The sequence below is a fragment of the Schistosoma haematobium genome, chromosome 1 (assembly GCF_000699445.3).
Source record: "Schistosoma haematobium chromosome 1, whole genome shotgun sequence".
NCBI lineage: Eukaryota > Metazoa > Platyhelminthes > Trematoda > Strigeidida > Schistosomatidae > Schistosoma > Schistosoma haematobium.
The window spans coordinates 89081712-89220939 of record NC_067196.1 but is presented as its reverse complement, the minus strand read 5'-3'; the positions used below and the strand labels follow the sequence as shown (position 1 = coordinate 89220939).

Sequence of the window (139228 nt, the reverse complement as noted above, 5' to 3'; positions counted from 1 at the left end):
TGTCAATAATTTTGATTATTTTACTCATTAAAACTTCGATCATCTTAAAGATTTGGAACTCACTGGAATAGCTAAGAATTAGGACTGAAACACTGGAATATATCAAATAAACAGGTTTGGATAGAGTGAGAGAAAACAGTGTCCGTAATTTAAAACCACTCTGCTTGTATTACGAGATAAATGTACAGCTGTGTATGAGACCAAATGTCTGGTGTTTGGTCACCAGTGGACGAGCACTGCAAAGGAGTCACATGTCTGTACGGAACAGATACCGAGTGCTTACTGATTTTCAATAGTTATTTAACTACAATAAATCTGTAATGATGGTCATGAAAAAACCTCTGTTTATGAATCCAAGTGTTGTGTTCCTATTCCTTAGCTTTAGAGAAAAACATGATGAGCGGCGGTAGTATACTGCCATTTGATGCACATTTTGCTAATAGTATTCAACAGTGCAAATCTCAACCATCACGACTCCTAAATCTCCTTTATCCAATTAGTCGTGAGAGTGAGTTCAAATATGAGAGATAGCAAACTATATCCAGCTGGAAATTACCCTGAAAACCGTTGATCGGTAAACAGATGTTGTGTTCTAGTTTGACTTTTCAAGAACATTCACATATTAACTTATCAGGGACACAATTAAATGACATGATGGATGGGTTACTTTTTACACAGTGGTCTCAAGCCATGTCTTTAAATTCCTGTCAACCCGTGATATGATTGATCAATCATTTAAGGTCATAAAAGATTCAATATGGTTGAATTCAATCAGTTGTGTCTACTCAATAGAGTTTCTTGAAAATATCTCGAAGTCAGAGATTATTTTAGTGTTTTTTCAGCTGTGTAAACATTTCTGGTTGTGGTGAAGTGTTTTACAATTGCTCATCTTGTTTTAGCTTCCATATACTACACGGTTTCTTAAAACATTCTTTTGCAAGGATTACAGTGACTTTCTATCCATCCTCACTTCTTGACACAATAGTTTTAGAATTTCCGCTGAATTTCGTGATGGTCATTTTCATGTTTTTGGTGTGGTTTTAAATTAGGCGAAGGGCTGAAAAACGTTGATAAAAAATTCATTCTAAAGTCATTTTGTTTATTTGGATTAGCCAATCTTAGCTCGTAACATTTCGGTATATTTACTCATGTTCAAATACGTCAAAATTAAAGACACCCATGTCCTGCTTTAACTCTAAATCACATTGAAATCTGAACAATGCATTTATCAAATACCATTGAAGCCACATAATAATTCCTCTATCGGCACGCAGTCTAGTCGTAGTCTAATACACATAATCAATTGGTGTTTTAGATAATGAAATTGTCAAGGATAAAGGAGAGTTTCACCAAATGATGTGATTGTAATTACAGTGAATCAGTAGAATAACATTTATGTTTGCCAAATGAATTTGAAAGATTTGAGTTTTGTTCGAGTTAACCGTCATTTATCCTTTTCTCTCTGGGTGTCGGGGTCGTCTTAGAAGATGTACGGTGAAAATGTATAAAACTCCTCCGTAATTCGGTCTAGAACAGCAAAATTGAAGTTTCTCATCAGAGATCAACTTTGTCTATGCAGCCAACAAAAAACCAAAAGATGTGTAATCACAGTGAGATCTTAGTTCAGCAATTCATTAATGGAATATGCATCATTTACTATTCAATTTCCTTTGAAAATAGGAACAGTATGTTTATCTCAATTAGTTGACAATCAAAGTTTAACATGATTACGAAAATGGATTTGGTCTGTGGCACTTCGTTTTAATGAAATTATGTCGGTCTTTTGAAGCGACACAGTAACAGAAATAGTACGTAATGGGTATATTTAACTATATAAGTATACGAATGTTGTCACAGTATGAAATTCTTGCGAATTAGTGCTTAACCGCCTATATTTTTTTAAAATTTGGAATAATGAAACCACTTGTAACAACCTGAATGAAAACGTGAAAAACCGACGACTGATTGAACATTCGTTTTAAGAATAGGCAGTGTATAAGAATCTACTGTTGGTGAAAGCTGTTTACTACGGAACAGAGTATAACATAATATTGGATCACTGAGAGTGGTAGTCACATAGGGCTCGACCATCACTACAAGATTAGAGAAACATGATAGCGGTTACTTAAAATTGATCAATCAATGTTGATATCTTAATCCTATAGGAGAAAACCAGTAGTCCAAATAGCCTCGAAGAAGTCTCTGACTCGGACACTGAATAGAGTAAGTTTGAGTTGAATCAAGTGTAAAGGTTTCGACAACGATTTATAGGGAACCTTGCTGGTTAGTTCAAACTAAATAAAGATATGTAGATTTACAGCTTGTTGCTCAAGTCTTAATCTTAATAACGGGTCATGTAAGAGAGCACTGAAATGCCTAAATATCATATTTTGATCACTTCTCAGTGGTCTTGAGCTCCCTTTGTATGAATGGCTAGCCGATAACTGTTGACAGTCATTCTGTGACTAACAATCTGGAACCTGGAACAAATGCACGTCAGATGCTAGTGTGAGCATGCAGACAGGAAATTACCAAGCTATGTGTGTTAATAGGTTATTGTTTATAAATGTATTCGATTCGGAATAACGGCTTATCCTTATCTAGTAAGTTACTGCATCACTCTTAGTTAGCTTACAGACATAGGCTACAATTCAATTACTTAAACGTTCGCTCAAGCTATTTGTAGGCTAATCACTACTTAAAATATGATGATTATCACTGTAAAGTCAATTTACGCATCTTGCTCTCTTGATAAATTCGAAGAAAACGAGGACAACAAACGATGTTTGGAATCAAATAAACCCGTTTTACAGAGACAATTATCATCAGGCTATTTGGACCAGGTGCTTATACATCGAAAGGACATATGATGTAATGCTTATCGACTTGTATGAAGTAACTCCCCTTTTTTAATCACGTACTGGTGTTTACTCCATAATACTGCTTGATTACATAACCACTTATTTCAAAGCAATGAAACAAGCTCATTGAGTTAATCAATAGAATAAATGCTATTCATAGAAGGAAGTTCAACTTATCGATTAAGTCACTTACTTGACCTATTCAGTCATATTTATGGTCACTTTTAACACATAGTAGTCGATAATGGCAAGAAATCGAGTCCGTTAACAAAGTTATGATAATTATCAGAAGGGGCTCTGTGGAGATTGTAGTAATTTCAGTAGTTAAGATCATGAGTCGGTTGAAGCTAAACCACCATTGAAAACCTGGAAGTACTAGATGGCCGTTTCGTCCTATTGTGGGACTCCTTGGCAGTGGTAATGTATCGAAAAATTTTCACTAGTGAATATAGGTTGCGTAAGAGTCTTCAGCTCAAAGACAATTATTTACTTGGGAAATATGGACAATTTATGAAGAAAAAGTGAATAAGTTGCAAATAGACTTATAAAATAAGTAGGGGCTAATAGGGCCATTGTGAATTAAGATATTGTACATGTCTGTCTTAAGTTAATGAACTGTTATTGGTTCAGCCGTGCAAAAATTTCCTACAGAAACCCCGTTTGACTTAGTTATTTTGAATTAATAGATAATGAAGCAAAACGATGGCATCTTTACAAAGAAATTTTTCCTTACGGCGACGTTGTTCACCACAAAAATCTCTCATTTAGCTAAGATTAGAGTTGTATTTCTCAACAGTTGGTTAATACATGGATGTATACACGATAAAATTTGACTTTGGGCCACCTCAAAGTTTATTCAGCATAGTTATTGAAAAGTGAATGAGACTCAGACAACAGCTCTACTACTGAACAGCTATTATATATACCTCCTTCAGAATACTCATTCGAGACTATTCACAGAGTAAAACACACTGGTTCCAAGAGTAGCTGAATTTGAAACTTATACATAACAAAGCGTTTGGAAATTCATCAATTCAATCCTGATCTTTATCATGTTTTTCAAGCTGTATGTCCAGTTTCTTCGTTAAAACAATGGTTACAACACCCTTTCATATTTTGCTAGTAACTGTTTACCGTTTGTTTGTTTTATTGTCTTTATCTTGCTGTATTCTTCAAGTGGACCGTTATTTTGGGTCTAGTGGTTAAGCGCTCGCGCGCGAGACTGATAGGTCCTGGATCCGAATCACGCGTGGGGGGAGACTCTTGGATGCACGCTACTGAGGAGTTCCATACTAGGACGAAAGAGCTGTCCAGCGCTTCCAGGTTTTCCATGGTGGTCCATCTTCAATTGACTCATGCTTTCAACTATTGAAATTATTTGTTCATATTTTTATCTTCCCCATAATCGTTTAGTGAATAATCTTTCATATCTCGTTTCTACATGTCGTCATTCTTATTAACTTTAAATTACAGTTGGCTTTTAGTACTTCTGTGAATGACGTAATAATTCCTTATTATTATTATTATTATTACTATTATTATTATTATATGTAATGAAAACGACTAAATACGATTGTACAGCTGTGTTAAATGACATCATGGAAAACGTGGAAGCACTGGACAACCGATTCGTCTTGGTTCATTCAATATGTACCCAGATGGCTTAAAAACCAATTGATGTCAAATGATCCGATCAACGTGGGAGGTAGAAAATCATATAATTGAAACGGGGTACAAAATTGACAATAATACAGATTTTAAAACGTATAGAAATTATCAAGGACGAATTCCAAAGTGTATTGAAGCCTTGGCTATTCGGAAATTTACCCCCCCTCTTATGTGTACAAAAACAATTTGTTGTAACCTTGAATTTACCCTGGTAATCCTTAAGTCATTCTATGGCCTAGGATAACGTGACAATTTCTTATTCTTTCTATACGACGTAAAATTGTTTCTCTCCCTTTTGTTACTTTTTTTACTTGAACTCTTATTTAATTGACCTTTATTAATTTTCCTATAAAATGCCCTGACAAGTATATGTGTGTGACCAGATTGTTCGAAATGTATAACGCGAATACATCACATGTTTCAGATCAACTCCATCTTCTCATTGTTCTATCAAAATGAATGACATCAACCCGAAAATTTCCCTCCACTGAAATGTCATAGTTTTAGTGACAATACCATGTATTCACTTTTAATTAGCTATTGATTTTAGTGCTCAGAAATGGAATTGGAAAATGTACGCTTTGTGCGATCAATATACTGTACTTTACAATGGTAACTGAACTGATTTTCATGTATTTAGATGGTTCAATATGTTTCTTTCTTTCAAATGAAGTACCTACTACTGATATACTACTGAATAACAAATATTTTTCATAGAGTTTGACATTCGTTATTTCTGTATTTATGTGATCCTATCCCTATTGAATTCAATGCTCATGAATCAAATCTTCTTCAGTACTGATGGAGTTTATTGACTTGATATGTTGATAATTAATTACTGTCAGTGTAACTTCGAGGAAAATCATTATTACGTAACTTATAATGGACATTTGAAAGAATTTAATACCTTTTATTTTCTAAATAAAAATGACATAACACTTATCTGTCTTATTGCAAAATAATAGTTCACTATGAATATGATTATGCAACTTAAGTTATTGATAGTCGTTCATGTAAACTTTCATTGTTGAATCGTCATCTATATTTCATGAATCATTCATTTGACAGTTTGTACCCATTGTAACATGAAATCAACGCTAGTTTCATTATAAAAAACACCATACTGAATACAATATTACGTATGTTTTACTTTGTTCTTAAGATTTCCTGGTATATACTGAACATCAGTCAAAATTTTCACAACTAAAGTATACAGTCTGATGTTAATCATAATGATTTATATTTGTACCTCTTTAACTGATTAGAAAATGTTGAAGTAGAATAATAAATTCGTACTTTGTTTAAATTGTAATAAATTTTTGATAAAACTTAATAATTAATGTTATGTTTGCATGAGGATCGGCAAAGCAAGAGCAGCATATCTACAAATGAACAACATCTGGAACTGAAAACAACAGTATGTCAACCAACACCGAAGTCACAATTTTCAAGACAAATGTGAAAACAGTTCTACTGTATGAAGCGGAAACCTGGAGAACTACGAAAGCCATCATCCAGAACATACAGGTGTTTATTAACAGTTGTCCATGCAAAACACTTCGGATCCATTGACCAGACACTATTAGCAGCAACCTATTACTATTACTTACTTACTTACTTACACCTGTTACTCTCAATGGAACATAGGCCGCTGACCAGCATTTTCCAACCCACTCTGTCCTAGGCCTTCTTTTCTAGTTCCATCCAATTCTTGTTCATTTTTCTCACGTCTATTTCCATTTTTCGGCGTAATGTGTTCTTTGGTCTTCCTCTTCTCCTTTGGCATTGAGGATTCCATGTGAGGGCTTGTCTTGTGACGCAGTTGGGTGTTTTCCTCAATGTGTGTCCTATCCACTTCCAGCACTTCTTCCTGATTTCTTCCTCCGCTGGGATCTGGAACAACTTACTATATGAAAGAACAAACCAGATCCCAGTGAAGGAAGAAATCACGAAGAATCACTGGAAGTGGATAGGACACTCATTGAGGAAATCACTCAACTGCGTCACAAGGTAAGCCCTCACATGGAATCTTCAAGGCCAGGGAAGGCGAAGGAGGAGTGGGAGGAGAGGAAGACCAAAGAACACGCTACTCCAATAAATGGAGACAGACATGAGAAGAATGAACAATAATTGAATAGAACTAGAAAGGAATGTGCAGGAGAGTATGGGTTGGATAATGCTGGTCGGTGGCCTATCCTCCATTGGGAGTAACAGGCGTAAGCAGTAGTAGTAGTAGTAGTAGTAGTAGTAGTAGTAGTAGTAGTAGTAGTAGTAGTAGTAGTAGTAGTAGTAGTAGTAGTAGTAGTAGTAGTAGTAGTAGTAGTAGTAGTAGTAGTAGTAGTAGTAGTAGTAGTAGTAGTAGTAGTAGTAGTAGTAGTAGTAGTAGTAGTAGTAGTAGTAGTAGTAATAGTAGTACTAGTAAATATGTTCGCGCGCAAAACGGATGGGTTGTGAGTTCAAATCTCAAGGGGTGGGATCGTGGATGCGCACTACTGAGGAGTCCTACTCTAGGATAAATCGGCCTTTCAGTGCTTCCAGGTTTCCCATGTTAATCTACCTTCAAATGACTCATGTATTGAATTATTAAATGCCTATAATCTTCACAAAACCCCCTCTATTATAATAAATATTATCATAAACAGATATTAAATCAAGAACAAAATTGAAACTATATTTAACACGTATTACTTTAAGCTGTACTAAATTATAAGCACTTAGATTAATTTGACAAAAATTAAGATTATTCAGTATTTAATAGAGTAAATTTTATTCTCTTAAATCAATAAAAACACCCATATTGAAATGTGTCTAACTTGAACTCGATATGACCTTATATAATGTATACTGAAGAAAAGTATAGAAAAAATAAAAGTGAACTACTTAATACTTAAATCTGTAAAGATGATTGATATATGGATATAGAGAATAATTGACTAGAAAGTACTCTTTATTACTTATCAACATGTATATGTATTTATTTAAACACATAGACATTGGTACAAGGAGGCACCAAATAGATATGTGACACAAGAACCATTCGGTTTGAGTAAGGGATGGGTTACTGCCCAGGTGTCCAAACCGGAGCAGGTGGTTTACATAGGGGACCACACCTCGAGCCTTTCATCTAAAGGTCCAATCCACAAGGCAGTGGAGCAACGTCAGGAGATGCAGTCCCATGGTAGTCGGTGACCAATAATTGGTTCATATGCCATTTGTTCCCTAAGGATCCTGGAGACTATGTGGAGCATTGGTTTGGAATCAGGGTTTTCAAACTCCCCTAGGTTGATCCTCTGTGCTGGATATTCGCTTTTCGTCCTCTCAATTTCGTAAACACCTCCACCCACTGTGAGAAGGGAGTGAGCAGGACTTTCTTGTCAGTGGTTGTATGTACCTGGCCATTATGAGATCATTTTGAAAGGGAGAGTGGACTCTCCTCACTCTCGGTCGTACCAAGGCATTTAGAGGCATGTGTAAGTTATATTAAGCATGGATTGGTATGTGAATTATAATTAAAGGAACAAATATTGTAAAATAAGAAAATACATTAATTAAATAACTGATTTCTATTATACGCATAATTTTAAGTTTCAGTCTATTCTACATGGAAGTCTGTTTTTTTTTTAAAAAAAAGAGTAAAACTAATAACAAGTAATCAATGTACGTTCTCCTTAGAAATCACTAAGTTGAGAAAACGGATTTATTTAGGTTTCCATCATTGTATGTATATGTTATGAATACTTACTTACTTACGCCTGTTACTCCTTGTGAAGGAGCATAGGCCGCTCACCAGCATTCTCCATCCAACCCCTTTCCAGCTCCTTCCAGTTGTTATTCATCCTTTTCATATCTGATTCTATTTCCCGACGTAATGTGTTCTTCAGTTATCTTCTTTTTCGCTTTCCTTCAGGATTCCAAGTTAGCGCTTGCCTCGTGATGCAGTTTGGTGATTTGCGTAATATATGTCCTATCCACCAACTGCATCGTCTTTTCCTAATTTCTTCTTCAGCCGGAAGCCGGTTTGTTCTCTCCCACAAAGTGCCGTTGTGATGATATCCGGCCAATGGATGTTGAGTATCTTGCGTAGACAACCATTTATAAATACTTGTACCTTCTTGATGATGGTTGTTATAGTTGTCCAAGTTTCAGTTTCTTACAGTACAACCAACTGCCTTGACGTTCGTATTGAAGATTCTCACTTAGATATTGGTTGAAAGTTGTTTTAAGTTGCATATTTTCTTCAATTGTGGGAATGCTGCCCTTGCTTTGCCAAATGTTATGGATAACTTCATGGGAAATGAATTAAGTCATCTATAATCAGTGGTTGGTTAGTTTTCTAAGGGACGGAGTCGTTGACCCCATGTCCAACCCTCCTCTTTTATCCGGTCTTGAAACTGGCAGTAGCCCAAGTAGGGCTCCAGGAGGAGTTATTTGTAATGATATGTACAATATAATGTTGTTTGTTGAATAAAATAGAAAGTTACGGTCTTATGTTGAACAGACATATTTTGTATAACATATGATATTCTTGTATTCAACTGATCTGAACTATACTTACTTTACTTACACCTGTTACTCCCAGTGGAGCATGGGCCGCCGACCAGCATTCTCCAACCCACTCTGTCCTGGGCCTTCTTTTCTAGTTCCATCCAATTCTTGTTCATTTTTTTCATGTCTATTTCCATTTCCCGGCGTAATGTGTTCTTTGGTCTTCCTCTTTTCCTTTGTCCTTGAGGATTCCATGTGAGGGCTTGTCCTGTGACGCAGTTGGATGACTTCCACGATGTGTGTTCTATCCAAAGGACCGAAAGGAAACATTACGTTGCAGAATAGACGAAGATATGAAAAGAATGAATAAAAACTGGAAAGAACTGAAAAGAATTGACCACGACAGTGTTGAATAGAGAGTGCTGGTGGGCGGCCTATGTTCCTCAACGAGGAGTAACAGACGTAAGTAAGTGATTTAATTTATTGATATTACACGTCAACAGTAGCAACCTTAAATGCTTTTAGACTGATATTTACAAGATCTTCTATACTTGTGAATAACTGATGATCACTCCAACGAAAACGTTTAGTCCTTATTCTTTTAAATATCAACATATATATTCTTGTATATACACGTACACAGCCAATATTAGTGATGAAGTGTAATTCAAAATATTTACATGAGTATATATTCTTCGACGTTGTCGACTTACATAAAACGTCTCGTTAGCATATTACATAATAATAAGCTGGGTTCATCAAGCAACATTAGTAATGGTCATTTGAACAAAACAATTACTATAATCTCTCCTATTATAAACGAGTAATAACCAATTAACTAATGAAAGAGATCAGATCCCTCTGTCTCTATAAGAGCACAAATAGTTCATGACTTGAAGACTAAAGTCAAACAAACATTCTTTTTAGTACAAATATTATGAATCATAAAGAAACAAACAAACTGGAAAGGTATCCAAAGTATGTGCAATTCACCGTTTTTTTTTTAAAATGGTTACCTCTTAAAAAGGCGATTCATGTAACTGATTTTCTACTTTGTCAATGAAATATCCAAATATGGATTTAGATCAGTGGGAAATTTATTAAACATTAGTATGATAATCAGCATGAGAATTTGTGGAGATTTTATTAATTTTAATAGTTGAATTTATGAGTTGATCTAAACTAGACCACCACCTTGTACGTGAATCCTGGGTTCCAGTTACACATCTTCCAAATCTTCTCCGTCAATTGTGATTGGATTGGTGCATGCTGTGTTATATCGGAGAATCTTGCTTTTCCCTTTGTGTTTATTGAAACCTACTGCTGCTACTGAGACTGCTGCTACACTGGTCGTCTTCTCCTGCATTTGTTGTTCTGTGTGCGATAGAAGAGCCAGATCATCTGTGAAGTCTAGATCATCCAGCTGCATCTTAGTTGTCCACTGTATTCCATGCTTCCCTTCAGATGTTGACGTCTTCATGATCTAGTTGGTCACCATGAGAAAGAGAAAGAGTGAGAGTAAGCAACCTTCCCTAACACCGGTCTTCAATTCGAACAATTTTGTCAACTGTCCTCCATGCACGATTTCGCAGTGTAATCCATCATATGAATTCTGTATGATATTGACCATCTTCTGAGGTACGCCGTAGTGTCGAAGAAGCTCCCATAGTGTTGTTCTGTCCACGCTGTCAAATGCTTTCTCGTAGTTAATGAGCTTGAAGTATAGTGATAAATTCCATCCAATTAATTGTTCCACAATGATCTGTAATGTTGCGGTTTGGTCTGTACACGATCGATCCTTACGGAATCCTGCCTGTTGCTCTCAAAGTTGGGCGTCTTCGGAGTCCTTCATCCTGTTTAACAATACCCTGTTGAAAACTTTTCCCGGTATTGAGAGAAGAGTGATGCCCCTATAGTTATCACAGTTGCTGAGATCTCCTTTCTTCGGTATTTTGATCAGAAGTCCTTCTTTCCAGTCTGTTAATACTTGTTCCTCATCCCAAATCTTATTGAAGAGAATGTGGAGTATCCTTGCAGTTACTGCTACGCCTGCTTTCAGTGCCTCTGCTGGAATGTTGTCTGGTCCTGCTGCTTTGCCACTCTTGATTTGTCTTATGGCCATGCAGATTTCTTCAATTGTTGGTGGGCCAACATTGATTGGGAGGTCCGTGGGTGCTGCTTCGATGTTGGGTGGGTTCAGTGGAGCTGGTCGATTCAACAGTTCTTTGAAGTGTTCTACCCACCTGTTTCGTTGTTCGTCAATGTTGGTAATCACTTTGCCTTCCTTGCTTCTCACTGGTCGTTCTGGTTTACGGTGATTTCCAGAGAGTTTCTTTGTCGTGTCATACAATTGTCTCATGTTTCCTTCTCTTGTAGCCTTTTCAGCCGTCGTTGCTAAATCTTCCACATATTTACGTTTGTCGGTTCGGATGCTCCTCTTCAATTGTTTGTTTACTTCTGCGTATTCAGCTTGTGCCTTGGCTTTTTCAGCTCTTGTTCGACTGGTATTGATTGCTGCCTTCTTGTTTCTCCTTTCTTGAATCTTATGCAGCGTATCAACAGTGATCCATTCCTTGTGATGGTGCTTCTTGTGGCCCAGAACCTCATGGCATGTTGAAGTGATTGCCTCTTTGATCCCCTTCCAGTTGCTCTCCACAGTAGTTCCTTCTCCATTGAGTAGATCATGAAAGGCCTGGAACTTGTTGCTGAGGACTATCCTGAATTTGTTGAGTTTGTTAGTATCCTGAAGAAAGGCCGTATTGAACTTTTGTGATATTGTCTGCCCCGTTGTCCAGTGCTTCTTGAGTTTCAATTTCATCTTGGCGACCAGTAAGTGATGATCTGATGCTATATCAGCTCCTCTCTTGGTTCTCACGTCCTCTATAGTCCTCCTGAACGTTTTGTTGATGCAAATATGGTCGATTTGGTTTTGTGTATAGTGATCCGGTGAAGTCCATGTGGTTTTGTGTATGCGTTTATGTGGGAATATGCTGCCGCCTATGACCAGCTTATTGAAGGCACATAGATTTGCAAATCTCTCACCATTTTCGTTTCTTTCTCCCAGTCCGTGTCGTCCCATGATGTCTTCATATCCAGTGTTGTCCGTTCCAACCTTGGCGTTGAAATCTCCCATCATAATGGTCAGGTCCTTTGTTGGGCACTTCTCGACTATTGACTGCAGCCTATTGTAGAATTGATCTTTAGCGTCTTCATTGTAGTCGTTGGTAGGCGCACAGCATTGGATGATGTTCATTGAAATGCCCTCTTTCTTTTGAAGGAGGCTTTGATGATCCTTGGTCCATGAGATTCCCATTCTATAAGCGCATTTTGCGCTTGTTTGGACAGCATCAATGCAACTCCTTGTGTATGTGGGGCATTTTCTTCTTCATGACCGGAGTATAACAGAAGCTCTCCTGAAGTTAGTTGTTGTTGTCCAACTTGCGTCCAATGTGTTCCACGGATCCGAAGCACGTCCAGGTTTTATCTCCTCATTTCTGCAGTAATTTGGAAGGCTCTCCCGGTGTCCCACATTGTACGAACATTCCACGTACCTAAATAAATGGTCGCTCTGGTTGTCAGAAGGGGCATCGGCCTCGTGACTTCCGAAGGAACTTGGTCTTCATCATGAGGCTTCATAACTCTTTTAAATGAAAACCTTCTGACTCCCAGAGCAGAGTTTAAAAGGTTCGAGTAATTCTTCTGGTTAGCGTTTTTTTTAGCGAGTTAGTTTTCTACAGGATGGGGTCGCCAACCCCATGCCCAACCCTCCTCTTTTGTCCGGGCTTGGGAACGGCAGAAGCCCTCGGAGAGACTCCAGGCGGAGTTGACCTGAACTATACTCACAGCATATGATTTTTTATAACCCTTAGTATTTTTCATATATGTGCTTTTATTCCAATTATCAATTTTAAAAAAATGGGTGTATAAATCAATATATAAATGAGCATATTTCGGACTAGGGTCGTCGTCGTTGTTATCGTGCTTTGGGGGTTAATAAATCTTCACTTACACCAGTCTTTGTGTTCTTACTTTCGCATTGTGGGATTTGCATAGGTCCCTCGTTTCGAATATAAGTAATAAACGTTTCCGACACAACAATTAGCGACGATCAGATATAACAAGTAGAGTTCAATCGACAAGATATAAGAATGAAAACACTTGTAGAAAACAAGGAATGCATTATTTTATTTTGAGGTTATTCATCAAATGAGAATAGACTATACGCATACAAAGAATAATATGATTTAAAATATAGATTTGAGATAAGTCGGTTAGAGAAATCGAGATGGGTGTTTGAAATCGGACAAAAAACATTGCAATTGGAAGAAAGTACAATATATGACATTTAACACATAACATTAAACATTGTAGTTAACTTTGATACTATTATAACTTGTGGCCTTGTGCCCTCATCAATGTATAACATAATGATATCGCCAATTAGAGAACAGTAATTGAACGACTGAACCAACCACGCGTAAAACCGTACGAATTAGAATAAAACCTACTGGACCTGAATTGGGTATAAAAAATAATTTTAAAAAAGTCTGAAAAGTCTAAATCTCCATTTTTTCAATTGCTCATGACTGTGTACCCATGAGTCTAAAAGGAATCGAATTATGTACATTCAGGTCTTATGGTGATAGCCATCAAACTTGTAGGTGATTAACCTGTAGTCTTTACTCCTGACTTTTTAAAACCAACTTAGTATATAACTACTATGCGTTCAATAGTGACTTGAATATAAAACTAATAGCTGTTTTATGGTGGTCTTCACTTATACAAATATCCTCATTAAAGAACCTTTCTTAAGATTAAAATAAGTTACTCATGGTAGGCATGAAGTTAGATTAAAACAAATACACCTGTCTCAAATAATTGTTTTCTTAATAAAGCCCGATATCTTCAATGTTACGTTTGTTACGACTGGTCGTCAATTATTATGACTGTGTCACCATATGTTATATCTGGCCGTCACTATTTATTATATCAGAATCGCTTATTACTTATACTTGTAAAATAAAAAAACCACCGCAATTCCCACGACGCGAAGTATAAACACCAAGACTTGTATAAATGGAGATTTATTAAACCACAAAACACAATCACAACCTTACTCGAAAATACACTCATTTATACATACCTAACAAACCACATGCCAAATTTAATTTTCAATACAAGTGTCAAGACAGTTCTAGTGTATGGGGCAGAAACTTCGAGAACTACGAAAGCCATTATACACAAGATACAAGTGTTTATTAACAGCTGTCGGATCCGCTGGCCAGACACTATTAGCAACAACCTACTATGGGAGGGAACAAACCAGATGTCAGAGGAGGAAGAAGTGCTGGAAGTGGATAGGACACACATTGAGGAAAGCACCCAACTACGCCAGAAGGCAAGCCCTCACATGGAATCCTCAAGGTCAGAGGAGGCGGAGGAGGAGGAGGAGAGGAAGACCAAAGAACACGCTACTCCAATAAATGGAGACAGACATGAGAAGAATGAACAATAATTGGATCGAAGTAGAAAGAAATGTGCAGGAGAGTATGGGTTGGATAATGCTGGTCGGTGGCCTATCCTCCATTGGAAGTAATAGGCGTAAGTAATTAAATAAGTAAGTAATACCGAATATCGTGCTAAGTCTAGTTCACATTAATAAAACACAAGTATATCCGATCTTAAACAAACATTTCACTTAAATCCATGTTATTACACTAAGTATAATGTGACCCTATAAAATAATACAAATATTACCCTTTTGTAATTAATTACATTAAATGAAAGCGGTATGAATGTCAAATAGAAATTATAATAAATAATAAACATATATTCTTATTATATTATATATTTGATATAAATTCAATAAATATCAAATATTCCGCCTAATAAATATTGAATTCATTAAAACAATTACAAAACGATTTAAAAGAAAAGAAAAGATTTGATTATTGTAAAATAAACATTTTGTTTTGAAGGTATATTATATCTTCATGAATTGTATGAAGATTTCATTGTCTTTCTAGACAAAATCATCATCATGCATTTTAGAAAGAAGTAAGCAATTAAAATGTCTTCATTATGAAATCAATTGAAAAGACTTAAAGATATAGAAATTTAATGATTTAATAGTTTAATTCATGAGTCAATTAAAGGTAGACAGTCATGAAAAACCTAGAAACACTAGACGACTGTCTCATCCTATTGTGGAACTCCTCAGCAGGGCTCATCCACGACCTCGCCTCGTGACATTCGAAGCCAGGTGGATGCATATTATTGGATCCGTAAATATTAACACGTCATAAAAGACGAAAAAATGAAACTACAAAGGATAATCACATCAGAATATTTAGAAATAGTGACAATAGCCATCGAAATATCATAAAAACAACACAGAGGATAAAAAAGAAACACTTCAAAGAAGAAACTAATCAAGAACTCAAAATTATCCATGAAAGAAAACATAAACAACTGAGTGGTCAATCTGTCAAAACAACGAAAAAAATATAAAAAAAGTTTCCCTTAATTTCGTTTACAATATTGTAATCATGTTTTATATTTTCCTTTTTTTAAAGAAAAATTTATTTAAGTTTAGAAGAATATTTGGTCGAAGATTTAATGTGAAGAACATTGAGAATCTAAATAATTAAAACTAAACTACTGAGGAGTCCCACAATAGGACGAAACAACAGTCCAGTGCTTCCAAATTTTCCATGGTGGTCTAGCTTCAATTGACTCATGATCTCAACCATCGAAATCACTATAGTATCCACAAAACCTTTCTGATAACAATCATCATATACTCATTAGTGACTGGCTTCAAGAGGTATTTCCTGGAGTTCTAGTGAGAAACAGTGACCAGTGGAGTTTAACCGGGTCAGCCGTGAGATAATAACTCAGTAAAGACAATCGTGGATTTGTCGCTGAATTTTGTGGATTGGTTGAAGTGAGACATTAACAGTGTTGGATGCCGTCCGGCTCATTGTTCTTGTGATTAAGTGCTCGCGCTCAAGACTGATAGGCCTGGCTTCGAATGTCGCGAGGCGAGGTCGTGGATGCGCCCTGCTGAGGAATTCCACAATAGGATGAGACGGTTGTCTAGTGTTTCTAAGTTTTTCATGACTGTCTACTTTTAATTGACTCATGAATTCAACTATTAAATTGCTATACCCCCTCTCTGATATTATAGTAATTTGTCAACAATAATTCATAAGATTAGTTTACTTAATTAACATTTGTAGAGTAATAATAATAAGTATTCGAATTGAAGTAAATTCACTTCATTTCATACGCTTTGTTGATTCTACATGGTCTACATGGTCGATCTGGTTATTTTTAACTGTTCTTGATTATTTTCATTATTAAATGTTAGTGCATTCTATATGCTTAACGAGTAATCTTCTCACTTTCTCTTTTTGTTCTATACTCTTTCAGGTTCTTCTACATACTGTTTCTCATACTCCTCTCTGAACATTAAGTACCTTCAAGCTCGAAATAAACCGACCGAAGGTTGAGCTCTTAAGACGAACAGAATAAGCAGGAGAGTTAAACAAACATACACAAATGGTCATATTATCGTAAAGAAAATAATAATAGAATTCATAGTAATTATTGTAAACAACAATAATGTAATCATATTAATGATAATAGTTGGAACAGCCTCCAGAATATACATATACTAAGATGGATAAGTGGTTAAACAAGTTATTGCATCATAACTAAAGTAACTCACTGTGTTGTTGCATAAGAGTAATTCAAAGAATGAAATTTTCTTATCACCTTTATACCCTTTTTTGTTTTATCTGCAAATATTTCAAGTAGAGAATTATCTCTCATATTTCTGACCCATAAATTATTTTCATCTTCCCATTCTTCATGAGGCGTGCACTAACTTGGAAGATACACTGCATCGAGAATTGGAAGCGGATATCAAAAAAATGAATAACAACTGAGAACAACCGGAAAGGATTGACCAGGACAGAGTTCAATAGTGACTAGTGGTAGGCGGCCTATGCGTCTCCACTTGGAGTGAGAGGCGTAAGTAAGTATTCTTCATTAACCTGTAGATCATTACTCTACCTTCTTTTGATACTTGGATTATTCAAACACTTGGTTAGATGATCTTTTAAGATTAACTCGTATATTTGTTGCACTACTATAAATACGACTGTACAACTTTGGTAAATAGAATTCTGAGGAGTCCCATAGTAGGACGAAACGGGCGTCCAGTGCTTCCAGGTTTTCAATGGTGATCTCATCAATTCAACAACTAAAATTACTACAATCTCCACAAACCTTCATTCCCATAATAGTATAGTCGTAGACGAAATTTTATTCACTGAGTTATGTTTGTTCTTTATTGCATAACCTTATAGTTATATCAATCATAAATAAGGAATGAAAAGTTGAGTAAAACAGACAATAAAGATGTTATTATGATTAAATGCTAGTTGGTGGCAAAGATGAAGTATGTTTGTCTTCAATTTTCGATCTTCAGTAATAAGGATAGTAGGTATAGATTACACATCAAACAAGAAAATAAATATTTTGTTGAAAAGAAAAATGGAGGGAAGTCACATTAATCAAAGTGATAATAAACACTATGGCAGACTAATCAATCATTTCGCTGTCATTTACGTTACATCCGTAAAGATTCTCACCTTTTTTTTAAATTCCTAGTCGAATACACTGCCATTTAACTAATTAGTTAAACTTCCACAATCCATGGTCCTTTAATAGCCCGTGGACCTGACTCCAAGGAGATTGTATTAATGATGATTGTTATTGAAATATATATATCGCCTATCCTCGTATATAATCATCGACTTAAATCGCGTTAGTCAATAACGGAATTAAATAAGTCGAATAACGAGAATGGAATTGTGAATACATATATTTTGTATATAAAGCGAATGGAATAGAACAAAGCAAAACGACGCACAGTGGATATGGCGGGTAAGCCAACTCCCATTTAAACCAAGCGTTAATCAAATCTTAGTTACACAAAAGTATGTTACAGACATGTGATGAGTAATGGGATAAGAAATGTACACACACCTACGCGCTCATGTAAAATCAGTCAAGATTGGTAAGCGAATAAAAAACAAGGTCAGAATGTGACTCAAGTAGAATGGATAGAACAGTCCCACTGAACCATTTCTCATACGATCTAGTCAGAAAGACTGAAACTAGGATGACCAACACTAATTCGACTTTTTACTAAATTGAGTACGTTTTTTTAATCATTAGTTCAGTCATTTGTCTAGGATAACCCGACCAATAACTTCAAAAGTTTTATTTGTCTATCATACTAAAATCACTCGATCAACACACTTTATAAACTACTTATCAAAATAAAGATATGCTAAGCAGAGGTGGGTAATGGCTAGTAGTAGAATCCAAGATGCTCACTTCGTCCTAGATTCAATTGTAGTGTCGGTTATTATGTTAAGCCCATATACCTTATTCTAGCTTTCGAACAGACCATTTCATTCATTCTACTTGAGTCACATTCTGACCTTGTTTTTTATTCGCTTACCAATTCTTGACTGATTTTACATGAGCGCGTAGGTGTGTGTACATTTCTTATCCCATTACTCATCACACGTCTGTAACATACTTTTGTGTAACTAAGATTTGATTAACGCTTGGTTTAAATGGGAGTTGGCTTACCCGCCATATCCACTGTGCGTCGTTTTGCTTTGTTCTATTCCATTCGCTTTATATACAAAATATATGTATTCACAATTCCATTCTCGTTATTCGACTTATTTAATTCCGTTATTGACTAACGCGATTTAAGTCGATGATTATATACGAGGATAGGCGATATATATATTTCAATAACAATCATCATTAATACAATCACCTTGGAGTCAGATCTCGAGCCACTAAAGTGGAGAGCCCTTTCGACAACATCGTCCGATCTAAATGACGACAAAATAAAGGGCCTCACAAAACAATGCTCATCCCGTAAATTGAACTCATTATCGTTCACTTCAAACTCCATCTTGTTATCTATTTAGCTGCCGAGTCCATATAACTGCTGGATTGTTAAGTGGAGTGAATTTCAATTGATCTGTATTGTTTGTTTAAATGTCATTGACGTTCGGGACTGTAATCAATCAATCTGATCATCCGTGGGAGGATTCAAACAATCAATACATACGAATCAAAGATATTATCTAGGTATTACTAACAAACCATTTATCTGAATAATCGTTAGTTAATCACTTCTATCGTTATATTGGTCGAAGTCCTAGGAGTTTATATTTTCATGCTCACGAACACCTCCCAGCGTGGCTAAGCAAAGGTTTGGTGAAGAAAGTGAACAGCTTGATATTGGTCCATTTAGTGCAAACTGATCATAGTGCTAGTATAAACCAATCCTTTTCAGTTATTTATTGGGTCAGTAATTTTTTGCCAAAGCTGGTCAAACTTAAAGTCATTCAAACGGCTGAAGCAATACGGATGAAGAAACTGGAGATATGAGTACAAAAGAAGTATCTTTAACCACTTCTCCCCCAGCCAATTTCAAGGCCAATTTATCAATAGTAATCTTAGTTACTGAGTGACCTAATTTGACTATTGTGCTTACGACCTTTCGTAGTCAAATGTAATTATCTCTGTTATCTTTGTATTATTATTATTATTATCATTATTATTAATACTGATTAAACATCATTATTAATCTCCCCAATACACAATTCATTTACTTCATATTCATCCCTTCTAATATTCCACTAAACATTTGATCCAACCGTAATTGCACTATTATTTCTCTCACCCTATCTGATCCATATTTATTCTGATCATGGATCATAAAATTTTCACTTAACATACAAGCTGAGTTAAATTAGCATCCCATGTGAGTCATATCAGTAATAACAATGTCATTCTATTTACCTCAGTACAATGGAAGTTGGTCGCGCAATTTCGTGGATTGGTTGATGTTAGAAACTATCACCATTGGGTGCCGGCTCAGTGGTCCAGTTGGTTAAGCGTTCGCGCGCGAGACCGGAGGCCCTGGGTTCGAGTCCCGCTCGCGGCATCGTGGGTGCGCACTGCTGAGGAGTCCCACAATAGAACGAAACGGCCGTCCAGTGCTTCCAGGTTTTCAATTGTGATGGTCTAACATCAATCGGTTCATGATCTCAATCATTCTACTTTGTTTGACAGTCCCAAATTCATATACATTCACTATAAACGATGTACTTGACCTGACCAATTTTCGGATTATTAATTTGGATATATTGAATTGTTGAACCTGTAAAGAATTGATCTTAAAGAATATCCTTTGTTCAATATATTGGTCTTTTAATATGATAGAGATCTTCAAATAATTAAAATAAAACGAATTATCAGTACTGGAATGTTTCCGTTTCCGTTTGGAAAGGACAGTAAGCTTAATGGGTTGTGTTAGTCTTGCCAATGATGATCTCTCAGTTGATCAAGTTTCTTTTTGAAAGAGTCAACGAATGAAGCCTCAACCACGTACTGAGTTAATGAATTCCACTTGTTAATGATTCGATGGAAAGGTCGATGATTAGCTAACAAGTAGAGATTGTAGTATTTTTCACATATGAATTGTCTCATATTAAAACAAAACAGCCATCTAATGCTTAAAGGTTTTCAATGTTAATCTAGTTTAAATCAATTCATAAATTCAAGAATGAAAAAGAAAACAAATAACTGAAATATAAAACATTATATTTCTAAATTCCCTTGGTGTTGTTTTACTTGTACTTTCCTATTGTTATTTAGGACTGCAATTGAACAGTCTCATGTTGGCATGTATACATCCTGTGCGGATGCCTCGTTATAGACTTAAGTCACAAGCTATCTGTAAGCAATGATGGATAATGTCTGGCAGTGGAATCCAGGACGTGCGTTTCGTCCTATTTGGGACTCGTCAGCTGAGTGTACCTGCATCTCAGAGTTCATGTTCACTCTGGGACTCGAACCCAGTACCATTCGCTTCAAACGCCATCGCGTTATCCACTCAACTACTGAGTCCTGATAGCCACGTGTTTGTGCAGTGGGGTGAAGTTTAAATTCATTTTGTATTGTTTTACATGTATCTTCCGATTGTTATTTAGGACTGCAATTGGTCAGTCTATTTCTAATCTAATTTATTCCATTAAGAAGAGAAATGTTTCCCAATTATAAGTTCATTAGTTTTTCACATATATATTGATATAGTTATAGTAATACAATTCTTTGTATATTGAATCAAGTAAAGACAAAAATCAAACTTTGTATTATTCACAAATTTACTTAGTTACTTACTCCTGTTACTCCTAATTGAGCATAGGACACCGACAAACATTATCCAACACACTCTGTCCTGTGCCTACCTTTCTAGTTCGATTCACTACTTGTTCATTCTTCTCATGTCTATCTCCATTCCCCAGCGTAATGTGTTCTTTGGTCTTCCTCTTCTCTTCATTCGGTCTTGAGGTTTACAAGTGAGGAATTGCCTTGTGATGCAGTTGAGTGATTTCCTCAATGTGTGTCCTATACACTTCCAGCGATTCTTCATGATTTCTTCCTCCACTGGAATCTGGTTTGTTCTCTCTCACATAGTAGACTGTTGCTGACAGTCTCTGATCAACGGATCTGAAGTATTTTGCATAGACAATTGTTAATAAACACTTGTATCTTCTAGATGATGGTTTTCGTAGTTCTCCAGGTTTCCGATCCATATAGTAAAACTGTCTTTATATTTGTAATGAAAATTTTGACTTCGGTGTTGTTTGATAGTTGTTTTGATTTCTAGATGTTCTTCATTTCTAGATATGCTTCTCTTGCTTTACCGATCGGCGCCTTCACAACTGCATCAGATCCACCTTATTCGCCAGTGATGCCATTTTAATGGTTTATTTATTTATTTATTTTGAGATTACAAACCGATTAATGTTAGAAAACTATTGCAAAGCTGAAAGTACTAAGTAGACATTTCATCTTGGTATGAAACTCTTCAATAATGTGTAATAACCATTCCGCAACTGGGAATTGAACTCAAGATCTTCTACCATGCTTAACCTAAAGATCACTCAACTGGGATCCAATGGTTCAAGAGTTTAATTTCAGCTAATTCGTTAGTTTGTTTGGATGATGGAGTATTTGTTCTAGTTTTGGAATCATGGACAGTCATTAGTTAAGATGATATAACCACCTACGTTCCTTATTTTTCAGTGTATTTTTATGGTTGATATCAGTCTATGGTATCAAATTTGCTTTCCTTGTATTTTATATAAGGTTTTTTTCGTTTACATTTGTCAGATTATTTCTAAGTTAAATAAAAACAATTTTAGCTTTAATAGTCAATAACAATTGTTTTATTTACTTGATCGTACTGATGATTTCGGTTTTGATGTCGGCTGTGAGAATGCTGTTCACACTGCCAATCCTTGAATTTATATCTACATCAGACCTCTCTTCTTTATTGACGGTGTTGCCCATGTACGTGGAACATTTCATATCTTCCAGAGCTTTTCCACCAATTGCGACTGGGTTGGTGTTCTCCGTGTTGTATTTCAGGATTTCGTTTTATCCCATCTGTATGTTGAGACCTACTGCTTCAAAGGCTTTTGCTATACTAGTTGTCTTCATCTGCATTAGTTGGTGTGTATGGGATAGAAAGGCCAGGTCATCTGCGAAGTCCAAATCGTCTAGTTGCATCCAACCTGTCCATTCTGTTCCGTGCTTCCCCTCCGATGTTGGGGCCTTCACAATCCAGTAAACCACCAGAAGAAACAGAAAGGGGAAAAGTAAGCAGCTTTGTCTGACTTCGGTCCTCACTTGAAATGAGTCTGTCATCCGTCCTCACGACTTTGCAGTGTAGTTCGTCTTATGAATTCCGTATGATATTGACAATTTTTCAGCTACTCACTCCATAGTGTCAAAGGAAGTTCCGAAATGTTTTCCTATCCACACTGTCAAATGATTTCTCATAATCAAAGGAGTTAATGTATAGTGACGAACTCCACTCATTCGACAACTCAGTGGTCAGTCGCATCAGTTTTATCTACTTATAAGAATTGGTCGATCGTCTCTTCATACTTTGCCCCCAAATGCCCTGGTATGACCGAGAGTGGGGAGAGTCCGCTCTCCCTCTCTAAATGCTTTCACATGGACACGCGTATATAGCCCCTGCCAGAGAAGTCCTACTCACTGCCTTCTCGTGGCGGGGGTGTTGTTTACGAAATTGTGAGGACGAAAAGCGAATGTCCGGCGCTTTAACCGGATTCCAAATCAATGGTGCACATGCACTCCAGTATCCTGAGGGAACAAATGGCATATGAACCAATTATTGGTCACCGGATACTATGGGGCTGCATCTCCTTACGATGCTCCACTGCCTTGTGGATCAGACCTTCAGGTCGAAGACTCCGGGTGTGGCCCCTTAAGAAAACCACCTGCCTCGGTTTGGGCACCCAAGCAGTATCACAGCCCTCACAACTATCAAATGAGATTTGTATTGCGCATATGTATTTGGTGCCTTCTGATACCATTATCTATGTGTTAAAATAAAACAATAAAATAACTGTTATTAATTTCTACATAGATTTAGACTATAAGCAGTTGAAGACTTTGGGTAACATTTCTCCGAATAATTTACAATGGTACAGATTCATTCACTCTGTATTTTTCTTTAGATCCTGATTCCTGAGATTTCTTTAGACTGTTTTTTTCTTATTCCAATACTTAATCTTCCTCACTACCGCTGATACTATTGCTACTACTACTAATAGTATGGGATTTGTCTTGATAATTTTATTTCTCTATGCTAACACATTATAGCTGCAAGTAAGAGTTTATGTGACCTCAACATAATCTCCAAATGACCTCTTTCATGTAAGTCATTTAAACCCATTATATAATTATGATTTTAAATATCATATGCTGTAAGCAGCAGATGAGAACCAAACGAAATAATATGAATTCATGCTATTCTGTTAGAATCTTTGTCAGTGTTTTTGGTTTGAAATGAGTCCAAACGATTATTTAAGGATTAAATTCCCAGACTAGATATCTATCAATGAATAGAACTTAATGAAATCGATTCTAAATTTTGTAAATTAATTACCAAATAGAATTCAATGGATAGACAGTTTGTTGTTGGATTTGTGAATTCATACATTTGTATTCTTCTTATTAAGTTGGAAGAAACAAAGAAATCATATACAATCTTGTGAATTATGAATTACTAGACGGCTGTTTCGTCCTTTTGTGTGACTCCTCAGCGGTGAGCATCCACGACCTCGCCTCCTGAGAGACTCGAACCTAGGACCACTGAGCCGGCATCCAACGGTGTTCATTTCTAACTTCAACTAATCCACGAAATTGGGCGACACATCCACTATTGTCTTTACTGAGTTATTATCTCACAACAGACCTGGTTGAACTCCACTGGTCACTGTTTCTCACTAGAACTCCAGGATATATCTCTTGGATGCGCACTGCTGAGGAGTCCCACAATAGGACGAAACGGACATCCAGTGCTTCCAGGTTTTCCATGGTGATCTAGCTTCAACTGACTCATAATCTAAACCATTGAAATTACTATATTATCCACAAAACCCATCTGATATTGATTATGAATTAATTAATTTTAAAACCGTAATAAAACAGCATGAAAATACTCTAAAACACAAATGTTGGAAACTCATAAGTTTAAAGTTTCATGTGAAAGAATATGCCAAAATTACGATGACCTAACATTAATAAATATGAAATATACATTGATAGTATATTATAAAGTGAGCAATCTGTTGGATACTACTAATACCACTCCTACTTCCATTACAACAACAACAACTACTACTGGCAATAGTAGTGTGGTATATGCTACTTATGTTCGAGGATATTAGTAGTTCTTATCTATTTTACTTGAAAACATAAACATTGGCACAAGGGGGCACCAAATAGATATGTGCTACACAATAACAATGAGGTTGTGAGCAGTTATCACTGCTTTTTGTGAGGATTGTAATACTGCCCGAGTGTTCGGACCGAAGCAGGTGGTTTCCATAGGCGGCCACACCTGGAACCTTTCACTTAAAGGTCTAATTCACAAGGCAGTGGAGTAACGTTAGTAGATGCAGTCTCATGGTGGCCAGTGATGAACAAAAGGTACTGGAACCCATGTGCTTCATTGGTTGGGGATCAGGGTTTTCCAACTGCCCTAGGTAGATCCTCCATGTCCACCAACCCGGTTAAAGCGCCGGACATTCGATTTTCGTCCTCTCAGTTTCGTAAACAACACCCGCGCCGCGAGAAGGCAGTGAGTAGGACTTCCTTATGAGTGGCTGGATATGCGTGGCCATGTGAGAGTATTTTGAGAGGGAGAGTTGACTCTCCTCACCCTCAGCTGTACCATGGCGTTTGGAGGCTAAGTACTGACGGGGTCCAACGTTGCTTAGATTCAGTGATTGAACGAGAACCGGTGTTTTCAACGTGGTATGTAACTCCGATCAAAAGTGGAATGCTTGTCAAAATAAGACTGAGAAGATTTAACTGAATAGAACAGAAAGGACTTGGAATAACAACATAAATGGGTTAGTCATGAAGGATGTAAACGACAACTGAAAAAGAAGCTTGTTATGTATTTGATTTTTGATTTTCACATTTTGGTAAAACACTTTGTGATTGTGCATTAAACAGTTGAATTGGTCGTTCCCATCTGAGGTCTCGTTTACTACAATAGTTGTAATAATACTTTTTGATCTTTCGGTGTACTCGATTGGGTGATTTTGCCAGAGTGTATAATGAATAAAGCATCTTATATGAATAAGTGACTTGCAGATCCATGTTTGTTAAAAGACTTAAATAAATTCAATAAGATAAACAAAATGACTTAGAACATCATCCAGAGTATATATTATCTTTATACCGGAAAACATCATCGCCAAAGTGATCGAAATCATTGTATTCTAAAACGATACTTGTTAAAATATTTCAGATATATGTACTTTATAAAGCAGAACTACAGAAAAACTGACGAGTTATGCAATATGTATTATGTCAGTGTAGATTGGAATTCATGTCATATGAACAACGATATCAAATAATCTGGAACTTAGATAACCGAGAACATTCTTAGAATTCTATTGAACGTTTTTTGATCATTCTATCTTATTTTACTTACATAATTGATATGAAACTAAAAACAAATGAAATCATAACTTAAATTCATTCAAACGACTTAAAATTGTATTTAGATTACGTAAATGTCAAGCTGACAATATGTTAAAACATATTTCCATTTGTAAACAATGATCACTCGCGTTTCTCCCTGTTTTGGACTCGTCAGCTAAATGTACCTGTACCCCATGACTCGAACACAATATCTATCACTTTGAACAACATCGTGTTGTCGACTCAGCTACAGAGTCCTGAAAAGAATGTTAATAAAAGTCTCTTAACCTCTTAACACAATTGCATTAGCTATATCCAATTGTTCATTTTTCCAATTTCAATCAATTCAGATTATAGATGAACCACAAAATTCCTTAAACTAAATAATCTTTTCAAATCTCCTAACCGAATATTAATTAATTATTGACTAACAGTAAACTATAAGAACCATTCCGAATTTCTAAATAACTAAATAATGACAGGTTAAATTCAATTATTTTGAGAGAGACAGTCATTACCTAAAGCAATGGACCACAATAAAGACATATATACATATATATTACTTACGCCTGTTACCCCCCGTGAAGAAACATAGGCCACTCACCAGCACTCTCCATTCAACCACGTCCTGAACAATCATTTCCACTTCTCTCTAGTTCCCATTCATCTCTTTCATATCTACTTCCAACTCACAACATAATGTGTTCTTCGATCATACGCTTTTCCGATTCCCTTCAGCATTCCAAGTTACCTCTTGCTTCGTGATGCAGTTTGGTGATCTCCTCAATGGGTGTTCTATCCACTACCATCGTCTTTTCCTGATTCCCCTTTCAGCTGAAAGATCGTTTGTTCTCTCCCATAAAACGCTATTGCTGATGGTATCCAACTAACCGATATTGAGTATTTTACGTAGACAACTATTTATAAATACTTTTACCTTCTTGATGATGGTTGATGTATTTGTCCAAGTTTCAGCTCCGTACATTAGAACCGACGGTGTTGAAGTTCGTATTGAAAATTCTGACTTTGATATTGATTGACAGACAGTTGTTTTGAGTTGCATATGTTGTTCGATTGTAGGAATGTGGCCCTTGCTTTGCCAATCCTCTCCTGTACGTCTTCATCTGATCCTCCTTGCTCATCGATGATGCTTTCCACGTATGTGAAGGATTCTACATCTTCCAGAGTTTCGCCATCAAGTGTTATTGGATTGACGTGTTGTATTTTAGGATATATATACTTAAACATATCTGAAGACAGAATAAATTAAAACGCTTATAAATTGGGCGACCAAAAGTGAAATTATTTCATGGGATTATAGACGTTGTTAAAAATAAAAAAAATAACCATGCATTGACAATAACATCATTCTCTTGAGTCATCTTGATATTAATCTTCAAAATGTAGAAATAAAATTATTCATATTCGGCTTTTCATAACACATTACCTTTAAACAATATGATACTCTTAAAGTAACTCACAGTTTATAGTCATCAGATATTTTTTAATAAACATTCGATTTACAGATAGATAATAAAACAAGCTATTTCACTAGGCCTATCCATTTTACTTAATCTATCTAATATTCTGTAACCTGATTTTTGAGAACTCAGTTAGTCAGCAACAACGAAGAAATTCATATGTACATGCATCATTTCAAGTTGCCATACCACATTACCACACAGAAACAGTTGTCGATTCAAATTCCATAGTGATACGGGTAGTAAAAGTATAAGCAGTAATCGGAAACATTAGGGTTTAAAGATATTGTTCAATGAGTATAATTCAATGAAATAAATTTGAAAAGTGAAGTCATAACAAAGGAAAAATATTAAAGTACACAAAAACAAATGTGATTACCACTCTGGATAGTAAATCAGTACTACCAGGGTAGGTTAAGTGTAAGTACATTTGTTTTTGTGTACTTTAATATTTTTCCTTTGTTATGACTTACCCTTAACCTGTCTAGTTGACCTTTTAATTTTCATATATAAATGTTCTTAACAAGTATATGTATGATCAGATTGTTCGAAATGTATTGCGCAAATATATCACATAATTCTGATAAACTACGTCTTCTCATTGCATTATCGAAAAGTGAAGAACAAAAAAAGGGGGGAGACATAAAGATTTCGATAGGTTAGAACTATATTGTTTACAAGAAGTTTTACTGGAAATATTTAGACAATTATAGGTATAGGTATAGGTATAGGAGTAGGTGCGTTGGATGAAAGGTAGGGGCGGCCAAACCAAAACATGGCACAAATCCATGAAGTCACTGATAAGTGGACTGCGTGAGCCATGTTGGTAGATGTAGACTACCTGGTTAGAATCTGTGAGAAGATAGCAACCGATAGTTCATGACCTTGAATGACATGGCTCAAAATCGTTTGCAATGGCGCAGGTGCATCCACTCTTTGTGTTCTCTCAGATTCTAATCTTCTGAATTCTTCATTTCCCTTTTTGTCCCTTTCCAAATTTATCTCACTGGACTATAATCTTTGAATGACATCTTCAAACACTAATGTTTTTGATTACTGCTCATACTCTTACCACTTCTACCACTATGGGATTTGAATGGACAACTGCATCTTTGTGCTAACGTGGTATGGCAACTCGAAATGATGTACGTACGTACGAAGTTCTACGTTGTTACTGACTGACTGACCGACTAACTGAGAAAATTATGGTTCAATAGTTATTCTAGAACAGTCGTGAATATAAATATTTTAAACTCAATAGGCAGTTGTATTTTGAAAATTTAGAGATTATAGCAGTTTACTAATTCAATATTAATAAACTCGTAAACCACGTGTTTCTTCAAAATTTTACCATGACCTCAACGTTTCCTGTGACCAACTTATGTGATTAACGATTAGAATTATCATGTGCTAGGTAATTTGTTCTCTTTTTTTTTCTTTCTTTCTATCAAACAAGCAATTGTATCTTATGTAATATATAAATACATGAATAAACTCGATCTCAATCTATTCTGTACCTTTCGATAGGCTTTTTATTAGAATTTGAATCAATATGATATAAAAACACATATGATGATGTGTACAGGACAACACTATGGAAACTTCTTCGACACTACGGCGTGCCTCAGAAGATGTTCAATATCATACAGAGTTCATATGATGGATTACACTGCAAAATAGTGCATGGAGGACAGTTGACAAAATCGTTCGAAGTGAAGACCGGTGTTAGGGAAGGTTGCTTACTCTCACTCTTTCTCTTTCTCCTGCTGATCGACTGGATCATGAAGACGTCAACATCTGAAGGGAAGCACGGGATACAATGGACAGCTAGGATGCAGCTGGATGATCTAGACTTCACAAATGATCTGGCTCTTCTATCGCACACGCAACGACAAATGTAGGAGACGACCAGTGTAGCAGCAGTCTCAGTAGCAGCAGTAGGTCTCAATATACACAAAGGGAAAAGCAAAATTCTGAATGTTAACCGTCTTAGTTGATCAACGGAGAAGACTGAATAATAAAAATCTCTATTTTGACACATTTGGTAGATATTAGTCACCATCCTGATGAAAAATTAGCTTTCATATTTATTCATAGAATTGTATTGAACTTACGGAATATGTCCAAATTTCATCTTTTACACACAATAAAAGTCACAATTATACACATCAACAAACCTAATATCTGTGTATAGAAAACATTTACCAAACATCATAATTTACCACCACCACCACCACCATCACTATCTTCACTGTCATGACTACGTTTCTCAACATTTTTCACTTATATTCGATTTCAGTGTAAAACTTCATTTTACGTGTTTTATCTATCTATCAATCTTAACAATCAGATTATTTAACAACTTTATATTACTCATTTTTACTAACAACATCAAACATTTCTTATTCAAATGCTTCATTTCATAATTACTCACTCTTATGTAATTGTTACGTGACGAGTTTATGTAACTACTCGATTACATATACTTGTCTTCAGAACTGTTACATTATTTACATTTACTGAATAGCTAACTGGTTACAGTCACAACTGGTTGATCATTGGCTAATGATCAATGTCATGTGTGTCAAGTCCTTCTTAGTGCAGATCGAATGCAATCGACCGAGTTGCAATGTGACCACTAGTCTAGGTGATTCGACATTGTGTGTACTATGTTGAGATAAGATGGTGGTCGGAGGTAGTCAACAAGAAACTCTGGACACGGATTTCATGCTAGACTAGTTGCCATATTACAACTTGGTCGATAGTATTCGATCTGTATTAATAAGCACTTGACACACATGACATTCATCATTATCCAGTGATCAATCAGTTATGATTACATCTCAGTCCTACAGGAAGTCGGTCGCGGCCCGGATAGCTTAGTAGTGACGTCTCTGACAGTGAAGCTGGGTGACACGGGATCGAATCCGTCAGGGAGCATCAGTTTCCTCAAGATTACACGTAAACTTTGCTAACAAGTGCCATGTAGCACGAAACCCGTGTCCAAGGTTTCCTGTTGACTACCTCCAACCACCATGTTAACTGGTTATTGTTTTAGAGAAAACTGTTGAATTGATTGACTACCATTTAATATAAGATATTGATTTTATTCTTAACTGCAAAATTATTGATAAGTGATGAATCTTGAAATGTGCTACTAAATGAAAAGTAATAGTTCTTTGTCTAATATACATAAATATCCTTGATTAGAAAATATTAGTATCCGTGGTTAAAACCTTTCCCTTCAGCATTTATATGAATGATTTTATGAAATTTTAAGACAATTCTAGACTAATTTTTCATCATAATCGGAACCCTTTAGATGCTAGTCATTCATAAACAAATGTGATTTTCATCAGAACAATTGAACAAATAGGGCATGAGCCATAAGTTTTTCTAAGAAGCACAGCATTATAGCAGCTCACATGTAATTGAGTTTGTTCACATTCAGTTTGGTTAAACCCTTTTGTTAACTTATTTAACGGATAGAGTCATTCATACAATAACAACTTATCTATATTATTGTACCTTTCTTATTGTTGCACTTGTATGAATATAGTATACTTGAGAATTGTTTACTGCCTACGCATATATTCATTCTGCTAACCTTACTATTAGTCGCTTATTTGATTTGATGATTAATGCATTTCACTATGTATATATATGTACATTTTAACCGTGTTCAATCACTTGTTTGCACAGACCAAATTAGGACACTACGGAACATCGTCGAACAATCAGTTGAGTGGAACTCGTCACTATAGGTCAACTTCATTGATTATGAAAAGGCGTTTGATAGTGTAGATAGGAGAACATTATGGAGTTCCTGAGAAGATTTTCAACATTATCCAGAACTCATACGACTGACTACAGTGCAAGGTCGTGCATGGAGGACAGCTGACAGATGCATTCCAAATAAGGACTGGAGTCAGACAAGGCTATCTACTCTCTCCCTTCCTCTTTCTTCTGGTGGTCGACTGGATTATGAAGACCTCGACATCTGAGGGAAAACGCGGAATACAATGGACAGCTCAGAATCAATTAGAAGATTTGGACTTCGTAGATGAACTGGCCCTCCTATCGGATACACATGAACAAATGCAGATAAAGACACCCAGTGTAGCAGCAGTCTCTGCATCAGTAGGTCTCAGCATACACAGGGAGAAAACTAAGGTGTTCAAATACAACACGGAGAACATCAATCCAATAACACTTGATGGCGAAACTCTGGAAGATGTAGAATCCTTCACATACGTGGAAAGCATCATCGATGAGCAAGGAGGATCAGATGAAGACGTACAGGAGAGGATTGGCAAAGCAAGGGCCACATTCCTACAATCGAACAACATATGCAACTCAAAACAACTGTCTGTCAATCAATATCAAAGTCAGAATTTTCAATACGAACTTCAACACCGTCGGTTCTAATGTACGGAGCTGAAACTTGGACAAATACATCAACCATCATCAAGAAGGTAAAAGTATTTATAAATAGTTGTCTACGTAAAATACTCAATATCGGTTAGTTGGATACCATCAGCAATAGCGTTTTATGGGAGAGAACAAACGATCTTTCAGCTGAAAGGGGAATCAGGAAAAGACGATGGTAGTGGATAGAACACCCATTGAGGAGATCACCAAACTGCATCACGAAGCAAGAGGTAACTTGGAATGCTGAAGGGAATCGGAAAAGCGTATGATCGAAGAACACATTATGTTGTGAGTTGGAAGTAGATATGAAAGAGATGAATGGGAACTAGAGAGAAGTGGAAATGATTGTTCAGGACGTGGTTGAATGGAGAGTGCTGGTGAGTAGCCTATGTTCATTCACGAGGAGTAACAGGCGTAAGTATTTAAGTAACAACTCATTTGTTCATTCGACTCTCACACTCACTCGCTTACCCGCTTGCTTTTCGGCATTAATCTTTCATGCTTGCTTAGCGTACCTGTAATTTTGATATACATGTACATTCACCTGAAAAGTCCCAAAAAAATTAGGACAAATTAAGATATCTGGATTTCACTTTTTCAGCGTTACAATAGTTGGTTGATTTGCCAACAAAAATTTACCTAAACAAAAATCTAACTAATCAGACTAAACATTGCAGTTACTCTCTCTCTCTCTCTCTCTCTATATATATATATATATATATATATATATATATATATATATATATATGTCCCGATAAGAATAGAGTGGTAATTTTTGGGATCCATTTGTGGATTAATACTATGCATATTTTTTTATCGTATAATTGATAATTAACTAAACTATTCATATTCATATTCCTCTTATAATAAGCTTTATTTTTACCTACCCACTATTATTATACGATTTTCCATTCTTGAATTATGCCCAGTGTATCAATTTCTATCTCCCACATTCATGGCTACATTTGGCTAAATCTTGTACAAATGTTAATTTCTATTTTATGGTGCGATGCAATCTGTTCGGGTTGTATATAAACCCAGTATATTTGAAATACATGAGTTATATCGCAGAAACTGAGATTGATGTTCTGGACTCAACTGACTGGGCAAGACGGAAAGCAGGACCAATCAGGTCTCTAGACTCCTAATACATGTTTTACGCGTCATTAATCCGATCGATAAGTCATTTCTCCTTAATTGGCCGTATCGTTACGTTATACATTAACAGGGCGCACAGGTCACAAGTTATAACAATATATATAGTTACCACCAAAACTTTTATATTACGAAAGTATTGATATCATTATAAATAATAATCATTTCGCATGATCACAAATGCTTATGCTGTTATTTTAAAGATTTGTTTTTATCATTATTCAACTTTTATTTTGATTGAGATCATGAATCGATCGATGTTAGCCTACCATTGAAAACCTGAGATTACTGAATAACTGTTTCGTCCTAATATGAGACTTCTTAGCAATACGCATCTACCATCGTGCACGCGTAATTCGAGCTCAGGACCTTCGGTTTTGTACGCTAATGCTTAACCACTAGACCATCGAGCCGGAATCGATCAATTTATGATCTTATTTATTTAGTTATTATTTATTTATTTGAGCACATAACTACTGGTACAAAGGGGCACCAGATACATATGTGCCACACAAGTCTCATTTGATAGTTGTGAAGGCTGTGATACTGCCCGGGTGCCCAAACCGAAACAGGTGGTTTCCTTAGGAGGCCATACCCGGAGCCTTCAACCTAAAGGTCTAATCCACAAGGCAGTGGAGCATCGTAAGGAGACGCAGTTCTATGTTAGTCAGTGACCAGCAATAGGTCCATAGGTCATTTGTTTCCTTGAGATCATGGGGCCCATGTACACCATTAGTTTGGAATCAGGGTTTTCCAACTCCCCTAGGTGGACTCTCCGTGTCCACCAACTAGGTTAAAGCTCCAGACATTCGCTTTTCGTCCTCTCAATTTCGTAAACAACACCAACACCACGAGAAGGCATTGAGTAGAACTTCTCTGGCAGTGGCTATATACACGTGGTCATGTGAAAGCATTTGGAGAGGATGAGCGAACTCTCCCCACTCTCGGCCATACCAGTGCATTTGGGGGGCATTCATGATCTTAATCAAAAACTTAACAATCTCTACAATTTCATACTGATAATTCTACTTTTACTCCGATTATCAAATGGAAAATAAGATAACAAATAAGGTTATTATTATTATTATTATTATTATTATTATTATTATTATTGTAATGAAGGGTAGTAATTAATTGAAAACTATTCACTTCCGTTTGAAGTGGTATTTAATCTTAGATTTTTATTGTATTATTCATATATGCACACACACACAAATACAGAGTAAGCAAATATATTAACGAATATATCTTGATGAAGTTTTATTCTCTAGTTCATCAATTAATTAAATTGTTGTGAATAACTGTTCAGTGAATGATTTTCTTGATATTCGTTTAAAAAAAGGAATAAATTATTGATTTCTATTTGTAAGGGAAATGTGGAATTAATCTTTTGAATCTACTTTATTCTTGTAGAGAATTGTTCATGTTTAATGATTTTGATAAAGTTTCATTCTCAGAAGGGGTTTGTGAAGATTTTAGAAATTTCACAGATTGAAATCATGAGTCAATTGAAGCTAGACCACCATGGAATACCTAGAAGCACTGGACGGCCGTTTTGTCCTAGTGTGGGACTCCTCACCAGCGCGCGTCCACGATCCCGCACCCCGCCGAATTCGAACCCATTAGACCACTGAGGTTAAGTGCTCGTGAAAGTTTAATTCTCTAAATTGGATGGTTTAGTCGTGGAGCTTTCACTGATAATTCTATTATCATTAACAAATTGCAAACACGAGAAAATACAACACAATGAACAGTGATACATATTGTATAAAATGCAGTCATACAAAATGTCTTATAAATTAATAATCCCAGTATAAATTTGTGGAAATTATTGAGTTTAGATTGATATTATGAATGGAACAATTTTAAAACACGATTAAAAACCTGGATGCAGTGGACAGACATTGCGTATTAGCATGGGACTCCCCAACAGTGTGCACTCATGATCCCGAATGTGGGACTGTAACCCAGGAACTTCGTTGTCGAACGCTAACACAACCTCAGGACCACTGAGCTGGCATACAACGGGATTAATATCTAACTTCAACCAATACACGATATTGCGTGACTATCCACCACTGTCTTCACAACAAACACGGTTGAACTCCATTGATCACAGCTTCTCATTAGAACTCCAGGAAATACCTTTTGAAGCCAGTCATCAGTTAGCACATGATGATTATTATCAGAAAGGATGTTTTGTGGAGATTGTTGAGTCTTGAGTTCCAGTCCCATGTGTGAGATCGTGAGTGCACACTGTTGAGTAGCCTCATACTAGGATGAAACGGCCATCCAGTGCTTCCAGGTTTTCAATGGTGGTCTAATATTATTCCATTCCTAATATCTATCTAATTAGTTTTCTTTGACTAAAAATATTAGCTTCTCTCAATACAATTGAAATCATGTTATTACTATGACCAATTTTCATTATTGAACAAATCATATAAGTTACGACAGTGTTTCGAGTCACCATGGAAATACTCCCTCCCTTCCCTTATTTATTTGAATAAAAATGCTTTTATTTGAATTGTTGATCAAATTAAGTCAACAATTAGACATACACACACACACACAGAATTACAGTTTAACACCATAAGCATAAATATGAAATAAGGTGACTAGAAAAAAATATTTTCCCCCCCAACAAGATTTTGTTTCCACAAGAATCCAATGAATATTGAATATGAAATAAACAAGTTTTTCATCATTTTTTTCTTCCAAAAATAGAGTTTTTTATTTGATTAACATTTAAGAGAGCTAAGTAAAAATTAATGAATATGAATGTGAATATGTCAGTCAATTTTGTGAATTAGTTGAAGTTAGACATTTGCATCGTTGGATCCCGGCCGACTCAGTGGTCTACTGGTTAATCACTCATGCGTATGAGACTGATACGTCCTGGGTTCGAATCTGGTGGGACGGGATTGTGGATGCGCACTATTGATCAGTCACACAATAAGACGAAATGGCCGTCCACTGTTTCGAGGTGATCTTCCAGTGGTCTAGCTTCAACTGACTCATGATTTCAACTGCTGAAATTACCAGAAGGAGTTTGTGGAAATTTTACAAATTTCAGATTGAAATCATGAGTCATGAGTGATGCGCACTGCTGAGAAGTCCCATACTAGGACGAAACGGCCGTCCAGTGCTTCCAGGTTTTCCATGGTGGTCTAGCTTCAATTGACTCATGATTTCAATCTGTGATATTGAAATTACTATAATATTCACAAAACACCCCTTCTCTCTCATATGAATTGAATATGAAAATATTTATTTATTTATTTTTCATTTTGTTTACACATTTATTGTTTATTCAACTATAAAGGAAATCGAAACAGAGATCACTGTAATCACCAATATAAAAACGCATAACATATTCATATATAAATATACCTACCGATATATGGCTGATATTTATAAATAAACATGCAATTTGTATAAATGAATAATAGAACAAACACATAAGAATGTTGTTTTCAATTAGATCTTTAGGTGAGACGATAATTTATGCATGATGTTTGAGCGATGTTAAAGTGACTTTGAGAGTGTCTACCTATTGACTAGGGGCTAAATGAGGATTATAAAGCAATTTGAAGAATAAGGATTATGATTTATGGTTGATGGGTTACGGTTAAGAATTAGACATCAGCTATAATGCCAGGATTTTTTATTTAGCCAAATGGGTAAATAAATTTCACACCAAAATCTAAAACCTGTTACCGTAAATCTGATTGATTCGTCCGTAAATTATAGTCTCGCCGATCATTATCAGGCTTTATTCTGTTTATCCAAGTTTCATTTGCTTTCTATGGTGAACTACAGATGAGAACTATTTATTATTATTATTATTATTATTATTATCACTATTAATACAGCTGTCTTATTACAACTGATTTGTACCTTTTATCTATTACGTGTAGTTACGTAACACAATTTCAGTGTAATCATGGATACAAATATGACCGTGATTGATTTTAAATAATTTCATATCTCCATGTAACTATACCAGTATATTAGAGTAAAATTATGATAATAATCTAACTTAGAACACTATAGTTCCCTCATATGTGTTATGTTAATCGTTTGATTTACTTAAGCATGTGATATTGAGTGAATTATTTTCACTTGCTTACAATTAAAGTTAAAGGTAGTTATTTATTATTATATGATAAAATCATTATTATTAACTCAATAGTGGAACATACATTTACATTTAATAATCCTTTAAAATAATTCACGAGTAAATATTTTCCAAATTTATCACATTTTATGAAATTTATCTCTATCATGAGACTTAAATAGGAATTATGTAGTTAATAGAATATTATAGATTGATGAACATGATGGATCTGATACAGATGAAAAGGTGCCGATCGGCAAAGCAATAGCGGCATATGTACAAATGAACAATATCTGGAACTCAAAACAAATGTCTGTCAATCAACACCAAAGTCACAATTTTCAATACAAATATCAAAACAGTTCTACTGCATGGGGCAGAAACTTCAAGAACTACGAAAACCATCATACACAAGATACGGGTGTTTATTAACAGTTGTCTATGCAAAATACTTCGGATCCGTTGACCGGACACTATCGGCAACAACCTACTATGGGAGAGAACAAACTAGATGTCAGAGGAGGAAGAAATCAGGAAGAAGTGCTGGAAATATATAGGACACACATTGAGGCAATCACCCAACTGCTTCACAAGACAAGCTTTCACTTAGAATCCTCAAGGCCAAAGGAGGAGGAGGAGAGGAAGATCAAAGAACGCATCACGCCGAAAAATGGAGACAGACGTGAGAAGAATGAACGAAAATTGGATAGAACTCGAAAGGAGGGAAGAGTGGGAAAGATTGGGTTGGAGAATAATAGTCGGTGGATTATGCTCTATTAGGAGTAACAGGCGTAAGTAAGTAAATAAGTAAATAAGTAAGTAAGTAAGTAAGTAATTAACTAAGTAAGTAATTAGAATATTATAGTTATTCAAGGAGTATAATACGGTGAAATAAATTTGGAAAGGGAATAAAAGACAAGGAGGATTCAGAAGATTAGAATTTGCGAGAACACAAAGAGTGGATGCACATGCGCCATTGAAAACGATTTTGAGCCATGTCATTCAGGGTCTCTAACCATCGGTTACCATCATCTCGCGGATCCCAACCAGGTAATCTACACCTACCAACATTACTCAGTCCACTTGTCAGTGTCTTCATGGATTTGTGCCATATTTTGGTCTGGTCGTCTCTAGCTTTTTTTCAACCTACTCATACACTATAAAGCATCGCACTTCGGGGCAGTCTGTGGTTGGGCATACGTAACACGTGTCCCAGCCATCTCAACTGATGAAGTTTTACTACTTTATCAATTGATTTGTCATCTTCATATAATACCCGTCTCCTGTAGACCTTGATCTTAATTGGTTGTCGTTGACCTTTAACCTGTAATTATTAACTTTTTTATTTTGATTGTATCTCTCATTGATTTGATTCTTGGTCCCATATTTATCCATGATTTTTTCTGATTAGTTGATAGATTGGATCAATTTTGCCGATTAACTTTATTGCTAAACTTTTAGAAATCCTTTGGTACTTTAAGTATTTCCCCTATCTAAGATCTTAATATTTTCCCAATCAAATGTATGTCCACAGTTATCCCTATGCATTGATATAAGTAAGGATATATCATGGAGTTTGAAGTTTCTGCTGATAATGTCATTCAGAAGAACAATGAATGTTTCACAACCAAACCAACCAGCTCAGAGAATAAAACTCCGTCTAAATCATTTATCTGAGATGCCATCTCAAATTCATATCATTATTTGATGTGGCTGAAGAGAACTTAAGAAATCGAAACTCATTTATCTATATTTCTCTATCTTTTACTTTATTCAAATAGGGGAAAAATTGTATACAATGTAAATTCCAGTTGAACATATATGAATTGAACTATTCGATTAAATATATTATGATAAAAATTGTTCTCTGATTGTATAAACATCACAACAACAACAACAAATGGTAACCGATTAATCAATAATCAAATGAAATCAATAATTTGTCCATATTTATTATTATTCTAATAAATAATAATAATAATAGCAATCTTGGCGTAAACAATAATGTACATATTGTTTATTATACATAGTGATAGATGTAATCTTAGTAATGAGCATAGTATTAGTATAAACATTCCCATTATATATATATATATATATATATATATAGAGAGAGAGAGAGAGAGGGAGAGAGAGATAAAAAGAGAGAGATAAATATATAGATAGATAGTTATAGATATAATGACCTATGGTGCATCAGTTATTTTCGTTCTTTTTTTTTTCTTTCTGTTCTTCTCATACTTATCATGTTATTTATTCGATAAACAATAAAAATAATCGATCAATATATTGATCATAATCAAAAATGTTTTAATTTCATGTGAAATATTGATAACTCATCATTATGATATTTTACAATACTTCTAGTTAAGTTACTCACTAACTTACGCCTGTTACTCTCAATGGAGCAAAGGCCATCGACAAGCATTCACCAACCCACTCTGTCCTAGGCCTTCTTTTCTAGTTCCATCCAAATCTTGTAAATTCTTCTCATGTCTAGCTCCATTTCCCAGCGCAATGTGTTCTTTGGTCTTCCTCTTCTCTTCATTCGGTTTTGAGCTTTACAAGTGAGGAATTGCCTTGTGATGCAGTTCAGTGATTTCCTCAATGTGTGTCCTATATATTTCCAGCACTTCTTCCTGATTTCTTCCTCCTCTGACATCTAGTTTGTTCTCTCCCATAGTAGGTTGTTGCCGATAGTGTCCGGTCAACGGATCCGAAGTATTTTGCATAGACAACTGTTAATAAACACCCGTATCTTGTGTATGATGGTTTTCGTAGTTCTTGAAGTTTCTGCCCCATGCAGTAGAACTGTTTTGATATTTGTATTGAAAATTGTGACTTTGGTGTTGATTGACAGACATTTGTTTTGAGTTCCAGATATTGTTCATTTGTACATATGCCGCTATTGCTTTGCCGATCGGCGCCTTCTCATCTGTATCAGATCCAACGTGTTCATCAACGATATTGCCAGAATATGTAAAGGTTTTTACATCTTCCAAATCGTTTCCATCAATTTTGATTGGATTGGTGCATGCTGTGTTGTATCGGAGAATCTTGCTTTTCCCTTTGTGTATATTGTGACCTACTGCTGATGAGACTGCTGCTACTCTGGTCGTCTTCTCCTGCATTTGATGTTGCGTGTGAGATAGAAGAGCCAGGACATCTGCGAAGTCTAGATCGTTCAGCTGCATCCCATATGTTCACTGTATTCTGTGCTTCTCTCCAGATGCTGATATCTTCATGATCCGGTCGATCACAGGGAGGAAGAGAAAGGGTGAGAGTAAGCAATTTCGCCTGATTCTGGTTAAGTGAATAATAGTAATTATTATTATGATAAGTGGTTAACACTAAAGTTTATCAGTTAATCAGTCAGCTACAACATAGGATCAGGCACATATATGAAGCGTTCCAAGTTGCCACAAATCATTAGCACAACAAGATGAACACCGAATTCATAGAAGTGGTTAATTCGTATGAAACTGTTCATCAGTGTGCATCCATTATCCCACTGATCTAAATCCATATTTGGATATTTTATTGACAAAGTAGAAAATCAATTACATGAATCGCCTTTTTAAGAGGTAACCATTTTAAAAAAAAAACGGTGAATTGCACATACTTTGGATACCTTTCCAGTTTGTTTGTTTCTTTATGATTCATAATATTTGTACTAAAAAGAATGTTTGTTTGACTTTAGTCTTCAAGTCATGAACTATTTGTGCTCTTATAGAGACAGAGGGATCTGATCTCTTTCATTAGTTAATTGGTTATTACTCGTTTATAATAGGAGAGATTATAGTAATTGTTTTGTTCAAATGACCATTACTAATGTTGCTTGATGAACCCAGCTTATTATTATGTAATATGCTAACGAGACGTTTTATGTAAGTCGACAACGTCGAAGAATATATACTCATGTAAATATTTTGAATTACATTTCATCACTAATATTGGCTGTGTACGTGTATATACAAGAATATATATGTTGATATTTAAAAGAATAAGGACTAAACGTTTTCGTTGGAGTGATCATCAGTTATTCACAAGTATAGAAGATCTTGTAAATATCAGTCTAAAAGCATTTAAGGTTGCTACTGTTGACGTGTAATATCAATAAATTAAATCACTTACTTACGTCTGTTACTCCTCGTTGAGGAACATAGGCCGCCCACCAGCACTCTCTATTCAACACTGTCGTGGTCAATTCTTTTCAGTTCTTTCCAGTTTTTATTCATTCTTTTCATATCTTCTTCTTCTTCTTCGGTCTCCCGCTTTTTCGCTTCTCTTCAGGATTTCAAGTTATGGCTTTCTCGTGATGCAGTTTGGTGATTTGCGTAATGTATATCCTATCGATTTCCATCGCCTTAAGAAAGTTATAAACTATTAGATTCCGACTGTATGACTAATTGGTATTATTCTCGCATTGAGTATTGAGTTTACTAAAGTATGATGTTGTGATTGTATTCTTATTGTCAGTTCTAATCTAATAATATAAACTATTTTACTGCTTTCTGGTGTCAGCCCGGGATGAAATTAATCTTCACACTAGGACGAGTGGAGAAGAAAGTTAAGTGGTTAGAAGCTGTTAGAAGGATATACACGACCTACGTCTCTTGCTATTCAGTACTCTTAAGTAAGATGTACTTGTGCTGTATCCGTAATCCCGGCTAATTCTCACGTGGTTTATTCGACAATGGAAATGCGACTTATACAATCTTAGTACTATGTTAAACGGATGATGTTGACCGGTATGAGCAGCCTAGTGTCCTTATTGATCCTTTGTTCTCCTAGCCCGTCCAGTTGAGTCCAGAACGCCAATTACAGCTTCCACTATGCGAATCATTCATTTCAAACATATTTGCTCTATATACCAGCCAAACAGGCCGCATCACTCCATAAATAGGAAATAACATTTACACAAGATCAAATCAAAAAGTGGCTGTGAACGTGGGAGACGGCAACTAATAAACTGAGTATAATCTAGGAATAGGAAATCGTATCATAATAGTGTATAGGTGAAAATGCAGCTTATAATATGGGGGATATGAATATACATAATCTATACAACAAGTATATAGTAGTAGTAGTAGTTGTTGTTGTTGTCGTTGCTGTTGTTGTAGTGATATTCACGAAATATACATACTATGCATTAAAATGAAAATGAATGATATTCCTTTCATAAGCACACTAACATTATGATTCAAGTCGAAGTTTACTATACAAAATATCACGGAAACAGTAATATTTTATGGAAAATTGTTTTGTTTTTTGTATTTTTTTCATTTTAGAAAACATCTACACAGTGAAACTCATATTGCTGTACTATATTATCTATCATATGATCATATTATGCAATTGTTTTAATCATATCACACTTGAATAATTTAAACGCTACTATCTAATTGATTGTCTCAATTTTTTTATTGAATAATATAATACAATATTGCCTATGGCAAGCTGTTCTCTTTCTTTTTTTATACAATATAAACTCAATTCATTACGGTCATTGTAAAACTTTCATTTGAAATAAAAGAACTGTTTTTTTCGTTACTTGGTGACAGGTATTCTTACCTACTTAATTACTTACTTACTTACTTGCTTACTTACTTACTTACTTACTTACTTACTTACTTACTTACTTACTTACTTACTTACTTACTTACTCCTGTTACTCCCGATGGAGCATAGGACGTCGACCAGGTTTGAATTATTTTTTTTAGGTTAGGGATTTTTTTAGTGAGTTAGTTTTCTACGTGATGGGTTCGCTAACCCATCCTCCTTTATTCGGGCTTGGGATAGGCAGTAGCTGCAGAGCAGCTCCAGGCAGAGTTGGAGACGGATATTCATGATTCATTAATTGGTAGAAAAAAAGACAATCATGTTCTTATATCCAGGACTATAAAAAAGAAAAATCGACATTCCTAGGTTATATAAATATGGTCTCATTTCTTCAATGAAAATGTCTTTAATACTGTTACAGATTATCTTGAGTAAATATAAATTAGCTTCACAGAAAGAAAGTAAAAAAACTGACCACCTCTACTTGAAGTTTGTGCTACTGATGATGTCGTTCAGAAGAAGAAGAACAATAAAAGCTCCACGACCAAACCATCCAGTTCAGAGAATAAAATCCCATGAAAATCAACAAACAAACATTAATCATTGAATCACAGTGTTAAATGAAAACTGCCAAATATGTTTATTGACATTGTCGCTTAATTATTATTAAACCACAAGAGTAAAACTATTTATCCACTAGATTTACTGGCATGTTGCTCATTTACTTATGATTACTTGGATTTAAACTATACACTAAATGTGAGGTAATACGCACAGTTCGCACATATGCCAATAAGAGACTAATCAATTACAGTCTTAAACATCAATGAGAACATTCAAACAAACAATACCAAGTGAGTTTATGTGTACAAGTGTTTAAGAATTGGTAATACTACACTAATATACACAAACTGAGATAGAGTAGAGTTTGAGAGATGATCTTCTATTCTAATCATTAATTTATTCAAATATTATATGATCATACAAGTATTAAAGTGATCTTGTTCAGTTCAGATCAATTTCTTGATTTTATGACAGAATGAATTATACATTTGACTTAAGAATTATGGAGTTTTCATTCTGTTATTTAAACTTATTATGGATAAACATGTTACTAACTGCCCATTTCCAATTAATTATTGAGTTAATATTGTACAGAAATCAGTTAAAATACTGACAATTAACTGACAGGTTTATTTAAATCTATGGATAGAATTGATGAGTTATTGGTTGTCTTACAACTCTGATTTTCATAATTGGTTTTCAATCTTTTTATTGGACAAACGATTGACGAAACATTTTCTGTAAGTATTTGTTGAAATGATACATTTTGATGGAGTATTGTTCTCTGAGCTGGATGGTTTAGTCGTGAAGCTTTAATCGTTCTTCTGAACGACATTATCAGTCGCACAAACTTCAGGTAGAAGTGAAGTGTTCAAATTTCTCCACATGTGGTTCACAGCTTGTCCTGTATACCTTGATGTTGATTGGTTCTTGTTGAAGAAATTCGAACACTTCACTTCTACCTTAAGTTTGTGCTACTGATGATGTCGTTCAGAAGAACTATGAAAGATCTACGACCAAGCCATCCAGTTCAGAGAATAAACCTCCATCAATATCATCCACCAGAGCCACCAATCTTCTCCACCGTCTAAAATTATACCTATTAATTAGAGTTCTGAAAATTAAACTGTTGACCAAAGAAAAAGGTTCGTTGGAATATATTTCTTGTTTGTTTTATTATACATAACCTGATATTAATAACGCTATTAATACTATTATGGTAAAGCTTTATTTCAGAAAGATATTTTGTGGATATTGTAGTAATTTAATAGTTGAATTCATGAGTCAATTTAAGCTAGACCACCATAGAAAACCTGAAAGCACTGGACAACCGTTTCATCCTAGTATAAGACTCCTCAGCAGTGCGCACTCACTATCCTGTATGTAAGACCGGAACGCAGAACCTTCGGTCTTACACGCAAACGCTTAACTTCTAGACCACTGAGCTGGGTCAATGGAGTTCCATATTAAGACAAAACGGCCGTTCAGTTCATTCAGGTTTTCCATGGTGCTTTAGCTCTAGTCGGCTCATGAATTCAACTGTTAAATTACTACATTATCCACAAACCCCTTTTCTGATAATATACACCATATACTCACTAGCGATTGGCTACAAGAAATACTTCTTGTAGTTCTAGTGAGAAGCTGTGATCGGTGGAATTCAATCATGTCTGTTGTGTGACAGTGACTCACTGAAGACAACAGCGGACGGTGGTGAGATATTGTGTATGGGTTGAAGTTAGATATTAACATCGTTTTATGCCGTCTCAGTGGTCTAGAGATTAAACGTTCCCGTTCATTACCGAATTTCCTGGGTTCGAGTCCCACGTGTGGGATCGTGAGTGCATACTCTTGAGAAGTACTATACTAATAAGAAATGTCTGTCCAGTGCTTCCAAGTTTTCAGTGGTGGTTTAGCCTAGGTCAACGCATGAATTCAACAATTAAAACTAACTTGTTGAAATATCTGGAACAGATAGCCCAGATATTTAAACAGGTGACCAATGACCATGACAGATATTGGTTACTTTAATGATTTGTAAAAAAAACCAATCGTGATTAACTAAGCGAATAAAAGATTGTAAAACATTTATCTAACTAGGATATCAATTACTGATAACACTCACATCACTTTTTATGTTTTAGTTTAGTGATATCATGCTTACTGATAAACTTAAAGCTTTAAGACTTGATCTCTTATTTTACAATACATCCATTTATAACATAGTGCAAAACCAAATTGACAAAGAGTCTAATGAATATTATTTTCTGGAATTCTTCAGCTGGTGATAGTTCTTAACAATAAACATTGATTGTAAGTCCAAAGAAATATATCAGGTGATAAAATGAACATGTTGAATGTCAGACTTGTCGTTCAATGTTTACTCATTCAAGCAAAGAATTTTCCTTTATGGAATTGTTTATTTCAATAGTAAATCTTTCTAATTGATATTCATTCTATTTTATTTATTAGTGCACAAACTATGCATATAATATGGTATTTTCTCTCAATTTAAAATACATTTCAAGACTATAGGATATTAAACATTCCCATCAAAGCATTAAAACCACAAATTGAATGAAAAAATATTGCAATGATGAGAAAGATTTATCGCTCAGGCGGTTAATTTTGGTGAAGTTTCGTTTTCTGAGCTGGATGGTTTATTCGTGAAGCTTTCGTTGATCTTCCGAAGAATATAATCAACAAAATATTCAGGTAGAAGTGAAGTATTAGAATTTCCTAATATATGATTAACAGCTTATCTTGTCAACCTTTAAAATTGATTGGTTATTGATGACCTGTAACCTTTCATATCCACCTATTTATCTTGATTCTTACACTTGATTTATTTATTATCTATCCCATTAGGTAGTTGGTCGGTGGTCTGCATCATACACTTGTTGGGAGAATATGCTGACGAAGACATTCTTGAAGAATGTGAAGTTCTTCTCGAGTGGAAGAAATTTTGTTTTTGGCTTAGTACCACATTTCAAGATTCATCACTTATCAATAATTTTGCAGTTAAGAATAAAATCAATATCTTATATTAAATGGTAGTCAATCAATTCAACAGTTTTCTGTAAAACAATAACCAGTTAAGATGGTGGTAGGAGATAGTCAACAGGAAACCTTGGACCCGAGTTTTGCGCTACTTAGCACTCGTCACCAAAGTGTACATGTTATCTTGAGGAAACTGATGCTCCCTGACGGATTCGATCCCGTGTCACCCAGCTTCACTGTCAGAGACGTCACTACTAAGCTATCCGGGCCGCGACCGACTTCCTGTAGGACTGAGATGTAATCATAACTGATTGATCACTGGATAATGATGAATGTCATGTGTGTCAAGTGCTTATTAATACAGATCGAATACTATCGACCAAGTTGTAATATGGCAACTAGTCTAGCATGAAATCCGTGTCCAGGGTTTCTTGTTGACTACCTCCGACCACCATCTTATCTCAACATAGTACACACAATGTCGAATCACCTAGACTAGTGATCACATTGCAACTCGGTCGATTGCATTCGATCTGCACTAAGAAGGACTTGACACACATGACATTGATCATTAGCCAATGATCAACCAGTTGTGACTGTAACCAGTTAGCTATTCAGTAAATGTAAATAATGTAACAGTTCTGAAGACAAGTATATGTAATCGAGTAGTTACATAAACTCGTCACGTAACAATTACATAAGAGTGAGTAATTATGAAATGAAGCATTTGAATAAGAAATGTTTGATGTTGTTAGTAAAAATGAGTAATATAAAGTTGTTAAATAATCTGATTGTTAAGATTGATAGATAGATAAAACACGTAAAATGAAGTTTTACACTGAAATCGAATATAAGTGAAAAATGTTGAGAAACGTAGTCATGACAGTGAAGATAGTGATGGTGGTGGTGGTGGTGGTAAATTATGATGTTTGGTAAATGTTTTCTATACACAGATATTAGGTTTGTTGATGTGTATAATTGTGACTTTTATTGTGTGTAAAAGATGAAATTTGGACATATTCCGTAAGTTCAATACAATTCTATGAATATATATGAAAGCTAATTTTTCATCAGGATGGTGACTAATATCTACCAAATGTGTCAAAATAGAGATTTTTATTATTCAGTCTTCTCCGTTGATCAACTAAGATGGTTAATATTCAGAAATTCAATGGTGTATTTGATCCAATATAACTGGCTCCACAGGATCAGATGAACTAGTAAATACGCATAAAGGCAGTAGAACTAAGCATTTGTCCTTAATTTATGAACTCATTTTTAGCTGGCTGAAGAAAAAAAGACATATTCTAGCTGCATTAGATGTATATTCTAAGGTTTTGTGTATTCGTGACATCGATATCTGGTTGGTTGTAGTACTTTTGAAATAAATCCTTCTTCAGTGTTATAGATGATTTTCTTTTAGGTTCTTTTATGAATATATATTTAGTTAAGAATTTTGATGGGTGTCCATTTTTACTCAATGAATCATAGATAACTTCTAGTTCTAGTCTGCATCTACCAACATGGCTCAGACTAGATGTTAATTATTTCAATGACTGATGTCACGTTTCGGTTTGGCCACCCCTAACGGTAATGATGGTGGTAGTAAATTATGGTGTTTAGTAAATGTTTTCTATACACAAATATTAAGTTTGTTGATGTGTATACCTAAAACTTCTGTAACTCATAGAATGTGATGAGAAAACATTGTTGAACTGATAGATCATCATTTAGTATTTATGATTGATTTTATTCCTAAATATGAACTTATTGAATATTGTAGAACCTTGAAATAAAGGGTTTATTAAAAATTAATATATTTTTTTCGCTCAACTTGTGATTTTAAGATTTAATAAAGTTTTTCTGACGTTTTTTTTTGTATTTTTAATATCGGAACAAGAAAAAATTTACGGTTAACTGTAAGAAGAAAAACAGCTTAGAGCATATGAATATGGTCTATGTATATCACAAGGCAGTAGAGACAACGGGATCATAATCGTTTTCTTTTTCTCGCTCTTGCTCTCTCTCTCTCTCTCTTATCATATTACATTTTAGTGACGATCACATGACCGATGTAAATGAAAGAAGAGATAAATTGTTACCTCTTTTTCTTTCATTTTATCTTCAGCTTATAATTCACTTATTTCTGTATGTGTGTTTAATCTATTGATAGATTTTCGGATAATTCTTGCGGTTTTACAAATCATCGATTACGCAATGGCTTTGAATCTATGAATTCTTAAATTAGAATGACAAATCAATAAAGATCATGGATATGAGATGTAGTTAGCCAAACATGAAGGACAAAATGATACCATAATGAAATTTTAAATACGAATGTAATTGATATTGTCACTTAATGGTACTGTTGAGGTTGTCAAATTTAAGGATTCACATGGTGAATCGAAACTTTACGGATCATTGTGGAACAATCAATTGAATGGAATTCATCACTCTACATCAACTTCATTGACTACGAAAAGGCATTTGATAGCATGGACAGAACAACACAATGTAAGCTTCTTCGACACTACGGCGTACCTCAGAAGATGGTCAATATTATACAGAATTCATATGATGGATTACACTGCAAAATTGTGCATGGAGGACAGTTGACAAAATCGTTCGAGATAAAGACCGGTGTCAGGCAAGGTTGCTTACTCTCACCCTTTCTCTTTCTCCTGGTGATCGACTGGATCATGAAGACGTCAACATCTGAAGGGAAGCACGGGATAGAATGGACATCTAGGACGCAGTTGGACGATTTAGACTTCGCAGATGATCTGGCTCTTCTACCGCACACGCAACAACAAATGTAGGAGAAGACGAACAGTGTGGCAGCAGCCTCAGCAGCAGTAGGTCTCAATATACAGAAAGGGAAAAGCAGGATTTTCCGATACAACACAGCATGCACCAATCCAATCGCAATTGACGGAGAAGATTTGGAAGATGTAAAAGCCTTTACATATTCTGGCAACATCATTGATGAACAGGGTGGATCTGATGCAGATGTGAAGGCGCGGATCGTCAAAGCAAGAGCAGCATATTTACAAATGAACAACATATGGAACTCAAAGCAACTGTCAACCAACACCAAGGTCACAATTTTCAATACAAATGTCAAGACAGTTCTCTTGTATGTGGCGGAAACCTGTGAAACTACGAAAGCCATCATCCAGAAAATATAGATGTTCATTAACAGTTATCTATGCAAAATACTTCGGATCCGTTGACCAGACATTATTAGCAACAAACAATTTTAGGAGAGAACAAATCAGGAAGAACCGCTGGAATTGGATCAGACACACATTGAGGAAAGCACTTGACTGCGTCACAAGACAAGGCCTCACGTGGGATCCTGAAGGCTAAAGGAGGAGAAGAAGACCAAAGAACACATTACGCCGGGAAATGAAAATAGACATGAGAAAAATGAACAAGAATTGGATGGAACTAGAAAAGAAGGCCCAGGACAGAGTGGGTTGAAGAATGCTGGTCGGTGGCCTATGCTCCATTGGGAGTAACAGGTGTAAGTAGTAAAGTAGTAATGGTGAATCGATTATTATTAAACCACCATTGGTTCAAGTACGGGACTTTTGAATAGTATTTATGCATAAACCTACCAACGATCGAACTCAGGTTTCGACGAACAAGTCTTGTACTAAGACGAAACAGCTGTCCAGCTGTGTGATTTTCTATAGTTGAGTAAATAAAGTTAAGTCTCTTATGTAAAAATTACTGCGATTATAAGACTAGGTGAATAGTATCAGTTTAGAAATAGCCCAAATCACTAGGTGGCCTCAGTTAGGTAATGAATTTTTCACATTAATTTATAACTTTATCACAATTTAATGGATAACCACGAAAGTAATTGAACCCAAGATATTTAAGTATCAGAGCAAATACCTTACATTAGTTGTTATCTATTAATTTACATATCTATCTTCAATCAATTCACGGTATTGTGCAATCCCAACATGTTTAAGGTTGTTTATTTTTTGAGTACTGACTAAATTCTATCCGAATAACAGACAAAATATGGTGCTTATAAAAATTATATCAATTTGTAATTGTAATATGATACACTTTAGATTTAATTGATAAATCTTTATGTTAGTTTCATAATTTTGAAAATTCTGAAATTCGATTAAATCGACCTAACATAGTTACTTCATCTTTGTTTGAATAATTATTTTTTCTAGTTAGCGTTTTTTTACCGAGTTACTTTTATACGGGATGGGGTCACTAACCCGATGCCCAACCCTCCTCCTTTATCCGGGCATGAGATTAGCAGTAGCCCCAGAGGGGCTCCAGGCGGAGTTCTTCATCTTACTAACAAAAATCTTGTTTCCTAGACAAACTATGTTACCTTTGAAGATTTGTACTAATTATCAGTAATAATGGTGTGGAGATTGTTCAGTCTTGATTAAGATCATGAATTGATGCATGTTAAACCACCATTGAAAACCTGGAAGCACTGGACGGTCATTTCGTCCTAGTAAGAAACTCCTCAGTAGTACACATTCAAGATCAAATTCAGGACACTTGGTATATATATATATATATATATATATATATATATATATATATATATATATAGATAGATAGATAGATAGATAAATAGATAATCTCGGACGATTTTGGTGGAGTTTTGTTCTCTGAGCTGGATGGTTTGGTCGTGGAGCTTTCATCGTTCTTCTGAACGACATCATCAGCACAGAACGAGCTGTGAAACACATATGGAAAAATTCCAACACCACTTCTATCTGAAGTTTGTGCTGATGATGTTGTTCAGAAGAACGATGAAAGCTCCACGACCAAACTATCCAGCTCAGAGAACAAAACTCCACCAAAATCATCCACCTGAGCTACAAATCTTCTCCACCATCTCATAATCACGGACGTTTTGATTCATCACACAGGTCTCTTTCAAAACATTGAATAAAACTGTTTAGATACTTAGAAAGAATGTCATTCTCCTTTAGATATAGATTCGTTTGTCGATTGTATTATGTTAGTTGACCAGTGTCTTTTCAAGTGTTCACATACTCATTAAAAACCTTGATAATGCAGTGTAATTTTTTATAAAATAAATATTACTGCATTTAATTAAATGAAAATTAGTGTCATATAAATCATGCTTGTTAGTTCAAGATGATAATCACAATTTGTCATTAAGTGAAAATCATTAGGTCACTTGTGAATATCATATTATTGACGTAGTAACAAATCTATAGAAATAGAATCTAGTCAATACTGATAATTGATTGTAATTTGAAAGTAGATTACGATATTATAACTTTAAAGTGTCGTAGTTTGAAATGAAATCAAAAGAGCAAAGTCTTGATTCTATACAGATTATTGGTTACAGATTAATGGAAAGTCTTAAACTGAGAAAAAGCCAATCGTCTTGTATTGTCAATATCGTTATTTTTAAAGCATTAATGCTTATTTAATCATGAGTCAGTTGAAGCTAGACCACCATTGAAAGCCTGGAAGCACTGGACGGCCGTTTCGTCCTAGTATGGGGCCCCCCGGCAGTGCGCGTCCACGAACCCGCCCCCTGCGGGATTCGAACCCAGGACCTACTGGCTTCGCGCACGAGCACTTAACCATTAGACCACTGAGCCGGCATCCAACGGTGTTAATGTCTAACTTCAAACAATCCACGAAGTTGCGCCATCGAACACCAATGTCTTCAGTGAGCTGATATCTCACAAATTTACTAAAATCTCCACAAAACTCATTCTGATAATAATCAACTGCTCACTAGTGACTGACTTCAGGAGAACCTCCTGGAGTTCTAGTGAGAGGCCGTCACCAGTGGAGTTCAACCAGGTCTGTTGTGAGATAGTAACTCACTGAAGACAATGATGTACGGTGGCGCAACTTCGTGGATTGGTTGAAATTAGACATTAACATTGTTGCATGCCAGCTCAGTGGTCTAATGGTTAATTGTTCGCGCGCGAAGCCAGTAGGTCCTGGGTTCGAATCCCGCAGGGGGCGGGTTCGTGGATGTGCACTGCTGAGGAGTCCCATACTAGGACGAAACGGCCGTCCAGTGCTCCCAGGTTTTCAATGTTGGCCTAGCTTCAACTGACTCATGATTTCAACCTGTGAAATTCACTAGAATCTCCACAAAACTCATTCTGCTTATTTAATCGTTTTTTTGGGGGGGGGGTAAATTACATCACCAAGTGTTAGAATGATAATACTACTAAAAAGATGATTTGTTCATGAATATGAACCAGAATATTGATTTTTTTGCTGTTAAAGATTGGGGTTTTTCGTTCACTGACTGAGAACAATATGCTTCCTTGTATATTATAAAGTGATATATAACTGAATCTCTATGTTAAACATTGGTAACAGCATTTTTTTCAAAAAAATAAGCACTCTACGGAATAATCGTAATATGCATTAGGAACACTGACTTTCTGTGCCTACGGAATGAAGATGGCTAACAGATCAATTCAAAAACCAGAAAGCTTTTATAGCACTAATTGTCAATATACACAGTTGATTATGATTAAAGTTCAGTAGATAGTTTTTTAGATGTATAAATTTCCCTATCCACATGTATCTTCTCATTTTAAAGTTCAAGAGTGTCAATAACCATTTCAAAGAAGATAACACTATTCTTCTCATATTTGTTGTCTTTATACTAAATAACCGACAAGAGATGAATTAAGTAACAACTTAAATACCAAAACTCTGATAAGCATCTATACCCGTTAACAATACCAGTCAACCTTCCAGGATTGTTAAGAATATGAAAAAAAGAAGTGATGACTGAAAATTTTATTGGAACACTATCAATGGAAAAACAGTATTCGATTTAAATTTATTGTGAAGTATACTCACACAATTCAGCTTCCATGATAATTGTCTGAGTATCTGGATAGGTGTGGTAGTAATACGTTTTACTGGTAACAGAAATTATCTATACGAGTAAGTGGCTAAATGGCACTGTCACTGGGATAGATTACACGAAAATAGAGGGCTTATCCATCTATTGAGAATTCTTCTTAGATAGAGCTTGACTTTCTGTGTTATCTTGGTTACAATGTTAACCATAAATGTTGACACTTTTCTCACTCCATCCCTTCTGATAGACTACATATTATGCAAAAACTCCTTCGATAGCCTAGGAAACGTAACCTTACTGGTTGTTGGTGGGTACGAAATTGCTTCACACTCACATTGCCTTCAGTAGCTTAAGGAATTAGTCCGTATTAACATAAAACTTTTAATAAACTCAGCACCCACATGTAAAAATATGACGTCTTAGGACAGCAAGGAACACGTGTCGGTATGGGTAGGGGTATGTTCGGAATGTCCCACAAGTACATTCCCAGGAGATTAGGTCAGCTTCATAAATAGATGATCCGTCAGCATTAAATATATAATTACATGTTTTATACTCTACACGCTGGTAATTCTTCTTCAAATGACATAAGATGTTGTTAGCAGCAAACTTTGTCAGATTTCTAAACACCCCACTTAGTCTAGTAGGAAAGTTTACCGGGTAGTTTCTGATGGCTGAAAATAATCCTTTCCTTTATTTCCTTTTAGATATCCAACTATTCCATTAACAAACCTTCATCACTGATATATGTAGTGTGTTACTTTTTAAGGTATCTTTTTAGCCGACAATGTTGAAACTCATCTCTGTTGTTTGTAGAATTGCCAAATGTTAATTCATCTACCTTATATGCATCTGACCATATTTCCTTACGGTCTAACCAGTACTGTCGGACATCTGGTGCTACAGGTGATATAACACGTAAATAGTGGTTAAAGCTGTACAGTTACAATAATTTCTAGTTTAATGCACACCATGTTCAATTTGCACCAATCGACACAAATAAACACTTACCAAGGGGTCTCGTGACTACGTACAACTGTTAGGCAACAGACCAAATTACATTTATCTTTTTACAAAATGCCCGACAAACAAGGATAGAACAGGGCACTATATTGGCTTAAAGAAGAACTTCTAAAACTAGTTAGTCATTTTCTAGGAACGTTGATAGACTTTTAACTAAGACATTTATGGTTCATCATGTGCTTAGGCTTGGAAGAACAATCTATGTGTTCGAAAAGAGAGAATAATAAACCTATTACTACCCTGGTAATCCAACTTTTTTGGTCATTAGTCTTACTTTGTTAATATTTAGTTTGTTTTATATTTCTCTTACGTTACTGAATTCTTAAACCACCCCTTCACTCATACATTTCCACTCACTTGATTCTCTTAAATTATGTGAACTCTTCAAATTCTATTCAATTATTACGTAACCCATCGTATCAGTTTTTAATTCCATGGATCTTATGTAAACCCTTCATTACCTCCAAAATTATCACACAATTTATCTTATCTGTCTCTGAACTCCACTCAACTATTACATCACCCATCCATAATGGTTCCTTGATTCTAACACCATATAATTTGTTACCTGTTCTTGTATATATATAGTTGTTATTGATAACCTTTGTCATTCCAGTTCTTTACATTCAGTTATGTCAGTTGTTCCATACTATTCCTTATCTCAATGTAAAGTTCTAATACATATTTGGTTGTAAGCAGCTGATGAGAAACCACGAAATATAATGAACTCATATTATTCTGCATTAATGTTTGTTCTGGCTTTACTTAAATTCATAAAGGGAACTAATTGCATGAAATAAGAATAAGGATTTTTTGAAAAGGCTTTTGTTGGAACGGCTTCTGAGAACTACGACGGAGCCCCCGGAAGCCCTAGAAGAGCTAAAGAGTTTCATCTAATAAGGACGCAATGGAACTTTCTAGAATATCAGCGTGGCATGCTACTATTGGTCAGTAGCATAACATACCTCTTTGTGAATGGTTGTAGGAGATTTGTAACTCAGGTGGATGATATTGATGAAGTATTGTTCGCTGAGCTGGACGGTTTAGTCGTGGAACTTTCATCGTTCTTCTGGACGACATCATCAGCACAAACTTCAGGTGTTCGAATTTCTCTACATGTGGTTCACGGCTTGTCCTGTACACCTCGATGTTGATTGGTTCTTGTTAACCTTAAACTTGTCATTGTTTATTTGTTTGTTTCGATTATATCTCACATGATTTTCTGTACATTTTGATTCTTGCTCAACAAACACTTTCTCCAGTCTTCTCCTGTCTTCTCATTTGTGATTTGGAGTGTTCATACGCGGTATATTAAGATTCTTAGCATTAGATAGAACAGTTTTAATTAACAATTTATTTTATCTCTTCTTATTGCCCATAAATGCCCTGGCAAGGCCGAGAGTAAGGAGAGTCAGCTCCCTCTCTCCAAATGCTCTCACATGGCCACACATATGCAGCCTCTGCCAGGGAAGTCCTACTCATTGCCTTCTCGTTTTGGTGGTGTTGTTTACGAAATTGAGAGGACGAAAAGTGAATATCTGGAGCTTTACCGGGTTGACGGATATGGAGGATCCACTTAGGGGAGTTGAAAAACCCTGATTCCAAACTAATGATGCACATGGGCTCCAGTATCCTGAGGTCACCGATTACCATGGGACTGCATCTCTTTACAATGCTCCACTGTCTTGCGGATCAGATCTTTAGGTCGAAGGCTCCGGGTATGGCCCTCTAATAAAACCATCTTCTTCGGTTTGGGCACCCAAGCAGTATCACAGCTCTCACACAAATGAAATGAGATTTGTGTGGCGGATATGTATCTAATGCCCCGTTGTACCAGTATTTATGTTCTCAAATGAATAAATAATAAATAATTATCTTTCTGATGTGTTTTGTGGAGTTTATAGTAATTTCAGTGGTTGAGATCATGAGTCAATTGACACTAGACCACCATAGAAAACCTGGAAGCACTGGACGACCGTTTCGTCCTAGTGTGTGACTCCCCAACAGGGCGCATTCACGATACTGCCTCGCGAGATTCAAAACCAGGATCTATCAGCCTCGCGCACGAACGCTTAACCACCAGACCAATGAGCCGGACGGCATCCAACACTGTTAATGTCTAACTACAACTAATCCACGAAATTGAGCGACACATCCACCATTATCTTCAGTGAGTTACCATCTCACAACAGACCTGGTTGAACTCCACTGGTCACTGCTTCTCACTAGAACTTCAGGGTATACCTCGTGAAGCCAGTCACTAATGAGCATATGTTGATTAATATCAGATAGCTTTTGTGGATATTATAGTAATTTCAATGGTTGAGATCATAGAGTCAGTTGATGCACTGCTGAGGAGTTCTACAATAAGACAAAACGGCCGTCCAGTGTTTCCAGGTTTTTCCATGATGGTCTAGTTTCAATTGACTCATGATCTTAACCATTGAAATTCTCTTTCTATTGATTCTATGTTATTCGAAAAGTTTCAAAATTCAATCTAATTTCAATTATTCATTCTATAGAGAGAGAATCAGTATAAGTTTTATTTATGAGATTGAATGAAAAAAAACACTTTATTTTTGTTTATTTATAGAAATGAAAGTTACTTAGTCATTTCTAAAAATAAACAATTTCACATAAATTAAAACTAAACGGGAAATAAACAAAAACAAAGACAAAACTAAAGTTATTTATCACTAACTTGTAAGTAATAAATCAATAAAAGGATTCAAAAGTTTCGAAGATGATCAATCTAACGTTATCGAACATCATGATCCTGACAACCACCATAAATTAAGTAATCACATTAAGAATATTTCCTCTATTCCTCTAATCAAGATACTAATAAAACTCTTAGTTTTATGATAATTGATAAGTCTTGCGGATTTGAACGCTATATTCGTCTCCTAAGCTATTCTGTAACCCCCAAGCTGGAACTATACAACGACCTGAACAACGAGAGAGAAGACTCAAAGTATGCGAGAAGTAGTTTACTCCAAGGTTTATTTTAAGACAGAAAATACAGGGTTTTTATAATATTTTAAATGTCCTTGGGTTGCTCAAAGATTCTGGAATGCTACTAAACATAGTAGCAATATAGCAATCAGTCAATCAGAACCTCTACATGTGACGTTCCACTTCCTTGATATATTTGGCTAAAACTTCAAGTGAACGCTGATTGGATGAAAGGCTTCTTGGTGTTTCCTGATGCTTGCTTGTCTTTTGCAAACAATTTTCTGGATCACCCCAACAATAATCTAACATGTAACTATTAAAAATGTGTATAAATAGATATTAGAACGTGATTAACTACCATTCAAAATCATTTGTAAATAATTACGAAGTGCTAATGTCATTGATATCTCATTTTATCATCAAATACATTTAATATATGAATTCTATAATACTCAGTAGTGCGCATCCACGATCTCGCCCCCTGTGGGATCCGAACCCAGGACCCAATAGTCTCGCGCCAGGCGCTTAACCAACTAGACCACTTAGCCGGCATTCAACGGTGTTAATGTCTAACTTCAACCAGCCGTCCAGTACTTCCAGGTTTTCCACGGTGGTCTAGCTTCAATTGATTCATGATTTCAATCAGCGAAATTTCTAAAATCTCCACAAACCCCTTCTGATAATTCTATAATAATTACCTTTTTGTTTCTTCAAAGAACGGTAAGAGAATTCTCGAGTTGATAATTACGGAGATTCTCAGTGATTAGATCTATAATAGATTACAAAATTTTGGTTAGACTATGAAATTACCTGTAGTTGTCAATACGAGTTACACTTTTATTGTAGATAAATACGATGATATACATTGGAAATCATGAAAATTTGATCTCTGATATTGTCGTTTAAGATTTATGACCATTTTGGTTAGTGTTACTTATACTCATCAGATATTCTGCTGTTATCAACTGATGAGTTGATGAGTGAAGTTTGTTTAAATTTGAAATATTGACCAACTGTAAAGAAGAAGTATTTGTTTAAAATTTTGTTTTTCAAACTCTAAACACTGTATTTATCTAACCGATAATATAATTTGTCTTGGATCATGACGGCCAACTTTACAGGAATGAATAAAAATATGTCTTCAACAGCTTTTGTAAAATCTAAATGGGTCTGAGTCCCGGAGTGAACATCAACTCTGGGATGCAGATACATCCAGCTGACGAGTCTCAAATAGGACGAAACGTGCGTCCTGGATTCCATAGCTAGCCACTATCCATCTTTGATCAAATAAATACTGTAAAAAAAGAACCAAGTTAAATCAAATCTGTATAATGTTATGATGATTTTCATGGTACATCTTGATATAATCAAATTACTCCATTTTGCCGATAGACCATTCATGCTTAACCAATAAGCATTGATAAATAACCATTTATCTTTTTAATTGGACTAAAACTGTTTACGTTTAGTATTCAGAGACTAAATGTTATGTAAGTCTTACTTTTAACACCAACTGCTATAATATATGTGATTCTTATAATGTATCATGTATAGTTTATTATATTTTAGTGAGTATCTTTTATTTGGAACAATCTAGTAAATAATTATAGTCAGTGAGGTGTTTTGTGGATATTATAGCAATTCACTAGTTAAATTCATGAGTCAATAATAGTATTAACACCGTTGGTTGCCGGCTCATTAGTCTAGAGGTTAAGCGTTCGCCCGAGAGACTGATAGCTTCTGGGCTCGAATCTCGTGAGTACGCACTGCTGAGGAGTTCCATAGTAGGACGAAACGGTCGTCCAGTGCTTCCAGGTTTTCCATGATCGTCTAGCTTCAATTGACTCATGAATTCAACTAGTACATAATTATTCATACAAGTATGTTTAATCTGATTAGACAAACACTTGTAACTAAAAACATGAAATTATTCCTTTTATTACGTAGACCTAGAATTCGAATTTTTACGAAGAATTAATGTTTGTTGAACATCAGATGTATCGCATTTTTCGAATTTCATTTTCTAGAAATATATCTACTAACTATTGTATCCGAAGAAGATTAAATTATGGGTAACTTCCAGGAACTATTTATGGACTGTTATATATATAATTATTAAGTAACTAGATTATCTATACTTATATTTCTCTTATTATGAGCTTGCATTTGACCGATTGGTTACTATTATAAGTTTTACTATTCTCATATTATTCACAGTCTATTAGTTATAGTCCCTCGCATTCGCAATCACTTTTGACTTGATCTTGTATAATTATTATTTTCCAGTTTATGGTGTGGTGCGGTTTGGTCTATTTGTATATAAACCAAGTCTGTCTGAAATGGAAACTGATATTTGTGTTCTAGAGTGAATCGGTTTGTGTTAGTCGAGAAGCCACTATACAGTGGACTAATAAAGACCGAGTGAACTCAAGGCTGATTGTGCTGCTTAATGTATCATTGGTTTAGTACAGAGACAAGGTCGTATTAGTCGATGTTCAAATTGGCGATTTTATCACGTGACAGTTAACAGGACATAGGACATAATACCAACATTCGTACTAGCGATACCCAGTAGTTTTGTAAAATAAAGGATCAATATAAGAGGCAAACAGAGAATAGGTGGAATGTGGCTATCATCAGAAAACTAGACGAGAATTTTGTCCTATTTCGGACAATTCCGTTGGACGTAACTGCATCTATGGTCTCACAATCTGACTCCACATGATCGAATTATACTGATGTTAATGAAGTAAATAAGATATATACTCCATTATTAAGTACACACCCTATTTATTCCATATATATTCTGTTGAACTATCCCGTTGATAACAACGTAGATATGAGAAGTGAAATACGTAAGTATTTGAGGAAAGTATATTTCAGAGATTTTATAATGCAGAAGAACAACAAAAGACATAAAGAAATTCAGGTGAACTGGAGGGTTAGAAATAATCAACTACGTGAGTAATAGATGACTCAGTCTTCATAAATATGAAAGAGATACGAGTAAGCATACAGACACATGCGCACATGTATTAGGCGTGATCAATGTTACAAGTGAGCGAATAGCAAGTCCAAACATTTGTATGATAGGGAAAATAGAAACATCAAAATAATTTATCTGTCTAAAAGTTAGAACAGATTAGGTCACTGTGTGATGACCGATTTATACGCTACACATCCCAGCTAAGTGAATAGAGCGACGACGTGTGAAGAGAACGTTGCTAAACACGAGTCTCGGAGTAAAACTCAACTCGCGTCCTGAATCTCATTGCTGGTCACATTTCATCATTTCTATATGAACTTGGATTATAATAGCTATTTCGAGGTAATTCATATAGGATGCATATATATCAAACCCAAACTGATCAGATTCCAGTCAACATATCAATAACAGGATAATCCAAACCATTTCAAATTGAATAAAAAATAAGCAATACATCTGATTGAATATGATTGCTTCATAGTACAACTTCGATAACTGATTATAACATTAACTGACTCAGACACTGATAGTTCTATATTCTATAGGCTATTGAAAATCGAGAGCTGAAAATTCCAGTGTGTATCATAACCTGTATTAATGTTGACTTCCAATTTAGGAGGTAGAAATATGGTAGTGAATAGTCAGTTAACAGACAAACAAATAGATAACTGAGCAATTTCAAAGTTTAATGTTCATTATCTAAATATGAATTAAAAAGAACGAACTTAATAATAGGTTTACTCGATCAATATCACGCACTAACCATTTATCTATTTTTATTTATTTAAGCACATAAACATTGGTACAAGGAGTCACCAAATTGATATGCGCCATATAAATCACTCGATTTGTGTGAGGGATGGATTGCTGCCCGGGTACCCGAACCGAAACAGGTGGTTTACATAGGGGACCACACCTCGAGCCTTTCATCTAAAGGTCCAATCCACAAGGCAGTGGAGCAAAGTCAGGAGATGCAGTCCCATGGTAGTCGGTGACCAATAATTGGTTCATATGTCATTTGTTCCCTAAGGATCCTGGAGACTATGTGGAGCATTGGTTTGGAATCAGGGTTTTCAAACTCCCCTAGGTGGATCCTCTGTGCCCACTACCAATCCGTTTAAAGTGCCGGATATTCGCTCTTTGTCCTCTCAATTTCGAAAACACCTCCCTCCCCACGAGAAGGGAGTGAGTAGGAATTCTCTGGCAGTGGTTGTATGTATGTGGCCATTTGAGAGCATTTCGAGAGAAGGAGCTGACTCTCCCCACTCTCGGCCGTATCAGGGAATTTCGGGACTACTATAATATTCTTCATTTTTTTCAAACAGACTATCTAGATTGATTTCAGAATGTATAAAATCCAAAGTCCAAATACATGATTAAAGAACACTTTGAATAATAAAGAGGCAAACATTATTTCAAACTCACTACAGGAAGAACATTAATTCTTTAAATTATTTTCCTTATAAAAGAACATTTGTTATAATTACAATTGATTCAAAGAATAATTTCTGTATTGAAAACAATTGAGGAACAAAATATTTTACATATAAAACACTGATCATGATAAAGTTACGTTCTCTCATACAGATGGTTCAATCATGAGGTTTTTTCTTCCGTTTTTCTCTATAATATCATCAGCACAAACTTTAGATTCAAATAAGCTATGAGAGATTTATTTATTATTATTTATTTAAACACATAAATATTGGTACAAGAGGACATCAAATATATATGCGCCACACAAAATAACGAGAATTCGAAGAGAAAAAAAGAAGGTTAGGAGCGTAAAAAAGAGAACAATAACGAATAGATTAGTGTAAGGTAGTGTAATAATAATGCTAATAATAATAATGGGGGCAACGGAAAGGTTCAACCAGAAGAAATCTTTCAGTTGAGAAAGATACAACCATTTTCTATGAAGAAATTAAAAGGTTACAGCAGGATCATCACTGGCTTCTGTTCTGAGCCATATCTGATTACGTCTCTAACCACTTTGTTGCACCATCTCTCGAACTCCAGCCAGGGAGTCGTAAAGGACCAACACAAGCCAGCCATTTTCAGCTTTCTTTCATACCACGACACCATTTCATACACTGACCACCTCTCCGCTATTCCCAACCAGTCCCACTGTCGGCGAATAATGCACGACGTGGAATTCTCTGGGACGATATTCGTAGAACATTTCCAAGCCACCGAGGTCGGTGTTTCAAGATGGTGACACCAATTGCATTATCGCCTCTGTGCCCGAACACACGATGCCGAACTTCTGCATTACTAACATGGCGCCAAAGATGACCCAGATCGGCATAAGCCGCTCTGGCTTTCACTATGCATGCATTGATCTTATCACTCATGCCCCCAAGGCAATAGCTTGGACGCAATTGGAAGTAGACTTATCTTCGGATAGTTGTTACAGGAACAACGTGGACCTTTTTTAAAGATAGGGACAACTATCGACTCATTCGCTCACACCAGACTTCTTGCTGACAGTGGCTCGGATGAGTTGGAAGAGCTTCCGGTAGTTACCAGATGCAGCTGCTGCTTCCAGCTCATTAGCACGCTCCGACCACCAGGCTTCTGGGTCCTGACGCAAGCTTTGCCCGATTTCATGACGTAATATCCTTCGTTTGTGGTCAAACTCATGATCACCCGGAGTAGACCGACGGGCTTCGATGAGCTGTAAGGAGCCTGAAGAAACCAACTGCTTATAAGCAGGATGTTTCACGAAGCCGCAAGCGGCTTTACTCGTTTTGATTGTCTTCCCTCTTCACTTTCTTTTTCTATTATTTATCTAATCTATAATGTTAAAGTTTTCAGGACTCATATTATCGGAATATACGTTAATGAATATTATTAATTTTAATAGTTGAGATCATGAGTCAATTGACACTAGACCACCATAGAAAACCTGGAAGCACTGGACGACCGTTTCGTCCTAGTGTGTGACTCCCCAACAGGGCGCATTCACGATACCGCCTCGCGAGATTCAAAACCAGGATCTATCAGCCTCGCGCACGAACGCTTAACCACCAGACCAATGAGCCGGACGGCATCCAACACTGTTAATGTCTAACTACAACTAATCCACGAAATTGAGCGACACATCCACCATTATCTTCAGTGAGTTACCATCTCACAACAGACCTGGTTGAACTCCACTGGTCACTGCTTCTCACTAGAACTTCAGGGTATACCTCGTGAAGCCAGTCACTAATGAGCATATGTTGATTAATATCAGATAGCTTTTGTGGATATTATAGTAATTTTTATAATGGAGATGATGACTCAATTGAAGCTAGACAACCTGGAAGCACAGGACGGCCGTTTCGTTCTATTGTCGAACTCCTTAGTAATGCAATAATCTATCATAATACTGATAGAAATCATATAAAAATACATAACTCAGATTTGAGAAACGTAATGCAAATCAAAGTGAAATGGATTTGAATATTATTAAACGGGAATATTTAACGACTAAACCATTCAGTTAAGAGAGTGAAATTTCACCAAAATCATCCATGTGATCTATAAACCATGCAGCAATTTGATGCAAATAATAAAAATGAAAATTCCGAGTCTTAATTTCATTAATTGGTGAATGAAACTCTAAAATACTTATTATATAACTGCGAAATTCAAAGTGATATATAGCCATGTCCATTTTTTGTGTGTCGCATTTCACATATATACGAGACATGTTATTAAGAAGAAGATATTTTTTGGTTAATTATTTTGAATTTTGATAACTATTCATTTGAGGGCTGCGAGTTATGACAATAATTCCGTATAATAAGCAGTTGCTTACTTACTTACGTCTGTTATTCCCAATGGAGCATAGGCCAACGGCTAGCATTCTCCAACACACTCTGTCATGAGCCTTCCTTTCTAGTTCTACCAAATTCGTGTTCATTATTACCATGCCTGTCTCCATTTCTCGCCGTGATGCGTTCTTTCGTCTTCCTATTCTCTTCATTCGGTTTTGAGGTTTACAAGTGAGAAATTGCCTTGTGATGCAGTTCAGTGATTTCCTCAATGTGTGTCCTATACACTTCCATCACTTCTTCCTGAGTTCTCCCTCCACTGGAATCTGATTTGTTCTCTCACATAGTAGACTGTTGCTGACAGTGTCTGGTCAACGGATCCGAAGTATTTTGCATAGACAACTGTTAATAAACACTTATACCTTCTGGATGATGGTATTCGTAGTTCTTTAGGTTTCTGTCCCATACATTAGAACTGTCTTGTTATTTGTATTGAAAATCGTGACTTCGGTGTTGGCTTACAAGCAGTTGTTTTGAGTTGCAGATGTTGTTCATTTGTAAATATGCTTCTCTTACTTTACCGATCGGCGCCTTCACATCTGCATCAGATTCTTGCTTAATTACTTACGCCTGTTACTCCTCGTAAAGGAGCATAGGCCGCTCACCAGCATTCTCCATCCAACCCTATCCTGGGCAATCCTTTCCAGCTCCTTCCAGTTGTTATTCATCGCTTTCATATCTGCTTCTATTATCCGACGCAATGTGTTCTTTGGCCTTCCTCTTTTTCGCTTCCCTTCAGGATTCCAAGTTAGGGCTTGCCTCGTGATGCAGTTTGACGATTTGCGTAATGTATGTCCTATCCATTTCCATCGTCTTTTCCTAATTTCTTCTTCAGCTGGAAGCTGGTTTGTTCTCTCCCACAGAAGGCTATTGCTGATGGTATCCGGCCAATGGATGTTGAGTATCTTGCGTAGACAGCTATTTATAAATACTTTTACTTTCTTGATTGTGGTTGTTGTAGTTCTCCAAGTTTCAGCTCCATACAGTAGAATTGCCTTGACGTTCGTATTGAAGATTCTCACTTTGATATTGGTTGAAAGTTGTTTTGAGTTCCATATGTTCTTCAATTGTAGGAATGCGACCATTGCTTTGCCAATCCTTGACTTTACGTCTGCATCTGAGCCTCCTTGTTCGTCGATGATGCTTCCCAGGTATGTGAAGGACTCTACATCTTCCAGAGTTTCGCCATCAAGTGTGATTGGATTGCTGTTCTCCGCTTTGAATTTGAGGACCTTAGGTTTCCCTTTGTGTATGCTGAGGCCTACTGATGCAGAGACTGCTGCCACATTGGCTGTCTTCATCTGCATCTGTTCGTGTGTATGCGATAGGAGGGCTAGGTCATCTGCGAGGTCCAAATCGTCTAATTGATTTTGAGCCGTCCATTGTATTCCGTGTTTTCCTTCAGATGTCGAGGTCCTCATAATCCAGTTGACCACCAGAAGAAAGAGGAAGGGAGAGAGTAAACAGCCTTGTCTGACTCCGGTCCTTACTTGGAATGCATCTGTCAGCTGTCCTCCATGCACGACCTTGCACTGTAGTCCGTCGTATGAGTTCCGGATAATATTGACAATCCTCTCAGGAACTCCGTAGTGTCGAAGAAGTTTCGATAACGACCTCCTATCCACACTGTCGAATGCCTTTTCATAATCAATGAAGTTGATGTATAGTGTTGAGTTCCACTCAACTGATTGTTCGCCGATGATCCGTAGTGTCGCAATTTGGTCTGTGCACGACCGATCCTTACGGAATCCAGCTTGTTGATCTCGAAGTTGAGCGTCTACTGCATCCTTCATCCGGTTCAGCAACAATCTGTTGAAGACTTTCCCTGGTATTGACAGTAGTGTAATGCCTCTGTAGTTCTCACATTTGCTCAGATCTCCTTTCTTTGGAATCTTGACGAGGTGTTCTTCTTTCCAGTTCATCGGCACTTGTTCCTCCTCCCAAATCTTTTTGAATAGACGGTAAAGCATGCTTGTGGTTGCTTCAATGTCTGACTTCAGTGCTTCAGCTGGTATGTTGTCGGGTCCCGCTGCTTTCCCGTTCTTGACTTGTCTGACGGCCATTCTGATTTCTTCTTTCGTCGGTGGGTTGACGTCTATGGGAAGATCTGTGTGTGCTGCTTCGATGTCCGGTGGATTCACATCTTCCATTGTCCTTCGAAACTTTTTGTTGATGCAAATATGATCTATCTGGTTCTTTGTAGTGTGGTCCGGTGAGATCCATGTAGCCTTGTTTATACGTTTGTGTGGAAATATTGTGCCCCATATGACCAATTTGTTGAATGCACACAAATTTGCAAATCTTTCCTCATTTTCGTTTCTTTCTCCCAGTCCATGTCGTCCCATAATATCTTCATATCCAGTGTTGTCTATTCCGACTTTGGCATTTAGATCTCCTATCAGAATAGTTAGGTCCTTTCTTGGGCATTTCTCTATGATTGACTGCAGCCGCTCGTAGAATTGATCTTTAATATCGTCGTTGCTATCATTGGTGGGTGCATAACATTGGATAATATTCATTAAGATCCCCTCCTTCTTTGTTTTGAATGATGCTTTGATGATTCTGGATCCGTGAGATTCCCATCCTACAAGTGCATTTCGTGCTACTTTGGACAGCATAAGAGCGACTCCTTGAGTGTATGGAGCATTGTCCTCTTCGTGACCGGAGTATAGCAGCATCTCTCCCGTAGCTAGCCTTTTCTGTCCAGCTTGGGTCCAGTGGGTTTCGCTGATTCCCAGTACTGCTAAGTTGTATCTCCTCATTTCCATTGATATTTGACTGGTCTTCCCGGTTTCCCACATTGTTCGAACGTTCCATGTACGTACAAAAATTTTTGTTGTGGTTGTTAGAAGGGGCATCGGCCTCGTGGCTTCCGAAGGAACTCGGCTTTCACCATGAAGCGTCATAAGTCTTCCATGCCCAACCCTCCTCCTTTACCCGGGCTTGGGACTGGCAGTAACTCTAGAAGAGCTACAGGCGGAGTTCTGCATCAGATTCACCGTTCATCATTGTTATCTCTGTTTGTTGTGACTCATTGACAAGTAATCTATACATCATTTCAATCATATCAAAGCTCTCTCCCGTCTCATCATTATCGAAACATAAGACTAACCATACACTACACAACCAATACTCGAACTCTTAATCCTTACCTATGGTATTACCATTCAATCAAAAAGGAAATATTTACATCATACAAATATATTATTTATCCACACTACTTATAAGTAACATTTATACCATAAGAGAAAATAATTAGAAATCTTTTATACGTTGATCTTATTTATTTAATTGATTTTCCAGAATTGAATTTCATATTCTAAACGTTTCATTAATTTATTTAGCATATATGAGATTTCTCAAAGGTCTCAGAGATTACAGGCTTAACATAATCTATTATTAGGACAGATTAACTCGTATTATAAGTTATGATTTAATAGGAACAAATCATTTATCGACTATCGCACGTAAAATTCATCATCAAAGAAGGATTCATCGATCAGTCGTCTCACATGATTGTATAAAAGTATAAAGGAATATATAGTTTACAAAAATGATCAATTTTTCTTTATTTCTTTCTTAGAATCACTAATTTCTAGGACACGTAATAACTCAAAGGTGTAATAATCCATCATTATATTGAAAGGAATCATAATGAAAAAAACATATATAAATGAGATTTGAGAAATGTAATGCAAATCAAAGTGAAATGGATTTGAAACTTAAAAGTTTAAGAGAAAATGGTGCGAAGTTGATCTAAATCTAAAAAAGTAAAACAGTATCATAAGATGGTTAGCAGTAAAATCCAGAACACGCGTTTCGTCCTATTTGGGACTCATCAGCTGGATGTATCTGCATCTCAGAGTTGATGTTCACTCCGTGACTCGAACCCAGTACCATGAGTCCTAGATTCCACTGCTGGCCAATAAGAAATCGCAATTACTCTGTGCATAGGAACCAGAGTAAACTGATCTCTCATGTTTGCAAACAACAAAATGATGAACAGATTTCATGTCTAACGATTGCCGTATTTAGTCACTTTTTGACTATAAACGATGGTAACTAGGTATGTGTAACATGTCATTCTATTATCTCACTTGATGAATTCATAGAGATGCTACGATGAATCACACGATATTTAATCTTCTTGAGAGAATTAAGATGTATTCAAGATACTTTACATTACGGATTGAAATCATCTAGCGATCCATTAGAAATTATTGGAGCACAGGTAAGCTATTTTGTCTTGGTTCTCAGTAGTACGTATGTACAATCTTACAAGAGATTACAACTATAAACTGAAGCTTTCGCACAAAAGTATATTAGAAAGAGGTCAGATTTTCAACTTTGGTAAGTTGACAACATAATATAATGCACATTCAAGTTACCTGTGATTCTTGTCCCACTTCCAACAACATCAATCAGGACATCTCACGAAAAATTTAAATATCTTTAAAAACAACAAGATATATGACAAACTTCAAACTAAAACAATATCTAATAGAGAAAGCCTAAACAGATCACATACTGTCTCAAGACTATATGATAGATGAGGTGGGAAAATGTGGTAGATTTTTATCAATAAATAAATTACTTATCAACTCAAGGTCATTAACACGAACCCAAAATATCCACTTTTCATTTAATTATAAAATTTACTCATCGTGAATATACCGGACAGAAAACTTCAAGTCATACATCAATCATGTTTCCAGTTATCTAACACTCATATTAACTACTCAAATAAATATTTCATAATACCTTATTTCTATTCAAAATTTCATGGATATCTATTATTCACTGACCAGATAAATTTTTGACGAGACTATAATTTATGGACGAAACAGTCACATATAAGATAACACGTCTCGGATTTTGACACGATATTCACCCATCCATTCGGTTAAATAAAGTTTTGGCATTATAACTGATATCAGTCAGTCAGTCAGCTACAACGTAGGACCAGGCACATATATGCATCGGTCCAAGTTGCCATACCTCATTAGCACAACAAGATGAAGACCGGATTCATAAAAGTAGTTAATTCAGAGGTGGTGATATATAAAAGAAAGATTGCAATAAGGATATAGTACAGGAAGAAAGAATTAGTTCGTAGAAAGAAAAGTATGAAGCAATTTTAATCTCATAGTTTAAGGGAAGACATAGAGTTTACACACCGACGCCATTGTGATCGATTCTGAGCCATGTCACCTACAGTCTCCAACCATTGGTTACGATAATCACTCGGACCCCAACCAAGTAGTCTGCATCTACCAACATAGATCAGACTAGAAGTTAGTGACTTCGAGTACTGATGCCACGTTTTGGTTTGGCCGCCCTTAACTTTCTTCCAACCATCCCCAACACCGGTTAGCATTGAACGTCGTGGTAATCGGTGTTCGGGCATACGTAACACGTGGCCCAACCATCTCAGTCGATGAAGATTCATAACCTCATCAACTGATTTACCATCATTTCCTAATACCCTGCGTCTAACCTCACTATTACTTACCCGGTGATCCCAGCAGACGCCAGCAATATTTCTAAGGCATTTGTGGTCAAATACTAGTAGCTTACGAGTGTCTTCTACTCTTAATGGCCATGTTTCGCTGCCGTAAATTAAAACCGAACGGACTGCCGCGCAGTATACTCGTCCTTTTATTGATAGACGGATATCTCGCCTTCGCCAAAGTTGACGTAAGTTGGCAAAAGCCAAGCGAGCTTTTGGAATCCGTGTTGAGATTTCGTCAGACACCAACCCATTGAGGCTGATTAGACTTCCAAGATAAGTGAAGTTGTCAACGCGTTCGACCACTTCATTCCCTATCCTTAGTTCAGGTGTTGACGCAGATCAGTCCTGAAGCAACAACTTGTATTTAGAGAGGGAGAAACGCATCCCAAACATTCTGGTATTATTGCTTGGTGCTACCAAAAGACTCTACATTTTATCAGCGTCTTCACCAAACACGACTATATCATCTGCTTATTCTAAGTCGATAAGTGGACCTCGTGGAAGGAAATCAATGCCCGAGAATTCAATCGACGAGAATGTTATTTCCATCAGTAGATCTATAATGAAGTTAAACAAAAATGGAGAAAGTCGATAACCTGTAAATCATAATTCTTATTTCTCACACAAATTTATAACCCTCATTTGGTCTTAGTTATTAGGTGGGTAATCTCCAAGTCAGTTTATAGCGTCGTTCATAAATTGTAGTCTTACCAAATTTTTTTTTATTATAATGTAATCATATAATCTAAATATACTATATGGGAATATCAGTTTTTGTTCATTTATTTTCCTTGTATATATATTTCCTATAGAATTTTATTTTTAATATTACCATATTATACTACTGTTATACATTTCAATATTCGTGTCATATGATTAAACTAATCAGTTCATAATAATATTGTATACAATTCAATAAACAATGCCACTCAAACAAAATACATATGTATATCTCTTTATTAGAGCATAGTCGTAGTAGTCATAGTAGTAGTAGTAGTAGTATACTCTGTCAATTAAACAATAAATTATGTATAGAAATAGGCATTTTGTTTTATGAATCGACATACATAACTATGCTTCTATTCTAGTTTGTGTAATTAACATGTTTCTGTAAAAAAAAAATAAAAGAAGAAGAAATCCTATATTCAAATGAATAAAGAAGAATGTACAATACTAGATAAAAAAGAATAATACATTTTGCTTTAGATATTTTATGATTGTTGGAAATGTATTGGCATTTCGTAACCGTTAAATAGCCATGAGACTGATACTCTTTCGGACAACTACAACAACCATAAGTTTAGATATATGGGATTGTCGTACAATGTGGGAGACATCGGGGATGTCATCCAAATTGTTGCAGAAATGAAGAGATAAAATTTGGAAGTGTTTAAATAGTATACAGAAGAAAAAAACTACAAAATATTGTACTTTGGACACTCATAGCTTGAATAGAGTATGGTACAATTCATTAAAAAAGAGATCTTAGTAAGTGTGAAAACTAGGGAGGAATCCGCTTTACTATTAGTACCAGGGAACAATTTTAACAGAAAATGTACTAATACCAAAGTTCAACATGATAGTTTCAAATAAACAAAGTTATTACTTTCACTATTATTTTCTTGATTATTATTTTCAACAATGTTATTGAACTGAATAAGAGATTTAGTAGACGACTAAATTCGAGAACAACAAGCAAAGCTAGGTAAAAATCGACCATGTACTGATCAAGTTGCAACACTACAAATCATTGTTAAACAATCAATTCAGTGGAACACATCACTATGAGAAAAAAATTCACTTAGTGATATAAAGACTTCACGTAACCTTCATCGACACTACGGTACACCTGACAAGATTGTCAACATCATACAGAATTCATACGATGGGTTACACTACGAAATCGTGTATGGATGACAGCTGACATATTCATTCCAAGTGAAGAGCGGTGTCAGAAAAGGCTGATTACTTTCGCCTCTTCTCTATCTCCTGGTGATCGGCTGGATAATAAAGGCCTCAACATCTCTGAGGAAGCCTGGATGACATAGGACAACTTGGATGAAGCCAGATTATCTGGGCTTCGCAGATAACCTAGCTATTCTATCCCATAATTAGCAATAAATGCAGGGGAAGACAGTCAGTATAGTAGCAATGCACCCCAATACATACACGGGGAAAAGAAATATTCTGAAATATAACAATTTCTGAAGAAGTTCTGGAAGAGGTGGAACAGAATCACTGACAAGCAAGGACGATCTGATGTAGATGCAAAGACACAAATTAGCAAAACACAGGCGATATCTCTGAAGTCGAAGAATATCTGGAACTCAAAAGAACTGCCATCAACGTTATAGTGAGGAATTTCAATACGAACGTCAAGACGATTCTGTTGTACGGAATTGAGACTTAGAGAACGACTACAACCACCACCAGATATGTAAAGATATTCATAAACAGCTGTCTATACAAAATACTCTAGATCCGTTGATCGGACATTATCAGCAACAAACGTCTGTAGCAGGGGAAAAATCAGATTCCAGCTGAAGAGGAAACTAGGATAACATGTTTGACATCGACAGGATACGCGAAAAAAGCTCTAACTTGGAATCCTTAAGATTGAAATGAAAAGAGGAGTATCAAAGAACATATTGTGACAGGAATTGGAGGTGGTTGACTAGAAAATGAATATTACTTGGCATGTACCGAAAGGAGAGCCCGGAACAAAGTAGGTTAGAGATTCCTGGTCGGCGGTATGTGTTGCACGAGGAGTAACAGGCGCAAGTATGGTAATATTCGGTCTGAACATCAGATTATAATGACTGACACTTCCTAATATCAGTCATTTTATTATGCAATTTGATTCATATATAATGAACTCTTCGATCTGAGTTGGACTACGGAAAAAAGTTATCTTCAATTTACATAGTCCGATATATAGTAAATCAGCAAATTTATTAACAATTCATTCCTTAATAGGCTAAAAATCGATGTTTGAAATCTTTGGCTGCGAAATCCGACCTACTAAGGCAATCAATAATGGATTTATTAACACATAAATTTAGATAATGATTGTGGTATATCGAAATGACTAAAGAAGTAATCTAACTCGCTTAAAATCTATAGATCTGGGTACCTTGTCCAAACAGCTTGCATACAGGGGACCAGCAACACTAACAAAGTAAGAAAATAAATATTTCAGATCTACAGCCTAACATTCAAATGATTGCTTTAACTACTGACGTTCAAAACCTGGTGGTTCAGCGTTTAAATGTTCTAGTTTAAGATAAATCATTTACCCTCTTCTCATTGAACTTCAGCACAATCAATCTCGACAGTTAGACTAAGATGTAAGGAATGTGGTAAGATAAACTCCGTAAAACGTCATTATTTTCATAACTTTTTCGGAACATATCCTCAGAATGAAAATGGAGTTATAAAAATGACTTCCAGCCAAATATTTTAACCTACATATATAAACTACTCATTGCGGTGTAAGTAGACAATATTTTTAGAAAACACGTGCTTTTTATCAAACCTATTTTAACATCTGCTAAGGAAAACCGAAAACCTCCATATCCCATTGTGAGCACAATACTATTTAGCAGTGATCTAAATCACTCAACTCCAGTCAGTTTGTTGTGTAACCTATCATCATCATCATCATCCAAACTCATAATTAGACATCCACTTGTTTGGTTCTATAAAAGAACAGTTTCTTGTTTGAAATCCAGAATACCGCTCTTAAGTAATTCATTAATAGATATAACCATTATTCAACAGCGTATTTGTAGAGATTTCTATAATATGAAGACGAAGTTCATATCTAAGAAACTCATTTTTTGGGTAGTGGAAATAAGATGTTGGGATATTCAGAAAAATATCCCAAAAATTATTCTGTTAAGTCTAACGCTATCCTTGGACTTGAGATGGTATCATTTTCTTATTGGTCAATATTTATTTCACGTGTCGTCTTCCTACTGATCAATATTGTACAATGTTATTTTCTATTTTATGGTACGATGTGGTCTGTTTGGTTGGTATATAAACAGAATATGTTTGAAATACAATGATTCATATCTCCGAGGCTGTGACTTGCGTTCTGGACTCAACTGGCTGGGCTAGACAGGGAAGCAGGGCCAATCAGGACTCTAGGTCATTCTTACGTGTTTTACGCGTCTCTGCTTCGATCGATAATTTGCTGCGCTCTAATCTGCTGCACATAGTTACAACATAAGACTTGATGTAAGATATGTTACACCTTTTTACTGTTTGCAGAAGTTAAACATCTCATGACACAACCCACCCTCATAATTCAGAAGAGTAGATGACAAGAAAAAAACAGTTTACGATCACTTATCGTTTTATTTCACAAGTAAAAGACATGATCAAAACCTACCATATTTACTAAATCTTGATAACACTATAACTATAATATATTCGCTTCAAAAATGTATGATACAAGTCAAGTTATCATGTACGGGGTTTCCGGAGATTGCTAAGCCTCATATTTTATATCAGAAAATGAATATTTAGAATCGTTCTGTCATAATGAGGGACTGCTCACCAGAGCCCATCGATGACCCACCTAGGGATAGAACTCAGGACCTTTAGGTTTGACGGAGAGCGCTTAATATCTTGATTACTGAGTTCAGATCCAATGGTTTACACACTATAAATTTCATAACAAATGAATAAATGCCCCCAACGGTCTCAAAGTAATTCAGATAACAATTATTTGACACAATATCATTAAAGACGAATTTATTCCAACCATATAATCCAACTCTGAAACCAAGTGGATTTATCCGACTTAGTTTTGTTACTTATAAGTAACTAAGATCTTATCACGAGATTTTTTCACTTGCAATTTATTGGCTAATCAGAACCGGTTACTGGTTTTTGAAATAACTAATTTACCATACTAATCTGAATGATTTTCACTTTATCATTCATCAACGTTTACTGAAGAATGTAAACTTGTAAAATCACACATACATCCATAATTATCGATCACCAGCAACTAAAGGAAAACAAATTAATTTATCTTTTTAAAATTATCATAAGTAATCATTAACATAAAATGTTTTCTGGTTAGCCTCTCTTTAGCAAGGTTCTTTTCTATAGGAAGGGATTGCTAACCCCATAACCAACCCTTCCCCTTTATCCAAACTTCAGACTAGCAGTAACTCTAGGAGAGCTGTAAGCGGAATAAGAGGATTCTAGTCGGCGTCCTAAGCATCATGAAAGGTAACAGAAGAGTAATATAAAATCTATTGTACACAAATATTTAATTTTTTCAAATGTTACATCAGATTAACACTTGGATATGATGGAGAATATCTGCAATTTAGGACGCTTATATTGAAGGCATTGTGTTCTCTGAGTTGTATGGTTTAGTTGTGAAGCTTTCATTATCTTTCTAGTCAACATCGTCAGCATGTACTTCAATGAAAAGTAGCATTTCACTATAAGGAGTTATTCCATTTACTTTCTAACTTGTCTTCAAGGTGTAATGGGCAAAACCCAATCAAGTAGTCTGTATCTAACAAAATGGCTTTGACTAACAGTGAGTGAATGTATGGACTGATTTTACGTTTTGATTTTGGTTATCTTTCACTTTCATTGAACCTACTGCTATCCCAATCAACATCATGTATCCAAGTAGACAGTAGCGATAGTAAACGATAGTAATTTTCACATCGACATAGTAAAGATAAAATTGACACAATTGCATAGATTTTTATCGGAGACTCCTACTCAAATATAAAAAGAACTACGCCTAAATTACACAACTTTTATAAATGATACAACCACACACACAAACAAATACTACTGTCGTTACTTTATTATCATAAAAGAGGCGAAAATTAAATGATATTTAAAACACAAAATATCCTATTAAAACAATGACAATTTTGGGATATTACAATAGAATTATCCCAATAATTGTGCATATATTAAGAAACCAACGGTGTATTAATCACAGAATTATTATTGAAATTAATAGATGTTATACCTACATGGGTATATGTGTATTCAAAACAAAGAAAGATACTGTCACCAACGAAATGTACACTGAATTAACCAATCAAACACATTGTAGACGAAACAAGAAAACTCACATAATTGAATCAATTATTATTGTTGTATAGTTCTGTTTTTAATCCATAATAAATCATAATTTACAAGATGGCACACATACACACACAGAAAGAGAGTTTACTTTAGTTTATTTTTTACTTTTTCTGGTTAGATTTCTTATGTATTTTGTTCGCTGCTTCCAATGGTAATGTTGATGCCGACGATAACATCTGCTAATGTTGTAATGAGAGTGTGTGTGTATATGTGTTTATTTAGGTGATTAATCATTATGAGAGGGTGAGCTAGTTCTGAAAGGCGGGGTACAGAGGCGAAATAAACACATGAAATGCTTTACAATAAAAATGGTACCGTAATAATAATTATTACTATAAATCATAATTTACATAACAAGAGAATTTTGCACTGAAGGAATAGTAGAATGGGAAGATACGGATATGAAGGCACTCGATGCTTTTATGATGAAGTGGATGACGACGACGAAGGTGATGACGAAGAATCTGAGGAAGACGGGGATGACGATGATGAAGAAGAAGAGCAAGAAGTAGTTTCTGAGTCTGAAGAGGTATCATGAGGATAACGGAGTTCTTTTGCTAAAAAACTAGATATTCTTGATGAAATACCACATTCATCCGAACTATGTTCATTTGAACCTTCTTCACGATCTCTTGAGGCTAAAGTCTCTTCACTTCGTTTAGCACCACTACCACTTCCACATCGTCCAAGCGCAAGAACAGATCGAACAATATCAATACCACCACGTGAATGATTTGACTGACTGGAACTACTACTACTACTACTGCTATTTGATTCCAAATCGTCATTATCATCAACTATGTCATCATGATCATCGTCATCATCATTACTATTACTGTTGGATCCACGTCTTCTACGAGTACGTATTTGAGTGACAGATTCGATAGCAGATAGAATCTATAATGTATTTACGACATAAAAAAATCATTTATGAATACGTATATCGTTAGCAAATAGAATACTTGATGAAAGTTTAAATGAACTCTCATATATTCTCTTTAATTTCCTGGTACATCATCATCATCATAACAGTGAGATGAAAGAAATAACATTGAACTTTAGACTCTTAATGCAACTGTATTAGATGTAAAGGAAAATACAAAAGAGATGCATTAATTCGAAATTAATTACCAATGATGATTAAACTATGGTGTTAGTTAAAACGGGGGAAATTCCAACTAGACAACTTGCGTAGCAACAATATAAAATTCAGTTCAACAAGCAGAATTTACAAAATCAACCGATGCCCTGAGAGAAATGTGAGGAAACCCGACACATTTCATCATGAACTAAAGCTATAGAGACTGGATCTTTATCTCTAAAGCATACAGTAATATAAACATACTTGACGCGACCCTAAACTTGTCACATTCTTTGACCTTAAGGTGACAGGTAAGTCCTAACCACGGTTGCTACATTAATGTAATGGTAGGAATCCTCTATCTCCACGACACAATTGAGTGACATTGGTGAGATTTTATCATAGAGATTTAGTATTCTATACACCCCAGCGAGATAATTTCTGTCGAGTTTCTACAACTGCTACCTAAAGACAATACACGCTCAAGACATTACTTTATACGAATATAGGTTTATGGTTAGATGATTAACATATTTAGTGATAATTATGCTTAAAAAGTTACTTACTCGAAAATTTGCTTCATCCAAACCATCTATCTGGCTACTTTCACAAGCTCGATTCACCCAATTTTGAGCAACTCGCTAAGAGGGAAACAATTAACAAGAAATAACCGGAAAACTAGTACATGGTAAGTGTAACTGAAAAAAGTACTTTATCACACGAATATATCTGTAGTTAAATTTAATCAAATAAAGTGATCGAACAGTTTATAAGAACTTTGGTTCAATTACCAAATAAGGAAATTTTCGGTTGAATTCTCTTAAAGAATTGGTCACATTTAATGCAACTATGAAGAACGAAAATAACACTAGTGTTGAGCAAAAGTTTATAGGCAAAGAAAAACAAGTCATTCACGTAGTTCCCTTTATTATTTTAGTGATACGCAAAATCGTGAAGCGTTCCATATTTTTCTGCACCAATCTCTGTTCTTGCTCTCTTTAAAAAAACAAGTCAGTTGATAAAATTATTACCCTACAACAACCGAGGTGATTGGAACTTATTTCACAGGCAAAAGTGATATCTGCTCCATTTGAGGTGTTGGCTGTTTGTATACAAGAGCAGTTCGGGAAACAATCTAAAAGTCAGTAGATTAATACAAACTGATTGATGAAGTCAATATAGTTTTTTATGAACCGTATACAAAACCTGGTTAGTGTGAATTAACTATCTGGAATTAATCGTTAGAAATCTTAAGTAACATCAATCAAAGTTTAGCATATAACTGCAGAGGCACTTACCTTTTTAAACATCTATTAATCATTAGATCTCCGGAATATTGGTTCGAGCATATGGCTTTTCACCAACAGGTCGCATGTTTAAATCCCAAACTACCTACTTCAGTTTGATCAACTAGACGATATTCATTAGCACTCATAATCACAAACAACCACTTGGTATAATTGCGCAAATTTGATTGTTGTTCTGGACAACAATACCTGATAACGTGTTCAACTCAAAGAACACAAGATGATCAGAAAATTTTCAAGCTGAGATACAAATCTCTATCAGTTACTCTGTTATTATCTAGTGTTTATCTTATATAATCGGTCAATTCTTCACTAATTTAAGAAGAATAGGCCTATTGTCTTATCGTAACTAAGGGTGACATTGGCTCAGAATGGTTCGCACTGGAGCAGTTTCATTCACTCCTTGTCTTCCTTTTAAACCAGAGCCCCGAAATCTTCATGTAACTTTCTTTTTATACGTAATCTTTACTATTACAACTGACACTGTTACTACACCTACTACTTTTGGATTTATCTTGAAATAATTCTCTTTTGATTTGCTAATGCGGTATGACAAATTGAAGCGAGGCATATGTATCAAGTTCTACGTTGAGTATGACTGACAACTGATTGATTAAATTAATACCATTTATTTTTATTTAGCGAAATGTAGCAAACAAAACCTGACATAGCAATCTAGACATTGATTCGATTTATTTATCAACCATTTGAAGCATTTCTATTTCGAAATTTTTGGAGAAACATTTATATTTTCATACAGTTTGGATATGAGACATCGGACATGCAAATAAAAAAACGATCCAGGGTCCCAATCGAAATCATTACCCATACGACGCTACTCACAAAGTGGCCAATCGCATTTGAGATTGAATTACGAATTAGTCATCCGATGACATCGTATATAGGCTTAAAGTAACTATTAATAAGCTATCTACGAACGACACTAGTAGCTTTCCTTAGATGTTACTTCTGTATGACAAAGGGTGAATTTGTAAATCCGACATTTTACATGAGCTAAGACGTTCACACTATACTACTAGCTGGTGAACAAATAATGACTACATCAATTCGTTTAATTGATGATTATATCACTAAGCGTTTCTCAGCTATCTAGCTCTTAACTGGTTGGAGTAGGAAAATTTAATACAACTATAAAACGAGAGTACTAGAAGAATAATCTCCCATAAATACATCTGAGGGTTATTTGCTGCCATGGTACTAAGACAGTTGTATTGTTTAATTAAAGAAACTGTAATCTTCATCTTTACATAATGAATGTTCCATACATTAACGAAAGGGTTGTAGTGTCGGTTGCTATGTCAAGACTACATAGCTTAGTCTAGCTTCCGAACAAGCCAGTTTATTCATTCTTCTTGATTCACATTTTGACCTTGTCAATTATTCGCTTATCAACCTTGACTGTTTTTATATGAGCGTATATGTGTGTATTACCTATCTTACCACATGTCTGTAACTTATTTTTATCTGACTATAAATATCGATTGACGCCTAGTTAAATCGATTTGGCTCACTCGCCTCCTTCATTGCGCGTCATTTCGTTTTGCTTCGCTTTCCGATCAACGATCGTATGAAATACACGTATTCAAAATTCATTATCGCATATAACTTATTTAATTCCGTTATACACTAACGCGAGTTAAGTCGATAATTATATAAGAGGATTGGCGATGCCTATTTTGATAACAATCATACATACGATCGACCTGAATTCATATACAGAGTCACTAAAAGGTAAAATCAGATGACAGAGTTTGTAAAAGGATGTTTGGACACGAAGAGTCTATTTAGATTAAATTAAACATTGTAAAATCAAAAACATGGTTCATATAAGTCACCGGAGTGCAGAAAATGAAAAATGAACCTTCTATAGTCAACAAACATTATTAATCATAGAGGGATTTTGTGGATATTATAGTAATTTAATGGTTGAATTTATGGGTCAATTGAAGCTAGACCACCATAGAAAACCCGGAAGCACTGGACAGCCGTTTCGTCCTATCGTGGGACTCCTCAGCAGTGGGTCAGTGGTCTAGTGGTTAAGCGCTCGCGCGCGAAACTGATAGATCCTGGGTTCGAATCTCGCGAGGTGGGATCGTGGATGTGCACTGCCGAGTAATCTCATACGAGGGCGAAACGGCCGTCTAGTGCCTCCAGGTTTCCCATAGTGGTTTAGCTTCAAATGATCTCAACCATTAAATCATTATTAATTTATAATCCCCGAAATTGTTACATTATTGATTAGGACCATAAAACGATTGCCTACATTTTGGTTCAGAAACTCAGTTTCTAACACAACCTCCAGATAAATTAAGGTTTATCTCCCGTAGTTTACGTTATATACCAAGATTTTATTTACGAAACTTCAACACAGTTTGTCGTAGATTTGAACCAAAATTGATTCGTATATAATGGTGAATCGGAAAATTAATAATGATTAAGTTGTAAATTTCATAGTTTACACCATGGACCGACCTTAGTTAGACAACCATTGAAAATCAAAAAGTGTTGGACAGCTACTTTGTCCAAATATGTGACTTATCAGCAATGTGTATCTACAGTGTCACCACGTATCGAACGCAGGACCCTCAAGCTTCACGGCGAGTGCTTAACCTTTACACCACTGAACCAACATCTGATGGTTCACATGTCTAGCTTCAATCAATAAGCGGCAACGCATAACTACTTTCCAGTAAAACTGGTGAGTAACTGACTCACACCCGACATATCTGGACTCCATCGGTCACTGTTCCTTGCCGTAAATTTCATGAGCTTAGTTCCTTTTATTATCTTGAAGATAGCAGAACAAGGAATTCATTCGATTTCGTAAGGTTCGCATCAGCTGTCTACAACCCATGACATTAAAAAAAATCAAAATTATTATGAAACTTTAAATACTTATAGAAGCAAAAATGAAAATGTATCATCGTGGAGGGTTAATGATATTGAAGACATATAAAGAGAGTTATAAATAAATACAATATGTAAAAGATTCTGGATCCAGAAAGAAACAGTCGTAAATCTTTTCTTAACATGGTGAGGTCAGTTTATTGCATTATTCCTACAATTTCCTCTCTCTCTCTCTCTCTCACTCACTCTTATCTTAATTGCATCACTTCTTCCAAATTCATAACCTTCTTTTTTTACTGACTAATCTCAAGCTATTTTTAATTGATATTAATTTAAGTTCAGTTAGTTTATTATATTATTATTTATTTAAACACATGGATATTGGTACAAGGGGGCACCAGATACATATTCGTCACACAAATCTCATTTGATTTGTGTGAGGGCTGTGACACTGCTCGGGTGCCCAAACCGAAACAGGTGATCTTCTTAGGGGGCCACACACCATGAGCCTTCGACCTAAAGATCTGACCCACAAGGCAGTGGAGCATCGTGAGGAGATGCAGTCCCATGGTAGCCGGTGACCAACAATAAGTTCATAAGCCATTTGTTCATTCAGGATACTGGGGCTCATGTGCACCAATGGTTTGGAATCAAGTTTTTCCAACTCCACTAGGTGAACTCTCTGTGTACACCAACCCGGTTAAAGCGCCTGACATTCGCTTTTCATCCTCTCAATTTCGTAAACAACACCCTAGCCACGAGAAGGTAGTGAGTAGGACTTCTCTAGCAGAGGCTGTATATGCACGGCCATGTGAGAGCACTTGGAGAGAGAGAGCTGACTCTCCCCACTCTCAGGTGTACCAGGGCATTTGTTACCATGTCCGATGATCCAGAATTTCTAACATGTTACATTCATTTATAACACTTTTTATATGTCTTTAATTTTATTGCCTCTCCATGATAATACATATTCATTTTCACTGTTATAAGTATGTAAACCTTCATGATAATTTTAAATTCTTTAAGAACACTCTTGATACTGACGTTTTAGACCGCTCAGCCACTCCGGGCGGCCCCTGAATGCCCTGGTATGAGGCTCAGAGAGTGAGGTGGGCCCACCCTCCCTCTCCAAATGCTCTCACACAGCCACGCGTACGAAGCTTCTGTCAAGGAAGTCCTACTCACTGTCTTCTCGTGGCACTACTATTGTTCAAGAAATTGAGAGGACGAAAAGCGAATGTCCGGTGCTTTAACCGGATCCCAAACCAATGGTGCACATAGGCTCCAATATCCTGAATGAACAAATGGCGTATGAACCAATCTTGGTCACCGGCTACCATCGGACTGCATCTCCTCACGATGCTCCACTACCTTGTGGGTTAGACCTTTAGGTCGAAGGTTCAGGGTGTGGCCCACCAACAAAACCACCTGCTTCGGTCTGGGCACCCGAGCAGTATCCCAACCCACACACAAGTATGATGAAATGTCGATATTTATGGGAAATACTTATCTTGCGTCGATCAACAATCAAACGATTCACATTATTAATTTTTATTATTATTATTATTATTATTATTATTATTATTATTATTATTATTATAATTTACTACATCATTCATTCACTCTCTTTTATTCCCACTCTGTCTATCCTTATTTTTCCACTTATACAGCAGCTCGCCTATAGTGGAAACTCGGTTCTATCTAAACGTTCTCGAGTCACTGACTGGTTGAAAATTGTATGCAACCACCAAATACGAATACTGAAACAGTTTTTCTGAAACCACATGCACCATTCAAACTGCCTGCCTTCAACGCTCGCACACTTATGCAGGTCGGACAACAGATAGGGCTGCCTTTGTCTTTGGAAAGTCCTAATATCGACATTTGTTGTCAATCCGAGACCTGATGACTTACTTACTTACGCCTGTTACTCCTCGTGAAGGAGCATAGGCCGCTCACCAGCATTCGCCATCCAACCCTGTCCCAACCAATCCTTTCCAGCTCATTTCAGTTCTTATTCATCCTTTTCATATCTGCTTCTATTTCCCGACGTAATATGTTCACTAGCCTTCCTCTTTTCCTCTTTCCTTCAGGATTCCAAGTTAGAGCTTGCCTCGTGATGCAGTTTGACGATTCGCTTAATGTATGTCCTATCCATTTCCATCGTCTTTTCCTAATTTCTTCTTCAGCTGGAAGCTGCTTTGTTCTCTGCTACAAAAGGCTGTTGCTGATGGTATCCGGCCAATGGATGTTGAGTATCTTGCGTAGACAGTTATTTACAAATACTTGTACCTTTTTGATGGTGAAGTACTGGTGAAGTAGTACAAATTCGCTCTCCGTCTGTCGCTTCAAAAAGCTTGTTTTATGTGCGCTTATCCAGGGACCCTGTGGCATCTTCGTCTGGTCTGCTAGCGTTGGTGTCACACTAAGTGCTAGAGCTGAGGCAGCACTAATCAATTGGATCCCCATTAACAGTCGGTTATGTGCTGATAGATTAGAAAGTTTCATCAAAGTGACAAGAAATCGGTGTGAGAAACGATATCTTTTCGTGATCTCCGCCTACGCCCTGACAGACTGCAGCCCGGATGCACTCAATGATGAATTCTACCACCAGTTAACTGTTCTCCAGAAAGTGCGTTCAACAGATATTGTAGTACCAGTCGGTGACTTGAATGCTCAGTGCTCTGATGGATGTAAGTAATGACGCTGTGGATCTGTTGCCTGGCGAAAGACTTCTTGACCTTGAGTATGCGGATGATATTGTCTTACTGTGCGATAATGTCCAAGCCATGCAATACATCTCCCCCATTATTACTATTATTATTACACTACCTTACACTAATCTGTTCGTTACTGTTCTTATTTTTCTCTTCGAATTCTCATTGTTTTGTGTACTTACTTACTTACTTACTTACTTACTTACGCCTGTTACTCCTCGTGAAGGAGCATAGGCCGCTCACCAGCATTCTCCATCCAACCCTATCCTGGGAAATCCTTTCTAGCTCCGTCCAGTTGTAATTCATCGCTTTCATATCTGCTTCTATTATCCGACGCAATGTGTTCTTTGACCTTCCTCTTTTTCGCTTCCCTTCAGGATTCCAAGTTAGGGCTTGCCTCGTGATGCAGTTTGACGATTTGCGTAATGTATGTCCTATCCATTTCCATCGTCTTTTCCTAATTTCTTCTTCAGCTGGAAGTTGGTTTGTTCTCTCCCACAGAAGGCTATTGCTGATGGTATCCGGCCAATGGATGTTGAGTATCTTGCGTAGACAGCTATTTATAAATACTTTTACTTTCTTGATTGTGGTTGTTGTAGTTCTCCAAGTTTCAGCTCCATACAGTAGAACTGTCTTGACGTTCGTATTGAAGATTCTCACTTTGATATTGGTTGAAAGTTGTTTTGAGTCCCATATGTTCTTCAATTGTAGGAATGCGACCATTGCTTTGCCGATCCTCGCCTTTACGTCTGCATCTGAGCCTCCTTGTTCATCGATGATGCTTCCCAGGTATGTGAAGGACTCTACATCTTCCAGAGTTTCGCCATCAAGTGTGATTGGATCGCTGTTCTCCGCTTTGAATTTGAGGACCTTAGGTTTCCCTTTGTGTATGCTGAGGCCTACTGATGCAGAGACTGCTGCCACATTGGCTGTCTTCATCTGCATCTGTTCGTGTGTACGTGATAGGAGAGCTAGGTCATCTGCGAGGTCCAAATCGTCTAATTGATTCTGAGCTGTCCATCGTATTCCGTGTTTTCCTTCAAATGTTGAGGTCTTCATAATCCAGTCGACCACCAGAAGAAAGAGGAAGGGAGAGAGTAAACAGCCTTGTCTGACTCCGGTCCTTACTTGGAATGCATCTGTCAGCTGTCCTCCATGCACGACCTTGCACTGTAGTCCGTCGTATGAGTTCCGGATAATATTGACAATCTTCTCAGGAACTCCGTAGTGTCGAAGAAGTTTCCATAATGTCCTGCTATCTACACTGTCGAATGCCTTTTCATAATCAATGAAGTTGATGTATAGTGATGAGTTCCACTCAACTGATTGTTCGCCGATGATCCGTAGTGTCGCAATTTGGTCTGTGCACGACCGATCCTTACGGAATCCAGCTTGTTGATCTCGAAGTTGAGCGTCTACTGCATCCTTCATCCGGTTCAGCAACAATCTGTTGAAGACTTTCCCTGGTATTGACAGTAGTGTAATGCCTCTGTAGTTTTCACATTTGCTCAGATCTCCTTTCTTTGGAATCTTGACGAGGTGTCCTTCTTTCCAGTCCATTAGCACTTGTTCCTCCTCCCAAATCTTTTTGAGTAGAAGATAAAGCATGCTTGTGGTTGCTTCAATGTCTGATTTCAGTGCTTCAGCTGGTATGTTGTCGGGTCCCGCTGCTTTCCAGTTCTTGGTTTGTCTGACGGCCATTCTAATTTCTTCCGTAGTTGGTGGGTTGACATCTATAGGAAGATCTATGTGTCCTGCTTCGATGTCCGGTGGATTCATTGGAGCCGGTCTATTCAGGAGTTCCTCGAAGTATTCTACCCATCTGTTCCACTGTTGTTGAATTTCAGGGATTGGCTTGCCTTCTTTGTCTTTGACCGGCCTCTCTGGTTTACTGTATTTCCCTGATAGTTTTTTCGTTGTATCGTAAAGCTGTTTCATATTTCCTTCTCTAGCAGCTTTTTCTGCCGTCGTTGCTAGTTCTTCCACATATTTCTTCTTGTCGGCTCTGATGCTCCTCTTCACTTGTTTGTCTGCTTCTATGTATTCAGCTTGTGCTTGGACTTTCTCTGCTCGTGTTCGGCTGTTGTTTATTGCTGCCTTCTTGTTCTTCCTTTCTTTGATCTTGTCCACTGTTTCTGTAGAGATCCATTCCTTATGATGGTATTTCTTTAGACCGAGAACCTCTTGACACGTTGAAGTCAATGCTTCTTTGATACCTTTCCAGTTGTCCTCCATAGTAGTTTCTTCTTCTTTCAGTAGATCTTGTAGGGCTTGGAACCTGTTGTTGAGAGCTATCTTGAATTCATTGAGTTTGACAGTATCTCGAAGGAAGGCTGTATTGAACCTTTGTATTGCTGTTTGTCCACCTGTCCAGTTCTTTTTTAGCTTCAGGTTCAAATTGGCTACAACCAGGTGGTGATCTAAAGCTATGTCAGCACCTCTCCTGGTTCTCACATCTTCCATTGTCCTTCGGAATGTTTTGTTGATGCAAATATGATCTATCTGGTAATCTGTAGTGTGGTCCGGTGAGATCCAGGTAGCTTTGTGTATACGCCTGTGTGGAAATATTGTGCCCCATATGACCAATTTGTTGAATGCACACAAATTTGCAAATCTTTCCTCATTTTCGTTTCTTTCTCCCAGTCCATGTCGTCCCATAATATCTTCATATCCAGTGTTGTCTATTCCGACTTTGGCATTTAGATCTCCTATCAGAATAGTTAGGTCCTTTCTTGGGCATTTCTCTATGATTGACTGCAGCCGCTCGTAGAATTGATCTTTAATATCGTCGTTGCTATCATTGGTGGGTGCATAACATTGGATAATATTCATTAAGATCCCCTCCTTCTTTGTTTTGAATGATGCTTTGATGATTCTGGATCCGTGAGATTCCCATCCTACAAGTGCATTTCGTGCTACTTTGGACAGCATAAGAGCGACTCCCTGAGTGTATGGAGCATTGTCCTCTTCGTGACCGGAGTATAGCAGCATCTCTCCCGTAGCTAGCCTTTTCTGTCCAGCTTGGGTCCAGTGGGTTTCGCTGATTCCCAGTACTGCTAAGTTGTATCTCCTCATTTCCATTGATATTTGATTGGTCTTCCCGGTTTCCCACATTGTTCGAACGTTCCATGTACCTATAAAAATTTTTTGTTGTGGTTGTTAGAAGGGGCATCGGCCTCGTGGCTTCCGAAGGAACTCGGCTTTCACCATGAAGCGTCATAATTCTTCTAAATGAAGGCCTTCTAACTCCCAGGGCAGAGTTAAAATGGTTTGAATAATTTTTTCTGGTAAGCGTTTTTTTAGCGAGTTAGTTTTCTACGGGATGGGGACGCTAACCCCATGCCCAACCCTCCTCCTTTACCCGGGCTTGGGACCGGCGGCAACCCTATAAGAGCTACAGGCGGAGTTCATTGTTTTGTGTGGCGCATATATATTTGTTGCCCTCTTGTACCAATATTTATGTGTTCAAATAAATAAATAAATTTTTTAATGTTATGCATTGTAAGCAGCTGATGAGAATCTTATAAAATCAAATGAATTCATGTTATTCTGTTAAAAAATTTTTTTTTGGTTTTTGCTCATTTTTTTTCACTAGAACTCATAAAAATTAATCACCCATCGAAACTAGTCATTAGTGAGTATATGATTATTTTCATTATAGGAGATGTGTTAAGATTAATCAAGGGTCGCATTCCTACAATTAAAGAACATATGGGACTCAAAACAACTTTCAACCAATATCAAAGTCAGAATCTTCAATACGAACGTCAAGACAGTTCTACTGTATGGAGCTGAAACTTGGAGAACTACAACAACCACAATCAAGAAAGTAAAAGTATTTATAAATAGCTGTCTACGCAAGATACTCAACATCCATTGGCCGGATACCATCAGCAATAGCCTTCTGTGGGAGAGAACAAACCAACTTCCAGCTGAAGAAGAAATTAGGAAAAGACGATGGAAATGGATAGGACATACATTACGCAAATCGTCAAACTGCATCACGAGGCAAGCCCTAACTTGGAATCCTGAAGGGAAGCGAAAAAGAGGAAGGTCAAAGAACACATTGCGTCGGATAATAGAAGCAGATATGAAAGCGATGAATTACAACTGGACGGAGCTAGAAAGGATTTCCCAGGATAGGGTTGGATGGAGAATGCTGGTGAGCGGCCTATGCTCCTTCACGAGGAGTAACAGGCGTAAGTAAGTAAGTAAGTAAGTAAGTAAGTAAGTAAGTAAGTAAGTAAGTAAGTAAGTAAGTAAGTAAGTAAGTAAGTAAGTAAGTAAGTAAGTAAGTAAGTAAGTAAGTAAGTGAGTAAGTGAGTAAGTAAGTGGTGAGTGAGTGAGTGAGTGAGTGAGTGAGTGAGTGAGTAGTGAGTGAGTGTAGTAGTGAGTGAGTGAGTGAGTGAGTGAGTGAGTGAGTGAGTGAGTGAGTGAGTAGGTGAGTGAGTGAGTGAAGTGAGTGTGAGTGAGTGAGTGAGTGAGTGAGTGAGTGTAGTGAGTGAGTGTAAGTGAGTGAGTGAGTGAGTGAGTGAGTGAGTGTGAGTGAGTGAGTGAGTGGGTGAGTGAGTGAGTGAGTGAGTGAGTGAGTGAGTAGGTGAGTGAGTGAGTAAGTGAGTGAGTGAGTGAAGTGAGTGAGTGAGTGAGTGAGTGAGTGAAGTGAAGTGAGTGAGTGAGTGGTGAGTGAGTGAGTGGTGAGTGAGTGAGTGAGTGAGTGAGTGAGTGAGTGGTGAGTGGTAGTGAGTGAGTGAGTAGTGAGTGAGTGAGTGAGTGAGTGAGTGAGTGAGTGAGTGAGTGAGTGAGTGAGTGAGTGAGTGAGTGAGTGAGTGGTGAGTGAGTGAGTGAGTGAGTGAGTGAGTGAGTGAGTGAGTGAGTGAGTGAGTGAGTGAGTGAGTGAGTGAGTGAGTGAGTGAGTGAGTGAGTGAGTGAGTGAGGTGAGTGAGTAGGTGAGTGAGTGAGTGAGTGAGTGAGTGAGTGGTGAGTGAGTAGTAAGTGAGTGAGTGAGTGAAGTGAGTGAGTGAGTGTAAGTGAGTGAGTGTGAGTGAGTAAGTGAGTGAGTGAGTGAAGTGAGTAGGTAGTAGGTGAGTGAGTAAGTGAGTGAGTGAGTGAGTGAGTGGAGTGAGTGAGTGGTGAGTGAGTGAGTGAGTGAGTGAGTGAGTGAGTGAGTGAGTGAGTGAGTGAGTGAGTGAGTGAGTGGGTAGTGAGTGAGTAAGTGAGTGAGTAAGTAAGTGAGTAAGTGAGTAAGTAAGTAAGTAAGTAAGTAAGTAAGTAAGTAAGTAAGTAAGTAAGTAAGTAAGTAAGTAAAGTAAGTAAGTTAAGATTAATCAACTGTAGTGACATACAAAATTACAACAAACAAATAAATATATAAAATACAACTATTAATTAATTTTCTTACCAATTGTAAATCAATTTGATTGAATGGTAAAAATTGTTGAGGTAAACGTGGTTGAATTTTATCATTATTTAATATTGTAGAATTTATTTTGGTATTTTGATAATCTTTAATAATTTTATTCGATATAGAAGAACATTCGATAATGTCGGAGGAATTTTGTTTCATAGTTGACGATGGTGTAGGTTGTTCATTATTTGGAATTATTTTAACATCACATTCAGATATAGCAGCAGTAGTAGTAGTATTAGAAGAAGAAGAAATAGTAAATGAATTTGAACAAAATGATGACCGTTTTGGTTGTTTACTTGGATGACAATCAAATGAATTCATGATGCTGGTTGTATTATTTTCTTGTTGAGTTATATCATTCATGTTATTAAAACTATGATGTAAATATTCATTGTTTTTTTGCACATGAACTTCATTTGATGATGATCCGTTGAAGGTATTCGGATGACGTCTTTTCCTTGATAAGCCAATTACAAGTGATGAATTTACATCAGTTATTGAATAATTGTCAGCTTTTGTTTCAATTGTTAACGACTGATGAATATCATCTGATGTTGTGATATGATTATTAGTAGAAGAAATGTACATGCTGTCATTTAATATTGATGATGATGATGATGACGAAGAGGAATCTGATGAATCCAAAGAGATTAAGTCTACACCTGATTTTTTTGGTAAAGATTGATGAGATTCCATTTCAGTATTATTATTATTATTATTATTATTATTATTATTATTATTATTATCATTGATAGCAGTAGTATCTGGGAAAAATGCTTTCGCTAAACGAGAATGTCTAAGTCGAAGAACGTCTGAATGAACTTTTGTTGATGCATACTTTAAATGATTAATTGTTTCATCTTGTTCAGCAAAAAGTGGACACAATGGTGTCCAAATCTACAAAAAAATTGTAATTAAAAAGGAGAGAAAACAATAATAAAGCAAATAATGCAACAGAAAAAGAGAGGGCAGTGTGATGACGATAATAATAATAATAATTACATTGAAAAAAATATACCAGATAACACTAAACAACCTGATTGTGTTATAGAAAATTCTTAGTTGGATTGTTTTTGCTCATTAAGCTAAATTAATTAAATGTTTATTCAAATTATAGTGAAAATTAAAGTTAAAATTTGACAAATCTTCTCTCTTACAAAGGAACGAGAATAGGAGATTGTCACAAATCACCTAACTCTAAGTGAAGTTAATAAGGCTATAATAAATTTGAAGCGTGGGAAAGTGGCAGAACTTGATAGACTAACTCTAGAAGTATTATGAATAGTGATTCAGTTTTAGCATTTGACTGAGAGACTACCTGAAGGCTGAGAACTGGACGTAATTCAGTCTAACTGGTATCAATCACTAAAGGTTCCAGTCTGTAAGAAAAAAAAATAGAAATTTAGGATTTCGAGAATGAATAAAATTATAAACTATTCAGTCTGATCAATATGAACGGTGATCAAGTGTGATGATCGAATGGCTTTCACCACCCCATCCCAAAACTGAAGTCTTTTGTAACCAATGTTTGCGTGTTTACTAGAAGGACTAGGAACATATATGATCGATTGGTCACTGATTAAATAGGATAGACGTTCAAGAACAATGCGACTGACTGGTAGCTTATTTAGTTATGTACATAACTAACAACCGAAGTAGAATAGCTCGCTTATTTTTATTGAACGAACCATGTAAATCTCGTTGTTAGTGTTCACGTTCCTTTTGTTCATCCATTCATCTTTGTTAGATCATTCAAATTAATACCTGATTACTGATTGTCTATTTAAAAAAAGACTTGGTCAGAGTAACTTATCAAAAGAATGATTTCTTGGATTATTAAACAATCAAGTGATATTTATTAGACTGAAATTTTAATCAGCTCAGTTTAGAAGCAAAATAATCTAAAAACTGTAAACTAACTAATCAAGAACTTATCATAAAATTCATAATGAATAAAACACTAAGAGAATTGCGGCATAATTCATTCAGTGATAGTTATAATGAACAAATTGTTACAGTTTATGAAAGCTAGAAACTATCGTTCAATCATCAACAACCGATGTTAAACATTTTTTGTTCAACTCTGTAAACAATATTTCCGTGCAAATGAATGATCTGTAAATGTGTTTAGCGTCATAAATGAAATCAGTGTAAAGAAATGAAAAGCTGGAGGAGATTTGTAGCTCAAGAGGACGATTTTGGTGTTGTGTTTTTAGAAGTAGGTGGTTCAGTTAGTTTGAAAATAGTTAATTAGTATCATGAACCGATTTAAGTTAGACCAACATTTGAAATCTGGAAGTACTGAACAACTAGATAGGGAAATAATATTTTTATTTTGTCGGTTAACTGAATGTGATTGCAATGACCTACAAAAGGTTATTAATTGAGAACAGATATGTATGTACAGAAAAGTACATAAAACCATCAATTTCTTACACTATAACACCAAAATTCTAACGTGTGCTGGTATGAAATAAAATCTGGGTCGTTCTTGATTATACAGTGAGCAGTGATCACGTGACCGTATCAAGGTTATAAAAATGAACTGGATCTAACTTGTGTATTGCTATATAACTCGCTTTACATCTTTCTATTTGTAAATATAAAAATAAAATAACACTAACCTAAGGATAAAGATTAAGGGACTGATTTAGAACCAATATCATCCAACATTCTATTTTCCTAACTAAAGATGACTATCGCTATTCAGACTACAACCTGGAGGTCTGCACCTATCAATATGGTTCAGATAAATAGTCGGTGACTTAAGAAACTAATGACCATTTTCAAACAAATGGGTGAAACAGGACTTAAACTTATAAACAAATGTTTGAAATTCTGGTGCGGTGACCATTAAAACACCGATCCATAAATTCTGGCCTTGTCTACACTTCTGACACTTTATTTTCGTATTATTTCAACAATTTCTATTTCAAATAAATCCTTGTAATGTAGAGAATAATAATGATAATTTGACATTGGTATATTGATGTCTACGACACAAAGCTGTTCTAAACTAGTAAGTAGTTTTATTTTATATTATTTAAACAAATAAACATTGGTACAAGTGGACAGTAAAATACATATGTGTCACACAATAACAATGAGGTTCTGAAAAGATAGAGAATGGAGGATGAGTACGATGAAAGAAGAGAAACAAGGAATAGAAATTAGTGTGAAAGTGAGATAACAATAATGGGAGAAACAGTTCAGTTAGTAAAAATACAACCAGAAAGAATTCTTTCAGTTAAGGTAGTTACGTTTACGTTTATGAAGAATGTAAAAGAAAGTTACAGCAGGATCGCCACTGGCTTCTATTCTGAGCCATGTCTGACTACGTCTCAAGCCACTGTGTTGCATCGTCTCTAGGACCTCAACCACGGAGTCGTAAAAGGCCAACAGAAGCCAAACCTAGACAGATTTCGTTCATACCACGACATCATGTCACACACTGACTGTTATACACAGACTTGTCGAACACTTCTAAATGGATCAGTCTTCATCGGCCGTGCAGGATGGGACAATCTGATCGGTGTCAACGAAGCAACAGATCATCTGAACTCTGCCCATCATCCAAGACGTCACTAGATGTTATTGATTGGCATCCCGTCATCTTCACAGATTGTTTCACTCACGCTAGACTTCTTGCTGTGAGTGACTCGGATAAGTTGAAAGAGATCCTGGCAGTTACCAGATACAGCTGCCGATTACAACTCGTTGGCACGCTCCAACCACCAGGCTTCCCAGTTCTTACACGAAATTTGCACAATTTCACTACACAGCAATCTCCAATTATGGTCAAGCTCGCGGGTGGTGGGATCCAACCGACGTGCCTCAACGAGTTGTAAGAAGTCTGTGTTTGTAAGCGGGATGTTTCACGAAGCTGCAAGCGACTTGACTCTCAATTTTCATGGCGTCATGCAACTGCAACCAATGCTCATCTTTCTTTTTCGATGGGCTGATAATTAACTTTGAACCTAGCTCGGTTCGATATTTAGTCGCGACAGAAGCTGCAACCAGTTTTCTGACATTGATCCGTTTAGGACGATGAATTTGTTGGTCACTGAAACATAAGGTAAGAGTAGAGCAAACAAGGACATGATCAGAGTCCAGATAAGTGCTCCAAAAGGAGCGGCAGTCTTGTGCACAACCACTTAGCTACTGACATGTGCAATGAGGGGATTTTAATTCACATATATTGAGTATTTGTATCTTTCCGTTGATGTTATGGACTCTGCTAAAAACTTCGATAATGACTCCCCTAATAACTCGTATCCACAATTTACTGAAGGAACAAGATAATATGAATATAAATAATTATGTACATAATTATCACCGTATAAAATTCTATGAAATTACAAAAATATAAAATTATTAAAACCCAACCTTAAAATCATAATCTAGACCAGCTGAAGCTAGAACCGGTAAGGTAGGATGAGATTCGATTACATTCACTGCCCCATCAATATCTGCATGAAGCCATTGAATAATTCCTTCTGATTCACGATCCCATAAATAAAAGTAGCCATCATCGCTGCCACTGACAACATATTCACTATTTGGTCCAAAAAATGTAGCACCAACAACTGGAATGTAATTTTTAATAAAGAGGATATAGGAGAAAAAAAAGAAAAGAACAATTAGTGAATAACATTACTTACTTACTTAACAAGGTGATCACTAAACTGCTTCACTCAACATTGGTATTGCATTCTCTGTTTTGATGATAGACAAGTAAAAAGCCTATGTTCGTGAAATTAATTCAATGAGGATCTAGCTAACCACGTCTTATATGACAGACTAATGAGTTCGGTTAAAGACTTTTAACGTATTACATCTTAATTGTTTATTTTCTAACCGACAAGTAGTGTGTTTACTCAACAAAAAAAAACGATATGTCACTTGATTTTTCTACTTCGATGTGCATTTACTAATTCTGCTTCTAAGGAGACATCAAATGCATGAATAGCAACTGGAATCAAGTGGAAAGGATTGGCCAGAACAAATTTTGATGAAGAATCCTAATGGGCAACCTATGCTCTTCCATGACGGGTAACAGGCGTAAGTACAAAGCAGGCAATATGAGCGCATGTTAGATGGAAATTTAAATCACTTTTCATTGTTAATGGGAATTTTTCAATTAATTTAATAATAGTCATTTCGATATTGAGATGAATTTTCTCGTCCTAAGTTCATCTTACTCATAGCATTGTATTGATTATACAAAGTGACAAAATTTCGAAAATTTTCAACTATTTTTTCTTCTTGCCATTATAAACTAAATAGATCAAGTCGAATTATACCTGAAAGATTAAGTTCAAGGTAAGGAAAATATAAATCTGATGCTTATGTATAAGACAATGACCTCACTGATACTACTGGTATCCAAACTAATGAGATCTAAAACTTATAATTACAAATAAATGAATAGAAGTAAAAATTATTACCCTAACACATTTTAATGAACCTACCCAGAACTCAAATACATAGACTGTAAGCTTGAAATACGTATGTCTAGTGAAATGAAGAGAGGAGGATTAAAAGTCCATAACTTATTGAAGATTTCTAGGCAGATTGATTATAAACAAGATGATCTCTAGAGTTGTACGAATGTGGTTGTTACTTCCCGCCTGTGAATACCATGAAAAGATACTTCTTTTTGAGATAACCAAAATAAAACTGGGTTAGCAGTCCAATTGACGCTGCTTGAGGTCGATCACACAACCCCATTTTGTGAATGCTTTTTGATGTGTTAGCTCTGCACTTTTCATGTCTTAACTTCAGCGACGGAATTACGTGGGTAAGATGAGGTATGAGTGATAAGTGTGATTGATAAACGAACCTACAAATGATATTGTTGAATCCCCACCACTTTGATATGATTCGACCTTAGAGTGAATATGCTTTGTTCATTTGGCAATCATAAACTTATACATCTTTTGTAAACAATACTAAGCTCTGTTGATGTATTTTTTGTGTCCGCTAGCTACTGTTCAGTATGTGTCATTTCTGCTACCCTATATTTTTCTTCTGATAGTTTGTATTGATTGCTGTTTTTGTATTGACTATGTTAACTTATATTTTAGAAACAAACAAAGTTTTCCAGGTCAAGTAGCTCACTTTTTTATTTTGGCTACGCTAAGATTCTTTATTAAACAGCCTAGGGACTAGTTTAGAAATCCATCTGTAGGTAATCAAATCCCATTGAGGTTCAGTGGGCTGATGTTTTCTAACCATCTGTTTGTGTTATGTGAAGGAGGTGTAGCCACAGATCTTGTTTGTCCGAAAGAAAAACCTTACTCTAGTCACGTCTCTGAAGTCAACAGTACGCTTCATCTTTGGATCTCAGGTTTGCTGCTTTTAGTCTTACAACTCTCCGACTGAGCCACGTAGTGGGATAGAACATAAAGGAAACGCAAGTCTAATGACCAGTTGAATATAAACGATTAACTTTCGACAACAAATGCTAAATTATGAGCCTGGTTTTAACATACACATTTCTGTGTGAGGGATACTCATCAGCTGGTGGTCATTACCGAAGTCAAGTGGCGTTGTAATCTGTGGGTGAAAATCATTTCCCTAAAACCATTAAATAATTACTTTGATTACAAACATATATGTACTTCCTGCTGGAGGTTAAGTTATCACTGAATTGATCTACGGTACTATACAGGCTTCTTTGCGAATTGCATGACATAACTTCATTCTTATTGTAGCCAAACAGGTACTAAGATCCTCAGTGGACAACAAGTTACTGCGGAGAAAAATCACTTTTATCCACTGTGACAGGAATAAAAATATTTTTAGAAAAAACATTATGAAAAATACTTAATGACAGAACAGATTGTATGAAACTAACTTGTTTGCATATTACGATGTCCAGAATATTTATGTAAATATGGTTTGGTCGGTTGATTAATATCAAACAAGTAGATGTTTTCATCATTATATGACAAGAGGATAGCTTTGAAGGGGGAAAAACACAAATAAACGAAATCATAAACAATCTACCACACAATTACGAGATTTCCAAACAAATAAAGCTTTACGTAACAATATTTATTCATTTTATGGTGTAATTATTACCAACAGAACCATGAATATGGGTCACAAGTATGCAAATTTTGGATTAGGAGACAATGCAACCGTCTGAAATCATTGGATCTGATAATCATGCAGGCCGTAATTACGTAGTCTGCATCTGTCTATACGACTCAATCCAAAAATCAATGATAGCAAGGACTAATATCATGTTTTGGTTCGATTTGCGATCAAATACTAGTAACCATATTATTTATTTAAACACATAAAAAATGGTACAAGAAGGCACGAAATACATATGCAAAACACAAATCTTTGATTTATGTTAGGGCTTGGATGCTGCCCAGGCGCCCGAACCTAAGCAAGACTAGTAACCTAAGAATGTCCTCTATTTACGCCAAGGTTATTACAACAAAATAATGTGATTTTACTTCACATCAGTGAGCGTTATAGGTTAGATATGGAATGACCCCAAATGCCCTGATAGGGCCGAGAGTGGGATGGGCCCGCCCTCCCTCTCCAAATGCTCTCACACAGCCACGCGTACGAAGCTTCTGTCAAGGAAGTCCTACTCACTGTCCTCGTGGCACTACTGTTGTTTACGAAAATGAGAGGACGAAAAGCGAACCGGATCCCAAACCAATGGTGCACATAGGCTCCAGTATCCTGAATGAATAAATGGCGTATGAACCAATCTTGGTCACCGGCTACCATCGGACTGCATCTCCTCACGATGCTCCACTACCTTGTGGGTTAGACTTTTACGTCAAAGGCTCGGGGTGTGGCCCCCCAACAAAACCACCTGCTTCGGTCTCGGCAACCGGGCAGTATCACAACCCACACACAAGTATGATGAAATGTCGATATTTATGGGAAATACTTATCTTGCGTCGATCAACAATCAAACGATTCACATTATTAATTTTTATTATTATTATTATTATTATTATTATTATTATTATTATTATTATTATTATTATTATTATTATTATTATTATAATTTACTACATCATTCATTCACTCTCTTTTATTCCCACTCTGTCTATCCTTATTTTTCCACTTATACAGCAGCTCGCCTATAGTGGAAACTCGGTTCTATCTAAACGTTCTCGAATCACTGACTGGTTGAAAATTGTATGCAACCACCAAATACGAATACTGAAACAGTTTTTCTGAAACCACATGCACCATTCAAACTGCCTGCCTTCAACGCTCGCACACTTATGCAGGTCGGACAACAGATAAGGCTGCCTTTGTCTTTGGAAAGTCCTAATATCGACATTTGTTGTCAATCCGAGACCTGATGACTTACTTACTTACGCCTGTTACTCCTCGTGAAGGAGCATAGGCCGCTCACCAGCATTCGCCATCCAACCCTGTCCCAACCAATCCTTTCCAGCTCATTTCAGTTCTTATACATCCTTTTCATATCTGCTTCTATTTCCCGACGTAATATGTTCACTAGCCTTCCTCTTTTCCTCTTTCCTTCAGGATTCCAAGTTAGAGCTTGCCTCGTGATGCAGTTTGACGATTCGCTTAATGTATGTCCTATCCATTTCCATCGTCTTTTCCTAATTTCTTCTTCAGCTGGAAGCTGCTTTGTTCTCTGCTACAAAAGGCTGTTGCTGATGGTATCCGGCCAATGGATGTTGAGTATCTTGCGTAGACAGTTATTTACAAATACTTGTACCTTTTTGATGGTGAAGTACTGGTGAAGTAGTACAAATTCGCTCTCCGTCTGTCGCTTCAAAAAGCTTGTTTTATGTGCGCTTATCCAGGGACCCTGTGGCATCTTCGTCTGGTCTCGCCGGCGTTGGTGTCACACTAAGTGCTAGAGCTGAGGCAGCACTAATCAATTGGATCCCCATTAACAGTCGATTATGTGCTGGTAGATTAGAAAGTTTTATCAAAGTGACAAGAAATCGGTGTGAGAAACGATATCTTTTCGTCATCTCCGCCTATGCCCCGACAGATTGCAGCCCGGATGCAATCAAGGATGAATTCTACCACCAGTTAACTGTTCTCCAGAAAGTGCGTTCGACAGATATTGTAGTACTAGCCGGAGACTTGAATGCTCAGGTCGGGCGTCTAGGCACAGAAGAGAGTCGTTTAGGTGGCCGATGGGGACTCGTTGGTCGCAGGACAGATAACGGGGACCGTCTACTGCAACTGTGCACAGACCACAACCTGTTTCTGGCTAGCACTAACTTTCGGCACAGTCATCGCCGATGTGCCACCTGGCGTCCTCCCTCTGCATCTCAAGCCTGGACTCATATTAATCACATCGCGATCAGCTACCGCTGGCGTGGTTGTGTGCAAGAATGCCGCTCCTTTTGAAGTACCTATCTCGACTCTGATCATGTCCTGGTTTGCGCCAATCTCACCTTACTTTTCAGTGGACAAAGAAGTGACCGCCACCAAAGGATTGATGTTAGTAAGCTGCTTGCAACTTCTGTTGCTAGTAAGTATCGAACCGAGCTAGCTTCTAGGCTAGCTACCATTCCACCGAAAAGTATAGATGAGTATTGGTTGCAACTTCACGTCGCTATCATGGCGAGTAAAACCGCTTGCGGCTTCGCGAAACGTCCCGCTTTTAAGCACTGGGTTTCTTCAGGCTCCTTACAACTCATTGAAGTCCCTCGGTCTACTCCGGGTGACCGTGAGTTTGACCACAAACGAAGGATGTTGCGTATGGAAATTGGGCAGAGCTTGCGTAAGGACCGAGAAGCCTGGTGGCCGAAGCGTGCCAATGAGCTGGAAGCAGCAGCTGCATCTGGTAACTACCGGAAGCTCTTCCAACTCATCCGAGCCACTGGCAGCAAGAAGTCTGGTGTGAGTGAAACAATCTGTGAGGATGATGGGATGCCAATCACTAACATCCATCGACGTCTTGGACGATGGGCAGAATTCTTCGGAGGGCAGTTCAACTGGCCTGATACTACGGTAACATCGGTTAGACTGTCCTGCCCTCCATGGCCGGTGACGACCGATCCATCAGATGAGGCGGAAGTCCGCAAGGAACTCCAACTCTTGAAGAGCTATAAATCACCGGGCCCAGATGACTTACCTTCCGCTCTTTTTAAAGACGGTGGTGAATTTCTGGCCAAGAAACTGACGACGCTGTTTACAAAGGTCTGGGAACTAAAGAGTGTACCAACTTCATGGAATGTGTCGATAGTTGTCTATCTTTAAAAAGGGTTCACGTCGTTCCTGTAACAACTATCGGGAGATAAGTCTACTTCCGATTGCGTCCAAGCTATTGGCTTCCGTCATTCTTCGTAGGTTGTTCAAAACCCGAGAAAGATTAACTCGCGAGGAGCAGGCTGGGTTTCGTTCTGGTCGAGGATGTATTGATCATATCTTCACCCTCCGCCAAATGTTAGAACACCGCCATACTTATCAAAGGCCAACAATCGTAGTGTTTCTTGACATCAGGGCTGCCTTCGACTCGTTGGACAGGACTGTTCTCTGGGATTGTCTATTGAAAAAGGGTGTGCCTGAGAAGTTTATTAACATCCTAAAAACCCTATATGCAAACATCTCAGGCAGAGTGAGGGCATACAACCACCTTTCTCCATTATTCCATTCGAGCAGTGGGGTTAGGCAGGGTTGCCCAATCTCACCACTCCTCTTCAACTTTGCCATCGACGACATTCTGGAAACAGCTCTGATGGGTGTAAGTAGTGGCGGTGTGGATCTATTGCCTGGAGAAAGACTTTTCGACCTTGAGTGTGCGGATGATATTGTCTTACTGTGCGATAATGCTCAAGCCATGCAATCCGCACTTAATCAGTTGGCAATCAGTGTCCGTAGGTATGGTATGTGCTTTGCACCTTCGAAGTGCAAAGTACTTCTACAAGACTGGCAGGATTCTAATCCTGTACTCATCCTGGATGGTGAACAGATAGAAGTAGTCGAGAAGTTCGTGTATCTGGGTAGCTGCATAAGTGCTGGTGGGGGTGTGAGTGATGAGATCAATGCACGTATAGTGAAGGCCAGAGCGGCTTATGCCAATCTGGGTCACCTTTGGCGCCTTCGTGATGTTAGTCTGGCTGTAAAAGGTTGGATCTACAACGCGTCGATGAGAGCATTTCTGCTCTATGCTTGTGAAACCTGGCCTCTCCGAGTTGAGGATGTTAGACGACTCTCTGTGTTCGATCATCGTTGTCTCCGAAGGATTGCTGACATCCAGTGGCAACACCATGTTAGTAATACAGAGGTTCGGCATCGTGTGTTCGGGCGCAGAGATGATAATCCAATTGGTGTCATCATCTTGAAACACCGACTTCGGTGGCTTGGACTTGTTCTACGAATGTCGTCCCAGAAAACTCCACGTCATGCATTATTTGCCGACAGTGGGACTGGTCGGAAAAAGCGGAGAGGTGGTCAGTGTATAACATGGTGTCGTGGCATGAAAGAAGGCTGAGAATGGCTGGCTTGTGTTGATCCTTTACGACTCCCTGGCTGGAGTTCGAGAGATGGTGCAACAAAGTGGTTAGAGACGTTATCAGATATGGCTCAGAATAGGAGTCAGTTGTTGGGGTGATCCAGAAAATTACTCGCAAAAGACAAGCAAGGATCAGGAAACACTAAGAAGCATTTCATCCAATCAGCGTTCACTTGAAGTTTTAGCCAAATATATCAAGGAAGTGGAACGTCACATGTAGAGGTTTTGATTGGCTGATTGCTATACTGCTACTATGTTTAGTAGCATCCCAGAATCTTTGAGCAACCCAAGGACATTTAAAAATATTATAAAAACCCTATATTTTCTGTGTTAAAATGAACCTTGGAGTGAACTACTTCCCGCATACTTTGCGTCTTCTCTCGTTGTTCAGGTCGTTGTATAGTTCCAGCTTGGGGGTTACAGAATAACTTAGGAAACGAATATAGCGTTCAATTCGCAAGACTTATCACCAGTGATGATCCTGATGTAACCTTCTTTTCCTTCATAAAAAGTGGTTGTATCTTCCTCAACTGAAAGATTTCTTCTGGTTGGACATTTTCGTTTCCCCATTATTATTACACTACCTTACACTAATCTGGTCGTTATTGTTCCTCTTTTTTTCTTTTTCGCTCCTTACCTTTTTTTCTTTGCTTCTCTCTCCCCATTTTCATTGTTTTGTGTAGCGCATATATATTTGGTGCCCTCTTGTACCAATATTTATGTGTTAAAATAAGATATGGAACAGAGTCCAATATTACGAATCATTTGTTCAGTGCTTTCTAGTCCTCAACCGTAATCCACATGCGGTTAGCCACTAATTATGTACAAAGCATTAGTACATAACTCGGACACATGTGTCGTGTATCCAGTTATTATAGAACCACAGTAAGTGAAAGGTGAATATCACTGACATTAAACATATACACAAAATATAAACGATAATTAAGGTTTTGGTAAAATCTCACAAAACTAAACATTACAAGTATCTGATTAATGAAACAATTGTCAGGTAAAAAACTTGCAATTCAGAAAAAATATTCAGTTTTTACACGTTCCAGTTTACTTAGTGATTTCTACAAAACTATCAGCATTAAAATTAATTGACAAAACAAAGTTAAAAATATAAAACTCCCCAGACATTGACAACTGATTTGATCTACAACTTCTACTACTATGCAGCAATAAAATAATTTAGTCAACCAGTCATAATTAACATCGACCATGATACAAATTTTCATTAAACCAAGTTACCTTGTCAAATACTTATGGTGATGTGAAATTAACAAGACGATTGACAAAAACATTTTAAAAAATTGTAGTTACACTGATTAGAAAATTACACTTTGAAGAGAAGGAATGTGCAAAGAAAGTGTGTTCGAACGAATACTGGAAGTGAAGATCTGGAAGTAGATAGCGAGTCAATACATCTGCGTCACTGTGATCAATCCTGAAATATGTCAACAGACATCATTAATCACTAATAATTCCCTTTATTGTGATGACTCCAATCAGATAGTCCCCAAATGCCCTGGTACAGCCGAGAGTGAAGAGAGTCCGCTCTCCCTCTTCAAATGCTCTCACACGGCCACGCGTATATAGCCCCTGCCAGAGAAGTCTTACTCACTACCTTTTCGTGGCTAGGGTGTTGCGTACGAAATTGTGAGGACGAAAAGCGAATGTCCGGTGCCTTAACCGGGTTTCAAACCAATGGTGCACATGGGCTCCAGTATCCTGCGGGAACAAATGGCGTAGGAACCAATTGTTGGTCACCGGCTTCCATGGGGCTGCATCTCCTTATGATGCTCCACTGCCTTGTGGACCAGACCTTTAGGTCGAAGGTTCCAGGTGTGGCCCCCTAAGAAAACCACCTGCTTCAGTTTGAAAACCCGGGCAGTATCACAGCCCTCACACATATCGAATGAGATTTGTGTGGCGCATATGTATTTGGTGCCTCCTTGTACCAATATCTATGTGTTAAAATAAATAAATAGATAAGTCACAATCAACTAATATGGATCAATGTAACAGTCAATGATTTTATGGACTGATGCTCTGTCATGTAGTGACCACTCCTAGGAGGTGATTTAATTGAGCATACGTAACACATGTCTCAGACATTTCAAGCGATGAAACTTTATCACTTCATCAAGTGATTTACCATCTTTACATAGTATCTTACGCCTAACCTTAGCATAATTTAGCAATAAATATCAACTATATAATCAATAGCAGAATTGAATTAGAAATTCGCTAAAAAGTTGTTTAAACAGGAATTACAAATTATCAACACACAGCTAGCTTGATAACTAACAAAATTATATATCTCAACAATTTGTAAGAAATCTCGATATTCATTAAATGTTCACCCTATTCCAGTACCTATCAATCTTATAACAAACACTACACATTATCAATATTACGTACACACACCAGTTTCTGATCTAAGAAATAACAGATGGTTGGAAAATGTGAATATGTAGAATGAATAAAAATGAATGATCAAAATTACTTTATACGGTTTGCTAGACAAGAAAAATATATTTATACAAATTATAGCAACGGACATGACGAGAATGTTAGTAACAGCATGAACTAAGCGTTAGGTAGAAAAAAAGGCAATCTTTACCATCTGCCATTGAAACTATGAATGGTTTACTAATAAAGAAATCAAGTAGACATACGGATATCATTACTGATACATCAAAACTGATGAACTCAAACTGAAATTATGAGATTTCATTTTATAAAACCAACCTTATAAATTATATTCAAAGAGAAAACTGTAGTGTCATTAATAGTAAATTAAGAAAATGGGTATTTCAAATATATCATAAAATCTGCATACCATCACCCTGAGCACTGTATACAGCAGCCGTAACACTATACTTTGTAACTTCAAAATTATAAGGAGGATCAGTACGAAGACTGTCGTCATTGTTTCCCATTAATAAAGCTGCACGAGCTCGACCTCGTAGACCATTTAGTACAGCGCGAATTCGACGACCAAGTTGTACAGATAGAGAATTTAACAAATGATTGGAATCCGAGTCTGAATCCGAGTCTGAATCTGAACTAATTGACGAATGGAAACGGCTCCGACATGAATTAACTAATCGATGATTTACTTGAACTACTCCATTCTCATTTGACGGACGTCTATCTCCGCGTAGGTGATCTGCACCAATAGTATGTAGAAGTCCACTATTTGGATCTCGTTTGTCGATTTTACGACGATCGTAAATCCTGTAGATAAGCAAACAAATATTTATAAAAACTGATTTAAATGAAATATTCTACTACAATTACTGCATTTAAAAGGAGAAATATGTATGTCAATAACTTGAGGATAGTTAGTTTAAAAAAAAGTATTAAACACTAGTTTGGATCGAATACAGAATAACTTCTAAAAAACACAAATCCATTCTTCATTGACAAATTATATCCAAGATCCTAAACGGCTTATTACTAAATCATCCAAATTTAACTGGGTTTTCGAAAAATACAACTGGAAAGTCCCAAAGAATGACCATCACCTACCGAGTTTATCATAGTCGAGTTGCGTTGACTAAACATAATTTGTTATGTTCAAAACCTAAAAATATACGAACAGAATACCAACCATATAGTTTTTATCAGCGTAAAACGACCTAACGGTTTGTGAATAATGATAACGGTATTTGAATGATTTTCCTTCAGAGAAAGGCAAGCCTTTTGAAAGAAAATTTGACATTCCTACAAAATACTATCATAATATACAACTCAACACGTGATGTTAACTGGAGTATTAATAGGTTAGGAGAAGACTCGGAGTGGTCACTACATGACAGAGCATCAGTCCATATAATCATTGACTGTTACATTGATCCATATTAGTTGATGGTGACTATCTGATTGGATTCATCACAATAAAGGGAATTATTAGTGATTAATGATGTCTGTTGACATATTTCAGGATTGATCACAGTGACGCAGATGTATTGACTCGCTATCTACTTCCAGATCTTCACTTCCAGTATTCGTTCGAACACACTTTCTTTGCACATTCCTTCTCTTCAAAGTGTAATTTTCTAATCAGTGTAACTACAATTTTTTAAAATGTTTTTGTCAATCGTCTTGTTAATTTCACATCACCATAAGTATTTGACAAGGTAACTTGGTTTAATGAAAATTTGTATCATGGTCGATGTTAATTATGACTGAAAGTCAACACCAAAAATAACTTACCGCACAATGGATTCAGATCTGCCGCATAACGCGAATTCATGTGGACGTACCGGATTAGATGAAATCGAGAAAAATTCAGAGAATGGTAACCACAGTAATCTAAATAGAAGAAAATATGTGCAATATGGTTTTGATTACATCGAAGTGAAGATAAGCTACAATAACCGATAAATAATCAATACATTTAATTCGGCATTTTTTCAAAGACATATGAAGGTGATTTAAACACCAGTACATCTTATGTTTATCAACAAAAAAAACGATATAGAATAAATAGCATCAGATTAGAAACAATACTGTGAAGCGGTGGCTTACTAATAAAGTAATCGGCTTTTAGCTAATAGGTCAGAGATTCGAGCAACAACACTTATTTTGTGTTAGAGCCTCTCAAGCAGTGTCACTAGTCTTCATACATAATGTGCAGTTCAAACTAGAGTACATTAAACTGTACTTAGCAGATCGACTAAATTATTATAGCAAATAAACAATTGTAAAACAAACCTTTTTTTAGTTACTATTTCACCTATAAGTGTTCTAAATCAGTCACACCCTTACGTCATAATATCGCAATAAGAATTTATTGAAAAAGACGGAACTGAGCTGTTCATCCCGGATATCTTAAAATTTGATAAGCCCGAATACTAAATTATTACTAATAGCCAGCAATGGATCACATTTTTCTTGGGTACGAGTTAGGCAGTGGTCTGATGATTAAAGAGTTTGACTTTTAGCCACAATATCCCAGAATGGAAACCCGCCACACCTAACTCGATATATATATAATATTTGGTAAAACTCCGCCCGGAGCCCCTCTGGGGCTACTGCCGGTCCCAAGCACGGGTAAAGCAGGAGGGTTGAGCATGGGGTTAGCGACCCGTGGAAAACTAACTCGCTAAAAAACGCTAACCAGAAAAAAGTAATACTATTTGGAAAACTGAGATTAACACTAATGACCGGGTAATGAATAGGTATGAACACTGTGTTTTGCTTCATAAATAACAAACATCGATGCTGCTGATTTGGCTTCACACTACATATATAGAGCGGCAGTTTATTTATTTGGTCGTCTAACTTTCAATCACTAGGTCACAGAGCCATCTCGAGTTCTATTTACTCAGATTTCGGTAACCAGGTAGCATCAAACTAGCCATCACACATAAGCTGAGTACACGGGTTTGTACTTCCCAAATAAATTACATCAGATCAAATCACGCACAAAAGTAAATGTTTCTCCGTATCGAATTTCATTGACATAAAAGGACGAAAACTTTACAAATATGAAAGTTATACTGTGTAAATGCCAAAAATTTATCAAATCGTTTTAAAAATAGATTTATAGATACTTTAAACTAACGTTTTAAATGAGAAGAGAATGGAACATCATAAGATAATTTGTAGACGTCATTAAGGACAGACAGCAAAACTTCATTTGCAACTGTACACTTAAATACCTTATAATTATTAAGACTTATTACAATTTATTGATCACTGGGTGGCGATCAATGTCATGCGTGTCTAGTCCTTATTAGTGCAGATCGAATGCTATCGACCATGTTGCATGATTACAGGTACACCTTGCTGACGAGTGCCAAGTAGCACGAAACCCGGGTCCAGGGTTTCCTGTCGACTACCTCCAACCACCATCTAATATTAAGACTTATGTTGTACAGACAAAGAAAATGAAATTTTAAGATAAATGTTTAAACGTTTTTCAAATATATATAGAAATTACTTGTGAGCCTTGGGAATTCTTAAGTCTGTTGAAAAGACTTGTCCATCGGCACCGGCTGACAGGACAATATTTGATTCACCATTAGGAATAGATAATTTGTGACATGCTCGACTATGCTTTACTAATAGTCGAGTTGGGCATGCTAAACCACCGGTAGGTGAAAGCTGGGCTAGTCTAACTTCTGAATCACATGCACATGAGACAATTTGTAAATCATTTGATTCTGGAATAAATTTCACCTGTATATACAATACACATAAATGAAAAATAATGAAATTTGGTAAATAATTATAATAAGCAATTACTGAAATGGTGGAGATTGATAGCTCAGAAGAATGGTTTTTGGTAGAGTTGTGTTCTCGGAACTGGGTGATTTAATCATGAAGTCTTCATTGTCTTTTATCGAGAACAACATCAACACGGTGAGCTATTGGAATTTATACGAGAAACTAGCCCAATTGCAAATGACATTTAATCTACATCGTCTCAAACGTCACAATATGTCTTCACTCATATCGATATAGGCAAACAACTGGGGACATACATTAGACTGGAAAGATGTTGAAATCTTGAACAGAGGCAACACAAAGAAGACGAGAGAATCTCCGGAATCTTGAAACTCATATCAGTCGGCAATCAATGAGCACATTGAAAATAAACCTGATTTGTCAAGCAATTAGAAAAATCATAAACGACCATAAGGCCAAGAATCAGGTCAAAGAAGAATATAATCAAAATAAATATCCAGACAATGACAGGACAAGTGTCAAAAGCAACAACCAATCAAATTCGAGCTTCATCAAAACACATAGTTAGTCAAGAAGGAGTTTCCACTACATCGTTAGTCGTAAATAACATACGGAAGAAATTCTCATAGACGACTTCTATCTGAAGTTTGTGTTCATAATACTATCTAGAGATTAGCGACCAAGCCAACGAACTTGAATAATGCAATTTCAATAAAGTAAACGGCTATTCATGAAGCATTACAATTTTCAAAAACAATAAGGCTGAACTCATAATTCTAGGTTTTGTATGACTTTATAACACTGCTGAATTCAACCATCATAAGCTTTGTGTAAGAAATATGTATTTAACCACTATCCAAAGTCCTGTTGAGGTCCAGTTTCCCCAGACCGACGTCGTGCATTATTTGCCGACAGTGGGACTGGTTGGGAATAGCGGAGAGGTGGACAGTGTATGACATGGTGTCGTGGCATGAAAGAAAGCTGAAAATGGCTGGCTTGTGTTGGTCCTTCACAACTCCCTGGCTGGGGTCCGAGAAATGGTGCAACACAGTGGCTAGAAACGTTATCAAATATGGCTCAGAATAGAAGTCAGTGATGATCCTGCTGTAACCTTCTTTTACTTTCCTCATAGAAAAAAGGTTGTTTCTTCCTTAACTGAAAGATTTCTTCGGATTGTACCTTTCCGTTTCCCCCATTATTACTATTATTATTATTACACTACCTTACACTAATCTGGTCGTTATTGTCCTCTTTTCTCTTCGAATTCTCATTGTTTTGTATGGCGCATATATATTTGGTGCCCTCTTATACCAATATTTATGTGTTCAAATAAAATATAATAAAGTAATAAAATAAAATATCAGAAGCGTGCGACTCCTCAACTGATCACCACTAGTTTCGACCATCAGATCAATCGTTGATTGGTTAACATCGGTTGTATTGGTCCGTAGCAGCTTCTTTGTTAATGTGTCCAAGTAAACTATCCTAACCAGTGAGTAGACAAATTAAACTATTCTTTTTGAGTCATTTATAATGTTTACTGTTTTAATATGAGAGTATGTTTATCTGTCCCTTACTCCTGTTGGTTACCCGTCTTTAGCTTATTTTTACTCTACAAATGCTGAGTTAAGTTTGATAAAACTAAGTAGACTGAGTAGCCTTTATCCATACTGCGCCTCTCTTACAGTCTGTCTAAATAAATGGATGTTTGGAAAAATTCTTCCAACTCAATTCATACTTGACTTTTATTTCCACCATTACCCATCAGGGTTAGACTGAGGTATAATATGCGGAACTGGGCGGAGAATGTAATATTTCATGGTTTACTCATCCTCATTCAAAATGAAATAAATGCGCTGCCACATGATCTTCATATTTACATGAACCAAATAGCATTAGTGTTGAAAATCGAACAAATCAGTTGGTTTATCTTAAACGATACTTTTATATTACTATATATAATTCAGGAAAAATTAGCTAAGTACTCAATCAATAATGAAAGGAAAATTCATCCAAGAGAAGGTTGGTGCGATATTTCAACATCTGTAACAGGGTATTGATACGCTTCAGCAAATTAATCCAAAAGGTCAAGAAAGACAGCTGAATTTCAGACATCTCTACCAAATCGATAGCTTCTAGGAACTCATTCCAGCACGCTCAGGGTAAAATGAAAATCGACGAAAATGTAAACGTGAACTGACAAGACGTTTATGATCACGATTAGTGGTGGTCAACAAAAGCAAGACATGAAAAACGCAGCAGCAATAGATAACACTCAACAAATGTATCAGATTCGTCAAAAAAAGTATCAAGACAGTTGTTAGTGGGAATATTTTGGAAAAAGTTGAGACAGCGATCCATTTTCAGTTCGGAAGATTGAAACGATGAATAGAACACTTCAAAAAAATGTTAATGGTCTCCATCTACTCTTTAATTACTCACTTCCTAAGAACATACTTTCCCAAACTCTTTGTGAGGCTGATAAGACCATGTCTAATTTGAAATGAGAGAGTCTTTAGAACCTCACTCAAGAAGTCTTCAAGGACGACGATCCAGTTTTAGAGGTTAAATTGATTGAAATATGACTTAGTGATACCATTAGACTGGTCTCAATTCCTGATCGCCCTAGGTTGTAAGAAAGAGTAGAAATTCTCTTTTGGTAGCCATGAAGAAATCAGTTTGACTGAAATCGCAAGTACTCGCCTCAATGATAATTTAATGCTCGAAAAGCAGCAAACTGGAGAAAACGATGTAGGCTTCAGGACTTCTCATGAACCTATAGACTAAACTCACACTTCATCCAGTTTGCAGAATACAAATATACATACAGACGCACGACTAGAATTGAAGCACTTGAACCAAAAAACTCAATTTAACACTATTGATAGGGAGGGGTTGTGGCGATGTCTGACAATAGACTAACTTAAATACCATTAGATGTATGAGTTAATGCACATTTATGTCATATGCTGACCATGACTGACTGACTAGGTTTTTATCATAGAAAGATATACACGAGAGATACGTAAGGTTTGACACGCTCCTTTTCCTCATAATCATAATCATTGGTGCTATCTTAAGGAAATAAATAAATGACGGATTATATGACAGGTCAATTTAAAAACTATATAATTTAAAGCTGACATCTGTTAGTTACATTATTTGCCAAAATGATGAGGAATAAATCAAGTTTAAAATACAATATTGTATTCATAGCCACTTACATGAAATATGTTCATACAATGTCCAGTACGATAACTCCAAGCTTGTTCACCAGTAATCCAATTTGTAACAACAACTTTTAAATCATCAGAACCGGAAGCAATTAAATTTCCTCTTGAATTAAAATTTAAAGCATTAACACAGCCACGATGGCACTTTGTAAACAATAGGAAATAATAATTGGAAAAGAAAAATGTATAAATTGATCGAACCGAGACATATAATAAGTGTATACCAACAATATCAGATGAACTATAGGCATTGAACAGATCACAGTCAAAATTCGAAAAAAAGTAAGATTTCAAGGAGCCTCCCTGACGTGATGGTCGGGCTTACTCATCGTGGTGAACAGATCAAGCTATATTGGCCGAAGCAATCGTCCCTTTAACCGACCTACCATGTCAGGCAGGTCGGTTAAAGAGCGGTAAGACTAAAAGAAGCAAACTCATGGTCCGACAGAGAAGTCGCACTGTTGACTGTACAGAGGTTTAACGGCAGTAAAGCTTTCCCTCAGACAACCAGCATAACAGCGACATTACCTTCCCACAAGGAAGAGTAGGGTTAGAAAAAGTCGACCCTAAAACTGCACACCTCGACTTATCCAACGGATTTCTGTCTCCGACGATACGGTCCAAACAAGTACGGAACCAACAAGAAAATTACTCACAAGAAGGTCGTATGTGACCGACCTCAAGTAGTTGTCTCTTGGATACTGCGGTCACGCCCTCAGGTCACTAAGACCAACTCTAACCAAATTTCCTTTTCAGGTACCTCCAGAAGAACCCTTCCACGGTATGGGCAAACAGGAAGTGGGAACCGCCCTCATGCCTCTGACAGCACTCAAGATCACCAAAAGAGCCTACAGAAACCAAATTCTTCTGCTATTCTAATTATAGGATACAAAAAATGGGAATTTGAGAAACCAGTTCATCGTGTGATAAAAAAAGCACGTCATTTCAACTCTGAATTTTATAATTACATCACTCATAACTGACCAATTTCAATTCATATCTCTCTTTATTAACATTAATCTATTTTCAGTTACTTCATTACATAATCGTCTAATGTGTTTTAATTCCATGATTTCTAATCACTATTTCAATTTTCTGGAACCTTCCCTCCCAAACTCTATATATTCGAAACAAAAAAAAAATTTTATGACCTCAATCACTAACGAAATCTTTACCACATTATGTTACATATATTCATCCTTCATCGCCCTCTATTATATAAGTATGTCAATATCTATAATAACGTTGAATTTCAAATATTTTAGGTTGTAAGCAGCTGATGAGAACCTAACGAAATAAAATGAATTCATATTATTCTGCACCAACCTTTGTTCTTACTCTCTTTAAAATAATAAAGGGAACTATGTGTACACAACAAAAGAGTTGTCAATTTTAATTTTGGTAGTGTAATGAAGTCAAAACTATGTTTATTGTAGAATTTCTGTTTTGAAAACTTTGGAATAGACTGGTAATAGAAATTCTAGTTTGTATTAAACTAATTTCAAAAGGTCAATAGAAAATTAAAAGACAACAATTAAAGTACAAGAGTGGAGAAAAATATGATGACTACCTCAAACTTGTTTTCCAAATGTAACCGCGTGACAGCCCAAAGACTACCCTGAACACTTTCTTGAAAGGTCTGAGCATCAGGATAAAGAGCTCCTTTACTTCGGCATCCATATATTTGCAAACCATCAAACCTTTGACTGCCTTCAGTTGTCCAACGAGATGCCCTATAACGTAATCTTCGTGACTTTGACGATGGGCCAATATCTCCTTGCTCACGAGCCAATAACAAATTAAATGGATGCCTCATAAACGCTCGAGATCTGGTACCCGTACCATCATTATTTTGAATACACGAACTCGAAAGATTGAATAATGGGTTGACTGAAGTTCCAATATGATAGGCACTGCCAATTCGTAGGTCACATTCAAGCTGCTTCTGAAGGGTAACAAACAAAAACCACATACACGTGAAATTTTTAAAAAAGTTTTGCAGACAGACATGCAGAATATTACGTACTGCCTGGAGCTATAGCTCAATGATTTGGACACTCAACTATGGTCTACTAAATCGAAAACTTTTCCACGGGCAAATGAGGTGTATTTCTCAGGATCTAGAATACAATCTTATCTGTATGTTGAATTAAAATAAATTTTCCCTTTTCTAGTATTACATACGGCAACAAAGAACTCCGACTGCAGCTCTTCTAAGGCTACTACTGGTCCCAAGACCGGGTAAAGGAGGGTCGGGCATGGAGTCAGCAACCCCATCCCGTAAAAAAATAATCTTGCTAAAAAAGAGCTACCTAGATCAAACAAATCAAACCATTTAAATTCTGCCAACTGAGTTGAAAGATCTCCTTTCGAAACAATTATGACGCCGCATAGTGAAAGCCGAGATTCTTCGGATGTTACGAGGCCCATACCCGTTCTAATAACCAGAGCAACAATTACTGTAGGTGTAATGTTCGAACAATCTGGGAAACCAGAAGGACCAATCAAATAGCTGTGGAAATGAGGAGACACAACATGGCGGTGCTCAGAATAAGTGAAACCCAATGGAACCAAGATGGACAGAAAAAGGTGTGTTCGAAAGAGATGCTGCTGTACTCTAATCACGAAGAGAAAATGCTCCACATAACAAAGAGTTGTTCTGATACTTTCCATGAATCACCAAAAGCACTTATAGGATGGGAATCTCACGGATCCAGGATCATCAACGCATCCCTCATAACCAAGAAGGAACGAATTACAATGAATGTTATGCACCCACGAATGATGGCAACGACGACGATAAATGTCAATTCTACAAGAGGCTGCAATCGATCATAGAGAAGTGCCAAAGAAAGGATCTCACCGTCCTTACCAGAGACCTAAACGCCAGTCAGGATGAACAACACCGGGTGTGAAGATATCATGGGACGAAATGAAATGACTAAGAAAAACAAACGAGAATGGTGAAAGGTTTAGAAAATCATGTGCATTCAACAAAATGGTTATAGGTGGAACCACCATATTCCCACACAAACTCATACACAAAGTTACATGTGTCTCACAGGATCACATTACACAGAACCAGGTCGATTATATTTGCATCAGCACAATATTTACAAGGTCAATAGAGGACGTGAGAATGAGGAGAGGATCTGACATAGCTTCAGATCACCACCTGGTTGTGACCAAGATGAAACTGAAGCTAAAGAAACACTGGATAACGAGGGAAATCGCGGTACAAAGGTTCAATATAGCCTCCCTACGAGAAACTGACAAGCTCAACCAATTCAAGATAACTCTCAACAACAGGTTCCAAGTCTTACAGGATCTACTGAAAGAAGAAGAAAGTACTATGGAGGACAACTGGAAAGGGATCAAAGAAGCATTAACTTCAACGTGTCAGGAGGTGCTGGGTCGCAAGTATCATTAGAAGGAATGAATCTCTAGCGATACTCTGGATAGGATTCAAGAAAGAAAGAACAAGAAGACAACAGAAAGTCAAAGCACAAGCTGAATACACAGAAGCAAACAAACAAGTGAAAAAGAGAATTAGAACTGACAAGCAGAAATATATGGAAGACCTAGCAACGACGGCGGAAAAAGCTGCAACAGAAAGAAATATGAGACAACTATATGAAACGACGAAGAAACTGACAGGAAAATATAGTGAACCAGAAACCGGTGAAGGACAAAGAAGGCAAGCCGATTATTGAGATTTAAGAAAAGAAGAACAGAAGGGTAGAATACTTCGAAGAACTCCTGAATAGACCAGCTCCATTGAATCCACCGGACTTCAAAGCAGCACTGTGCGATTTGAACTGAATGATGATTCCCTGGTACTTGATCGCGCGCCCATTACGAATTAAAAATATATTTCCAGTAGCGCTCATCACGTTCGACCTGCCCTAAACTGCACTATTTCGGAAATTGTTAGCACATTAATTCGAATACATTTAATTATCATGAGCACACACAGGCCTTCCTACAGCTTTCACTCCAACAGCGATCGTAGACATCAACATGGACATCAGACAAATCAACAATGGGAAAGCACTAGGACCTGACAACATACCAGCCAACGCACACGCATAGAAGCAACTACAAGTATGCATCACGTTCTATTCAGAAAGATTTTGGAGGAAGAACAAGTGCCACCGACAGACTGGAAAAAAGGACACCTCAAGATTCAAAAGAAAGGAGATCTGAGCAAGTGTGAGAAATACAAAGGCATCTCAAAACTACCACTACCAGTAAAACTTTTCAACAATGTTGTTAAACCTAATGAAGGATTCAGTAGACGACCAGCTACGAAATCAACAGATCGGATTCCGTAAGGATCGGTCGTGGGTAGACCAAATTGAGACAATACGGATCATTGTTGAGCAGTCAGTTGAATGGAATTTGTAACTGTACATCCATTCCCCTGACAGTGGTAAGGCGTTTGACAGTATGGATAAGAAAACCTTACGAAAACTACTTTGATCCTATGGTTTATCTGAGAAGATCGTTAACACCATACGGAATTCATAGACGAACTACACTGCAAAGTGGTGCACGTGTAGTGAACAAGAACACAAGTGGAGACAACCGAATGTATTTGAGCACAAAATTACAGGAAATCTCACTAAAATCTGAGAACCATACATTAAATACTTTATTTGAAAAATATCAATCAATTGTCTCAAACTTGACTGTTCCTTTTGCAAGTCTCAGTCCATCGTCTCAGATTTTATTGTTCATGAACTTTCATACCAACTGTTCACCGTTCCCGTTCTTTTCCTCTCGATCTTCCACTGAAATACATTCTGTCTGACCATCGTTATACGCTACTTATGTGGATATAAGTAGCTCACACCACACATGGAGGCCAGATGACAGACACATTCCAGGTGAAGACCAGTGTTAGATAAGGTTGCTTACTCTCGCTTCTCTTTCTTCCAGTGGTTTACTGGATTATGAAGACCTTCATATCTGAGGAGAAGCACGGAACACAATGGACAGCTTGCATGCAACTAGAAGATTTGGACCTCACAGATGACCAAGCCCAACAAATGCAAGTGAAGATAGCCAATTTAACAGCAACCCCTTTAGCAGTAGGCCTAAACATTCACAAGAGAAAAACCAAGATCCTTAAATACAATACGGAGAACACCAACTCAATCACGCTTAGTTGCGAAACTCTGGGACAGGTTGAAACTTTCATGTACCTGCCTGGACAGCATCATCGATGAACAAGGAAGATCAGATGCAGATGTAAAGGCAAGGAATGTCAAAACAAAGGCAACATTCCTACACTTGAAGAACATTTAGAACTCAAAACAACTGTCAACCAACACCAAGGTCAGGATTTTCAATACAAATGTCAAAACAGTCCTATTGTAGGGAGCTGAAACTTGAAGAACCGCCACAGCCATCATCAAAAAAGCGCACACTCAACGTCCGTTGGTTTAATACCATCAGCAATAGCCTACTGTGGGAGAGAAACCCGCTTCCAGATGAAGAGAAGGTGGATAAAACATACACTGTGGAAATCATTAAACTGTATCATGATGAGATGACTTTCAAAAGCTCCACCTTAGTCAAAACTGAGTGAGAATGGAGTGCCGTAACGAGAAAGCTCGTGAAACCGTGAGGGTATCTAGTTATGAACTGGGAACCGTTTGATAAAATAGTCTAATATCGCCGGTATGTAGTGATTTTCGTTTTTCGTTATTGTACGTGGCCCCATAATATTAATGTCAACTTGGTGATGTGGCCCTCCTGTCGTCATTAGGGTTAACAGTGCACGAGGTATTTGTCGGAGTGGCATTATGGCGTAACATGTGGCAAAATTTTTGCAAAATTCCGTTTTGTCTTTGTGGATGCATGACCATCAAAATATATGGCAAATGGCATGTTCGGTCTTCCGTTTTCCCGAGTGGCCGAGTTCCCGATGCACTTGATTCATAGTATTCTGAACTTTTACGCGTGGTACCATCAACAGGGGCTGTTTCGACTCACTGACTAGAAATAATGTGTCACCATACAATCCCAGATTATTCCATTTGGCACAGACAGCGCGTTGCTAAGGCATCATCTATTAACTCCACTATAGATTGTTTATTATTTCCACGTAGTTGTCTTTGGTAAGTGAGTTGCAGATCGGGGTCCGCTGCTTGCAGGGACGACTAATCGATCTCAGGGGCTGTGCTAAGGACAGCACTAATTGTACCAGGAGAGTACGTTTTCGCAAGCATAGAGCAAAACTGCTCTCACCGACGCGTGACAGATCCGAACTTTTACAGCCAGACTAACATCACGAAGGCGCCAATGATGATGAGATGACAATTAATTCACAAAATACTTTGCTCGAAGCCTTTATACATGAAACTAAAATTCAACAGGGATGTGGCTAGCGATATTCTGAAAGATAGGTTAACGGAAGTAATTAGTAGGACATTCTACGCAGCCAATCTTGCGTTGACTTTCTCTTGTCGACCAGAGATGTCTACTCAAACGAAAGATAAGTTACCTGAGTTGGCCTCCTCAATGTGCATTCACAAATTCAGCTGCTCCTGTGGAGATGGCTATGTCGGACATACTACCAGGCAACTTAACCAACGAATGAGTGAATATCTACCAGCATGGTTTATGAAGGGTCAGATAAAAACAATACGCAGTTCTATCTTGGCACATTTAATTGACAGCGATCACAATGTAGATAAATCGAAATCATTTCAAGTGGTCTATCGTATACCTCCATCATTTCCCAAAGAAGTTCGTTCCCGTCTCCTAAATATAGCTGAAGCCATAGGAATTCGTACATTTAACCCTAATTTATATGTACGGAAGGAATTCGTAACCCCCTATTCCTTCCATGGCCGGGTATAACTTGAAAAACGACGATTTTTTTAACTTCATTTTATTTTTGTTATCATTGGCATTATTTTCACACCTGGTATTTGTTTGTAATTTTCGCCTCTTTCCGTTTGTATTCGTCACTATCTAATTATTTACACACTTATTAGGTAATGGTTTTAATGTTTTGTGATGATTATTTTAAGTCTATTTACCTACGTTTGACCTCCTATTTCCAATATTTAACTACTGATAAGACTTTTGTTATCGTATTTTATTATCCTTACTACTATCAACATGTACTTTAACGTATTATGTGCGGTGACGTATTCTATTTCATTGTGATTATTGACCCGAATTGCCTTGATTGGTTTAACATTTTCGTATAAATATTCATGTATATTAGAGTAAAGCCTGATGACGATCTAGTTGAAAACAATTGTTCGCTTACATGTATTGTTCTAATTTTCACAATGGGAATCTTTAATATTTTCAGTATATGAAGTTTGTTCTCGTCATGAACTAATATCAGCAAAACAATCAGTGAAAAAAAGAGCCATGAGCATTTTTTCTCATGATAAGACCCCGCAACGTACAGTTGGGACTATACCGAAGATCAAACCAAAGACATTTAGATCTCGCACGTTGCCTTCAAGCCACTGAATTGGAAACCAACGATCCACATTTTAACTCCAAAAGGTTTATGATACAATCAGACAATTATCCAATGTCATCCGGTGAGTAAGTGGTTACCCTGAATTTCATCAGTCAGGACTTCTCATTAGAATCTTACAAATTTGGTTCGAAATAAGTCACTATTGAGCATTTGATGAGTTTGCCTGAAAGGTATGTCAAGACTAGTTTCATTGGAATCTGGGTTTCATTAAGAGCTAATGTCAGTTCAGGATCACTGAAAACCATATGCCGCTGAAGTTACTTTGTTCGGGTTAGTTAGTGACGAAACCGATATTTAAATCAGACTAATCTATGCTAACAGATTGTTGGAGTACGTATATTGAAAGTTCGATATTGAAGTCGTTACAACCACTTAAAACCAACTTCATTAAGTTAGGATTTTCCTAAATTTGTGTGGTGAATAACTTCAATTCAGCTGTTTACTTTGGAAGTCTCAACATTGAACTAATTGCTTTATATAATAGTAGTATCTCTAAAAACGACAGTAATTCCGAGAATTCATGTAAATAAGTGTATGGCAGATAGTAAAACCCAAGTTCATCATCGAGTCCTAAGCTACAAAATCTTTTCTCAAAATTTTCCTATTCACAAACTATACCGTATTTTACAAAATGCATGAGGACGATAATTGGTAAAAAGTACTAAAGTCTTAGTCCTTTATGATCACTCTATAAAGTCACCAAATCCTATTAGAAAACTGTAACGTTCATTTCATGTGAAATAGATTTATATAGTGAAAATAATTATTTCTGAAGCACTGTAAACAAGACCACTTCCAAATCACGTGTTAAAAATAGTGCTAAAAATATAAGAAAGGAGTTGGACGGATTAGGAATCATTCCACAGCTTTATCTAGTTCGATTGTTTAAAGACCTTAAAAGATTTTTAGTTTATTGCCATAAAAATACAGAAACACCAAGTGTGTCAATGTGGGTAAAACGAAGTTGTTTCCCATTAAATGATAGTAATTTTGGGGGCGTATAAAATACTCTTAACATTCAAATCATCAAGTGAGATACCTTGAACTTGCTGTAGTCTCCATCCTTTGGTTGAAGGTTGAACGAATTCAGAGAATTAACTACGACAAAGTTAAATAGGCAATACAATTTACCAATAGGAGAGAAAATATCATCATCACTGCTGGAAGACGTTGAATTTATGACTGAAATTTTAGAGAATAAGTACAAAGTATATTACCGATATTATCATCAAGTGATTCCTGTGAATTGATTTCTGGATCGACAACCTGCATTGTCCTTACAAACCGAAGTAACGCAAAGGTTTGAATCCAGTTGGACTTATACAACCATACCAAACAGTCTAGTTGAAATACAAAATAGAATCACTGTTACCGCTGGCAAATTCATAGGATTAAACATCTCATACTAGAAGGAAAATAAACATTTCTTAGTTTAACGAGCCAGTTATCAAAAAACTTAAGATATTTTAACGATTTTAAATGGAATAGAAGAAGCTTTGCTTAACAGGCTCCCGTATCAAGTAACAGTGGGTCACCGATGCCTCCGAGTAAGAACCTAAGTATGTTTGACGATAAAAAAGGAAAATGTCAGTAAATTGTAGCGAGATACCGTCCTTAGTCCAAAAGTATATCAAGTTTCCTCTTAAAGTATCCTGGGACGTCTCTTGTACTAGCTCGACCGGCAGCGAAATCCAACATTTAACTACTCTTAAGGATTAGAAGTTGTGCCTATAGTTTGTTCTGCTGCGTTAGGTCTCCATTTTCCGGGCGTTTTCTACAAGGTTAGTGTTGGAACTAAGCTTTAGCAATTATTTGAGTGAGTGTCCAAAAGTGTTTATGATGTCATAAGTCACTGGAAAGTCAAATCTAAGATACCCGTACCCTAACGGGCAAAGGTTCATTGATTTGATGCACCCTTCATAAGGCTTGCATTCGGGTCCTCGAACTGGTTTCGTGGCTCACCGTTTAATACATTCCAGTATGTCCTCATCTATTGGAGTGAGGAAACACGAATTAGCGTCAGGTGGAAAGTTCTCCCATCAAGCTGGCCAAAAGTGCACTTCAACGTTACCAATGCAAGTTTTGCTCAGAAGGCATTGTTTTGCAATTAGCGTGAGACTTCAGACCATATTTTACCAAGAACCTTAGATCTATTTCAATTTGGAATACCTCTAGACTGAAGTTACTCAAGTTGTATTCTTGGTCTGTAGTATAACTCAGATGGACTACTTTACGCTTTAAAGTGTCATAGGTAAGCCCCTTGTTGTCTGACCAACTTTGAAGTCGAATTAGACCCTCCTAAAATGCTAACCTACCGTCTTGTTTACAAACTTCTCTCCAGAGTTTTATTTCATCAGCGAAAAGCCACAAACATATGACATCTGCTGAGGAGGGTTGTTTATACAAGTTAAGAAGAGATCTCAGTACTGGACCCCGGGAACCTCACTAGGAAATCCTGGGGCTTGAAAAAAATGTGAGGTTAACCCTGACCTTAATAAGTCGATTAAGATGTGAGGTAAGCCAATCAGTCAATGGTGATTTGACACCTAATTGGTTGAGCTATTTGATAAGGTATGTACGTTTGGCAGCTCACGTGCAATTGAGTGTGTTCACATTTAATTTGGTCAAGCCCTTTTGTTACCATTGTACCTTTATTTTTGTTCGCTTGTATGAAAACGTATGCTTGAGCATTGCGTATCGTCTACGCAATTATTCATTCTACTAGCTCTAATGTTAATGGCTTGATCGATTTGATGATTCACTCATTTACCTATATATATATATATATATATATATATATATACATTTAAATCCTATTCATCCTGGCTCGCGAACTCGCTCACTTGCTTTTCGGCATTATTCTTTCATTCTTGTTTCGCGTGTCTGTGTTTATGGTGATCTGTGCGTCGTGCAATTATAAACGCGATCAACACTTCGTGCTCGTCTTCTGATTTATGCACAGTTGGGGATATTTTCAAGTAACGGTTATCAGGACAAACTTTACGCGGTTCGAGGATTATATCGAATACCGACCACTACATATGCTTGTCCCTATCAAAAACTTTTGAGAGGTCAATGTATAGTATCTTCTGCTTGTGATCAAGGATGATTGTCCACCTGTCCACCGCAGTTAGCAGTCAAGTTTTACAAGTGTGAAACCATACTGTTGAGGTGGAAAGAAGTTTATGGATGTTACATGGTTGCGTAATTTTGGAGGGTGTTGATGTGAATGCCACCGGCTAGTAGCTTGAACGTTCACTGTGTCTACCTTCTTTGATAAGTGGTGTGATGTGAGCCAGCTTCCAATTTTCTAATATCGTGCCTCGAATCGGCGAATGTAAGAATATTACGCTAAGCAGTGTTGTCAAGATGAAAGGTGCCTCCCTCAGTATAACAGAATGGACTATATCTCAGCAAGGAGAAGTGTCGAAGTTTAGGTGCTGTAGTTTCCGATACACCACGTCAGCGCTATGGTTCACTTCTGAGTCTTATTGAGTCTCATGTGGAGCTCTCATCATTACAGTTACAATGGGTCGGTTGAAATGTTCGAGCGCGCTGTTCTGCCAGAAAGTCGGTGGTGTCACCGTTTTTTGTTGGTTTGGCCAGTAGAACCTAGCGATTGGGAAACCTCATTTTTGACTTGTCGAAGAGAGGCTGCATGACGATATTAGCTTTACGATTGAAGACAAAAAATTATCGATAAGCTTTATCTGACACTGAAGCCTGTCTTCTCTTATTGCTTTTGTGCACTGGTTCCTTGCTTGTTTGAATTAGCTATATGCGCTGTTGTTACCAATTTGTATGTATTACGCCCAGTAGTGTCTTTTGTGGCTTAGCAAACGAAGAGTCTGGTTCTTGATGAATGTATTTCGCTCGTAGATTAGAAGTATTTAAATTATTAAACGGACTAAGGATTCCAGAAATAACGTAATTTAAGTCAGGTAGAACTAAGTTGGTACAAAAGAACTTATTGTGTTTCGGATTCGAAATCTGACAGACATCACGTACAAAAGAATCATTAATTCATACAAACACCACATATAATCAGGCAACCTACCTCCACAAAATGTTCCAAGTTGGAAGCCCCTGGCCCTTGTACGATCCTTCTACCATCAAAACAGTTCACAAGTGGAGTAGTCACTCCCAACCTGCCTTTGTGCCTGGTCCTTTCATCATGTGACCTGCCCGGATGCATATGGAGTCTAGTAGGCAACCAGCGTCCGTCGGCACCATATGCTTTGAGAGTAGCAGCCGTCACAGGGGAGGATGCGAAGGTTATCTTCATTGAACTAAGTCTGGAATCCCCGTCCTCCATGGCTAGTCGCACCATTTAGTAAATATGTTCCACAGCCTCAAATATCGCTTCATGAATCTTCACTCCAGAATATCAGAGTCTGCTTGATCAGGGTCTGCGTTTTCCGAAACACCTTGAAAAACAATATTTCTCGCGCGAAAGATTCCTTGGGAGTGTTACGGGTGAGATTTCACTTAGAATAGGGTATATCAAGTAGTATCCTTATATAGACTTCTGATTTCAGCAGGTGAATAGTCAGCAGAATATCCCCTACGTTAGTGTTGTTGGTGAACGTTTTACGATTGTCTTAGGTGATTTTGGTTTTTGGAGTCCTTCCCTCAACTAGGCCGCGTAACCGTTATTGACTCAATTTTGAGAAGTTTGAACTTCCTGCTCAACTCGTTCTGAGGTATTCTATCACTTTTCTCTTGAAGATCGAGGGGAAGGTCAGAAATACCTTTTAGATTCATGATCATAAGTGAATCTTCTTGAGCGTTCATCGTTTTCCCAGGCTACCGTGTACGTAGAGGTTGGGATCCTTTTTGTTTGGCAGTAGGAATACGTTTCGGATTCTCGTGCTCTTTGTTGGCTCGTTGGACGAACTTCGGGGTAGATTGCACGGCTAAATCGCTGGCTGATTTCACCACAAGTCCTGGTCCAGTCAGCTTTTGTGGCGGTGACACTCGATCGTTTTCAACTCTGTTGACGGTAGTCCATTTGCCTACGTAAATTTCGTGGAGCACAGTTGCACTTAGAGGGCCTGTGTTGGGAGACCCAAGTTGGCTGAAGAAGTATAATACCGTCCATGTAATGATGGCGCTGAGCTACAGCATTTCCTCACGAACGTCGATGCGTGTTCCTTACTTACTTACGCCTGTTACTCTTCGTGAAGGAACATAGGCTCTCCATCAGCATTCTCCATCCAACCCTGTCCCAACCAATTTTTTCCAGCTCCTTCCAGTTCTTACTCATCCTTTTCATATCTGCTTCTATTTCCCGACGTAATATGTTCATTGGCCTTCCACTTTTCCGCTTCCCTTCAGGATTCCAAGTTAGGGCTTACCTCGTGATGCAGTTTGACGATTTGCTTAATGTATGTCATATCCATTTCCACCGTCTTTTCCGAATTTCTTCTTCAGCTGGAAGTTGGTTTGTTCTCTCCCACAGAAGGCTATTGCTGATGGTATCCGGCCAATGGATGTTGAGTATCTTGCGTAGACAGCTATTTATAAATACTTTTACTTTCTTGATTGTGGTTGTTGTAGTTCTCCAAGTTTCAGCTCCATACAGTAGAACTGTCTTGACGTTCGTATTGAAGATTCTCACTTTGATATTGGTTGAAAGTTGTTTTGAGTTCCATATGTTCTTCAATTGAAGGAATGCCACCCTTGCTTTGCCAATCCTCGCCTTTACGTCTGCATCTGAGCCTCCTTGTTCATCGATGATGCTTCCCAGGTATGTGAAGGATTCTACATCTTCCAGAGTTCCGACATCAAGAGTGATTGGATTGCTCTTCTCCGTTTTGAATTTGAGGACCTTAGGTTTCCCTTTGTGTATGCTGAGGCCTACTGATGCAGAGACTGCTGCTACACTGGCTGTCTTCATCTGCATCTGTTCGTGTGTACGTGATAGGAGGGCTAGGTCATCTGCGAAGTCCAAATCGTCTAATTGATTTTGAGCTGTCCATCGTATTCCGTGTTTTCCTTCAAATGTTGAGGTCTTCATAATCCAGTCGACCACCAGAAGAAAGAGAAAGGGAGAGAGTAGACAGCCTTGTCTGACTCCGGTCCTTACTTGGAATGCATCTGTCAGCTGTCCTCCATGCACGACCTTGCACTGTAGTCCGTCGTATGAGTTCCGGATAATATTGACAATCTTCTCAGGAACTCCGTAGTGTCGAAGAAGATTCCATAATGTCCTGCTATCTACACTGTCGAATGCCTTTTCATAATCAATGAAGTTGATGTATAGTGACGATTTCCACTCAACTGATTGTTCGCCGATGATCCGTAGTGTCGCAATTTGGTCTGTGCACGACCGATCCTTACGGAATCCAGCTTGTTAATCTCGAAGTTGGGCGTCTACTGCATCTTTCATCCGGTTCAGCAAGACTCTGCTGAAGACCTTCCCTGGTATTGACAGCAGTGTAATGCCTCTGTAGTTCTCACATTTGCTCAGATCTCCTTTCTTTGGAATCTTGATGAGGTGTCCTTCTTTCCAGTCCATTAGCACTTGTTCTTCCTCCCAAATCTTTTTGAATAGAAAGTGAAACATGTTTGTATGTGCTTCGATGTCTGATTTCAGTGCTTCAGCTGGTATGTTGTCGGGTCCCGCTGCCTTCCCGTTCTTGATTTGTCCGATGACCATTTTGATTTCTTCCGTCGTTGGTGGATTGACATCTGCGTGCGCTGCTTCGATATCCTGTGGGTTCATTGAAGTCGGCTAATTCAGGAGTTCCTCGAAGTATTCTACCCATCTGTTCCACTGTTGTTGAATTTCAGGGATTGGCTTGCCTTCTTTGTCTTTGACCGGTCTCTCTGGTTTACTGTATTTCCCTGATAGTTTTTTCGTTGTATCGTAAAGCTGTTTCATATTTCCTTCTCTTGCAGCTTTTTCCGCCGTCGTTGCTAGTTCTTCCACGTACTTCTTCTTGTCGGTTCTAATGCTCCTCTTCACTTGCTTGTTTGCTTCTATGTATTCAGCTTGTGCTTGGACTTTCTCTGCTCGTGTTCGGTTGTTGTTTATTGCTGCCTTCTTGTTCTTCCTTTCCTTGATCTTGTCCAGAGTTTTTATAGAGATTCACTCCTTATGATAGTGCTTCTTTAGGCCCAGAACCTCTTGACACGTTGAAGTAAATGCTTCTTTTATACTTTTCCAGTTGTCTTCCATAGTACTTCCTTCTTCCTTCAGTAGATCTTGTAATGCTTGGAACCTGTTGTTGAGAGCTATCTTGAATTCATTGAGTCTGCCAGTATCTCGAAGAAAGGCTGTATTGAACCTTTGTATTGCTGTTTGTCTACTTGTCCAGTTCTTTTTTAGCTTCGGTTTTAAAATGGCTACAACCAGGTGGTGATCTAAAGCTTTGTCAGCATTAGAGCAACTCCCTGAGTGTATGGAGCATTTTCCTCTTCGTAACCGGAGTATAGTAGCATCTCGCCCGTATTTAGCCTTTTCTGTCCAGCTTGAGTCCAGTGGGTTTCGCTGATTCCCAGTACTGCCAAATTGTATCTCCTCATTTCCGTTGCTATTTGACTAGTCTTCTCGGTCTCCCACATTGTTCTTGTAAGATCCAAACTATGGTTTGGACTGCCGCACAGCTGTCGGAATGAATTAGATACGCGCCCTCGCCCGTTTGAAACCAAAACAAAGTAATTGGGTAAGATGACTGTTCTATAATTTTTCATAAATTTAAGTGTACATTATTACCTAAACAAATATAACCACTCAGCTATCCAACCAATAATTGTTCATTTGATCAAATCTAAACTACAATAAATAAGAAAGTTGATAAAGGATGCAAGAAAATTACCAATCACCACAAATAAATGTTATTCTATCCTGTCTGGATAGATCACGTACAGATTCGTTCAAAAGGTAATAATTGGTCGCTCTATAACACAGAATGTTTTCAATTCTGGAAGAGTGCTTCTATTCACAACCAAAATGCACAATTCCAGTCAACACAGGTCAAGCAATCGAAAGCAGGAACAAACCAAAATGGCTGCCGCCCAGACTTAGTATAAAGTAAAACAACATAAGTGCAGCTCGGGAAGAAACATGGGGAATTGGTGAAGGTGTAGTAAAAACGAAAACCATAATAAAATACAAATATTAACAATTCAAATGTAGTCAAAAAGTTAACAATGTACAACTAGAAGAATCAATAGGAACAAAGTACAAGTATATACATGGAGGGATTTTCACAAACACACAAAGCATTCAAAATGGATCTTACAGTTCTGGTAAGCGTTTTTTTTAGCGAGCTAGTTTTCTATGGGATGGGGACGCTAACCCCATGCCCAACCCTCCTTCTTTACCCGGACTTGGGACCGGTAGTAACTCTAGAAGAGATACAGTTGGAGATCACTCTTCTTCACTTCACTGCGCGTCCTTGTTTGCTTGTCCAATTTAAGACTGCCTTTTTCATGTTTGGTGACAGTTGTTTCGCAGACCTTTCAAAAGAATGATGTTTTTCAGCAAATCTTCAGCATTTATGTTGCATGTGCCACATACCCACCTGTGATCTGACTTACTCGGTCTTTTGTTATCAGTTACTGTAAGATCTGTACATGCTTCATAAAGCCAGGCTTTGCATGCGTCATACTGCATGCCATATGTGACAGCAAAACGGCGTCCAGGACGCTTACATGAGTTCTCCATTACCATGGTGAATTCGAGCTGACAGATAGGTCCTCGCGAGTTTACGACCATAAAACAAACGAAAAGACAGTAAGCTTAAGACGGATAACGCAACGGGTGGTAAAAAATGTCAGGATATACTAAATCTAGCCTTGTCGTGGTAAACTGTAAACCCAACAGTAAGTTGAAGCAAAACCACAGTCAACTACTAACTTGAGTAAAACTCAAAGAGAAAAGTGAACTACCGAGAGTTAAGCTTGAGACAGATTCTTTGGATCAAATATTATACTTTTGTTGCGTAAGAACACAGAAAAGTATGAGAAATGCAAATCACGTTATCACCAAACTTCTCTTTCGTAAATCGCTCTGAAAATAATGATAAGTTTATCAAGAAGTATTTACTCAAGAATATTCGAGTGAACTGAGTTTGAACATGTTGCAAACTATGAACATGATTAATGGAACATGATGATCACCATTTTTTGGGATAACAGAGCTTTAAGACAGCATCATCAGTCTCATGGACAAGCACGCAATCCAATAACGAAAATAATAAATATTGACCAAAATGTATGAGTCCACACTCATTTTACACTGTTTTGCGACTTCGAAGCCTTTATTCTCTTCTTTTTTGATAAAAATCCCAAAGTATCTAGTGAGCTTACGTTATTGTAGCGTGGTGTCGAGTCGGAATTAACTATGAACACCGCTACAAAGAAACACGTGCCAAGTAAATCAGAAGGCGAAGTTTGAACGCAACCAAATAAATCCATAAAATCCCCGAGAAGCCAAATACCAGAAGGCAATTAATGGACCATATCGAGATATATATTTGCTGGCGATCTCGTGGTATCGAAAGGATACCGAGATCGTGCCAGGATACAAGCTTGGTTACAGAACGTAACCGAATTCGCGCGAAGTTACAATCAAAGTGTGAGTATAAGAATGGAAGCACAAAATAGCTGTCATTAACACAGTCAAACAAAAGCACATTAAAACAAACACTGGTACGGTTGGTTATAATAATAGTTGTTTTTATTAAACCAATCGTGTTCTCGTGATAAATGTGAGTCACTACATTATTGATAAAAGAGTGAAACTCGTCAGAGAATATCACTCAATGTGATTTTTTGTTTCTGAACAGACAAGTGTCTAGGACGGAGTACATTTCCGCTTGTTTTAAGGAGCAGATTTTGAGCCTGGTCATTTCATATCCACCGAAAAGCAATGATCATATTCTTATTTCCCTTGTTATTTTCATACTTCTGATAGAAAAAAAATGGTCAGTAGACTAGAAAGTTCACTCTTTATAACTTCAGTAGAAGCAGAATGTTTACGTTTAAGACTACTGATGACTTGTGTTTCTCACACGTTTCTAGTGATTCTAGTATCCCACTTTAAATCTTAGAAAAAGGTCTAGATATCAAACCACATAAGGCTAGATATCTTTTCCCATTGACACTCTCCAGCCTACAGAATGTAATTTCATGAGGTTTCTTTCCAAATTTTCCATGCTGTTTTTATTACTTACTCGGGACCTCATTTGAAAGAGACTAAACATTAATTTTCCTTACCTTAAAAAGGATATTTACGTCTTGGAACTTATTCTCTGAGGAGCGACGTAAAAAGTTCTCTAGACACCACTTCTCAATCACTCATATTGTTAATTAATGTTTTTATCATTCCAGGTGTCCGGAAGGCTAAACATAGCGGTGTTCCTTTTGGTTACTAATAATTCTCTCCTACTATTAGACGTAAGTCTCAAGGAACAGCCAGCGCTCTATTCCCGTCCGGCAGTTTAAAAATGTGGTGACGAGACAAACATTTAAAATGCTGCATACGACAGAGCAAAGTACTTGATCTTTTGCCATCAACTAAGGTTTTTATTGTCCATCTCCAGAAAAGTAACTTAGTATGTTTCGGGATAAAGCTTTCAAAGAAATGAGATATTTCATATCACAAAACGAAAACGTTTCTATGATTTCTGACTTGGGCTGTAGTAATAAAATCTAATGGGATACGACATTCTTTACTTACACTAGTACTTTTCTGAATCAATTTTCATGTAATTTATCGTCACGGTGGAAACGTTTATCCTGAATAACTCGAGTTACTCATGAGTAGTATGATTTATCTTAGTAAAAACATCCTTGGTGCTTTCTCATATGATTCTTGATCATACTAGTTCGTGAACGAATTTCACAAAACCATTTTACATGACTAAGTATGGGACAATATACTAATTAGAACTAGTCAAATTGATATGCTAACTAAGAATTCCTAGAATGGGCCAATCCAAGTCATATGGAACACGATAAATACAACTTAACGTATTGTATTTAGAATTCATAATAAGCTCAGAGTAATGGACAAAGAAATCACTAGTGAATAAAAATACTGTCGACATTTAGAGTTAATTAAGATCCTCATACCTGATCACCTGAATGACACAGAGTATCAACTGGACTGGGATAAAACGGCCCATTCATCAGGCCTATGTCCTTACACTTAACTCATAGTTTACATATACTTTCTTCGCTTAAATCCAATGCCATCAAATATCACTAGCACTTGAATTATTATCGAAATTACCCCACTAATTAAATAAACCAAAGATCTGAAGGAATCACATTAAAGATATCTGCTATTCAAATTTTGGCCTTAATTTAAAAAAAAACTATGACAACTAGTCTTTGCGTTATGTATAGCTTTTGCAAAATTTATTCCTATTTAGTTAAACAGAAGCCAAAAAAGATGAAAATTACCTTATGAGAAATTGCACAATGATTTTTACAAGCTGACCATAAATACTCCTGTCTTGACCTCAACGTCATTTGTATTCATCAACCCTAATCTTAACTCTAAATCTAACTACCACCCTAATCCTCAGTCAATAATCAAACCTTAGTTCCAACTGTAACCTTAACATTAAGGATCGAAATTGTCTTAAACATTATTTACAGTCGTAAAATCTCCCAAGGAGAACTGTTTTAAAATTAGATACACTGGTTTCCTTACCAGACATTCTGGATTTTTTTAGTCTTCATACCTATCTCTAACATCATATATAGATTCACTAATTATATGGAAACGGTTTGACCATTCTTATACTTTCATATTATCAATTTTATTATAAATAAATGCTGAGTTCTGATTAGATAACAAGTTATTCATTGTCTACCCTTTAATATACTCCAAGCACAATTTATTTTCTAGATATTAAGTAAATATCAATTCATTAATTTCATATTAGAATTCGTCTACAAACGACTACTTCTAACAATACAATTATCCTATTCCCATTCAACTTTGATTACTACTTTAGTCATTCAGCATTATTTTATAAACATTTGTGACTCCATGACAATGATAAGTATGTAGAACACCATCAATGGATTGGTATCAATTACATTATTGTTGCAGAATGTATATACTAATGTAGAGCCATAGTGGAAAACTAATTGAGAAGTATTTCTTTGTTCTGTTTATTTGTTTAGCACATATTTCCCACTATATAACGTTTTTTTGCAGTTTTCACAGCAAACTGTTATTCTCCATCTACATTTCAGAACGTTGTTGAGACAGGCTTTGACATTAAATCATTGAGCATTCTAGATATTGAGATATTTATCTCATACCTAGATTATTGATTTGAAAGAAACTGAATATAATATTATAAGATGCTCTTCATGATCTCTAACATCTCAACTGATCGACCTTACTTAAGGCGAGATGACTAGATCAGTAAGCTCTATTTCCAGATCATATGGCTATTATGAAAACAATCAATAATATTATTTAGTACTTAGTTCAAAACACTTCATAAACTAAGCGTCAATAATAACGAAAAATTATTTGTAAAAAAAAACATTGTGCCGACTAAACAATCTCGGTTGTTGATGAGAGAATCCTTAATCAGTGAAGCAAAGAAGAAAATTATCAAGTCACACACACACACACACACACACTGAAACAGATTTATTAGTTACGTTCTTCAGCTCACTTGATTAGTCACTTGCCCATTTGTGGGAATACTCCTTTTTTTCTAATCCTGTTCCAAACCACCTTTTTTAAGGATTCATAAAATTTCTCTTAAATCAACCTATAGTTTTACAGAGTTCAATACAATGCAAAATGACATTTGTAAATTCAGGATTGACAAAGACAGACTATCACCACTTTGGTAGTCATTTGCAAGTTGACACATACAAATGAAGGCTAATTAAGTATTATAATTCAATTTAACTTCAGCTGTAATTTTGACCATCATTAATTCACACAATAAAAATAGTACTGTGAAGTTTGGTAAAAACATTGAATGATAATATAAGTAACTATAATAAATCTAAACCGATTAAAATAGTTTCGAACCATCTCATAAAAGTGTTGAACCATTGATTATGATTATCATACCAATCTGAATTAGGGAATGCTAACCTAGGTAAAGTGCTCGGTACAACAGATAGTGACTTTGAGATTAGATGGTGGTTGGAGGTAGTCGATAGGAAACCATGGACACAGGTTTCGTGCTACTTGGCACTCGTCAGCAACGTGTACCTGTAATCTTGAGGAAACTGGTGCTCCCTGGCGGGTTCGACCTCGTGTCACTAAGCTTCACAGTCAGAGACGTTACCACTGAGCTATCCGAGCCACGACTGACCTCCTATAGGACTGAGATGTAATCACAATTGATTGATCACTGGGTGGCGATCAATGTCATGAGTGTCTAGTCCCTATTAGTGCAGATCGAATGCTACCGATCATGTTGCAATGTGGCCACCAGTGACTTTATTCATTGATAACATGACTTGTACTCAACTACCACAACCTTTTACATTTTTATTAACGTACTCCAACGCCTTCCAAAATTCATGATCTTGTTAGACGGTGGATAAAATTTCATAAACCATAATCAGAATATCTAACATGATGAAAGCGTATATCCTTATAAGTTAACCCACAACTATTACGATAAAAGCTATATGTCTTAAAGAGAGCAAGAACAAAGATTGGTGCAGAATAACAAATGAATTCATTTCATTTTGTTAGGTTCTCATCAGCTGCTTACAACCTAAAACATTTAAAATTCAAAGTCATTATAGATATTGACATATTTATACTTACGAGGGTGATGAGAGATGAATATAGGTATCATGATGTAGTGAAGATTCCGATAGAGTTAATGAGGTCATAAAATTTTGTCTCGAATAAATAAAGTTTGAGAGGGAAAGTTCCGGAACATTGAAATAGTGATTAGAAATCATGGGATTAAAAAAAACACGTTAGAAGTAACTGAAAATAGATTAATGGTAATAAAGAAAGATATGAATTGAAATCAGTCAGTTATGTATGATGTAATTTAAACTTCAGGAAGAGTTGGAATAATGACGCAAAAAAACCCTTCTGATAATAATCACCTGCTCACTTGTGACTGACTTCAGGAGATACTCTTGGATTTCTAGTGAGAAGCCGTTACCAGTGGAGTTCAACCAGGTCTGTTGTGAGATAGGAACTCACTGAAGACAATGGTGTACGGTGGCGGAACTTCGTGGATTGGTTGAAGTTAGACATTAACACCGTTGGATGCCGCCTCAGTGGTCTAGTTGGTTGAGCTCTTGGAGCGAGACCGATCGGTCCTGGGTTCGAATCTCGTCGGGGGCGGGATCGTTGATGCGCGCTGCTGAGGAGTCCCATACTAGGGCGAAACGGTCGTCCAGTGCTTCAAGGTTTTCCATGATGGTCTAGCTTTAGTTGACTCACGATTTCAATCAAAGAAATAAATGAATAAAAAGGGGGGTTATTGTTACCAGGGTAAAGAAAGATTTATCACTGTCTCTTTTTGTATACATAGGTCTGGTTTTAGACGTTTGATTGCTAATGCTTCAGCGAATTTCAGAAGGTTGGAGCTTGATTGTTTGTTAATCACCTTGAAAGGACTTCAGTTATTTCTATTTATTTATTTCTTTATTTATTGCGTCATTATTCCAACTCTTTCTGAAGTTTAAATTACATCATACATAACTGACTGATTTCAATTCATATCTTTCTTTATTACCATTAACCTATTTTCAGTTACTTCTAACGTGTTTTTTTTAATCCCATGATTTCTAATCACTATTTCAATGTTCCGGAACTTTCCCTCTCAAACTTTATTTATTCGAGACAAAATTTTATGACCTCATTAACTCTATCGGAATCTTCACTACATCATGATACCTATATTCATCTCTCATCACCCTCGTAAGTATAAATATGTCAATATCTATAATGACTTTGAATTTTAAATGTTTTAGGTTGTAAGCAGCTGATGAGAACCTAACAAAATGAAATGAATTCATTTGTTATTCTGCACCAATCTTTGTTCTTGCTCTCTTTAAAAAAGCTATATACTATCCAACATTCACCTATTAAATGAAGAGTAGAAATGGTGGAAATTTCTGAATACAAAATATTTAATAAACATTGAAAACGTAGTGGATAATCTCAGTTACAATCTTTCTTTCATTATGGTAGATAACTTTCAACAAAGTACCCAAAAAAATTAAAAAAAAACAAACTCAATGAATGTTTGTCATAATTATCATAATATTAAATTCACTTGGTAATTGTTTACTTGAATCTTCCCATTGATGCATAGGACTTCAAATGATCAGTCTCATGTTGGCATATGTGCATACTGTTCGTATTGCCTCGATATTGCTTTAATTTACAAGCATTATAAGCAAAGATGGATAGTAGCTAGCAGTGGAATCCAGGACGTACGTTTCGTCCTATTTAGGACTTGTAAATTAAGACAATGTCGAGGCAATACGCACATTATGCACATATGCCAATAAAGACTGGTCAATTGCAGTCCTAAACCTCAATGAGAAGATTCAAACAAAACAATATCATGTGAATTTAAACTTCACCCCATTGCAAAAGCAAGTGGCTATCAGGACTCAGTAGCTGAGTGCATAATGCGATGGCGTTTGAAGTGAACGGTACTGAGTTCGAGTCCCAGAGTGAACATCAACCCTGACACAGGTACACCCAGCTGACGAGTCCCAAGTAGGGCGAAACGCGCGTCCTGGATTCCATTGACAGCCACTACCCATCTTTGCTTATCATAGTATTTTTAGGAAAATCGATCATTGTTAATTTCAGAGTAAAATACAGAGAAATTATGACAAAAGATGAAAATAACGTAATTTCTAAAATGACAAAAAGGTACATCACATGTTCTTTATATTGACAACTTGAGTGTTATTAAGTTGATGGACTGTATAGGTATTCATTTTTCTCCTAATAGATGCGATCATGGCTTGCACCTAAGCAGTTTTTAGCTTGAGTGTGTGCGTGTATGTGATTATTAGTAATCTTTATATCACACATTTCACATGATTTGTTTGCAACAATAATAAAATGAATTATAGTTTGTCAAGTTTAGTGAAATATTTTAATTTCCAGTCTCTATCGGATTTGTAATATCATTCTGTTCACTTTGAATACACCTTTTTTGTTAAAGGCTGATTAACGTAAATTCACTTGGTATTGTTTTGCTTGAACCTTCCCATTGAGGTTTAGGGCTACGATTGATCAGTCTTCTATTGGTATATGTGCATCCTATGCGTATTGACTCGATATTGCCTTAATTCACAAGCATTAGGGAATTATAAGCAAAGATAGGTAGTGGCTAGCAGTGGAATCCAGGACGCGGGTCTCATCCTATTTGGGACTCGTCAGCTGGATGTACCTGTGTTTTAGGGTTGATATTCACTCTGGAACTCGAACTCAGTACCATTCACTTCAAACGTCATCGCATTATGCACTTAGCTACTGAGTCCTGATAGCCACTTGTTTGTGCGATGGGGTCGAGTTTAAATTCACATGATATTGTTTTGTTTGAATCTTCCCATTGAGGTTTAAGATTGCAAGTGATCAATACTGGGTTAGAGTCCAAGGAGTGAACATCAACTCTGAGATGCAGGTACATCCATCTGACAAGTCCCAAAAAGGATGAAACGCGCGTCCTGGATTCCACTGCTAGCCACTACCTATGTTTGTTTATAAAGCTGATTAACATAATTTCATACTTTTTACATGTTTTTAATTGTGATGTCAATCATAAAGTACTGTAATTTGAAGTTATAAGCTCAGTTTTAATTTCTAGAATCAAATATCCTAGTAGAAATGGACAACTGTTCAGCGATCTAGTTTATAATTATCTCCATTTCAAAACCTATCTTTACCAAAATATCAATAATCACACTGAGAATCTCATACAGACTGTGATTAACACGATTCTAGTTGATAAAGTGATGGGTAGAAGTACAACTTCATACCCATATCATTACAATTGAATATTATGTTATATGAATGTGATCATCGATTTCCACATTGATCAATTCAGATCAAAGTTTTTCAGACCAGAATTATATGTGCAGAAAAAAACTTCTTTTTGATGGAGTTTTGTTCTGTGAGCTAGACGGTTAGGATGTGGAACCTTCATCATACTTCTGAACAATATAATCATCACGAACACTTCACTTCTACCTGAAGTTTGTGCTAATGATGTCGTTCAGAAGAACGATCAGAGCTCCACGACCAAACCATTCAGCTCAGAGAACAAAACTCCATCAAAATCATTCAACTGAGCTACAAATCTTCTCTAACATCTCAAAAAGAACTTCTTTTACATGTTTTGTATTGATGTTTACATATTAATTTCATATTGATGACTAGCACTTTATTCAACACATAAATGCATATCCATCTTAATTGTACATAATATAATATCATACAGTTTATCTCTTCAATTCTGATCTTTTGTCTCACTTTTGGGGATATTGATCTCAACTTTGTTAATCTAAGTATGATAAAACTTATTAAGAGCCTTGATATAAAATGGTAAACTCATTTCATTCCATAAGTAATAACAATCTTCAACTTTCCAATATTGTTCATAGACAAAGCATTTAATCATGTGATCGATTGATCTACTTCTCATTGATTGATGATAGGTTTGGGTATATTTCAACAAGCCTATCTATCGATTAAATATGGTCTTGAATAACAATTAACTTAACATTCAAAAAATCGTTCATATTTCATTAATCCAAAACTTTCACTTCTCAGTTGAAATTGTAGGTGCAGATTATTCGGCGAGACTATAATTTATGGACAAACCAATCAGATATAAGATAACAGGTCTTAGATTTTGGCACGAAATGCATTCATCTATTTGGCTAAATAGAGTATTAGCATTATAGATGATGTCAGTTCGTGATGAAAACCCTAAATGTGATTCCTAACCCTAACCATCAACTGTAAATCATAATTCCTCACACTGGTTTATAACCCTCATTCGGTCCTAGTTATCATGTGGACATTGTCAAGGTCAATCTAGCGTCGCTCAATTGTCATCCATAAATTATAGTCTCACCGATTATTCATTTGAACTAGTATGAATGATGAGATACAGTAACGTTTCTCTGATAAACTATACTGGTAATGTGAATATTTAACCTGTTCAGTATGTTACTTCATATAGTCTGTACAATTTAACTGGTAAATGATGTTGGATTTATTTTCTTTTACTTTTTTTATAACAAAATATTGTATTTTATAGATCTATTTCACTATATAGTCAGGTATCTTGACAAATAACTTCAACCACTTGACATCATAACACAATGTGAGCGATATTAGATCATTTAGAATGATGATCACTTTACGAAATGATCAACAGAATTCAGTCAGTATTAAAATGACTATAGAAACATGGTATTGAGTCACTACTCAGTGACCAATCAGTGTAAATATTACAATATTCCACGACCAAACCATCCAACTCAGAGAACAAGACTCCACCAAAATACTTCGCTTAACATTAGTTTGTTGAAGGTTATCGACAAGATATGGATTGGTTTTTTTTTGTTATTTGACACTTGTTTATAAGACTTATTTACAAGCTGGAAAGAACTTGTTCTCTCTAAAAGGATTCTAACTATATGTAAAGTAATAATTCCAATCATACTGTATTACATTGTTAGGTTTATACAATATGTAAAATGATATTACAACACAACTTTTGTACTTTTAACTAAAATAGCACACATACATACACTTACATGTACACACATGTGTTCTAGTCTATAATGTAATACATAGTCATTTCAATAGTCCTACTAACTTACATTTGGTATGTGCTTTTAAATTTTGTAATCACTTGTATTCTTACATTCCTTAAACTAAATTGATTGATAGTTGAGTGCAAAAAAAGGAGAGAGAGAATTATTCATTGAATACAATTATGACTTTTATTAAGGTGTAATTACTCCTTAAGATTGATTTTATATCATGACGATTGACTGCTTTTGTAAAGTTTAATCAAATCAGTAATAATGTTATTGTTATTAATACCAATATTAACCACTTGATAATTTCTGGTTAGTATATTTTAGCGAGTTAGTTTTCTATGGGATGGGGTCGCTAACCCCATGTCCAATCATCCTCCTTTATCTGAGCTTGGGACTGACGGTAGCTCCAGAGGGGCTCCAGGTGGAGTTAACCACTTGATAACAGCTAAATTATTTTATTGATTCAGCTATAAGCATATATAGTGGAAATCAGTATTTACAATATCAATGACTACTTGAACACACGGATAGCGAAGAGGAATTCTGTGTATGTTAACTAAATTCTCATTCATTAAGCTTGAATAAGCTGACAAGTTTTAACCTATTTCACTTATATTAGTTAGATATTTGCATGAGGGACGATACCTCAAACAGAAAGCAGTATGAAGGTCCCATAAACTACTGGTACACAATAACATTGTATTAGGAGATTATGCATTTAAGGATAATAGTTAATTTTCTGGAGTTCTGGTGAGTAGCAGTTACCAGTGGAGTTCAACCAGGTCTGTTGTGAGATAGGAACTCACTGAAGACAATGGTGTACGGTGGCGGAACTTCGTGGATTGGTTGAAGTTAGACATTAACACCGTTGGATGCCGGCTCAGTGATTTATTGGCTAAGCGCTCGCGCACGAAACTGGTAGGTCCTGGGTTCGAATTCCGCAAGCAGGGATCGTTGATGTGCACTGTTGAGGAGTCCCATACTATGACGAAACGGCCGCCCAGTGCTTCCAGGTTTACCATAATGGTCTAGCTTTAATTGACTCATGATTTCGACTATTGAAATTACTAAAATCTCCACAAAATCCCTTCTGATAATATATAATACTTAAAAATAAAAACCATAATGAGTACTTGTTACTGGTGCTGATCATGGTAGTTCTAACTAACCAATCTAGTTGAAGGAAATCAGTCAAGCATCCTCAATACTCTTCAACATTTAATTGTCAGATATTCCTACCATTCACCCTAGCAATCATATGTTCATCTACCTTTGTTTACAATCAAATATAACGTTCCTGCCGACTATAATTGTCTTTTTTGTCAGTGATTGTATGATAACGCATATTTTCAAAGTACTAGGGTTAAGGAATCTAGTTTCAGTATGGTCCGATTTGCCATATGACGTCGTTTTCAATATAATCCAATCGTCATAAAAGATTAAACAAACATGAGACCACGTACAACTCAGAGGTACTTTAATGTAAATATCTCAGTCTTGCGGGAGGACAGCATCGACGCCACTAGGTAATTGGTAACGTCTGAGACTGTGCAACTTGATCATTTGGGTTCAAATCCAATGTTAAGCATCTGTTCTAAAAAGACTGAACATACTTCTTTCGAAGGAGTTTTAATCAACATGAAATCTTAACTCTTTGCTCCAAGTTCACATTAAAATTTGAATAGGATTGTTAAAACACCCCACTCATAAAGGTTATCTTGCCTACATATCAACGTGCTCGTACACATAAACAACATGAATAATATGTGGAGTCGTTTAGGCAATAACTTACCACCTTACTAAAGATTCAAAATTAAGAATGATCTGGTTAAGTTCGGGCAAGTTTCTTTTTATAAATCAAACGTCTTTTTGATTTTACTATGAAAAAAAATTGATGATGAACAATATAACTGTAAATCTATAAAAATCACGATCAATGTTTCAAGATTATATGACAATGCTTTTCGCCTATAGGTAATTCTGATCCATTGGCCAGACGCTTTCAACAACAATCTACTATGAGTGAGAACAAATCAGATTCTAGTGGAAGAAGAAATGAAAAATGAAACACTGGAAGTAGATAGGACACACATTGAAGAAAGCACCCGAATGCATCACAAAACAAGCCCTCTGTTGGAACCCTCAAGGTAAAAAGAGAAGAAAAAGACCAAAGAAATGGAGACAGACATGAGAAGAATGAAAAACAATTGTATAGAACTAGAAAGGAAAGCCTAGAACAGAGTAGGTTGGAGAATGCTGGTTGGTGGCCTATGCTTCAGTGAGAGTAACAGGCGTAAGTAAGTTTCATCTATAGGACTCACAAAATGACGACAATTACTCTATTTTTAAAATGTGAATGATTCACTTTACTAAATACATGTGAATATCAAAATAATTGACATGTTTTAAACTGATTGCAACATATGATATATAATGTATAATCTACTTATTTTGCCATAGCCAAATCAACAATATTGTAATAGTAGTAATAATAATATTTCAGTTTACAATTGGTAAATTCACAGGTTTCCATATATAAACTGATATCAGTTAAGTAAATCTTTGAAACTTAAGTAGTATACCATAGATGTTTTTAGGCTGTACAGCATCATCCTTCTAGAATCTTGTCTTACTGATCGAACCACATGGTATTCAAGTCTCTTTAAAACTGATGAGTTTATATCTCTTACTTTAATCAATTCACAAGGGCAGGCAGTGATCAATCTATGTTTTTGGGAAATTACTGTATTAGTTCACATTAAAGTTGAACTCAGCAAGTTATACCTCCAAGACCCAATCATAAATTCCATCAACAATGTGGACAGAATTATTGTTTCACCGACAAGTTTTATAATAAACGCACTTTTGAA

The 139228-nt window shown here is 36.7% G+C and overlaps 1 protein-coding gene across 1 annotated transcript; it reads right to left on the bottom strand.

Annotated features, from left to right (window-relative positions):
* Positions 1–75605: 75605 nt before the first annotated feature.
* DCAF8 (DDB1- and CUL4-associated factor 8) lies at positions 75606–118904 on the bottom strand. Its single transcript, XM_051218604.1, has 13 exons — positions 118802–118904; positions 118716–118766; positions 118624–118682; positions 111642–112016; positions 110063–110215; positions 106591–106829; positions 104859–104957; positions 103480–103877; positions 96006–96110; positions 93533–93732; positions 89138–90043; positions 77414–77488; positions 75606–76663 (listed from the first exon to the last, which is right to left on the bottom strand). Exons 1-13 carry the CDS (start codon positions 118854–118856, stop codon positions 76187–76189), a joined length of 3192 nt encoding a protein of 1063 aa, XP_051075465.1. The 5' UTR covers positions 118857–118904; the 3' UTR covers positions 75606–76186.
* Between the last annotated feature and the right edge of the window lie 20324 nt (positions 118905–139228).

Bases quoted from the DNA above. Each gene is read 5' to 3' on its own strand.
- DCAF8 (XM_051218604.1), bottom strand. From the start codon at position 118,856: ATGCAGGTTGTCGATCCAGAAATCAATTCACAGGAATCACTTGATGAT. The intron at 118,767-118,801 runs GTAATATACTTT...CTAAAATTTCAG, and splicing joins ATCACTTGATGATAATATCG to TCATAAATTCAACGTCTTCC. The intron at 118,683-118,715 runs GTAAATTGTATT...ACTTTGTCGTAG, and splicing joins TGATATTTTCTCTCCTATTG to TTAATTCTCTGAATTCGTTC.